The sequence below is a fragment of the Coregonus lavaretus genome (genome assembly GCF_964263955.1).
Source record: "Coregonus lavaretus genome assembly, chromosome: 6".
Taxonomy (NCBI): Eukaryota; Metazoa; Chordata; class Actinopteri; order Salmoniformes; family Salmonidae; genus Coregonus; species Coregonus lavaretus.
In genome coordinates this window covers 3,479,762-3,623,940 of record NC_139993.1, presented here as the reverse complement: position 1 = coordinate 3,623,940, position 144,179 = coordinate 3,479,762, and the positions used below count along the sequence as shown (strand labels likewise).

Below are 144,179 nucleotides of genomic sequence, written 5' to 3'. Positions count from 1 at the left end.
AGTTTGAGCTTCTACTTCTAAAAATCCACCTTTCCAGAAATAAGTCTCTCACTGTTGCCGCTTGCTACAGACCCCCCTCAGCCCCCAGCTGTGCCCTGGACACCATATGTGAATTGATTGCCCCCCATTTATACTCAGAGTTCGTACTGCTTGGTGACCTAAATTGGGATATGCTTAACACCCCGGCCATCCTACAATCCAAACTAGATGCCCTCAATCTCACACAAATTATCAACGAACCTACCAGGTACAACCCTAAATTCGTAAACATGTGTACCCTCATAGATATCATCCTGACTAACTTATCCTCTAAATACACCTCCGCTGTCTTCAACCAGGATCTCAGCGATCACTGCCTTATTGCCTGCGTCCGTAACGGGTCCGCGGTCAAACGACCACCCCTCATCACTGTCAAACGCTCCCTAAAACACTTTAGCGAGCAGGCCTTCCTAATTGACCTGGCCCAGGTATCCTGGATGGATATAGATCTCATTCCGTCAGTAGAGGATGCCTGGTTGTTCTTTAAAAGTAATTTCCTCTCAATCTTAAATGAACATGCCCCATTCAAAAAATACAGAACTAAGAACAGATATAGCCCCTGGTTCTCCTCAGACTTGACTAACCTTGACCAGCACAAAAACATCCTGTGGCGTACTGCATTAGCATCAAATAGCCCCCGCGATATGCAACTTTTCAGGGAAGTTAGGAACCAATATACACAAGCAGACAGGAAAGCAAAGGCTAACTTTTTCAAACAGAAATTTGCATCCTGTAGCACTAACTCCACAAAGTTTTGGGACACTGTAAAATCCATGGAGAATAAGAGCAATTCTTCCCAGCTGCCCACTGCACTGAGGCTAGGAAACACTATCACCACCGATAAATCTACAATAATCGAGAATTTCAACAAGCATTTTGCTACGGCTGGCCATGCTTTCCACCTGGCTACCACTACCCTGGCCACCAACTCTGCACCCTCCGCTGCAACTTGCCCATGCTCCCCCCCCCCCCCCCCCCCCTTCTCCTTCACACAAATTCAGACAGCTGATGTTCTGAAAGAGCTGCAAAATCTGGACCCCTACAAATCAGCTGGGCTAGACAATCTGGACCCTTTCTTTCTAAAACTAGCCGCCGAAATTGTCGCAACCCCTATTACTAGCCTGTTCAACCTCTCTTTCGTAACGTCTGAGATCCCCAGAGATTGGAAAGCTGCCGCGGTCATCCCCCTCTTCAAAGGGGGTGACACTCTAGATCGAAACTGTTACAGACCTATATCCATCCTGCCCTGCCTTTCGAAAGTATTTGAAAGCCAAGTGAACAAACTGATCACCGACCATTTCGAATCCCACCGTACCTTCTCCGCTATGCAATCCGGTTTCCGAGCTGGTCATGGGTGCACTTCAGCCACGCTCAAGGTCCTAAACGATATTATAACCGCGATCGATAATAGACAGTACTGTGCAGCCGTCTTCATCAACCTGGCCAAGGCTTTCGACTCTGTCAACCACCGCATTCTTATTGGCAGACTAAATAGCCTTGGTTTCTCAAATGACTGCCTCGCCTGGTTCACCAACTACTTCTCAGATAGAGTTCAATGTGTCAAATCGGAGGGCCTGTTGTCTGGACCTATGGCAGTCTCTATGGGGGTGCCACAGGGTTCAATTCTTGGGCCGACTCTTTTCTCCGTGTATATCAATGATGTCGCTCTTGCTGCTGGTGACTCTCAGATCCACCTCTACGCAGAGGACACCATTTTGTATACATCTAGCCATTCATTGGACACTGTGTTAACAAACCTCCAAACGAGCTTCAATGCCATACAACACTCCTTCAGTAGCCCCCAACTGCTCTTAAACACTAGTAAAACTAAATGCATGCTCTTCAATCGAACGCTGCTGGCACCTGCCCACCCGACTAGAATCACTACTCTCGACGGGTCTGACCTAGAGTATGTGGACAATGACAAATACCTAGGTGTCTGGTTAGATTGTAAACTCTCCTTCCAGACTCACATTAACAATCTCCAATCCAAAGTTAAATCTAGAATCGGCTTCCTACTTCGCAACAAAGCCTCCTTCACACATGCTGCCAAACATGGCCTCGTAAAACTGACTATCCTACCGATCCTTGACTTCGGCGATGTCATTTACAAAATAGCCTCCAACACTCTACTCAGCAAATTGGATGTAGTCTATCACAGTGCCATCTGTTTTGTCTCCAAAGCCCCATACACTACCCACCACTGTGACCTGTACGCTCTTGTTGGCTGGTCCTCACTACATGTTCGTCGTCAAACCCACTGGCTCCAGGCCATCTATAAATCACTGCTAGGTAAATCCCCGCCTTATCTTAGCTCATTGGTCACCATAGCAGCACCCACCCGTAGTCTGCGCTCCAGCAGGTATATCTCACTGGTCATCCCCAAAGCCAACACCTCCTTTGGCCGCCATTCCTTCCAGTTCTCTGCTGCCAATGACTGGAACGAATTGCAAAAATCTCTGAAGCTGGAGACTCTTATCTCACTCACTAACTTTAAGCATCAGTTGTCAGAGCACCTTACCGATCACTGCACCTGTACACAGCCCATCTGAAATTAGCCCACCCAACTACCTCATCCCTATATTGTTATTTATTTTGCTATTTTGCACCACAGTATCTCTATTTGCACATAATATCTTGCACATCTAGCATTCCAATACTAATTGTAATTATTTTGCACTATAGCCTATTTATTGCCTTACCTCCATAACTTGCTACATTTGCACACACTGTATATATATTTTCTGTTGTATTTTTTGACTTTATGTTTTTTTACCCCATATGTAACTCTGTGTTGTTGTTTTTATCGCACTGCTTTGCTTTATCTTGGCCAGGTCGCAGTTGTAAATGAGAACTTGTTCTCAACTGGCTTACCTGGTTAAATAAAGGTTAAATAAAAAAAATAAAAAAATAAATGAAGCTCATGGAGTTTAATGACCTACGTCAGCTAGAGCAAGATCACAACGTCGACGCATAGCAGCTGAAGCAAGAGAAGCTCAGCGACAACAGGAAGAAGGTTTTCTGCAGTGAATGCCTGACGTATCTAATCATTATTGAAAGGTTTGAGCAGGGGGGACACATGAAAGGTAATTGAGGCATCTTGCAGTTGCACAACCTCTTGTCGAAATGTCCTGAGGGAGAGGGTCTCAGGCTCAGAATTGAGGTTAAGTTGTTGAACAGCCTGTGGCAGGACGATGCTACGCTCAGAGCCATCATCGAGCATGGCGTATGTCTCCAGGGCTTGGTCTCCATTGTGAAGTAAGACCTTCACGACCTTCAGCATTACATTCGCCGATCGGTTGGGTCTGTCCAGGTACACCTTGGTCATAGGGACACTCACCATGAGCACGCTTTTCTGGTTTTCCTGTATGGCGTCATGAAGGATCGTTAGGTGCTGCTCTTTACATGTCTTGCAAGGTCGTCGGAGGGTGCAAGCATTAGCTTTGTGGGATTGTCCGCACTTCCAACACCTTTTCCCATCCTTTATCCCCTTGACGATCTGTCCTGTGTTCAGCTTCTTGAACTCGTCACATGAGTTGAGAAAGTGTTCTTTATTGTCACAGTGGGGACAGTATGGCTTGGGTTTGGATTTCTCCTTGGATTGAGAAGGCTCCTTCGGGTTTGGATCTTCACTTGTGTTGAAAAGTATTGAAGCAGATTTCTCCTTCTGTCTCATTAAGGCACGGTGGTCTTTCTTGAATGGCTTAGGCATATCACATTGTTAGAGGGCTGTGGCTCTGCTTGATATGCGCTTAGCCTGGGACTTCTTCTGCAACCAGGCTGCCAAGTTGTGCAGGGTGTACGTCTGGTCCGTGCCAGTCCTGAGGATGCCGCGATCTAAGCCCATCAAGAGTCCTGAGCATGCCTACCAGTGAGTGGATAGACAGGGCAAAGGAGTCGAAGGCTTCTGCATCTCCGAACCTGACGGCGGGGGAGTTTAGGATGGTGGCTAGCACACACTGGACGAGTTGGCAGGGTTGACCGTACTTGTCCTGCAGGGCTTTTAAGGCAGCAGTGTAAGGTCTCGGGTCGTGCATGTAGGTCTTAGCGAGCTGGACTGCACTCTGTAGTTTCAGGTAGGCCAGCAGCACTTGATACTTATACCACTTGTTTAGCTGTCTGTGACTGCTCATCAGGTCATCTAGGGCCATCTTGAGGAGGGCAAAGTCACTCTCTCTACCGCTCTCAAAGTAGGGCAACAACGGCTTCGGCATGCCGCATGATAATGCAATCAGCTGATCCGTGCCAGGGTGCCATCTGTCCCGGGGCAGGATATGGTGCTGCTGGATTGGGATAGGGCACGCCTAAACCTGGATGGAAGCCTGGTGCTGCTGGGACTGGATAAGGCATGCTTTGTCCCGCAGGTACAGTCGAAGTCGGAAGTTTACATACACTTAGGTTGGAGTCATTAAAATGCGTTTTTCAACAACAAATGTCTTGTATCACAATTCCAGTGGGTCAGAAGTATACATACACTAAGTTGACTGTGCCTTTTAAACAGCTTGGAAAATTCCAGAAAATGATGTCATGGCTTTAGAAGCTTCTGATAGGCTAATTGACATCATTTGAGTCAATTAGAGGTGTACCTGTGGATGTATTTCAAGGCCTACCTTCAAACTTAGTGCCTATTTGCTTGACATCATGGGAAAATCAAAAGAAATCAGCCAAGACCTCAGAAAAAAATTGTAGACCTCCACAAGTCTGGTTCATCCTTGGGAGCAATTTCCAAACGCCTGAAGGTACCACATTCATCTGTACAAACAATAGCACGCAAGTATAAACACCATGGGACCACGCAGCCATCATACCGCTCAGGAAGGAGACGCGTTCTGTCTACTAGAGATGAACGTACTTTGGTGCGAAAAGTAAAAATCAATCCCAGAACAACAGCAAAGGACCTTGTGAAGATGCAAAAGTATCTATATCCACAGTAAAACCAGTCCTATATCGACATAACCTGAAAGGCCGCTCAGCAAGAAAGAAGCCACTGCTCCAAAACCGCCATAAAAAAGCCAGACTACGGTTTGCAACTGCACATGGGGACAAAGATCGTACTTTTTGGAGAAATGTCCTCTGGTCTGATGAAACAAAAATATAACTATTTGGCCATAATGACCATTGTAATGTTTGGTGGAAAAAGGGGAAGCCTTGCAAGCCGAAGAACCCCATCCAAACCGTGAAGCACGGGGGTGGCAGCATCATGCTGTGGGGGTCTGATGAAACAAAAATAGAACTCTCCATGCTCCAAAGGAAGCTGTATTGCAAAGCCTCCGTAGCATGGAGCGAAGTCTCGCCAAAGACCCAAAACGCGCTGACGTGTACTGCCAGGAGATCATGAAGCTGCAGACGGCAGGCTACGTGTCACTGGTGCCACCCGAGGTAGCTGAACAATCTACTGAGTCCTGGTTTATACCCCACCATATTGTGCATCACAAATGAAAAGATAGGATTGTGTTTAACTGTTTGTTCCAGCATAAAGGACAGTCGCTCAATGACCTTCTCTTCCCTGGACCGACCTTGGGACCATCCCTGCTCGGTGTCCTCCTCAGATTCTGTCAACATGCCATAGCTGTAAGTGGTGACATCAAAAGGCATGTTTCATCAGATCCACCTCTTACCAGCTGACAAACCGGTGCTACGCTTCATCTGGTGGAACATGAATAGAACTGAAGAACCGAGCATCTATGAGTGGCAGGTCTTGCCATTCGGCACGACTTGTAGTCCCTGTTGCGCCATCTACGCTATGCAGCGACACATTCAGGACAACGTAGGAGCCAACCAAGAGCTTGTGAAGTCAGTTGAGGAGTCATTCTACATGGACAACTGCCTTCGAAGCATCCCCTCTGCCGATGAAGCAAGAAACCTCCTTAATGGACTGCCTCCGTTGCTCCATACTGGAGGCTTTGAGATACACCAGTGGGCTAGCAATGTACCAGCTATCATCGAGCACCTACCCTTCCGAGGCCAGATCGGAAAGCAGCAAACTGTGGCTTTCCCAAAGTAGCACGGATCTCCAGGAATTGCCTCAGAGACTCCTTGAGATACAAGTACCGCACTGTGGAGCGCTCTAAACCTACAATGAGGAATATCTACAGCATGCTTGCCCGTCAATACAACCCGCTAGGCAACATCGCGCCTTTCACAACCCGAGCCAAAGTACTTGTCCAGGACCTGTGTAAAGAAGGATAGGTTGGGACGACCCCATTCAGCCTCAGAGCCTGCTGGATAGATGGCTTGTCTGGGAACAAGAGATTCCTGACTTTGTCCAGATGAAACTCTCCAGAACTTACGCACCACCATATGCTGACAATCCAAAGTCGACCAGAGACCTCCACATATTCTGTGATGCGTCAGAGACAGCATATGGCTTTGTTGCCTACATGCGGACTGTGGATGACCAGAACCAGGTACACATTTCCTTTGTTCTGGCCAGGTCTCGCGTTTCACCAAAGAAGCAGCTGTCGATGCCATGCTTGGAGCTGAGTGTTGCACTCACTGGGGCTCAGCTGGCCAGTGTCCTCCAAGCAGAACTCACCCTGCTCATCTGACAAGTCATCCTCTGGTCCGATTCCACCACAGTCCTTCATTGGCTCAAGTCAGAATCTTGTAGATACAAGGTCTTCGTAGGAATTTGTGTTGCAGAGATTCAGAATCTTACGGATGTAGCCAACTGGAGGTATGTGGATTTTTTATTTATTTGTAAAATGTCACCTTTATTTAACCAGGTAAGCCAGTTGAGAACAAGTTCTCATTTACAACTGCGACCTGGCCAAGATAAAGCAAAGCAGTGTGATAAAAACAACAACACAGAGTTACATATGGGGTAAACAAAACATAAAGTCAAAAATACAACAGAAACTATATATACAGTGTGTGCGAATGTAGTAAAGGTAAGGCAATAAATAGGCCATAGTGCAAAATAGTTACAATTTCGTATTAACACTGGAATGATGGATGTGCAAAAGATGATGTGCAAATAGAGATACTGGGGTGCAAATTAGCAAAATAAATAACAATATGGGGATGAGGTAGTTGGATGGGCTAATTACAGATGGGCTGTGTACAGGTGCAGTGATCGGTAAGCTGCTCTGACAAATGACGCCTAAAGTTAGTGAGGGAGATAAGAGTCTCCAGCTTCAGAGATTTTTGCTGTTTGTTCCAGTCATTGGCAGCAGAGAACTGGAAGGAATGGCGGCCAAAGGAGGTGTTGGCTTTGGGGATGACCAGTGAGATATACCTGCTGGAGCGCAGACTACGGGTGGGTGTTGCTATGGTGACCAGTGAGCTTAGATAAGACTGGGATTTGCCTAGCAGTGATTTATAGATGACCTGGAGCCAGTGAGTTTGGCGACAAATATGTAGTGAGGGCCAGCCAACAAGAGCGTACAGGTCACAATGGTGGGTAGTATATGGGGCTTTGGTGACAAAACGGATGGCACTGTGATAGACTACTTCCAATTTGCTGAGTAGAGTGTTGGAGGCTATTTTGTAAATGACATCGTCGAAGTCAAGGATCGGTAGGATAGTCCGTTTTACGAGGGCATGTTTGGCAGCATGAGTAAAGGAGGCTTTGTTGCGAAGTAGGAAGCCGATTCTAGATCTAACTTTTGTTTGGAGATGCTTAATGTGAGTCTGGAAGGAGAGTTTACAGTCTAACCAGACACCTAGGTATTTGTAGTTGTCCACATACTCTAGGTCAGACCCGCCGAGAGTAGTGATTCTAGTCGGGTGGGCGGGTGCAAGCAGCGTTTGGTTGAAGAGCATGCATTTAGTTTTACTAGTGTTTAAGAGCAGTTGGAGGCTACGGAAGGAGTGTTGTATGGCGTTGAAGCTCGTTTGGAGGTTTGTTAACACAGTGTCCAATGAAGGGCCAGATGTATACAAAATGGTGTCGTCCGCATAGAGGTGGATCCGAGCGTCACCAGCAGCAAGAACAACATCATTGATATACACAGAGAATAGAGTCGGCCCAAGAATTGAACCCTGTGGCACCCCCATAGAGACTGCCAGAGGTCCAAACAACAGGCTCTCCGATTTGACACATTGAACTCTATCTGAGAAGTAGTTGGTGAACCAGGCGAGGCAGTCATTTGAGAAACCAAGGCTATTTAGTCTGCCAATAAGAATGCGGTGGTTGACAGAGTAGAAAGCCTTGGCCAGGTCGATGAAGACGGCTGCGCAGTACTGTCTTTTATCGATCGCGGTTATAAGTTGCAGCGGAGGGTGCAGAGCTGGTGGCCGGGGTAGTGGTAGCCAGGTGGAAAGCATGGCCAACCGTAGCAAAATGCTTGTTGAAATTCTCGATTATTGTAGATTTATCGATGGTGACAGTGTTTCCTAGCCTCAGTGCAGTGGGCAGTTGGGAGGAGGTGCTCTTATTCTCCATGGACTTTACAGTGTCCCAAAACTTTGTGGAGTTAGTGCTACAGGATGCAAATTTCTGTTTGAAAAAGCTAGCCTTTGCTTTCCTGACTGATTGTGTATATTGGTTCCTGACATCCCTGAAAAGTTGCATACCGCAGGGGCTGTTCGATGCTAATGCAATACGGGATACTGCGAACAACCCGGCAGATGACATCACTCAGGGCAAGACCTTGAAAGAGCTGGCCCAACCACATCAATGGCACCAAGGCCCTGAGTTCCTCCACCACTCAGAAGATCAGTGGCCTTCAATGCCTTCTGCTGACCTGGAGCCTGATGACAGTGAACTGAAGAAATCAGCCTTCTGCGGACATGTGTCTGTCAGTTACAGTCCTCAGCTCCCGGATATCAGCAAGTTTGATACATGGAAAGACCTGATGAAGGCAACAACTAGATCCCTACCAGGGGCGGTCGATCCACTCTCCAGTTCACCCAGCGAAGCAGCAGACTACATAGCCACAGAGAACCTCCTCCTGAAGCAAGCTCAGATGGAATTGTTTCCTGAAGAGGTCAAGGCCTTCATGTCAAACCGGTCTATACCTTCTAACAGTTGTCTGGGTCCCTTGTCTCCTGAGTATGATAAGGATTCAGGACTCCTTAGAGTTGGCGGTAGACTGTGAAGAGCAGAGCACTTGGAGATGGATGCTATGCACCCCATCGTATTGGATCCGCATCATCCACTTACAAGCTACTCATTCAAGATTTCGACGAGACACTCCTCCATCCAGGCCCAGAGAGGGTTCTTGCGGAACTGCGTCATAGATACCTGTTTAAAATGCCAAAGATGGCGCGCCAAACCTGAAATCCCAAAGATGGCAGGCCTACCTCCTGATCGTCTGCGATTGTACAAGCCACCCTTCTACTCTACCGGAGTGGATTGTTTCGGACCATTCAACATAAAAATCGGACGTCGCAAAGAAAAGAGATGGGGCATCGTCTACAAATGCATTACCAGCCACTGCACCCACCTGGACCTCCTGGAGAGCCTGGATGTCGATGCCTTCCTGATGTCTCTAAGATGCTTCATTACACGTCGAGGCATGCCTTTCGAGCTTCTTTTGGACAATGGCACGATCTTCATTGGAGGAGACCGAGAACTGTGAGAGACTTTCAAAGCAATGGCCCCCCACCTGAAGAAACAGTTGGCCTAACAGAGGATAACATTCCGGTTCAACCCACCAAGCGCTCCTCACTTTGGTAGAACGTGGGAAAGAGAGGTGAAATCAGTGAAGAATGCTCTCAAGGTCATACTCAAGAAACAGACTGTGACTGAAGCCAAGTCCTTGCCGACCACTTTTGGTCCCAGTTCGTTCGCTATTACTTGCCAAGTCTACAGGAAAGACAGAAGTGGAGGAAGGAGGGAAGGGAACTTACTGTGGATCAAGTGGTTTTCATCGTTGGCCTGTTGGGAAGGTGACTCATACTGTCCCTTTAAAAACTCAGTGATGACGTCACAGCTATCACAAGCTGGCAGAGTTTTTTTGTTCATTACCAAGTGTAGCTCACCATCTACTGCTGTGAACACAAATCTCTGTTTTGGACATTATTTCCTTTCTGACCAATTTATTCATCACTGTGCGTAAATACCAAAACTGTAAGTAAGGTACAGTACCAGTCAAAAGTTTGGACACACCTACTCATTCCAGGGGTTTTCTTTATTTTTACTATTTTCTACATTGTAGAATAATAGCGAAGACATCAAAACTCTCCCGAGTGGCGCAGAGATCCTGGTTCGAATCCAGGCTCTGTCGTAGCCGGCCGTGACCGGGAGACCCATGGGGTGGCGCATAATTGGCCCTGCGTCGTCCAGGGTAGGGGAGGGAATGGCCGGCAGGGATGTAGCTCAGTTGGGAGAGCATGCTGTTTGCAACGCCAGGGTTGTGGGTTCAATTCCCACGGGGGGCCAGTATGAAAAATAAAATAATGTATGCACTCACTAACTGTAAGTCGCTCTGGATAAGAGTGCCTGCTAAATGACTAAAATGTAAAACTATGAAATAAAACTTTGTAACCAAAAAAGTGTTAAACAAATCAAAATATATTTTATATTTGAGATTCTTCAAAGTAGCCACCCTTTGCCTTGATGGCAGCTTTGCACACTCTTGGCATTCTCTCAACCATCTTCATGAGGTAGTCACCTGGAATGCATTTAAATTAACAGGTGTGCCTTGTTAAAAGTTAATTTGTGGAATTTATTTCCTTCTTAATGCGTTTGAGCCAAACAGTTGTATTGTGACAAGGTAGGGGTGGTGAACAGAAGATAGCCCTATTTGGTAAAAGACCAAGTCCATATTATGGCAAGAACATCTCAAATAAGCAAAGAGAAACGACAGTCCAACATACTTTAAGACATGAAGGTCAGTCAATACGGGACATTTCAAGAACTTTGAACGTTTCTTCAAGTGCAGTCGCAAAAACCATCAAGCCCTATGATGAAACTGCCTCTCATGAGGACCGCCACAGGAAAGGAAGACCCAGAGTTACCTCTGCCGCAGAGGATAAGTTCATTAGAGTTACCAGCCTCAGAATTGCAGCCCAAATAAATGCTTCACAGAGTTCAAGTAACAGACACATCTCAACATCAACTGTCCAGAGGAGTCTGCGTGAATCAGGCCTTCAAGGTCGAATTGCTGCAAAGAAACCACTACTAAAGGACACAAATAAGAAGAACAAACTTGCTTGGGCCAAGAAACACGAACAATGGACATTAGACCGGTGGAAATCTGTCCTTTGGTCTGATGAGTCCATATTTGAGATTTTTGGTTCCAACCGCCATGTCTTTGTGAGACGCAGAGTAGGTGAACGGATTATCTCTGCATGTGTGGTTCCCACCGTGAAGCATGGAGGAGGAGGTGTGATGGTGTGGGGGTGCTTTGCTGGTGACACTGTCAGTGATTTATTTAGAATTCAAGGCACATTTAACCAGCATGGCTACCACAGCATTCTGCAGCAATATGCCATCCCATCCGGTTTGCACTTAGTGGGACTATCATTTTTTTTAAACAGGACAATGGCCTCACACCTCACACACTATTTGACCAATAAGGAGAGTGATGGAGTGCTGCATCAGATGACCTGGCCTCCACAATCACCTGACCTCAACCCAATTGAGATGGTTTGGGATGAGTTGGACTGCAAAGTGAAGGAAAAGCAGCCAACAAGTGCTCATTGTGGGAACTCCTTCAAGACTGTTGGAAAAGCATTCCAGGTGAAGTTGGTTGAGAGAATGCCAAGAGTGTGCAAAGCTGTCATCAAGGCAAAGGGTGGCTACTTTGAAGAATCTCAAATAAAACATATATTTTGAATTGTTTAACACTTTTTTGGTTAAAACATGATTCCATATGTGTTATTTCGTAGTTTTGATGTCTTCACTATTATTCTACAATGTGTCCAAACTTTTGACTGGTACTGTACAGTGCCTTGCAAAAGTATTCATCCCCCTTGGCGTTTTTCCTATTTTGTTGCATTACAACTGTAATTTAAAATGATTTTTATTTGGATTTCATGTAATGGACATACACAAAATAGTCCAAATTGGTGAAGTGAAATGAAAAAATAACTTGCAAATTTAAAAAAATAAATAATAATAACGGAAAAGTGGTGCATGCATCTGTATTCACCCCCTTTGCTATGAAGCCCCTAAATAAGATCTGGTGCAACCAATTACCTTCAGAAGTCACATAATTAGTTAAATAAAGTCCACCTGTGTGCTCTACAAAGTATTGACTTTCGGGGGTTGAATAGTTATGCACGCTCAAGTTTTCTGTTTTTTTGTCTTATTTATTTATTGTTTCACAAAAAAAATATTTTGCATCTTCAAAGTGGTAGGCATGTTGTGTAAATCAAATGATACAAACCCCCCAAAATTCAGGTTGTAAGGCAACAAATTAGGAAAAATGCCAAGGGTGGTGAATACTTTCGCAAGCCACTGTATATGTTTCCCCCTGTTTTACTGACAAAGTTGTCAATAGTTTAAGAATATTTTCAGCATTATTACAGCATTATGAATCTCGTTTTTATGCTAGCTATCTAACATTGTTAGCTACATTTTCGCCTGTCATTGTTAGCTGGTTAGTCTGATGTTGCTAGCTACTTGTATTTTCGTTTCAGTCGTTGGATTATTATAACAGATGAGAGTTGTATATCTTGTTTGTTATTGCTAAATGAATGTGCCTTATCTTAGTATTGATGCCATTGTATTCATGTTTATTATTTTCAGACCACATCTTGTATGGCTAAATGGACAGTTAGTTGGATAATCACAGCTGAGTGACATGGCACAGAATTGCAAATGTTGTTAATCTCCAATCAACATTAAAGAACTCTAAACTGAGGAACTGTCTCTCTCTCACGTCTCTCTAACAGGAGTACATTCTCCATAACTTCACCTACTCAATCAGTGTATAAATTCCAGAGGCATCACCCTCTGATTCACCTGCACCTGAAACACAAACATTAACACACTGTGTCCATAAAATGTAGATAGTAGGTATAAGCTGGAAGTAGAGGCCTAAGCATTGTTGTTCACTAGTTTACTCCAAGAAGGGAAAGGGTGGTGGGGTTGGAAAGTAATAAAGGGGAATATATATAATTTTTTAAGGTATTTGTATGTGTATGTATGTGTATGTGTGTATGTGTGTATATGTACAGTGGGGCAAAAAAGTATTTAGTCAGCCACCAATTGTGCAAGTTCTCCCACTTAAAAAGATGAGAGAGGCCTGTCATTTTCATCATAGGTACACGTCAACTATGACAGACAAAATGAGAAAAAAAAATCAAGAAAATCACATTGTAGGACTTTTTATGAATTTATTTGAAAATTATGGTGGAAAATAAGTATTTGGTCAATAACAAAGGTTTCTCAATACTTTGTTATATAGCCTTTGTTGGCAATGACACAGGTCAAACGTTTTCTGTAAGTCTTCACAAGGTTTTCACACACTGTTGCTGGTATTTTGGCCCATTCCTCCATGCAGATCTCCTCTAGAGCAGTGATGTTTTGGGGCTGTCGCTGGGCAACACAGACTTTCAACTCCCTCCAAAGATTTTCTATGGGGTTGAGATCTGGAGACTGGCTAGGCCACTCCAGGACCTTGAAATGCTTCTTACGAAGCCACTCCTTCGTTGCCCGGGCGGTGTGTTTGGGATCATTGTCATGCTGAAAGACCCAGCCACGTTTCATCTTCAATGCCCTTGCTGATGGAAGGAGGTTTTCACTCAAAATCTCATAATACATGGCCCCATTCATTCTTTCCTTTACACGGATCAGTCGTCCTGGTCCCTTTGCAGAAAAACAGCCCCAAAGCATGATGTTTCCACCCCCGTGCTTCACAGTAGGTATGGTGTTCTTTGGATGCAACTCAGCATTCTTTGTCCTCCAAACACGACGAGTTGAGACTTTACCAAAAAGTTATATTTTGGTTTCATCTGACCATATGACATTCTCCCAATCCTCTTCTGGATCATCCAAATGCACTCTAGCAAACTTCAGACGGGCCTGGACATGTACTGGCTTAAGCAGAGGGACACGTCTGGCACTGCAGGATTTGAGTCCCTGGCGGCGTAGTGTGTTACTGATGGTAGGCTTTGTTACTTTGGTCCCAGCTCTCTGCAGGTCATTCACTAGGTCCCCCCGTGTGGTTCTGGGATTTTTGCTCACCGTTCTTGTGATCATTTTGACCCCACGGGGTGAGATCTTGCGTGGAACCCCAGATCGAGGGAGATTATCAGTGGTCTTGTATGTCTTCCATTTCCTAATAATTGCTCCCACAGCTGATTTCTTCAAACCAAGCTGCTTACCTATTGCAGATTCAGTCTTCCCAGCCTGGTGCAGGTCTACAATTTTGTTTCTGGTGTCCTTTGACAGCTCTTTGGTCTTGGCCATAGTGGAGTTTGGAGTGTGACTGTTTGAGGTTGTGGACAGGTGTCTTTTATACTGATAACAAGTTCAAACAGGTGCAATTAATACAGGTAACGAGTGGAGGACAGAGGAGCCTCTTAAAGAAGAAGTTACAGGTCTGTGAGAGCCAGAAATCTTGCTTGTTTGTAGGTGACCAAATACTTATTTTCCACCATAATTTGCAAATCAATTCATAAAAAATCCTACAATGTGATTTTCTGGATTTTTTTTCCTCAATTTGTCTGTCATAGTTGACGTGAACCTATGATGAAGGCCTCTCTCATCTTTTTAAGTGGGAGAACTTGCACAATTGGTGGCTGACTAAATACTTTTTCTCCCCACTGTATGTGTATGTGTAAGTATGTGTATGTGTATATATGTGTGTATGTATGTGTGTATGTATGTATGTATGTATATGTGTATGTATGTATGTGTGTATATATATGTGTATGTGTATGTATGTATATATATGTGTATATGTATATATATATATATATATATATATATATATATATATATATACAGTGGGGAGAACAAGTATTTGATACACTGCCGATTTTGCAGGTTTTCCTACTTACAAAGCATGTAGAGGTCTGTAATTTTTATCATAGGTACACTTCAACTGTGAGAGACGGAATCTAAAACAAAAGTCCAGAAAATCACATTGTATGATATTTAAGTAATTAATATGCATTTTATTGCATCACATAAGTATTTGATACATCAGAGAAGCAGAACTTAATATTTGGTACAGAAACCTTTGTTTGCTATTACAGAGATCATACGTTTCCTGTAGGTCTTTACCAGGTTTGCACACACTGCAGCAGGGATTTTGGCCCACTCCTCTTTACAGACCTTCTCCAGATCCTTCAGGTTTCGGGGCTGTCGCTGGGCAATACGGACTTTCAGCTCCTTCCAAAGATTTTCTATTGGGTTCAGGTCTGGAGACTGGCTAGGCCACTCCAGGACCTTGAGATGCTTCTTACGGAGCCACTCCTTAGTTGCCCTGGCTGTGTGTTTCGGGTCTTTGTCATGCTGGAAGACCCAGCCACGACCCATCTTCAATGCTCTTACTGAGGGAAGGAGGTTGTTGGCCAAGATCTCGCGATACATGGCCCCATCCATCCTCCCCTCAATACGGTGCAGTCGTCCTGTCCCCTTTGCAGAAAAACATCCCCAAAGAATGATGTTTCCACCTCCATGCTTCACGGTTGGGATGGTGTTCTTGGGGTTGTACTCATCCTTCTTCTTCCTCCAAACACGGCGAGTGGAGTTTAGACCAAAAAGCTCTATTTTTGTCTAATCAGACCACATGACCTTCTCCCATTCCTCCTCTGGATCATCCAGATGGTCATTGGCAAACTTCAGACGGGCCTGGACATGTGCTGGCTTGAGTAGGGGGACCTTGCGTGCGCAGCAGGATTTTAATCCATGACGGCGTAGTGTGTTACTAATGGTTTTCTTTGAGACTGTGGTCCCAGCTCTCTTCAGGTCATTGACCAGGTCCTGCCGTGTAGTTCTGGGCTGATCCCTCACCTTCCTCATGATCATTGATGCCCCACGAGGTGAGATCTTGCTTGGAGCCCCAGACCGAGGGTGATTGACCGTCATCTTGAACTTCTTCCATTTTCTAATAATTGCGCCAACAGTTGTTGCCTTCTCACCAAGCTGCGTGCCTATTGTCCTGTAGCCCATCCCAGCCTTGTGCAGGTCTACAATTTTATCCCTGATGTCCTTACACAGCTCTCTGGTCTTGGCCATTGTGGAGAGGTTGGAGTCTGTTTGATTGGGTGTGTGGACAGGTGTCTTTTATACAGGTAACGAGTTCAAACAGGTGCAGTTAATACAGGTAATGAGTGGAGAACAGGAGGGCTTCTTAAAGAAAAACTAACAGGTCTGTGAGAGCCGGAATTCTTACTGATTGGTAGGTGATCAAATACTTATGTCATGCAATAAAATGCAAATTAATTACTAAAAAATCATACAATGTAATTTTCTGGATTTTTGTTGTAGATTCCATCTCTAACAGTTGAAGTGTACCTATTATAAAAATCACAGACCTCTACATGCTTTGTAAGTAGGAAAACCTGAAAAATCGGCAGTTAATCAAATACTTGTTCTCCCCACTGTATATATATATATATAAAACATGGTGGATTGGAAGTGATGCAGAAAATTAAATTGATGGAAGTTACAATCTATCTGCAATATTAAGCTGATCTACCCCCCCCCCCAAAAAAAGAAAAAAAATAAAATAAAAAAAACATTAACACACTACATTTCTGATCTTTACTGAGAATTCAAAAGTAAACCAGTGTTTGGATGAATTGGCTCTAGAACAGTTTGCTCCAACTGTAGGCCTATACAAGCATCCATCTGTCCAATTAATTTATTGCTGTCCATCTGCCCTTTGTTAAATTAAATAATGTAATTTCATTTACAGTAGCCCTAGTACACTACTGCATCTGTATTTGATGCCTGTCTCCTCCGTTTTATCACAACACATTCTGGTAACATCAAATGATAATTATTTCAATAAGAACATATTCAAACAATCCATCTCAAAAACTGCAGAGCCATGTAAAAATAGCTGAATTATAGGCAACAATTATAGGCTTGAATGTACAGTTTTGTGCATGCAGCAGGCATAAATATAATGGTTTCGGTCTGCATTCCAGTCTGCATTTTGAGTGTCTTGGTCTGGTCTGGGACACATTTGTACCCGTTACAGATAACTTCTATGGTCTAGAATTGAGTCAAGTCAAGACCGTCCATGAGGTCGCCTAGTCCAGATGTGAAGATGCTATCCCTTGCCTGACAGACCAACTTCCTCCTGCTTTCCTCGTGTCAAAATCTAATTCCTGCACGTGCGCCAACATATATGCACAAACAATCAGATAACTTGTGGGGAACCTTTATTTTCACATGAGAAAAGCAGAGAGGAAGCGAGTCTATGCAGGTAGCCAAGTGGTTAAGACAATTGGTCCACTTATCGGAAGGTTGCTGGTTCGAATCCCCGAGCCAATTATGTGAAACATCTTTTGATGTGCCCTTGAGCAACGCACTTAACCCTAAATGCTCCTGTAAGTCGTTCTGGAAAAGAACATCTGTTAAATGTAAAAATGGCTACAACAGACCCTTGTTTGTCTGTTTAATAATTTGTTGTTTTATATAAATTCACTACGGTATAAAGACCAACCCTCTGCTGAACTGTCACCTTGCCGCGGTTGAGGAGATTGCGTACTGCAATGACCCTGAGAACTAAACCGAAGTTTTGAACACCACCACATTTCAACGAATAGAACGTTTCGAAGCCAAAGCATCAAATCGAAACTGAACGTTTAGACAGCCTCTCAATCTAATGTTTTATCAGATTCACTCAGACCTTCTGAACGGTAACAGCCTGAAGCGTTTATGCGGTAAGATTTGAACGTTTTCTGTGTCTGTAGCCTAGCTTTTCTTAATAATAATGGAAGCGTATTAATTGTTGATCATATATATTGCATTACAAGTGTGCATTTACCGATTTAAAAAAAAAGAGCCGTCCATTTGGCTCCCTGATTTGCATACTGCTACTACTGCTTTTTGAGCTTAAACAACGATTTAATGCATATACGTTAGCATTTTTTTCATGGTTCTAGGTCGATTTTTTAAAATTTTGAGCGAAGAGCCGTTTGGGAGCCAAATGAGATTCTCTTTTACGTGAACAGAGCCAAGTGCGCCGGCTCACGGAAAATACTCAGAATGTCCATCATAGCACAGACGTCAATTCAACCGCTATACCACTTTGGTTCAACATCATTTCATTGAAATGACGTGGAAACAACGTTGATTCAACCAGTGTGTGCCCACTGCCAGTGGGTATCAATTTGCATAGTATAAGGGTGTCTATTTGCCTAGTAAAAGTGAAAGAGTCCATCATTTGCAAGCAGGTTATGTTTCATTTTGCGTATCCAACATTTTGGAGCTTTCTCCACATGTCAAGTATACTATATGGCATTTTTTTGTTTGTTTTTGTCCTCAAACCACAACCAAATTAAGTGCTAAATTCATAGGCTGAATTGTAGTTACAGAACTTCCTTCTAATAGTGAGGTTTACTGGGATTCTACTGCAAAATGTATTCAATAACTGGTTGGTTTACTCCAGATATATTTTCCTATTGATATTACTCCCATACAAGCCAATGTCTAGGTTAGTAAAAAATGAATTTGGAAATTGCATTACAACCATCTGTGGACACAAAGGTGCAAGGCAATACACAGCCTATATCACAATAAAAAATATGTTAATCTTTTTTTAATGAATGCTTTAAAAAGTGTAAAACCAAAGACCAGGTGGAGTACAACGAGTGTGCTAAATAAACAATTGAAGAGGGGGATACTGCACATTTGTCCCTAGATTATTGCATGCATTTTTGTATCTGTAGCGCTATTTCATGCATCTTTCCATAAAAGGTCCCTCCAGTAGCCTTCACTAGGTAGACAAAAAAAATCCCTTATTCTCCCATTGCAGCTGTTTATTCCTTTGGGCGTTCTTCAGCCGCATTGGCTCCAGAAGCAATGAGGATATTGTGGGGGGAAATAACTCCAACAGCTTTAGCGGCCACTTGAATTCATTTAACATTTACATTTTTTTACATTTAGCTCTCTTATCCAGAGCGAGTTACAGTTAGTGAATACATTTTTTATTTTATTTTTTATACTGCCCCCCCCGTGGGAAACGAACCCACAACCTTGGCGTTGCAAACGCCATACTCTATCAACTGAGCTACATCCCTGCCGGCCATTCCCTCCCCTACCCTGGGCCAATTGTGCACCGCCCATGAGTCTCCCGGCCAGCTGCGACAGAGCCTGGATTCGAACCAGGATCTCTAGTGTCACAGTTCGAACTGCGATGCAGTGCCTTAGACCACTGCGCCACTCAGGAGGTCAACATTACTGTCATCTCCCACACATTGTTTCCTTAATAATATAATGTGTTTCCTTCAGTGAATGTTATGCTCTTTTGTGTATTTGTATAATATTGCATTTGTTTGCCGAAGAAATAGTTGAAACAGACATGTTAACAATCCAGATGGGAGGTGACCAGTAGATAGCTAAATAGGGGACAGTTGCCTATGTGAGGCCCATATTCACAATGCACTTAGTTAAGACCAGTGCTTGACTTGGGATGTGCAGGACCAGTGCTTGACTTAAGAAGTGCAGGAGCTGTCTTTTTCCAAGTCTGTCCATTAGACTATGTTCACTGAAATCCACAAATTACATTATGCTATAGAGACCTCTGATTATTCACTGTTAATGGTTTATACACATTTTCCATTAATTCTCCACGACTTTTAACAAAATTTCCATGACTATTATTATAGTCTACATGAAAAAGTAAGCATTATTGACACTGGAAAGCTGCTGTGTCTGATCCCATGTAGACCTACCTCCTCCTGCCGTTGTGCCCTTGATGAAGGCACTTAGCCCCCCCACATAGAACTGCACTGTTAGTCACATGTTGTCAACAGGTGGTCAACCCTCCATCTGGAGAGCTCCTGGGTGTGCAGGGTTGGCTTTTTCAACATTACAACCAAATACTTTTGTCTTTATAAAATGATTCCCTCATTCTATAAATCAGGGATCAAATGGATAAGGTAGGCTACTTCAAAGCAAGGTATCTAACTAGACATGTTTATATATAAGGCTCAAATATTCATGTTTCGGGGGAGATCAATGCACAGCCAGTTATTTGTCAATTAAGGTATTCTTATAATATTTTTTAACATTGTCGCAATTACATGGCTACTGTTTAATAGAGGGGAATCCCCGCTTTCCAACAGTGTAGATCTATTTAGGCTCTACATTGTCGGTGGAAGGGCAACAACGAAATTAATGCTTAGTTAGCTATAGTTAACTAGCGAGATAACTGCTAAAAGTTATGTTTTAAATTGGTGATATAGTTAATCTGTCTGTCATTATTTTATACAGTACCAGTCAAAAGTTTGGACACACCTACTCATTCCAGCGTTTTTCTTTATTTTTACTATTTTCTACATTGTAGAATAATAGTGAAGACATCAAAACTATGAAATAACACATATGGAATCATGTAGTAACCAAAAAAGTGTTAAACAAATCAAAATATATTTTATATTTGTCACGCCCTGACATAGAGTTCGCTAGTTGGTTTGGTCAGGGTGTGAATATCTATGTGATGTGAATATCTATGTTTGGGATTTCTATGTTGGCCGGGTGTGGTTCCCAATCAGAGGCAGCTGTCGATTGTTGTCTCTGATTGGGGATCATACTTAGGTAGCCATTTTGCCTACCTATGTTGTGGAATCTTGACTCTTGTTTGGCTTGTTTGTGTGTAGCCATTGTGAGCTTCATGTTACGTTGCTTTTGTTGTTTTGTCGTGTGTTAACTTCGTGAATAAACATGTATGCATGCCACGCTGCACCTTGGTCCAATCCTGTACTCAACGTACGTGACAATATTTGAGATTCTTCAAATAGCCACCCTTTGCCTTGATGACAGCTTTGCACACTCTTGGCATTCTCTCAACCAGCTTCATGAGGTAGTCACCTGGAATTCATTTCAATTAACAGTTGTGCCTTGTTAAAAGTTAATTTGTGGAATTTATTTCCTTCTTAATGCATTTGAGCCAGTCCGTTGTGTTGTGACAAGGTAGGGGTGGTATACAGAAGATAGCCCTATTTGGTAAAAGACCAAGTCCATATTATGGCAAAAACAGCTAAATAAGCAAAGAGGAACGACAGTCTATCATTACTTTAAGACTTGAAGGTCAGTCAATCAGGAACATTTCAAGAACTTTGAACGTTTCTTCAAGTGCAGTCGCAAAAACCATCAAGCGCTATGATGAAACTGGCTCTCATGAGGACCGCCACAGGAAAGGAAGACCCAGAGTTACCTCTGCTGCAGAGGATAAGTTCATTAGAGTTACCAGCCACAGAATTGCAGCCCAAATAAATGCTTCACAGAGTTCAAGTAACAGACACATCTCAACATCAACTGTTCAGAGGAGACTGAGTGAATCAGGCCTTCATGGTCAAATTGCTGCAAAGAAACCACTACTAAAGGACACCAATAAGAAGAAGAGACTTGATTGGGCCAAGAAACACGAGCAATGGACATTAGACCAGTGGAAATCTGTCCTTTGGTCCAAATTTCAGATTTTTGGTTCCAACTGCCGTGTCTTTGTGAGACGCGGAGTAGGATGATCTCCGCATGTGTGGTTCCCACCGTGAAGCATGGAGGAGGAGGTGTGATGGTGTGTCCTGAACATCTCTAAAACTAAGAGCATTGTATTTGGTACAAATCATTCCCTATGTTGTAGACCTCAGCTGAATTTGTAATGAATGGTGTGGCTGTTGAACAAGTTGAGGAGACTAAATTACTTGGCATTACCTTAGATTGTAAACTATCGTGGTCAAAACATATAGATTCAATGGTTGTAAAGATGGGGAGAGGTCTGTCTGTAATAAAGAGATGCTCTGATTTTTTGACACCACACTCCAAAAAGCAAGTTCTGCAGGCTCTAGTTTTGTCTAATCTTGATTATTGTCCAGTCGTGTGGTCCAGTGCTGCAAGGAAAGACCTAGTTAAGCTGCAGCTGGCCCAAAACAGAGCGGCACGTCTTTCTCTTCATTGTAATCAGAGGGCTGATATAAATACTATTCATGCCAGTCTCTCTTGGCTAAGAGTTGAGGATAGACTGACTGCATCACTTCTTCTTTTTATAAGAAACGTTAATGTGTTGAAAATCCCAAATTGTTTGCATAGTCAATTTACACACAGCTCTGACACACACACTTACCCCACCAGACATGCCACCAGGGGTCTTTTCACAGTCCCCAAATCCAGAACAAATTCAAGAAAGCGTACAGTATTATATAGAGAAACCTGGTTTCAAAAAACAGATAAAGCAACACCTCACGGCACAACGCCGCTCCCCTATTTGACCTAGATAGTTTGTGTGTATGTATTGATATGTAGGCTACGTGTGCCTTTAAACATTTTTTTATGTAGTTCTTGTCTATTAATGTTCTGTATTATGTAATGTTTCATGTTTTGTGTGGACCCCAGGAAGAGTAGCTGCTGCTTTTGCAACAGCTAATGGGGATCCTAATAAAATACACCCCCCAAAAAATCGGTGTGTGAATCTGGGCCAGTGATAGGCTACTTTGTTTTTACAGAGGAGCTGGTACGCAAATCCCCCAGAATTAGAAGTGCCAGTATGGCATTCCAGACAGTTCCGGACAGTCAAGCACTGGTTAAGACATATTCAGCACTGGATTATAATTAATTTCTGTTTGGTTTCTGTTAGCAACTGTTTTATGTTTATTTTCGGATGACAGTCCAGAGCCATTGTGAGTGACAGGCAGTCTATTAACCTACCTTACACAGTCTATAGACTGACCTCATACTGCTGTGATAAGTGTTGTCATTGTACATTTCTGTCTTCCTACTCAGGAATCCAAAGATGACTTCAGCTACCAGCTTGCTGTTTTTTGCGATCCATTTTGCCTGTGTCAGAGCTGAAAATTCCTCTGAGAGTAAGTTGTGCCATGAATGCCATAATAATGGTTAAAAAATGTTATATACAAAAATAGTTTTCAGATGATTGTTACCTTTCTCTGTGGTTTGGGAGAACTGTGTATTATTTTTTAAACCAAAATATCAATAAGATTGGTCACATGATAAAACTGACTACAATAACAGTAATTATCTCTTGTATTAATGTCAATTTCTTTCTCTGATATTTTACTAACAGAATTTGTCAAACTGGAGTGTAAAACAGAATACCATGGGGTTTATGGTCAGCAGTCAATTCTAGAGTGCATTGTCAAACCAGTGGATGAGAATGTGATCATCATAACGGTGACCTGGAAGAGAGTGGGAGCTGCTGCTGCTAATTTGTTGGAATACCATAAAGATAAAATGATCCCAACCCCTGGGTTTAAATTTGCTGAGCCATCCTGGAACAAGAAGAATATGAATGTGTCCTTGTTGTTGACAAATACCAAGATGGCCGACAATGGGGAGTATGAATGCGAGGTGGAAACAGATGTTGGGACTGACAAAGCTACACCCAGCCTCAGTGTCACAGGTGAGTCATAGACCGTCTACAGTGTCATTTTAGGAAAATATACACATTTTTCAACACCGGTTCATGAAAGGAGCAAACTAAACATGTGAGATATTCAGCCAAGCTTGGAGTGCAATAGAAGAATAGACAACTTCTTTTTTTTTATGTGTCTCGGCTCATAGCTTATGATGCCCATACGCTGAAATCCTTTGGAAAGTTCTATTCAACTTCCATTGTTGTCACACACACCACTAAGTCTTGCATCGAGGATAGAATTGTGAAATACAGTAGAACAGGCTTTTCATTTCTAAGAAAGCACTTCCATACAGTTATGATACAAAGTTGATAAGGATGTTTATTCTGTAATATTCTCAGGGGGAGTTCAGATCTATTTGTAAGTGTGTGATTGGACAGCACAGCAGGAGCGTTGTTTACTTTCTGTTTCAGAATGACAGTGCTCAAATGGTACACAGTAGTAGCACGTCCACAAACAGCCTCCATAATGCCATTCTGCCCATGGCATGCAATCAGTGTTTACAAATAATGTACACAGACTCAATTAGAACATCTGAGTGATAAAAAAAGGTAATTCCAGTTGATTAAAATCACTCCTACTGTAATCTCATTCCAAGTTATAATCGTTGGATTGACGTTGAAAAGGTGCAGAGTCCGTCTAGACAATGTTTACCCGCTGACGTTGTATAACTACTGATGTACCAAATAGCACCCACATGTATAATATAATTTCCCCTTACTCTCTCTCTCTTCCAGCTAAGTACAAAACTCCAACCATGAGCTCCATCCCTGACACCAACATCCAAGAGAACACAGATGTTACCATTTTCTGCAACTCTACAGGCGGGCACCAGAAAGGGTTGATCTGGTGGTTTGATGAGTTTGGCACAAACTGCACAGAGAGTGCTGAACTGGTGGCCAAAGAGACCGACGATGGACTGTTTAGCCTCGCCAGTAATTTCACAGTGCTGAAGGCAACATCCAGTTACACGAACTACACGTGCAAAGTGCTCAATGTCAATGGAGCCCTGGAGGGGAAGGCTTCATTTGAGATTCAGTTTGTGTCCCGAAACCTAGGTATGTTCTGCCATGGCTGCTACCTAATGGTATGAATATGTTGGTGATGTCATCCTTTGTAAAAGCAGGGCCAAGTCCAAAACCTGCCAATGTATCTCATTCCCTCATCCTGACCCTGATAATTGTAAAACAATTCAGCCTCAATCTAGTCTACTTTTAATATCATAGATGTTTTTTACGACGTCTTTATCACATTTCTGAATGCAATAAAAGTCAGCCTTATACATTTTGTTTTTGTCATTTAGCAGACGCTCTTATCCAGAGTGACTTACAGTTAGTGAGTGCATACATTTTTCATACTGGCCCCCCGTGGGAATCGAACCCACAACCCTGGCGTTGCAAGCGCCATGCTCTACCGACTGAGCTACACGGGGAGAGAACAACATGTCACTGAGGAGTGGAGTAGATACAAAGAATTATAACACTGCCCTAGGTCAGGCCATAACATCCTCCTGAATCTGACTGAACATCTTCCTTGAAACTCGAACAAAAGGAAAATGTTTGTCTTTGTTTGGATAAGAAACAATAGAGCGCAATAGTAATGGCGTCTTTTTGTAGGCACTAACTCCACCACGGTTCGTTGGACAAAGCCTATTGAGAAAATGAATGGAGTTTTTGTAGCATTTTTGGATAAACGCCAAAAATAAGGTCTGTGGTAAACATAGGCTTAGGAGATCTTATACATTTTGTCCTATGAGATAATCTTCATCAGTGAACGTAACCTTTTGTGAATTTTGAAGCATTTATGTAATTTAATAATGCACATAAAGGCTTCATAATTCATAAAGGTCATGTTAACTGACTGATATTATCTCATAGAACAAAACGTATAAGACCTCCTAAACCTGTGTTAACCTCAGACCTTATTTTCGGCGTTTATCTCAAAACCGTATTCTTTCGCCTTTAATTTTTGCCATAGGAATGGCTGAATGAACCAAGGGTAACTCATTTCCGGGGTTTAGGACTACAAGCTGGCAAGCTCTATTCATGCGTGTTTCAACAGGAATCCAGAAGATCTTCAATGTTTGCTTAACCCAGTCTACTTGTCATCTGATGAGCTATAGGAAATTACTCGGTTAATCTGATCCAATAGGTCCATAGAGGGGGAAATAACTACCTGCACTAGTTGCAAATTAGAGCTGATAGTCTCCAATCTGTCTCTAATGCCCCTTATCATGATTCATAAGTGCAGTCATAATACCTTCTTACCAGAACATTCTGTCTCTGCAGTTGTGTTTCTCATCTCTGGCAGCCATTTTGAATATTATTTCTGACCTGCAGTCCTCCAGCTGTTGTTCTTTAGCCTGGCTGGGAACTTTTAAAGAAAAAGGATCCATCTAATGCCAAAACTAATTGTTCTTAGCAATGGGAAGTAAAGCAGCCCTTTCCTGCAGTCAATGGCCAAAAGCACCCTCTTTGGCCTCATGGGTGGAATTGTATTAATATTTAATATTTTTCATAATTTCACAATTATAAAATAAATAAATATTTTTAAAAAACAACGAAAATCCGGTGTTTCTATGTCAAACGGTTTTGTTATATTCCAGTCTTCTAGATTTGTTTAAGACTACCAATAATCTCTCTGTGTGACCCTGATTTAGCCCACTGCAGTAAAAGGTTATTAAGATGCATTTAGATTAGAACAGAGCTCAAGTCTGTGTGTCTGAAATGCCCTCATACTGACTTTGACCCTAGCATAGCTAACCTTTTTCTCTTGACTTCATATGAATTGCCTATTTATTTTGTAACTCCCAATTTTTGTCAATTTTGTCTGTCCAGGTAGTAAAGCTGACAACTTGGATTCTGTGTCCAACACCAAGTGGCTTGCCCCGGTTGTAGTCATAGGATCTCTGATCATTGGACTCCTTACTGCGCTGCAGTTTTTTAAGAAGCGCTCCGCCCAACGTAAGTACATGAATTGTCATACTCATAAAGTAGAGACTGTTGTGTGTGTATAACTCCATAATATCATTACATGGAGCTTTGATCATGTATCTGATCATGTATCTGTTTGTCATGCTAGCTAGTGCTAGATTAACCTGTACAGAGGCCCTTCCTCTGCCAAGCCTGCATGCTCTGGCAGCCATCCATTTTGGCTTTGCATGGGGGATTACACAACCTGTAATGTTGTCTGGTAACTCAGCCAATCGTTTAGAGTAGTCAAATCAGTGGCATGTTGTGGCATACTATTAACCATGAATAACAGTATAGTTAATACTTAACACAATCCATAATACTATTATAATATACACTGAGTATACCTAACATTAGGAACACCTTCCTATTATTGAGTTGCAAACTCCTTTTGCCCTCAGAACAGCCTCAATTTGTCAGGGGATGGCCTCTACAAGGTGTTGATAGAGTTCCACAGGGATGCTGGTCCATGTTGACTCCAATGCTTCCCACAGTTGTGTCAAGTTGGCTGGTTGTCCTTTGGGTGGTGGACCATTCTTGATACACACGGGAAACTGTTGAGTGTGAAAAACCCAGCAGTGTTGCAGTTCTTGACACACTCAAACCGGTGGGCCTGGCACCTACTTCCATACCCCGTTCAAAGGCACTTCAATCTTTTGTCTTGCCCATTCACCCTCTCAATGGCACACGTACACAATCCATGTCTCAATTGTATCAAGGCTTAAATCTAGCTTTAACCTGTCTCCTCCCCTTCATCTACACTGATTGAAGTCGATTTAACAGGTGACATCAATAAGGGATCATAGCTTTCACCTGGATTCACCTGATTTGATCAAGATTATAACTCAACAAATTATTACATTTTCCAAGGCAAAAGCAATACTCCATAATGCATTCACATAGGCTGAGTGCCAGTCTGTTTGGGCTATCACTCCTTGTCACTCATCGTCATGCGTAAACATCTTTGTCTTGACAATTTGCTATGGAGTTGGCAAGAGTAGTACAAACAGCTATTTGACCAGGCTAGCATTCACATGCTTTTGGTTTGTGAAACTAGCCACTCAGCCTTAGTCAGTAAAACTGTGAAACAGTGGCCACTCACCCGGAACACATGTCTGTCTGTTGTCACCCTTCCAAATCTCCTCACTAACCACATCCTCTCTCTGTTCCTCTTTACTGTAGCTTCAGAGGGAGATACTTTGTTTGCATTGGGCCCTTATGTCTGATATGCTGTACACACAGTGTCTGTCCTATCAGTCTAGGGCAGGTGTGGGGGCCTCCAGGGGCAAACATGGGCCTGGTTTCTGGTCCCAGTCCATCCCTGTATCTGTCCCTGTATAATATCTGATATGCTGTACACACAGTATCTATCTTAGCTATCCTATTAAACATGACTACTAGGGTGATTGAATGTAGGTCAAAGGGAAGTGTTTCATCAAATCAAATCAAATCAAATTGTATTGGTCACATGCGCCGAATACAACAGGTGCAGACATTACAGTGAAATGCTTACTTACAGCCCTTAACCAACAGTGCATTTATTTTAAACAAAAAAAGTAAAAATAAAACAACAACAAAAAAAGTGTTGAGAAAAAAAGAGCAGAAGTAAAATAAAGTGACAGTAGGGAGGCTATATATACAGGGGGGTACCGTTGCAGAGTCAATGTGCGGGGGCACCGGCTAGTTGAGGTAGTTGAGGTAATATGTACATGTGGGTAGAGTTAAAGTGACTATGCATAAATACTTAACAGAGTAGCAGCAGCGTAAAAAGGATGGGGTGGGGGGGCAGTGCAAATAGTCCGGGTAGCCATGATTAGCTGTTCAGGAGTCTTATGGCTTGGGGGTAGAAGCTGTTGAGAAGTCTTTTGGACCTAGACTTGGCACTCCGGTACCGCTTGCCGTGCGGTAGCAGAGAGAACAGTCTATGACTAGGGTGGCTGGAGTCTTTGACAATTTTGAGGGCCTTCCTCTGACACCGCCTGGTATAGAGGTCCTGGATGGCAGGAAGCTTTGCTCCAGTGATGTACTGGGCCGTACGCACTATCCTCTGTAGTGCCTTGCGGTCGGAGGCCAAGCAGTTGCCATACCAGGCGGTGATGCAACCAGTCAGGATGCTCTCGATGGTGCAGCTGTAGAATTTTTTGAGGATCTGAGGACCCATGCCAAATCTTTTTAGTCTCCTGAGGGGGAATAGGCTTTGTCGTGCCCTCTTCACGACTGTCTTGGTGTGTTTGGACCATGATAGTTCGTTGGTGATGTGGACACCAAGGAACTTGAAGCTCTCAACCTGTTCCACTACAGCCCCGTCGATGAGAATGGGGGCGTGCTCAGTCCTCTTTTTTGTCCTGTAGTCCACAATCATCTCCTTTGTCTTGGTCTCGTTGAGGGAGAGGTTGTTGTCCTGGCACCACACGGCCAGATCTCTGACCTCCTCCCTATAGGCTGTCTCATCGTTGTCGGTGATCAGGCCTAACACTGTTGTGTCGTCGGCAAACTTAATGATGGTGTTGGAGTCGTGCCTGGCCATGCAGTCATGGGTGAACAGAGAGTACAGGAGGGGACTGAGCACGCACCCCTGAGGGGCCCCCGTGTTGAGGATCAGTGTGGCAGATGTGTTGTTACCTACCCTTACCACCTGGGGGCGGCCCGTCAGGAAGTCCAGGATCCAGTTGCAGAGGGAGGTGTTTAGTCCCAGGATCCTTAGCTTAGTGATTAACTTAGAGGGCACTATGGTGTTGAATGCTGAGCTGTAGTCAATGAATAGCATTCTCACGTAGGTGTTCCTCTTGTCCAGTTGGGAAAGGGCAGTGTGGAGTGCAATAGAGATTGCATCATCTGTGGATCTGTTGGGGCGGTATGCAAATTGGAGTGGGTCTAGGGTTTCTGGGATAATGCTGTTGATGTGAGCCATGACCAGCCTTTCAAAGCACTTCATGGCTACAGACGTCACAAGTGGAGTATAAAATGGAGGCTGGATGATTACTAATTGTTTACCAAACCAGTTGGCGATGATGATGACTCCGCTTTTGTACTGTTCTCATGGGGAAATCGTAATAATTGACTCACCCCTGTCCTAATTAAGGTAGTTTAGCTGCGTGGCTGTGGTGAAGAGAGATTATTTATTTGGGTCATACTATTATGTAATCCTGGGTGAAATATGGGCCTACCTGCACTGTGAGGGAAGACTTGCTGTCTTGACTAACTTTTCTCTTTCTGCCCAACTGTTAATTCCACTGAACTTTGGAGGAGGCAATGGTCCTCTGGAGACATTCCTCCACAATATGTCACAGATCAGCTTCTCACTTGTCCTTGTCAGTTATAGGTCACAGTGGCCATCCAACAGACAGACATCATGATGAGACATACAGACATCACGATCACTGACTTAGTCTTTTTCTTTTTTAGGTGGCCACCAAACAGATACCAGGCATGATGACGATGTTGAAGCAAAAGGTACTGTGTCCATGTGTTCAATCTACAATTAATATACCTATATTTATATTGTACATCTAAAATGAATATATCTATCTAAAGTATATTGTATCTACATCTACTGTATTTATAATAGAGCTCTTTCTATTCAGTATCATAGCTTCATGGGGACATGTTTTTTTAAATGATTGATTATCTTGTAGTTAACCTTGTAGTTATCATGTAGTTTACATGCTGTCCTTGCTCCTTGTAATGATTAGTGGTGTCTCTCCTGTTTTTACTTTCTATTATTTTGTAACAATATGATCTTTCTCTCTCATTCTCTCCATCTTTCTCTCTCTCGCCTTCTCTGTCTGTCTCTGTTGGTCTCTTTCTTTCACTCTCTTTCTCTTTCCCTCCCTCCCTCTCCCTCTCTCCAGGTCTAAACAGTGACAGTCCACAGGACCAGCATTCCAGTCTCTAGTAACTGATTAGTTAACTGGCAGTCTCTGGAAGGGACTGTTTCCTTGACGATCAAAAAGGGGCTTGTCACCATCACTATCCTTTGATGGACTGTTTCCTGTTAAGTGTCCGATGACAGTCACTTTGGCACTCAGGTCATTCTGATTGAGGCATTTGTTTCTTCTTAATCTGCTGATAATACCAGTCTTTAAGCACTGTGGTTGATGACTGTGGTTGATGACTTTAAAAGCCTATGTTTAAAAGCCTAACATGAATGGTTCTATACAGCAATGTTTTTTTCATGACTGAGCAAATTTCAGGTCTGCTGAGCGCAAACTTGAACGTTGCGAAAATTCTGTGCAACTTCCAGCGCGCTTTTACTGTGAACACTGAGGCTGTACCCATTTTAAGTTTGTTTTAACAGTGGTCAAGTAGGCTAGTGTGGCTATCATAACGTAGGCCTACCAGAGTGGCCTACCATAAAAAACAATGGAGCAAATGCATCCCATAACATTTTAACATGGAAATAGCTGTTCTATTGTTCAGCCTACAGTAGCAGCCAATGTGTGGTGTTCAATGTAGGCCTACATTCAAAGACTTTAGAAAAAAAAACATGCAGGGCTTGACATTAACCTGTTTATCCACTTGTCCTTCAGACAAGGCGGTGACTGAAAATGTTGTTTGATGCAAGAAAAAACACTTCATAAAATAAATGCCTCATTATTCCAATACCATTATTACAGAGAATCAGACAAATTATGCTACCCTCTGCCTATTGGCTACTTAGCTTATTCAAGCCTGTTTCAAAATACAACACTGTCCCTTTAAGATAAAAAAGAAAGTGCTTTACCTGACCCTCCCCCACCCATTGCTGACTACAAATGCTCAATAACTGGGCTAACAACTCACTAACTAGCAAAGGATATGAACAAATGTACAAATGTGCACACATCACTACATGTAGCTCTCGCTTTGTTCTCAAAACAAGGGCATCTACTCATGACCGCTCATGCTGTAAAAACAGTCCAGTTCAAAGTGAATGGCACAGATCCATATATGGCAATGGTCTATTTGCATATAGGCCTACTCTCTTGCATAGTTAGTTTTGCATACTATGTCTTGCATAGTTAATTTTGTTTCGGTAAGTTGCATTGAAGGTGGCTATTATTGCGTTGATTCGATCACAATTCCCACAGTAAAGGGAAACGTTGATAGTGTTAACTAACGGGGAAAACGAGAAAGTTAAGTGAAATTCAATCTCGTGCTTCTCTGCATGGGCTGATATTTCTTCTGCATGGCATTCCCGGGGAGCTGCGCGCCCACACGCCGCTTAGAGGGAACATTGTTAACGAGTGAACACTGCACTTTTCCAGAAACATTAAGTAAATCTGGTTTCGTAAGACTGTACAACAAGACATGTTTCATTTCACCAAAGATTTGTTGATCATCAGGTTTTGATGGATACTACCGTGCCTGGCACTATGCTCCCTGAGCTTTGATTCTGCTACAATGTGTATGGGAAGAAATGTAAGGCTAAATAGTGCATTACTTTTGACTAGAAAGAATAGGGTGCCATTTGGAATTCAACCTTTGACTTGACTTTGTGTAATCTCTGGAATGTATTGTAACATTAACCAACCTTGTTACCAACAGCCAGCCTGTTGCTTCAACAGTTCTACTGCAGCAGTTTCTTTTGTTTTGTCCTTTCCTTTTTCTGCTGGTGGAAAATTCTGATCTGTGTCTATATCTATGTCTGATCTGTGTCTATATCTATGTCTGATCTGTGTCTATATCTATGTCTGATCTGTGTCTATATCTATGTCTGATCTGTGTCTATATCTATGTCTGATCTGTGTCTATATCTATGTCTGATCTGTCTATATCTATGTCTGATCTGTGTCTATATCTATGTCTGATCTGTGTCTATATCTATGTCTTGACCAGGGCTCGCCTCCATGAGGTCTGTTTAATGGAACGCAACAGTACACATGAAAAACAATGGACTAGAGTCAATTATTAATCTGAGAGAATTGGTATCAGCTTCAATTTAACACAGACATTTTCACCTGGTGGTTGATTATGAAAATATTGGAAAACCATTTCATTCATTTTGTGTTATGCAAGAGGCAGCTATTGTCTTATAGTTATATAATGATTGTTTCAGTTCCCTTGGTTTTTCTGATATCATGTTGCTGGTAATGGCATTACATATCGACAGAGAATCTGTTGTTGTATTGTGGCAACTTGAGGTGAATGCCGTCCACAACAAGACTCCACCTCCCACAATTCCTGCCAAATCTTCGACAGTATCTGCTCCTTCTTGCTTAAGTGCAGACTTCGCAGTTGGCACTGTAGATAAAGATATGATTAACCTATTTCTATGCCAGCCTGCATGGCACTAGTCAGGGACTTTTTTGTTGTTGATCTTTGCTTAGATCTACTATGGTGGCTTGAGATGTTTGTGTGTAAAGTTACGTTTATTTCCCATTTCTAACAAAAATAAGACATGTTATTTCGTAATGTAAGAGGCCGAGATGAGAGCGGACTCCTGTCTGTATATGAAGTGATTATCATGTGATTTGTTAATAGGTTAAAAAAAAGACAACGTCCTGTTTTCGGCCGATAGATATGCCTGCTTGAGGCCTACTCTGCACTTTACCCCATATAACATACTTTATTGTTGCTACATTTTGTATGTTTTTATATGTGACTTTGTTTGTTATTAATGAGATCATTGAGATGAAAGCTTTTCGGCCGATAGATATGCCTGCTTGAGGCCTACTCTGCACTTTACCCCATATAACAGACTTTATTGTTGCTACATTTTGTATGTTTTTATATGTGACTTTGTTTGTTATTAATGAGATCATTGAGATTAAAGCTTTTTTACTTTGTTCAGATAAAAAATTTAAATAATCTTTTGTATAATATTTTTGGGTATATTTCGCACTGTGAAATTCCTGTTCAAATCTCACACCTTGATACTGTTCATTAAATATAGGGCAGTAAGAAAGTTGTTACATGGAAAGTTTTGTAAATAGAATGAAAGGAAGATTTTCAATTGTTGTTTTTAATTACTACAGTCTTTAAATAAATGAAAATCATAATTGATGGGGAGGCTAATCTGCATTCTTTCATGTTCTAAGATCTAAACTGTTTTAATACGTTTTAAGGTACCAAAAGCGGGAAACCCATTGTGAGGAAAATGTATATAATTACTGCACAAAGATATATTTTTTTCATCATTATGTACCTGAAGACTACTTTTTGCCCAGCGACAGTACATTAGTACACAGTAGCAAAACGTAGCAAAACAATTCGCAACGGAAAACAAAAACAAATGTTTCGTATTCTTATCTTAAGTTCAGGTGGTCCCTCTACATCGGCTTTCATTTCGTCCCTTGTGAATAAAACCCTGGTTTGATTGAATTCAAGTTAGAGATATGACACTGAACAGAAGGCCACATGTCCACTAGAGGGAATTCTCTCCTCATATTAAAATTCTGATGCAAAGCGTGAGAAGAGATATGAGCTGAGTTTTATTGATATTGAGAAAAATATACATCTGAAAGATGAATAACATGAACACAACATGATGTAACGTTGATCTGCTTTAACATAACTGTAGATATATGAATACAATAAAGTTGATTTACAGATGGGTCTGTTGTTTATAACAATGCAATCCGTCTAAACTCTCCACTCACCATATTTTTTGTCTAACACATTAAACCATTTAAATTATAATAACATATACAGTGGGGAGAACAAGTATTTGATACACTGCCAATTTTGCAGGTTTTCCTACTTACGAAGCATGTAGAGGTCTAACATTTTTATCATAGGTACACTTCAACTGTGAGAGACGGAATCTAAAACAAAAATCTAGAAAATCACATTGTATGATTTTTAAGTAATTAATTTGCATTTTATTGCATGACATAAGTATTTGATCACCTACCAACCAGTAAGAATTCCGGCTCTCACATACCTGTTAGTTTTTCTTTAAGAAGCCCTCCTGTTCTCCACTCATTACCTGTATTAACTGCACCTGTTTGAACTCGTTACCTGTATAAAAGACACCTGTCCACACACTCAATCAAACAGACTCCAACCTCTCCACAATAGCCAAGACCAGAGAGCTGTGTCAGGACATCAGGGATAAAATTGTAGACCTGCACAAAGCTGGGATGGGCTACAGGACAATAGGCAAGCAGCTTGGTGAGAAGGCAACAACTGTTGGCACAATTATTAGAAAATGGAAGAAGTTCAAGATGACGGTCAATCACCCTCGGTCTGGGGCTCCATGCAAGATCTCACCTCGTGGGGCATCAATGATCATGAAGAAGGTGAGGGATCAGCCCAGAACTACACGGCAGGACCTGGTCAATGACCTGAAGAGAGCTGGGACCACAGTCTCAAAGAAAACCATTAGTAACACACTACGCCGTCATGGATTAATATCCTGCAGCACACGCAAGGTCCCCCTGCTCAAGCCAGCGCATGTCCAGGCCCGTCTGAAGTTTGCCAATGACCATCTGGATGATCCAGAGGAGGAATGGGAGAAGGTCATGTGGTCTAATGAGACAGAAATAGAGCTTTTTGGTCTAAACTCCACACGCCGTGTTTGGAGGAAGAAGAAGGATGAGTACAACCCAAAGAACACCATCCCAACTGTGAAGCATGGAGGTGGAAACATCATTCTTTGGGGATGCTTTTCTGCAAAGGGGACAGGACGACTGCACCGTATTGAGGGGAGGATGGATGGGGCCATGTATCGCGAGATCTTGGCCAACAACCTCCTTCCCTCAGTAAGAGCATTGAAGATGGGTCGTGGCTGGGTCTTCCAGCATGACAACGACCCGAAACACACAGCCAGGGCAACTAAGGAGTGGCTCCGTAAGAAGCATCTCAAGGTCCTAGAGTGGCCTAGCCAGTCTCCAGACCTGAACCCAATAGAACATATTTGGAGGGAGCTGAAAGTCCATATTGCCCAGCGACAGCCCCGAAACCTGAAGGATCTGGAGAAGGTCTGTATGGAGGAGTGGGCCAAAATCCCTGCTACAGTGTGTGCAAACCTGGTCAAGACCTACAGGAAACGTATGATCTCTGTAATTGCAAACAAAGGTTTCTGTACCAAATATTAAGTTCTGCTTTTCTGATGTATCAAATACTTATGTCATGCAATAAAATGCAAATTAATTACTTAAAAATCATACAATGTGATTTTCTGGATTTTTGTTTTAGATTCCGTCTGTCACAGTTGAAGTGTACCTATGATAAAAATTACAGACCTCTACATGCTTTGTAAGTAGGAAAACCTGCAAAATCGGCAGTGTATCAAATACTTGTTCTCCCCACTGTATATAGAATTGTATTCAATTTAGAATTCTAAATTAGACTGCAGTAATACATGCCGGTGTGGTTGACTGTGAGGGACTGTGATGTCAGATGTGTTCTATTTCCTGTCTTTATAAGTAGACAGTACAGTACACAGCCAGGTGTGGTGATGGTGATGTCACTGCTGAGGTGTTTTCTGTTGTTCTACTTCTCATTCAAGGAATTGACCACAGCAGTAGGTAAGGCAAGCACTTTTTTCCCTCCAATCAAGATTGATTCTGTTTTTATGAAGCATTCTCAATTGAATTCTGAATTGACCCCAACCCTGCTGGGAACAGAAAGGCACAGACATAGCCTAGATCACTATACTTTTTTTGGGGGGAAATGTTGAAATCTACTTGAAAAAGTTTTAGAATCAAAGACCAGTTGGAGTACAAGAAGTGTTTTAAATTAAATTGAAGAGCGGGGTACTGAATACTTTAATCCCTTGATCATCGCATGAATTTTCGCATATGCAGGCCTATTTCATGCATCTTTCCATAAAAGGTCCTTCCAGTATCCTTCACCAGGGAGGAACAAATCCCTTATTATCCCATTGCAGATGTTTATTCCTTTGGGCATTCTTCAGCTGCATTGGCTGCAGAAGCAATGAGGATATTGTGGGGGAGAATAACTCCAACAGCTTTAGTGGCCACTTGAATTCATTTAACATTACTGTCATCTCCCACACATTGTTTCCTTAATAATAGAATGTGTTTCCTTCAGTGTGTAAAAAAAAAAAGCCTTCCGTGAAATAACACTTGCACTTGACTTTTTCCCGCCTTACTAGCGCTGACTTTGCTGATAGCTACTTTATTGAGGAAACATTTATTTACTATGACTGTGATATGTGGTTGTCCCACCTAGCTACACTACATGACCAAAAGTATGTGGACACCTGCTCGTCGAACATCTCATTCCAGAATCATGGGCATTAATACGGCGTTGGACCCCCCCTTTGCTGCTATAACAGCCTCCACTCTTCTGGGAAGGCTTTCCAGCAATGTTGGAACATTTCTGCGGGGACTTGCTTCCATTAAGCCACAATAACATTAATGAGGTCTGGCACTGATGTTGGGGGATTAGGCCTGGCTTGCAGTCGGCGTTCCAATTTATCCCAAAGGTGTTCAATGGGGTTGAGGTCAGGGCTCTGTGCAGGCCAGTCAAGTTCTTCCACACCGATCTCAACAGACCATTTCTGTATGGACCTCGCTTTGTGCATGGGGGCATTGTCATGCTGAAACAGGAAAGGGCCTTCCCCAAACTGTTGCCACAATGTTGGAAGCACAGAATCGTCTAGAATGTCATTGTATGCTGGAGCATTAAGATGTCCCTTCACTGGAACTAAGGGTCCTAGCCCAAACCCTGAAAAACAGCCCCAGACCATTATCCTCCTCCACCAAACTTTATAGTTGGCACTGTGTATTCAGGCAGGTAGCGTTCTCCTGGCATCCGCCAAACCCAGATTTGTCCGTCAGACTGCCAGATGGTGAAGCGTGATTCATCACTCCAGAGAATGTGTTTCCACTGCTCCAGAGTCCAATGGCGGCGAGCTTTACACCACTCCAGCCAACGCTTGGCATTGCGCATGGTGATCTTATGCTTGTGTGTAGCTGCTCGGCCATGGAAACCCTATTCATGAAGCTCCCCACTAACAGTTATTGTGCTGACATTTCTTCCAAAGGCAGTTTGGAACTCGGTAGTGAGTGTTGCAACCGAGGACAGACGATTTTTACGTGCTAATCCTTCAGCACTCGCCGGTCCCATTCTGTGAGCTTGTGTGTCATACTACTTTGTGGCTCAGCCGTTGTTGCTCCTAGACGTTTCCACTTCACAATAACAGCACTTACAGTTGACCAGTGCAGTTCTAGCAGGGCAGAAATTTGATGAACTGACTTGTTGGAAAGGTGGCATCCTATGACGGTGCCATGTTGAAAGTCACTGAGCTCTTCAGTAAGTCCATTCTACTGCCAATGTTTGTCTATGTAGAGTGAATGTCAGTGTGCTCGATTTTGTACACCTCTCAGCAACGGGTGTGGCTGAAATAGCTGAATCCACTAATTTTAAGGTGTGTCCACATACTTTTGTATATATAGTGCATCTTAAGATGAACTGTTAAGTCACTCTGGATAAGAGTTTCTGCTAAATGACTAAAATGTAAAATGTTAGGCTCTTTTGTCTATTTGTATAATGTTCACATTTTATTGCATTTGTCTGGAATAAATAGTTGAAACAGGCATGTTGACAATCCAGATGTGAGGTGACCAGTAGATAGCTAAATAGCAGACAGTTGCCTGTTTTGCCTATATAATATATATATATTATATAATATAATATGCCATTTAGCAGACGCTTTTATCCAAAGCGACTTACAGTCATGCGTGCATACATTTTTTTTTTTTTTGTGTATGGGTGGTCCCGGGGATCGAACCCACTACCTTAGCGTTACAAGCGCCGTGCTCTACCAGCTGAGCTACAGAGGACCACGAGGACCTATGTTAGGCCCTCATTCACAATGCACTTACACTGAACAGAAATATAAACGCAACATGTAAAGTGTTGGTCCCATGTTTCATGAGCTGAAATATAAGATCCCAGAAAAAATTATTTTTCTCTCAAATTTTGTTTGAGGGAATTTGGCAATACCACCAACCGGCCTCACAACTGCAGACCACGTGTATTGCGTTGTGTTGGCGAGCGGTTTGCTGATGTCAGCGTTGTGAACAGAGTGCCCCATGGTGGCTGTGGGGTTATGTATGGGCAGGTATAAACTACGGACAACGAACACAAATGCATTTTATCGATGGCAATTTGAATGCACAGAAATACTGTGATGAGGCCCATTGTGAGGCCCATTTTCTTTTTAAATGTATCTGTGATCAACAGATGCATATCTGTACTCCCAGTCATGTGAAATACATAGATTAGAACCTAATGAATGTATTTAAATTGACTGATTTCGTCATATGAACTGTAACTCAATAAAATGGTTGCATATTGCATTTATATTCAGTATAGTTACATTTAAGTCATTTAGCAGACGCTCTTATTCAGGATTAGTGAGTGCATACATTTTTCATTCTGGCCCCCTGTGGGAATCGAACCCACAACCCTGGCGTTGCAAGCGCCATGCTCTACCAACTGAGCTATAGGAGGGCTAGTTAAGACCTATTCAGTACTTTACTTTAGTCGATCTGGATTTGTTTCTGTTAGCAACTTTTAAATGTCTTTATTTTCTGATGACAGTCCAGAGCCATTGTGAGTGACAGGCAGTCTAAAGACCTACCTCACGCAGTCTATAGTCTGACCTCATACTGCTGTGACAAGTGTTGTCATTGTACATTTCTCTCTTCTTTCTCAGGAACCAAAGATGACTTCAGCTACCAGCTTGCTGTTTTTAGTGATCCATTTTGCCTGTATCAGAGCTGGAAATTCCTCTGAGAGTAAGTTGTGCCATAAATGCCATAATAATGGTTATAAAATGTTATATACAAAAACACAAAAATAGATGTATTGTTTTCAGCTGATTGTTAACTTTGTGGTTTGGGAGAACTGTATATTATTTTTTACTAAAAGTTCAGTAAGATTGGTCACATTATGATAAAACTGACTACTATAACAGTAATTCTCTTTTGTATTAATGTCAATTTTTCTCTGTAATGATATTTTACTTATAGCTTTTGTCAAACTGGAGTGTAAAGAAGAATACCATGGGGTTCATGATCAGCAGTCACTCCTGGAGTGTAATGTCAAAACTGTTCAGAACGTGACCATCTTGACAGTGACCTGGAAGAGAGTGGGAGGTGATGCATCTTTGTTGGAATACCATAAAGAAGAAAATAACTCAACCCTTGGATTTAAATTTGCCGTGCCATCCTGGAACAAGAAGAATATGAATGTGTCCTTGTTGTTGACAAATACCAAGATGGCCGACAAGGGGGCGTATGAATGCATGGAGGAAACAGACAGTGGTGATGCCAGTTTGTGATCTACAGTTCAACCAAGTGTGATTACAAAAAGATAAACACCTTTCAACACAGGTTCATGAAAGAAGCAAACTGAACATGTGAGATATTCAGCCACTCTTGGAGGGCAATAGAAGAATACAATACAATACAACAACTTATTTATTTTTATGTGTTTCGGATCAAAGCCTTCATCTGGGTGTTATGACTGATTTGAGGACTAGGCTGCCGAAGTTCTATCAACATATCGACTGTTGTACTCGCGCGGCTAAAACCCTCAACCATTACTCAGCAAGGCACTCAAACAGGCAAAACATCAATATAGAGACAAAGTGGAGTCGCAATTCAACGGCTCAGACACGAGGCGTATGTGGCAAGGTCTACAGACAATCACGGACTACAAAAGGAAAACCAGCCACGTTGCCGACACCGACGTCTTGCTTCCGGACAAGCTAAACACCTTCTTCGCCCACTTTGAGGATAACACAGTGCCACCAACGCGGCCCACTACCAAGGACTGTGGGCGCTCCTTCTCCGTGGCCAACGTGAGTGAGACATTTAAGCGTGTTAACCCTCGCAAGGCTGCCGGCCCAGACGGCATCCCTAGCTGCGTCCTCAGAGCATGCGCAGACCAGCTGGCTGGTGTGTTTACGGACCTATTCAAACTCTCCCTATCCCAATCTGCTGTCCCCAAATGCTTCAAGATGAACACCATTGTTCCTGTACCCAAGAAAGCAAAGGTAGCTGAACTAAATGACTATCGCCCCGTAGCACTCACCTCTGTCATCATGAAGTGCTTTGAGAGACTAAAAAGGATTGTATCACCTCTACCTTACCTGTCACCCTAGACCCACTTCAATTTGCTAACCGCCCCAATAGATCCACAGACGATGCAATCGCCATCACACTGCACTCTGCCCTATCCCATCTGGACAAGAGGAATACCTATGTAAGAATACTGTTCATTGACTATAGCTCAGCATTCAACACCATAGTACCCTCCAAGCTCATCATTAAGCTCGAGGCCCTGGGTCTGAACCCCGCCCTGTGCAACTGAGTCCTGGACTTCCTGACGGGCCGCCCCCAGGTGGTGAAGGTAGGAAACAACACCAACACTTCGCTGATCCTCAACACTGGGGCCCCATAAGGGTGCATGCTCAGCCCACTCCTGTACTCCCTGTTCACCCATGACTGTGTGGCCAAGCACGCCTCCAACTCAATCATCAAGTTTGTAGACGACACAACAGTAGAAGGCTTGATTACCAACAATGACGAGACAGCCTACAGGGAGGAGGTGAGGGCTCTGGGAGTGTTGTGCCAGGAAAATAACCTCTCACTCATTTACATTATTTAGCAGACGCTCTTATCCAGAGCAACTTACAGGAGCAATTAGGTTTAAGTGCCTTGCTCAAGGGCACATTGACATATTTTTCACCTAGTTGGCTTGGGGATTAGAACCAGCGACCTTTCGGTTACTGGCACAACGCTCTTAACCACTAAGCTACCTGCCGCCCAACAAAACAAAGGAGATGATCGTGGACTTCAGGAAACATCAGAGGGTGCACCCCCCTATCCACATTGACGGGACCGTAGTGGAGAAGGTAGAAAGCTTCAAGTTCCTTGGCGTACACATCACTGACAAACTTAAATGGTCCACCCACACAGACAGTGTGGTGAAGAAGGCGCAACAGAGCCTCTTCAACCTCAGGCGGCTGAAGAAATGTGGCTTGGCAGCTAAAACCTTCACAAACTTTTACAGATGCACAATTGAGAGCATCCTGTCGGGCTGTATCACCGCCTGGTACGGCAACTGCACCGCCCGCAACCGCAGGGCTCTCCAGAGGGTGGTGCGGTCTACCCAATGCATTACCGGGGGCACACTACCCGCCCTCCAGCTTCTATCTCAAGGCCATCAGACTGTTAAATAGCCATCACTAGCACATTATCAACATAGACTAGAAATCACTGGCCACTTTAAGAAATGGAACACTAGTCACTTTAATAATGTTTACATATCTTGCATTACTCATCTCATATGTATATACTGTATTCCATAATATTCGACTGTATCTTAGTCCATGCTGCTCTGTCATTGCTCGTCCATATATGTATATATTCTTAATTCCATCCCTTACTTAGATTGTGTGTATTGGGTATATATTGTGAAATTGTTCGATATTACTTGTTAGATATTACTGCACTGTCGGAGCTAGAAGCACAAGCATTTCGCTACACCTGCAATAACATCTGCTAAACACGTGTATGTGACAAACAACATTTGATTTGATTTGATTGGATGCCCACATGCCGAAATGCGTTGGAATGAAGTTCTATTGAACTTCCATTGTTGTCACATACACACAATTTCATACAGTTATGATTAAAGTTGATAAGGATGTTTATTCTGGAATATGTTCAGGGGGAGTTCAGATCTATTTGTAAGTGTGTGATTGGACAGCACAGCAGGAGCGTTGTTTACTTTCTGTTTCAGAATGACAGTGCTCAAATGATACACAGTAGTACAACGTCCACAACTAGCCTCCATAATGCCATTCTGCCCATGGCATGCAATCAGTGTTTACAAATAATGTACACAGACTCAATTAGAATATGTGAGTGATAAAAGAAAGGTCATTCAAGTTTATTAAAAAACACTCCTACAGTAATCTCATTCCAAGTTATAACCATTGAATTGATGTTGAAAAGGTGCAGAGTCTGTCTTAACAATGTTTACCCACTGACGTTGTTAACTACTGTTGCGAACAGCACCCACATGTATATAATATAATGTATCTTCCTCTCTCTCTTCCAGCTATGTACAAATCTCCAACCATGAGTTCCAGTCCTGAGAACAGCATCAAACAGAACACGAATGTGACCATTTTCTGCAACTCTACAGGCGGGCACCAGAAAGGGTTGATCTGGTGGTTTGACGAGTTTGGCACAAACTGCACAGAGAGTGCTGAACTGGTGGCCAAAGGGACCGACAACGAACTGTTTAGCCTCTCCAGTAAACTAACAGTTCTGAAGGCTACATACAGTGGTTCCACAAACTACTCATGCACAGTGCACAACACCAATGGAGTCCAGGAAGGGAAGGCATCATTTGAGATCCTGTTTGTACGTTCAGCAGGTATGTTCTGCCATCGTGGTCGGTATACACAGTTTGTATGAATGATGTTTTTGATGTCATCCTTTGTGAAAGCAGGGCCAAGTCCAAAACCTGCCAGTCTCCCTCATTACCTCATCCAGACCCTGATAATAATAATATGCCATTTAGCAGACGCTTTTATCCAAAGCGACTTACAGTCATGCGTGCATACATTTTTGTGTATGGGTGGTCCCGGGGATCAAACCCACTACCCTGGCGTTACAAGCGCCGTGCTCTACCAGCTGAGCTACAATTCGGCCTCAATCTAGTCTACTTTTATTAGCATAGGCCTTTTTACGACATCTTTATCACGTGTGAGCACAATAAAAGTCAGCCTTGTAATGAGAGAACAATATCACAAGAGTGGAGTAGATCAAATAATCCTAACACTGCCCTAGATCAGACCAATCTGACTGAGCAGCTTCCTTGAAACTTGGAAAAAAAGAAAATGAATGTCTTGGTTTGGGTAAGAAACAATCCATGCGTTTCAACATGAATCTAGAAGATCTTCAATGTTTGCTTAACCTAGTCTGCTTGTCATCTGATGAGACTATAGGAAATTACAAGGTTAATAATGAAATAATGATAGTGGAGTTGTAACTACCTGCGCTAGTTGACAAATGATAGGAACATTTGTATGTTTAGGGTAATTACTAAAATTGTTCCACCCCGAAACTGTGTATAACTGTGTTAGAGTTATAAAGACAATGAAACCACTAACTGGGAATATGGGTAGAAACTGTTGGAGGCCAACATACCATAGTAAGAGGGGACTTAGAAACTGCTGAAAACTATACTGTGGAAAGTCACAGGATGCCTAAAGGTGGGCAGAGCAAAGTTCCTTTGTGTAAAGGCATATAAAAAGGCTGTGTGTGTTTTGAGCGCGAGAGCTCTCATGAATAAAAATGGCTGATTTCTTAGAACATTTGCTTCATCACATCCTGCAATATTGATGAATTAGTACATCACACTTAAAACAAGACTTTAATACACAAAATACCATTACAATAACTTTTAAACTAGAGATTTATAGTTCTAGGTTAACATCCAGTCTCAAACTATCTGAATCGTCGTCGTCCTCCACCAAGCCTGGTGGATCATATTCTTCATTCCTTAAGTCGGAGTCCGGGATTGGGCCGTATATCACCATCTGCTGTGATCCTGCTTTCTCCAACGCCTTGCTCACCAACCCTCGGACACAGGGAATAAGACAACATCCACAAAGAACAAGCATACCCATAGACGCGATTGCCGCGCCTAAAATAGTTACAACAATAGTTTTCCATTTACCAAACATTTGATCAAACCAACCAGTCATTGATGTATTCACCCCCCAGTTCTTAGCCCATTCTTTAATTAATGCAGTGAGACCTGCCAGCGCTCTAGTTACTGTACCACCTGGGGCTGTATTGTTGGGGATAAACATACAACAATGACCTCCCACCATCTTGCAAATCCGCCTTCTCTGCTAAAAGCATTTCGAGAACCAAACTATTCTGCAGGTCTTGAGTGAGGTGGCAGATAGTTGGCCTGAGATTCTCTTCACTGCATCCCCTGTCTAATTAACAAACCTTTGTAGATGTAATTAATCCAGTCAACATTTTTATCAATTGTAACCCACCAGAAAAATGTTGTTGTAAACCCTTCTGCAATTTGATCTGTGATTCGCATTACTTTGGTGTCTATAACATTGATCATCTCTGGGGTTCATGGTGAATTGGGGTGCCTTAGTATTATACTTTTTAAAAGTGGTTATTTTAAAATCAGAACAATTAGGTGAGGTTTGGTTTGATCCAAAATCTATCACACAAGAGAACATGGTCTGAGGCATAAGTGCAGTTACAAGGGTTGGCCTACCTGTTGAACAGGCATAACAATTAGTTTGACCCAACGCCCAAGCTGTGTAGTTTATCCACCATTCCTTCTACTTCTCCTTGGTTCATTTCCTGCAAGAGGAAATATTCTACCCTTGGTGGTTTAGTGCTATGTAGGATTCCTTCTGAGGGCCTTCCAAGGTGTATTAGACTAGTTTTTTGGTACCTCTGGTGATAACATTGGATCTACCTGCTGATCTGTTTTGGAGGTGGAAGATTCATTTTTCTCCTGAAAAATGAACCTCAAACATATATCTGCCCCGAAATCATCAACACAGGCCCAATAGTTCCTTGCTATGTCATCTTGCATAATTGACTTTACCGTTATCACCAGTTCCATTTTACATTTATCATGGGTTTGTTTAATTCCCCATCGGTGTACTGCGTCCATTCCATTCTCATAGTATGTTCCCCAGGTATGTTTAAACACCCTTGCCCAAGGACATGAGCATTCCCCAGTGCAAATGTATTTACCATACCTTCTAGGACCTAACTTTCCCCTTCTTACCAAAGCCCCCAAAACCTCCTATCTCTTCATGGGAGAAGTTGAATGGTATCTTGAATCCCCCATCTTGTCCTAAACTGACTTTAGCTTCCCCCAATAGTCTTTCTTGGTTTCAGTATTTCTACGAGATCGAATCAGTGCATCATTTCCCTGTTTAGGTTGACCTGGATTAATCCATAATATGGTTAACATGATGATGCAGCTCAGAGTCCCCCAAAATCCCCAAAACCGCCATCCCAATCCTGTCCCTGACCCACCTGCCTGGTACTTCCCCATACCCACACCTCTATAAATACCCCACAGTGATGAAAGGTCGGGGTAGGGTTTCTTCGTTAACAGAGTTAACCCCCGAACCCTAATGGTTCAGTTCTTCTCTTTAACTATGTGTGTGTTCAACGGTGTTGGTATGTGGGCCTACTTTTTTGCAGTGGGTAACGTGGACCCAAGTGGCTCTCTCAGCTATTCTTATAGCGAAGGCAGTTACCAATAGGATTTGGTATGGTCCCTCCCAGCGTGAATGCTTTCGATCCTTTTTCCTCAACGATTTGATCCACACCCAGTCTCCAGGTTATATACTATGAATCACCTTCTCCTTTAATTCTCCTGTAGGACACAAATTCTTAGACATACGGTTAACGAACAATTTTCTCATGTGTTCTGCTAGTGTATTCTCTAGTTCTATGTCTACCTGTCTGGTCCTTCCAACTGTGACATTATGTAAGGTCTTCCAAACACTTTCTCAAAGGGGGATAACCCATCTTTATCTGGGGTTACTCTAAATTTCTTCCCTTCACTCCGTGATAACTCTATAAAATCAATTTCCAATTGCTGGAAAGGGTACTTAGCCGGAGGATACTCACCCTGAGGTGCCCTTTGTCTGCCCTGGTGATTATTTTGAGCACAGATAACACATCTTGAACAAAAGTTTATTTTTATTTTTATAATTAGTAATCCCATATGTAACAAAGTGTTGTCTAATCTGCTCTACCATCCATCCCTCCTCTTGACACATGTCACTGCCCATGTGTCAATATTACCACCTACCTAAACAATCACTTAGGTAATATTGGTAATTTATCATCCAATTGCCATCCCTTATTTATTTTTGAGACTGTCCCTTGCTTCTTTATTGCTCCTATCTTCCTGATACTGTAGGGGATTTCCCTCAATCCTGGGGAAAAAAACAAAAACAAAAAACTCCCACCTCAGAACACATCAGATAACTCCACGTATCATTAAATTCACTAAACCTATAAATAACAAACCCATAACCACCTTGAGGTAATCTACTGATTAAACCTGTTGCATTAATTTATTAAAATATAAACCTACTGTTTAATAAATCCACTGTTTGCATTGAACACATCTCTCAGTCTCTCTAGGTATTGAGTAATAGTCTCACTGTCTCCCTGCTTACACTCGTGGACTTTGGAGAAGTCGGCATGTCTGTGATAATATTCTCTCAGATTATCACAGAGTTGTGGCAATTTATCTCCATAAACCCCTCATTCTTCCCACTCTAGAACCCCTGTATTCAGCTTAAAGCTGGCGGTCAGCCCTTCCATATCTCTTCTGAACTGGTGTACCCCCGTCTTAGGGTGGGGTATCCCTTCCACTGCCCTCACTACATCTCTCTGCTTCGTTTACTAAATCCTGGCATTAGTAAATTATATCCACACACCACCAAAAACGAATAACATATTTGCATACACATAACTACAAAGCATGAATTTAATACCATTCTTGCTTAAACAATGCAATTCAACCTTTCTCAAATCTAATTACCTCTGTTATCAACTAAAATTATAGGCACCTCTTATGAAACCCCCAATCTGTCATTGTTTAGAATACAGCAGATATAGGTAACTGTCCTTTCTAAGTAGGCTACAAATAACACCAAACACATGCCGTTGTTGACCAGCATATATTGAATTTGAGAACAGCGCCGGAAGAAGATGGCTGCCGTTTTACAGCCCTCTAACCAATTGTACTACTATGTGTGTTTTTCCGCGTTATTTGTAATTTATTTTGTACATAATGTTTCTGCCATCGTCTCTTATAACCAAAGAGAGCTTCTGGATATCAGGACAACGACTACTCACATCACGTTGGACGAAGACTTTTTCTTCAACGAGGCGTTCGCGAAGGATATTCTACAGACTCCCGACAAGGCCCAGATCCCCGTCATTCGCGTGAGGAAGAGACGGAGATATCGTGGACGCAGATCCGGGTGCCTTGTAAGGATCCGACGGCGAACGAGTAAACTGCCTCTCCCATCAATCCTATTAGCCAATGTTCAATCTTTTGAGAATAAAATGGACGATTTAAGATTACGGTTATCCTACCAACGGGACATTAAAAACTGTAATATCTTATGTTTCACGGAGTCGTGGCTGAACGACAACAATGACAACATTCAGCTAGCGGGCTATATGCTACATCGGCAGGACAGAACGGCAGACTCTGGTAAGACGAGGGGTGGCGGTCTCTGTATATTTGTAAACAACAGCTGGTGCACAAAATCAAATACTAAGGAAGTCTCGAGGTTTTGCTCGCCTGAGGTAGAGTATCTTATGATAAGCTGTAGACCACACTATTTACCAAGAGAGTTTTCATCTATATTTTTCATAGCTGTCTATTTACCACCACAAACCAATGCTGGCATTAAGATTGCACTGAATGAGTTGTACAAGGCCATTAATCAACAGGAAAACGCTCATCCAGATGCAGCGCTCCTAGTAGCCGGGGACTTTAATGCAGGGAAACTTAAATCCGTTCTACCTCATTTCTACCAGCATGTTAAATGTGCAACCAGAGGGGAAAAAACTCTAGACCACCTTTACTCCACACACAGAGACGCATACAAAGCTCTCCCTCGCCCTCCATTTGGCAAATCTGACCATAACTCTATCCTCCTGATTCCTGCTTATAAGCAAAAACTGAAGCAGGAAGCACCAGTGATTCGGCTAATAAAAAAGTGGTCAGATGACGCAGATGCTAAGCTACAGGACTGTTTTGCTAGCACAGACTGGAACATGTTCCGGGATTCTTCAGACAGCATTGAGGAGTACACCACATCAGTCACTGGCTTCATCAATAAGTGCATCGATGATGTCGTCCCCACAGTGACCGTACGTACATACCCCAAACAGAAGCCATGGATTACAGGAAACATCCGCACTGAGCTAAAGGGTAGAGCTGCCGCTTTCAAGGAACGGGACTCTAACCCGGACGCTTATAAGAAATCCCGCTATGACCTCCGACGAACCATCAAACAGGCAAAGAGTCAATACAGGTCTAAGATTGAATCATACTACACTGGCTCTGACGCTCGTCGGATGTGGCAGGGCTTGAAAACTATTACAGACTACAAAGGGAAGCACAGCCGCGAGCTGCCCAGTGACACAAGCCTACCAGACGAGCTAAACCACTTCTATGCTCGCTTCGAGGCAAGCAACACTGAAGCATGCATGAGAGCACCAGCTGTTCTGGACGACTATGTGATCACGCTCTCCGTAGCCGATGTGAGTAAGACTTTTAAGCAGGTCAACATTCACAAGGCCGCAGGGCCAGACGGATTACCAGGACGTGTACTCCGAGCATGTGCTGACCAACTGGCAAGTGTCTTCACTGACATTTTCAACATGTCCCTGACTGAGTCTGTAATACCAACATGTTTCAAGCAGACCACCATAGTCCCCGTGCCCAAGAACTCTAAGATAACCTGCCTAAATGACTACCGACCCGGAGCACTGACGTCTGTAGCCATGAAGTGCTTTGAAAGACTGGTCATGGCTCACATCAACAGCATAATCCCAGAAACCCTAGACCCACTCCAATTTGCATACCGCCCCAACAGATCCACAGATGATGCAATCTCTATTGCACTCCACACTGCCCTTTCCCACCTGGACAAGAGGAACACCTACGTGAGAATGCTATTCATTGACTACAGCTCAGCATTCAACACCATAGTGCCCTCTAAGCTCATCACTAAGCTAAGGATCCTGGGACTAAACACCTCCCTCTGCAACTGGATCCTGGACTTCCTGACGGGCCGCCCCCAGGTGGTAAGGGTAGGTAACAACACCTGTACTCTCTGTTCACCCATGACTGCATGGCTAGGCACGACTCCAACACCATCATTAAGTTTGCCGACGACACAACAGTGGTAGGCCTGATCACCGACAACGATGAGACAGCCTATAGGGAGGAGGTCAGAGATCTGGCCGTGTGGTGCCAGGACAACAACCTCTCCCTCAACGTGACCAAGACAAAGGAGATGATTGTGGACTACAGGGAAAAAAAAGAGGACTGAGCACGCCCCCATTCTCATCGACGGGGCTGTAGTGGAACAGGTTGAGAGCTTCAAGTTCCTTGGTGTCCACATCACCAACGAACTATCATGGTCCAAACACACCAAGACAGTCGTGAAGAGGGCACGACAAAGCCTATTCCCCCTCAGGAGACTAAAAAGATTTGGCATGGGTCCTCAGATCCTCAAAAAATTCTACAGCTGCACCATCGAGAGCATCCTGACTGGTTGCATCACCGCCTGGTATGGCAACTGCTTGGCCTCTGACCGCAAGGCACTACAGAGGGTAGTGCGTACGGCCCAGTACATCACTGGGGCAAAGCTCCCTGCCATCCAGGACCTCTATACCAGGCGGTGTCAGAGGAAGGCCCTCAAAATTGTCAAAGACTCCAGCCACCCTAGTCATAGACTGTTCTCTCTGCTACCGCACGGCAAGCGGTACCGGAGTGCCAAGTCTAGGTCCAAAAGACTTCTCAACAGCTTCTACCCCCAAGCCATAAGACTCCTGAACAGCTAATCATGGCTACCCGGACTATTTGCACTGCCCCCCCACCCCATCCTTTTTACGCTGCTGCTACTCTGTTAAGTATTTATGCATAGTCACTTTAACTCTACCCACATGTACATATTACCTCAACTACCTCAACTAGCCGGTGCCCCCGCACATTGACAATGCAACGGTACCCCCCTGTATATATAGCCTCCCTACTGTCACTTTATTTTACTGTATCTATAGACTCCCTACTGTCACTTTATTTTACTTCTGCTCTTTTTTTCTCAACACTTTTTTGTTGTTGTTTTATTCTTACTTTTTTGTTTAAAATAAATGCTCTGTTGGTTAAGGGCTGTAAGTAAGCATTTCACTGTAATGTCTGCACCTGTTGTATTCGGCGCATGTGACCAATAAAATTTGATTTGATTTGAATTTATCTCCATAGTATTCATATCCAATGTAGTGATTGACGTTCCTTAATGGAAACCCTAAATTGGCTTTGTACAATATTATATTAATTATGTCTCACCCATGACGTATGTCTACGTTTGGGTGTGCAAGTTAATATATAATTATTATTCCAATTATTATGAAGTCTCTAGCCTCTAATTCAACCCAAAACCCCATCATCAAATGTACTCCCAGCAGAACTGAAAAAAACGGTGATTTCCAGGACACTGCACCTTTGTTTCTGGCCTCACTATCTCCCCGAGAATTGGCCCTCCCTCAAGGTCCCTCCCAATCTGCTCTTGGTAAACTGCAAACCTTTTATTGCTTCTGGTTTCATAGGGTATTGCTTCTGATATTGCCTATGATTAGATTTGGGTATCACCTGTACTGGAATTACCCCTTTTATTAATCCTACGTCTGCTGGACCCCGGGACCACAAATGCTCTGGAACTTATTTTAAGTCTGACTCCTGTTGTTCTGTCAACAGGTATTCCTCTCCTCAGCATCTGCTATTCTCATCTAAATGTACTCCGGGAACTGAATTGGCTCTCCAATTCAATTTCCGACGATTCCTATCTGTGGATGGGCTGTGTTGATCGCCACTCACAATATTGACCCAATCAGTGATCCTCTTACCCTTGGATACCCACTGGCCCATGTCTTTCCAGTCCTCTGCTGGCTCCTTTGCTAGGGACACATGTGGGCTCCATCTTTCCCTGAACTTTGGGGCCCTAGTTCCACCTCCACTGCTGCGTGGGTGTTGTCATAGTTAAACCATTTCAAGGCTATAGTCCTTTCTGAGGTTTTAAATAATGCTTCCTCATAGATTGCATCTGGACCTGGGTGTTGGTTATACCAGAGAGTACAGTGTAGGTCATCGGGGGACATTTTAGTGGGGCCTGGTACTACATCATCAGCAAGTTCCATCAAGGTTCGGGGAATATCAGTTATTCCCCCCCTTAACAAATCTTGACTATACCAATAACATGGCTCCCCTTCCCCACAGACCACCATATTGTCTCTGACTATGTGTGCTTTCCTTCCCCTCTCAGTGGAAATGGCGGCCACATTCTATTTAGTCATTACATCACGTCCTAGTAAATTTACCGGACACAGCTTAGATATCAGGACGGGTATTGTTGCCTCTCCTCCTGATTGGTCATGTTTTAGGGTTATTGGGGCTGATAACCTTTCAATAAATTGATGACCATTTCATTTTCTACCCATCAATCCTGACTCCATCTGGCTTGTCTGTTGCACAGATTGCTGTCCTGCAGGCTCCCATATAACAAAGGAATTAAATTAGTTTACCAATTACTGTCAATGTCAAATAAGGTTTATGTTCCTGTTGAAGTGCTAAGTCAATAGTAGCCAATTCAAACACCTCACAATTTGGATCAATGGGTTCCTTAGTCTCCCCCTCACTAGAGTCTACTCTTTCTCCCTCAAGGACTAGTCACGCCTTATCTTCCTCTTCCTCACGCTCAAAGCTGGGGAATAGACGTCTGTTAGGCTTCTCTCTTTTTCTTTCCCTTTGGGTTTGCAGTGAAAAGAGTTATGGCCTGTCTTACCACAGTATCTGCATGGGGCCTCACACTCTCTGGCGAAATGCCCTCCTTTGTTACAGTTGAAGCACCGACCTCCCCCACTGTAGCCTTCACTTTTCCCTGTGTTTCTGCCTTTACCCGCTATTTCCCCAAGAGTGACCATTAGGTACTCTGCTCCTTTCTGCTCTTTCTTGGCTCTGTCCTGTCTGTTATTCTGCTCATGATGAATTGCATATCGTTTAACCTCAGCTAGCGATATCAACCCCCAACCCATTAAAATCATTTTAAAGGTTCTGCTTGTACTCCTGAGTGGCGCAGTGGTCTAAGGCGCTGCATCGCAGTGCTTACTGTGCCACTAGAGATCCTGGTTCGAATCCAGGCTCTGTCGCAGTCGGCCGCGACCGGGAGACTCATGGTGGCGCACAATTTGTCCAGGGGAGGGAATGGCCGGCTGGGATGTAGCTCAGTTGATAGAGCATGGCGTTTGCAAAGCCAGGGTTGTGGGTTTGATTCCCATGGGGGGCCAGTATAAAAAAATATGTATTCGCTAACTGTAAGTCACTCTGGATAAGAGTGTCTGCTAAATGACAAAAATGCTTATCTCTGGTCTCATTCCACTGAGGAATGCTGTCTTTAACTACTGATGGTAGGGCGTATCATTCCCCTGTCTCTGTTCTGGCTCAGGTATGCCACTGTTTACATTAAACACATCTTTAAAGTACTGGCTGACCGTCTCACTATCCTCTTGTTTACACTCATGTGCTTTAGAGAAGTCTGCATGACGATGGTAATGTTCTCTGAGGCTATTACACAATTCAGTTATTTTCCCAACATACTCTCCGTGATCGGCCCATGGCAAAAGTGCCCTCTGGGCATCCCCTGAAACCCACTGCCCTCTAATGGCAGCCCAAACCTTACTATTCCTGTTTTGGGGTGGGTCATTCCTTCTACTGCTCTGGCCACGTCCTCTGTGTTCATGGCCTGTCTGCTAAATGGAACATTATTATTATTATTACTGTATACATCTAAGGTTGCTGGGGCCCCTTCATTCCCTGCCAATAGATTAGGTAAGGCTATCAGTGGGTACTGGCCCCCTCCTACTCTCTCTCTCTCTCACTGCTTCTTTCTCCTTTACACACCTTATGTATCTGTTTAAGCATGGATTCAAGTTTATCTGCGTCCAGACGTCCCTCAAAACCATACCTCTCCCTCCACCTGGTTACATAATGGAGATTTATTCTATCCCTGGATTCCATAAATCTCTCATCTCCGGTTGACCCCGGGACCTCCTTGGAGGGTTTGCTTCCCATATTGGCAGGACTCTTTGATCGTCCTATACCCAAAACTTTGAACAATTACATTATGGCTTTTACCAAATTCCTGAATCTCACCTTTATTTGAATTTAGATTACTTCCAACTCTCTAATAATTGTTTTTGTCACTTTAACTGAGTTGTTAGGTATTAAATAATTTTACAATTTTGCTTTTAATGATTTATTCCATCTTTAATTAATTTCTTATATGTTTCTTCCTCAAAACAGTCAATTATAATTACTTACTTCTTCACACGACCTATTTTGGTCCCTGTTTTTGGAATTTATTCTTAGATGTGACTTTTGAGCAAATATTAAGTCTCACGCAAGATTATTGGTTAACACTACCGGCAACTTGGAGTTTGTACTTAGACAAATTACGGCTCCAGTTCCATGACTTGGAGTTTGTACCAAGGCAAATTACGGCTCCAGTTTCATGGAACGGATAGAGTTACTGCTAACCTACAGTTGTTTGTGACATAGAATATTCTATTTCTCACACATACTATTTTAATTCCTCCTGGTGTACTTTTGACAACCCTCTTTCATATTGTCTCAACACAAGGCTAGCTCTCACAGACCTGTAACTTCTTCTTTAATAGGCTCCTCTGTCCTCCACTCGTTACCTATATTAATGGCACCTGTTTGAACTTGTTATCAGTATAAAAGACACCTGTCCACAAACAGTCACACTCCAAACTCCACTATGGCCAAGACCAAAGAGCTGTCAAAGGACACCAAAAACTAAATTGTAGACCTGCACCAGGCTGGGAAGACTGAATCTGCAGTAGGTAAGCAGCTTGGTTTGAAGAAATCAACTGTGGGAGCAATTATTAGGAAATGGAAGACATACAAGTCCACTGATAATCTCCCTCGATCTGGGGCTCCACGCAAGATCTCACCCCGTGGGGTCAAAATGATCACAAGAACGGTGAGCAAAAATCCCAGAACCACACGGGGGGACCTAGTGAATGACCGGCAGAGAGCTGGGACCAAAGTAACAAAGCCTACCATCAGTAACACACTACGCCGCCAGGGACTCAAATCCTGCAGTGCCAGACGTGTCCCCCTGCTTAAGCCAGTACATGTCCAGGCCCGTCTGAAGTTTGCTGGAGTGCATTTGGATGATCCAGAAAAGGATTGGGAGAATGTCATATGGTCAGATGAAACCAAAATAGAACTTTGGTAAAAACTCAACTCGTCGTGTTTGGAGGACAAAGAATGCTGAGTTGCATCCAAAGAACACCATACCTACTGTGAAGCATGGGGGTGGAAACATCATGCTTTGGGGCTGTTTTTATGCAAAGGGACCAGGACGACTGATCCGTGTAAAGGAAAGAATGAATGGGGCCATGTATCGTGAGATTTTGAGTGAAAACCTCCTTCCATCAGCAAGGGCATTGAAGATGAAACGTGGCTGGGTCTTTCAGCATGACAATGATCCCAAACACACCGCCCGGGCAACGAAGGAGTGGCTTCGTAAGAAGCATTTCAAGGTCCTGGAGTGGCCTAGCCAGTCTCCAGATCTCAACCCCATAGAAAATCTTTGGAGGGAGTTTAAAGTCCGTGTTGCCCAGCAACAGCCCCAAAACATCACTGCTCTAGAGGAGATCTGCATGGAGGAATGGGCCAAAATACCAGCAACAGTGTGTGAAAACCTTCTGAAGACTTACAGAAAACGTTTGACCTGTGTCATTGCCAACAAAGGGTATATAACAAAGTATTGAGAAACTTTTGTTATTGACCAAATACTTCGCCATCGCCATTAAAAATCCTACAATGTGATTTTCTGGATTAATTTTTCTCATTTTGTCTGTCATAGTTGACGTGTACCTATGATGAAAATTACAGGCCTCTCTCATCTTTTTAAGTGGGAGAACTTGCACAATTGGTGGCTGACTAAATACTTTTTTTCCCCCACTGTATATATTGTCAAAGAAGTGCGGATCATCATTATTTGGTACGTAAATGTTAATGAGCCATATCTGTTTATTGTCCAATAACATATTTAAAATAATCCATCTACCTAAATTACTATTAATTAATATCATCACCCCTTTTGAATTTCTTTGTCCATGGGAGAAGTATATTTCGCACCCCTATTCCTTTTTCCACGCAACTTCATCTAGAATTGTTGAATGAGTTTCCTGTAAACAATAGATATTATATTCCTTCTCTTTGAGCCATGTAAATATTGTTCTTCTTTTGTTATTATCAGCTAAGGCATTACAATTATAAATGGCTATACTTATTTCACCACACACCATAATGAGATATAAGTTTCAAGTCTATTTATCTATATATATATATATATATATATATATATATATATATATGTTTGTAAATTTACCAATACAAAAATACTGTAATGATTGAGTGTCCATACAGCTGTACCGTGATATTTGCATTGCTGCTAAGTATCCCTTCAATTGTTCTCCACTAATTCCCCCGCTAAAGCCCCTCCCCATCCCAAGTTGAGCCGTCATCCCAGTGATCGGCATCCCACCCACATCCCTCCGGATCCCTAGGGCCCCGAGAGGCCAGGACCCATCCATCGAAAACAGCACACAGTGCCACGCACAAAACAGAAGCAGTTTAACCGCCAAAAGCATTTCCAATGCTGTCAACTCTCTATATAACTATTAAAAAATATATATCTATTCAAATATCTTGCATATCTTATTTTCCATCATTATCAATTAATATGCGTAATAATGTTGGCAGTTCATGCGTAGGATTTCAACATATAACCCGGATTGCCATTGTATTTAATTTATTGACAAGCAATTATTACCCTAGCAAATAATTACCGCGGTCCATCCCATACCCCCCCAAACATCCCCACCCCCCCACAACAGATGCCGGACAAACACACACGCACATACTCACATACTCCAACACACTCAACCCCCCTCCTCCACAATCCACCATAAAATCAGATACTCAACGGTTGTTATATCCCAGAGCCCAACTCAAGAAAGGTCCTGATTTACGAGTGCACATACAGTTACAGCTGATTGAGAAAGCATGTAAGATTGAGCAGAAATTGACAACAATGTGAGATTTGATTAATCTACTTCATCTATGTCAAGTCCTAGGTGATGGAGATCAGATCCACCCTCTTCACCATAGACACAAACACTCTGGTCCCCCCGTTGTAACCATTTTCCTCAAGCATCTCCGTGCAGTCAGACCTTTGATTATTGTGTGCCACCTGGGTCACAATGATAAACCCCCTCTCTGATTGTCCGAGTGTGACCCCGTCCCCATGGTTTACTGCAGCCACCGGCTAGGTACAAGGTCATCAAGGTTCTCATTAGCAGCTTTGAGAATTTCCTTGTATATAATGCTCTCCCATCAGGGGGTTCTGGCTTTGTAGGACCAACCCTGCCAGGCAGTCTCTGACCACATTTATTTCTCTGTTTAGGCTGCATACTCACAGCAGGTCCATAAAACAGATGGGAACTTCTCTTTGGTGTATGGGTCACTCAGGTGGGTGTCCAGGATATAGGGTTGGGGATCTTTCCATCATGATAGGACAATAAAACATTTGATTAGATGTATACTATATTTATATCCCGCATCTACACAAAATTGGAAGCGCTCTCTCACTACCCCTGCTCATAGACACACGTCGGCTCTGGGATATGCAACCATTTCCCCTCTCACTCACTTAACACCGCACCTTTCCAAACACAACAATGCACACCACATGGTTGACTGCGGAGGAAATGGGCCGAGCGTGCAAACACACCCACATCCCACACCTGCCGCAAGGGGGAAAGGACGCCAGGGAGAACACAGGACCAACCTCAACAACTGTCCGCCAAAACAACAATTGCCCGCCAAAAAAGCCATGTTCTAATTAGTTGTATTTGAAGATGTATTATTCTGCTTGTTATCTTTTCTTGTTATATCGTTTTATCCTTTTTGTAAATACTATACTTTCTATAAATGTTCTTTAATATTCTAATCCCTATCATTGCTAGTATTGGGTGTTCCATTATTCGACTCCTCCATTACAACTTTTAGAATAGCCATGGAGTAGTCTGAACATTTGGTTGTCAATATATAGTTTATCGACCACAAGTGCCACACGTTTCCCTTTTAATCTATTTTCCTTGAAGATTGGATACAGAACTTTGCTCCTTTCTGCAATCTCCCTCGGGAACTGATCATTCATGCCTATTTTCGTGCCAGCAAGTATTTTACCTAGGCTTTTAACCATTGCTTTATCCTTAAAAAATGCAAATTTGGCAACGATTGGGCGATCATATTTCTGTCCTCTTTGTCCGAAACGGTGTACACGTTCGAGTTGGATTTTATCGACAGCCTCGAGTGGGATTTGAAGCGCTGTATGCAGAAAATCCTTCATAATATTCTCGGTTATTTCTCCCTCCTTTTCCTGAATACCCGTAAGTACTAGATTTTCTCTCATCGATCTAGTTTGGATGTCTAGTAAGGCTTCTCTCAGAAGGTTGTTCTCCTTTTTAAGTTCCCTAACGTCCGTTTCCATCTTAGTGACCATCACTTTTAATTTTGTGGTTTCTGTTTCCATCATCATTGCTTTTTCATCACTAATTTCAAGACTCGCTTTCAACTCTTTTACGTCCTTACTGACCAATTCTAGTATGCTCAATTTGTCATTTATCGACTTCATCAGGTCGCTTTCCACACTTACCAGACCCAGTGGTGAAAAGCATATATCATCTGTATCAGTCGACGAGTCGCGTTTTCTCTTGGGGATTGGTTCTCCTCGTTTTGTAATATTTGTTGATATATTTCTCTAGCCTTATGATTTGTTTTGTGTTTTTTGTGTTATTATCCAGATTGAATTGTATTTACTGTGTATATATGAAATGCTAATATTTAGTCTAACTTACTGATTTTGAATATTATGTTTTTATCTTGGTGGTTTGTACTGCTTTCTATTCAATACGCCATCTTGTCTAACCTAGTATTCACACCCCTTTACTTTTTTTCAGAAACGACAGAACAAATAATGCAACAAATATTGTGGTTAAACTCAAATATACTAATTGACAAAAAACCTTTTTTTTTGACAAAATGTTTAAAAACGGTATAATCTTTGTAAATGATATCATCGGTAGGACTGGTGGAGTTATGTCGCACATGCAGCTAACAAAAACATATGGAAATGTCTGCTCTAGCCAAAATTACAACCAAATAATTGCAGCCTTACCGCAAAAATGGAAGAGGAAAGTGGAAGTGGGAGAAAGTAAGGAACTTGTCTGTCGGCCTTGCATTAAAGAACATAATTGGTTAAGGAAAACTGTGATAAATAAAAAAGTATATCAGTTTCATTTAAGGACCAAAGGATTGACAGCCGTCCCATATAGATTGCAAAATAGTTGGGAAGAGATTTGACGTACCGATCCCATGGCATAGTGTTTATGAACCGATCCGCAAAACGACACCGGATTCAAAGATTTGAATCTTTCAATTTAAATTATTATATAAAATTCTTGCTACCAATAGAATGTTATTTATATGGGGGATACAATCTTCCCAGCTCTGCAGATTCTTGCGAAGAGACAGAATCATTAGATCATTTGTTTTGGTACTGTCCATTTGTAGTTTGTTTTTGGACACAGGTCCAGGAATGGCTAAAGGATTGCAATATTTACCTGGAGCTAACCCTGCAGATAGCACTACTGGGTGATCTGAAAAGTCATAGTCAAACGATCAATAACATAATAATACTATTAGCAAAAAGCATTTTCAATTCCCAATCTGTAGAAACAATGAGAATGGAAGGGTTCAGAACTTTTGTAAGACATCACAGTACAGTTGAAATATATATGGCAAATAGAAATCCTATATGGATGGTGTAAAAAGATAGATGGGAGGTGTTGAATGGAATTGAAGGATGGGACTAATAACTATGAACAACAACAACTAATAATGTAGGCACGCTGTGTCCATAATAAGTGTATAGGTTGGGCGTTTTTGTGAAGGAGCACAGTTAGAAAGATATGGCATATAGAAGCAAACCGGATGGACATCATGAAAATGATCGGAGAGGTTGAGAGTAGAAGAAGTTCAGGAGAAAGAACAAACAAAATGTAATTATTGTAAAATTGACTGTGTCCATAAAATGTAGATAGTAAGTATAAGCTGGAAGTAGAGGCCTAAGCATTGTTGTTCACTAGTTTACTCCAAGTAGGGAAAGGGTGGCGGGGTTGGAAAGTAATAAAGGGGAATGTATATATATTTTTAAAGGATATGTATGTACAGTGGGGAGAACAAGTATTTGATACACTGCCGATTTTGCACGTTTTCCTACTTACAAAGCATGTAGAGGTCTGTAATTTTTATCATAGGTACACTTCAACTGTGAGAGACGGAATCTAAAACGAAAATCACATTGTATGATTTTTAAGTAATTAATTGGCATTTTATTGCATGACATAAGTATTTGATACATCAGAAACGCAAAACTTAATATTTGGTACAGAAACCTTTGTTTGCAATTACAGAGATCAAACGTTTCCTGTAGGTCTTGACCAGGTTTGCACACACTGCAGCAGGGATTTTGGCCCACTCCTCCATACAGACCTTCTCCAGATCCTTCAGGTTTCGGGACTTTCAGCTCCCTTGAAATATGTTTTATTGGGTTCAGGTCTGGAGACTGGCTAGGCCACTCCAGGACCTTGAGATGCTTCTTACGGAGCCACTCCTTAGTTGCCCTGGCTGTGTGTTTCGGGTCATTGTCATGCTGGAAAACCCAGCCACGACCCATCTTCAATGCTCTTACTGAGGGAAGGAGGTTGTTGGCCAAGATCTCGCGATACATGGCCCCATCCATCCTCCCCTCAATACGGTGCAGTCGTCCTGTCCCCTTTGCAGAAAAGCATCCCCAAAGAATTATGTTTCCACCTCCATGCTTTACAGTTGGGATGGTGTTCCTGGAGTTGTACTCATCCTTCTTCTTCCTCCAAACACGGCGAGTGGAGTTTAGACCAAAAAACTCTATTTTTGTCTCATCAGACCACATGACCTTCTCTCATTCCTCCTCTGGATCACCCAGATAGTCATTGGCAAACTTCAGACGGGCCTGGACATGCGCTGGCTTGAGCAGGGGGACCTTGCGTGCGCTGCATGATTTTAATCCATGACGGCGTAATGTGTTACTAATGGTTTTCTTTGAGACTGTGGTCCCAGCTCTCTTCAGGTAATTGAACCAGGTCCTGCCGTGTAGTTCTGGGCTGATCCCTCACCTTCCTCATGATCACTGATGCCCCACGAGGTGAGATCTTGCATGGAGCCCCAGACCGAGGGTGATTGACCGTCATCTTGAACTTCTTCCATTTTCTAATAATTGCACCAACAGTTGTTGCCTTCTCACCAAGCTGCTTGCCTATTGTCCTGTAGCCCATCCCAGCCTTGTGCAGGTCTACAATGTTATCCCTGATGTCCTTACACAGCTCTCTGGTCTTGGCCATTGTGGAGATGTTGGAGTCTGTTTGATTGAGTGTGTGGACAGGTGTCTTTTATACAGGTAACGAGTTCAAACAGGTGCAGTTAATACAGGTAATGAGTGGAGAACAGGAGGGCTTCTTAAAGAAAAACTAACAGGTCTGTGAGAGCCGGAATTCTTACTGGTTGGTAGGTGATCAAATACTTATGTCATGCAATAAAATGCAAATTAATTATTTAAAAATCATACAATGTGATTTTCTGGATTTTTGTTTTAGATTCAGTCTCTCACAGTTGAAGTGTACCTATGATAAAAAAAATTACAGATCTCTACATGCTTTGTAAGTAGGAAAACCTGCAAAATCGGCAGTGTATCAAATACTTGTTATCCCAACTGTACATTCAGCTCAAAACAAAGATAAATGAAATTATAGAATTCAAATCTCTGAAAAAATGTATCCTGTCCATACCTGGTTTAACTCAAGCAGGTGGAAGAGCTTGCGGTTCTTCTCGCTGTCCTTCAGCTTGCAGTAGTACCACTGCAGGCCGTGCAGCGTCAGCTTGGTTTCATTGTCCACAAAAACTTGTTGGGCTACAGGAGGAAGGAGATATTCATTAAGCACCAAACAGGGAGGTACTACCTGGACTTCCATTGCAAAACATTTTGCTTCAGTGTGCCCTAATAAATACTAACCAGGGTTACATTGGGAAATCGTCACTCTTTGGGCCAGTTCTATAGACCTACATTAAGTGTATACAGGAGTAAACCAAATCCTGTGTTTGTGAATGAGGAACTACAAATGTGTACGTCAATTACTAGTTCACGTCAGAGTCTGGATGGAACTTTATTGTCATTATAGTAGAGTTCTCTTATAGCTTTGATGCAAGGACTTTTCCTCCCAACAATGTCCAGAGGCAGGGGTAGAGCCCCAGACAGAAGTTTTAAGAGACATGGCCACTTGTGACACAGACAGCCACGAGAGGGCAAAGCTTAGAGGGACTTGACTGGAACTTTTTACATGAAGCCTAAACTCAGGAATATTAGACATATTTAAATGCATTCACTGGTCTAGGCCTGCTACACTGTTGTGGGAAGAAAAACAACCCTTCAAAATAGGCTATAACATGATTAGACTAAAACATATGTTTTGACAGTTTAATATGAAGAATATTATACAAAAGTAATAATAAGAATCAAACAAACGATCAATAATAACAACTGTAGATACTGGGCTCATAATAGTCGGTATCATAGTGTTGCATATTGAAGAGTATAACCTTGAAATCACCATGCCAGTATTAAAGTCCAACACATATCTTTCCTTGTCCAAATGTGAAGACAGCACAGAAACAGTTTGAATGTTCAGCTGGTAGCCAAACAGGGCAGCAGTGACATATTCCTTCAACTATTGACAAATGAAAACTAAACTGAGGTCAGCAGCTGTAACTGTTTGTGAGCCTATCAGCAGTAGTGCTCCTGGTGGTATAAACTGAACTCAGATCAGCTGGTAGCAGGGTTTTAGCCTGAAGGTCTAAAACGTATGTGCAGTGAATCTGCTGGTGCTGTGGTAGGGCTGGTTGCTACTGTGCTGACAGCTGTGGGTGAGGAGGTTGGCTTTGCCACACACCTGGCACGCACTGGGCTTCTCACCTGGGATAGGAGGGCAGAGGGGACATATTGTGGGTGACCTATCTGTATCAGATTGATATACAGTATGGAAAACAGATTATGCCTTGTATTGGATAAAAACACATGTTAAATGGAGAATACTACCTTAAATGTCATAGACAGAGATATTGTTACGCGGAGTGGAACAGGGGAACCCAAGAGCAGTCTCAGACGAGGAGACTGGGATGAAGTATCCAAGGTATTTTTTGAGACACAGGGGGGAGATGGCGTACAGGTCAGGGGAAACTGCTGGAAACCAGGTGCGGAGGCTGCGGCTGAAGCGAGGGGGTTGAGACAGCGTGAGCAGGTCCGGAGGGGAATTCAAGGGAGTAGTAGAGTGGGGAATCCAGGACAGAGTAGCAGGATGACAAGACGTGGGACTGGAGACAGGGACCAGAGTCAGAGCGGGCAGAACGGTAGCGGAGAGGAAAACAGCATCAGGCAAAGAAAACAGCCACAACAGGATCTGAATAGTAACAAACGGCTAGAACCGTAGACTGACTGAGCAGAGATTACGATCTGGCAGTGTGGAAGTGGCAGGACTGAGTATTTGTAGAGGTATTGATTATGGAACAGGTTGCAGCTGGTGGGGATCTGCTCTGACTCCAGCACACCTGTCTCCGCCCACACAATCACACACACACACACACACACACACACACACACACACACACACACACACACACACACACACAGAGAGAGAGAGAGTGGGAGAGGGAGAGAGTACTGGGGGAGTGGCGACAGGTCAAGGAGACACAGGATGAGCAGTAGAGGGCGTTGCAGGAGCAGATGTGACAGATATGGATTCAAGGCCTGCCAATAAGAAAAGTATAGCTTTAACTATGTGTTGAAGCTATACAGTGTTTGTTTAACCAAGATAGTTTTTTGTGTTTTTTATTCCATAATCATTTGAAAGGACGGAGTGCCTTACAAGCCTCAGGGTTTTTCTACCTCTCCTGCACAAGCTCATTTTGTTTTTTCTTCTCAACTCTGATCATATTGTTTGGTATTTCCTTGTGTACAAAAACATTTAATTAACATAAAAACACAAATAATACAAATAATAATAATAATAATAATAATAATAATAATAATAATAATAATAATAATAATAATAATAATGGAGTAAGCCAATGGAATGAAGCAAATATTTTGGGTTCTGATGCGGTCGGACAGTTGGACTAAGATCATGAGGCTTGTTATTATTATTTCAAAGTAAACAAAATCCCAGATTTTCTTTAAATGATATAATAATAATCATCATCATAATTTTTTTAAATACCATAAATTGCCATGCCAGTAATGATAGATTTCAATGTAAATTAACAGCTGTAATTGAACATTTTGATGCCCTGTAATGAGCTTGTTTTAATGACTCAGAGCGAATTTCAGTGGAAACAGACAACAAAGCTTATTTTATCTAAAATCTTACCGAAGTATATTAAATGCCTTAAAAAGCCAATAAGGTGTGATACAGAAATAACAGCAGTAATGAACATGGAACATCAGGCAGTAAAGCTTGGTCATGGACTCACCTGTGTGAATGAAGGTGGGTTTTTATCATATCAGTTTTCTGGTGAAATCTCTTTCTCAGTATTGACTGGGATAAGGACGTGTGTCAGAGTGGATAAGCAAGTGAGTGGACAAGGTAGAAGAGCGCTTGAACACTTTCCTATTCACATATAGCCAAACGTACTCTCCTCTGACACATGACAACACAGCATACATACTGTATACCATATAAGCCATATAGTCACATACAGGTTCTACTGTGGTGTGTTTCTCAAGTATAGTTTATGAACGGCATCCAAAACCTTGATAAACAGTCCTTGTGATAATACATAACACATACTATCCCATATTTCATTAATGGGTCGTTCTTGAATTTCGCTGGCGTTTGGGCATGGCATTTTGGGGAAAATTAAGTTCATTTTTCTAGATGTTTTATTTATTTAAATGTATTTCAGTACATCTTCCTATTCTAAATCAAGTAATGTGGCAGCTTTGAATGACTTTAAATATTTTTTACCATTATGATAACATTGTGCCACCAGTAGAAGTAGTAACATCAATGACGTTAACACCAATGACACATTTTAGGTCATTAAAGATTTTCTGGAATGGAGGCCTCAGATGCTCAAATCTAAGATCATTAAAAAGCTGAGGGATGGGGCTGGAGAAATGCAACCACTACAATTCATAGACAGAGCTATGGATGCAAGGACTGACCATCCATGATGTCAAAATCAGAAGTTGCTACATCAGTTTGTGGACTTATAAATTAATCATATGTACCCATTTATTCTTGAAGAATAAAACTTACAAATGCCTCAAGAGCTTAGTTCAACTGTCGTACCACATTGTTACCCAAAATATAAGCTTGTTTTACTCCTATGTTTGTGAACAAAGAACATATAGCTTCAAAACATAGTTAAAACTGTAATTTTGACATCATGTATGGTCAGTCCTTGCATCCATAGCTCTGTCTATGAATTGTAGTGGTTGCATTTCTCCAGCCCCATCCCTCAGCTTTTTACCGAACGAGGGGTGGAGAGGCCGTTTTGTTATTGTTTCTACTGCTGATTGCTGCTTTAAATTAATTTACTGAATTAATATGATTAATCAATTTGCTCACAATGTAATTTCCCTTAATTCAAATTGAGTAACATCAATGACACTTTTTATTTAGACTCACCAAATAACAAATGGAATCCTCAAATTATTGACATACTAAAAGAGTGAGATTAGCTAATACTTTTCATTAATAGCTAAATTTCCCATTGGTGGGAATGCTCAAGGTCCTTGTATATCTGTTATATCTTTGTAATGAGTGATTATCAAGGAGGTATCACCAATTACATAAAATGTAGGGACATATTATATTTGTTTTTATTGATCTCAACAATATATTACACAATTTGGTTTACTTTCTAGCATTCAAAGTACTAGATAGATATCTCTAAATCCCCAAAACATGGCACTACAACTCTACTGGAAATGGCCAATTTGCTTGCCCTAAGTACTTTAAACAATGCATATACATATCTTATTACAATATAAAGGACTTGCATTATGTTTGATCATTGATCCAAATTCAATATAAACCAAAACATGTATGACGTGTAACTATTTGTAATTTTAAAGTGTTTTTCATGGGTGCAAAGGTGAGGGACGCAATTGCCACCACAATTAAAGAACAACCCTCATAGTATCTACTTTGAACTTTGAGGTCAATTCCATTTTGGTGACTGAATAAAAATGGAATTGACCTCAACTCTTCTTTAAAACCCTTTATTATCCATTTTGTGTGTACCATGGCAAGCGACAGGCCTTTATTGGCATCATTAGGTGTGTTATTCCTACCTTGACCCTGTATCTCAAACCCAGGTCTGGCCTATAGCCATATGGCTGACTGTCAGTTTTGGTGTGTGCTGATGATGACTGCTTGTGTCTGCCACTATGGGACTTGTGGACATGGTACGCCAGACTGGAGGAAGAAAATAAACTCTGAAAAGAAAACAAATACTTTAATGTAATTTGCAGAAGAGGAGAGCAGTGCAGTAAATACAAATTACCTCTTATCTTAATGAAATCATCACACTGGTCATCCAGTCAAAAACAGATTAGAGAATCAAAGCATGTCAGACTTCAGTTGATGCTTTTTGAACTTTGGTTAATAAAAAGGCTTTGTGTAGGTCTATCCAACCACCTCAGTGGCATTCCAATGAGTCGGAATTGCTACATTGTTTTGCAGAATTACTTTAGTGCCTTGTTGCTAACAGGATCCATCCTCAGTGTTCTCATATCATAGCCATTCATTTCTGTAACTGTTTTATGAAGTCACCATTGGCCTCATGGTGAAATCCCTTAGCGGTTTCCTTCCTCTCCGGCAAATGAGTTAGGACGGATTCCTGTATCTTTGTAGTGACTGGTGTAATGATATAACATCCAATGTGTAATTAATAACTGTTTTTACCCATCTACCAATAGGTGCCCTTCTTTGTGAGGCATTGGAAAACCTCCCTGGTCTTTGTGGTTGTATCTGTGTCTGAAATTCACTGCTCGACTGAGGGACCTTACATATAATTGTATGTATGGGGTACAGAGATGACCTAGTCATTTAAAATTCATGTTAAACACTAATATTGCACACAGTGTGAGTCCATGCAACTTATTATGTGACTTGTTCAGCAAATGTTTACTCCTGAGCTTATTAGGCATGCCATAACAAAGGGGTTGAATATTTATAGATCCAAGATTTTCATTTTTTTATTAATTTGTAAAAATGTCCCAAAAACATAATTTTACTTTGACATATGAGGTATTGTGTGTAGGCCAGTGACAGAAAATCTCAATTTAATACATGTTAAATGTAGAATGTAACTCAACAAAATGTGGGAGAAGTCAAGGGGGGTGAATATTTCTGAAGGTATATTTGTAGTAGCCTATTGACTACAGTAATGAGGTCCAGACACAAGATCAGGAATGTGCTGATTTTTTTTTGTATATTTCACATAGAGGACAAAAATACGTATTGTCATGTTAACACAAACTCAGAATATAAACAAAACAACTGTTTGTGACCTGGCTGCTGAAAGAGACCATACAACGGTTGTTAACACATTTAATTGTAATGTTCTGGTTTACTTACCTTCAGCCTTGCTGTACCATTTAGCTCTGGCAACAATATCATTGGAGTAGTCCTCTCCAGTTGTGTTCTCGTTCACTTCCTCAAATGACTAGACATTTCCATCCCCCATGTTGTAGGACGCTAAAAATATATAGCAATAACCTTATTGTTGCAAGGGTTAGCTTACGGGCTGGAAAACTTGTTACTCTGTTGTTCGCTACATTGGTGTCAGAGTGGGATGGTGTCTGTGAGGCTATTGGAGAGGTGTGTATACGTGAGGGACTTGGTATAGTGAAGCGTGGGGAAACGTTATCCTGGATGGAGGGGATAATGAAACCCTTGCTGGTTGGAGCATGGGTAAGTGAGTTTGCCTTTGGGCTTGGAGATCTGGGTTCAATACGTTGCTCTTTCGCTGTTCAATACAAATACATTTACAGTATATACAGTCAGACCCATAATTATTGGCACCCTTGATAAAGATGAGAACAAAATGACTGTATAAAATAAATAATACAAATACTTAAGCAATAAGGCATGAGAACCCGGGAATTATTCGGTGAATAACAAGGCCATAGCCTTCTGTCATCTGACCATAGCACTGCCTGGAGTTTGATAAATGGCATTGACACTTGGATTGGAACCAGTGCTATGGTCAGATGACATGAAAATAGCGCTCTTTGGCCTCGCACACAAGTGGTGGGTTTGACGTTGAAAAACAGAAGCATATGCAGAAAAGTACCTCATACCTACGATAGAAAATAGGGGTGGATCTTTGATGTTATGGGGCTATTTTGCTTTCTATGGTCCAGGGGCCCTTGTTAAGGTCAACGGCATAATGAAATTCAGTATCAGGACATTTTAGCCAAAAACCTGGTTGCCACTGCCAGGAGGCTGACACTTGGCAGCAAGTGAATCTTCCAGCAAGACAAAAACCCCAAGCACTAATCAAAATCCACAAAGAAATTGTGAATTGTCCTCAAAATCAACATTTTGCAATGGCGATCTTAGTCTCTGGACTTGAGCCCCTAAAAACCTGTGGTTTTAATTGAAGAGGGCAGTCCATAAGAGCAGACAAAGGATATAAAAGATCTGCAAATATTGTATATGGAGAAATTGTCTAAAATCCCTCCCAATGTGTTTTCTCTCTTTTAAATGGCTCAGTGTCATTAACCTTGCAAGGGGAGTGTGCTGGAGTATTCAAAACAAGGGTGGCAATAATTTTTACCATAATATATATATATATATATATTTTTTTTTTTCTTACTTGTTAAACAAAACCTCTTTAACTGAACAATTGTATTAGTTTAAAAGAATACAATTTCCCCACAAAAATTGCATTCAATATAGCTCAATATTCTTTGCAATTTTTTTTTCATGAGTACCAATAATTATGGACCTGACTGTACAACATCTTTCAACTATCAAACGTTGTACCTTTCAACTGCTGCTCCATATAATGTATACAAATAAATAGTAATAGCAACTTGGGTGGTAGAGTAAACACTAGGGTGGGATCAGCTCAGCGGTGGAGTTGAGGAGTGGGGTCCAGTTTTCATTGAAGGATTGAATTAGTCTTTGGTGGATGCTGTAATTTTTCCCATTGTGATGTGGTCTGTGAGAAGGTTAATCTGTTGACAATGTCACGGATCCCCCCGGTACTGCTGCTCATTCCGTTCACCAGTTCCGGAGGTCTTCGTCACTGGCTTTCTAGGCGTCACTGACATGGATCGTTACCACCAACCCCGGTCTATCTTGTCTCATTACGCACACCTGGTTCCCATTCCCCCTGATTAGTATGTGTATATATGTGCCCTCTGTTCCCCATTGTCCTTGTCGATTATTGTCCCATGTCCGTTGGTCTCGTGAGTACCATGTATTGTGGTCTTGTTGTTTACGGGTCTCGTCCCGTGTATTGTGTAGAGGTTACACCTCACTCTTTGTTTGGGTTACATCCCTTTTGTATACACAGACGTGTTTGTGTTGGGAGGCGTAAATAAAACCCCTAATATGTATTCCTGCGCTTGTCTTCAAATCATTATACAACATGACAGACAAACACAGTTGGTTTCTGTTTTTCTAGTTGAGTAATATTGTTTTCTTGGCGATATTTAAGGTGATTAAAATTGACTGATGATCTCCAAGAAGGCAGAGAGATGGGGAGAGTGGAATGCTGTGACCCAAAAGGGTAGATTAGTTTGTATGGTTTCTTTCCAGAATTGTAGGGTTGGTGGACAGAGCCATGTGCTTGAAAGTAGTTGTCTGGTGTATTGTTCATTCATTATGATGCATTAATCTACTGTTTCTCAATCCTGGTCCTAGGGACCCAAACGGGTGCACATTTCAGTTTTTACCCTAGCACTAACACTTGATTCAACTAATCATCAAACCTTTAGTTGGGAAACACTGCATGCATCTAACATTCTAGATCACATGGTTTTTAAATCCAGTGTAATGAGGAAATGTGCAGATTTTTTCTCTGTTATATATATTTGTGCTCCCTGTACGTGTCTTGCACCATCACCCTGTATGCTTGAAATAACATGACTACAACCTTAGAAATAAAACTTTGATTACAATCTTGTGTTGTTGACCTTTGTTAAAATTAGTATGAGTATGTAGGATATCTGGTGGCAACCCCAATCATGTAATGTAATCCCACACACACTCCTAACATCTTACAGAACACATTTTCTCAGTTTGGTAACATTTATTATTTGGTCAAAAACCTACAGTGATTATATTGCTGATTTCGACCATACACTCAGCACTTTTTCACATATCTGTGATTTATTCAGTTTATTTGTAATCAATAATTTGTATGTAGTTTAATCTGTGTGTATTGTCACTTTCTACTTGGAAGCCAGTGAAATCGAGGTTCTGAGGAAGAGGGTTCTTCTTAAAGGCGTCTTCCAGGATAAGGATGGATTCGCCCTTGAGTTGACTCCCCTTGATGAGGTCACAGAGAGCCATCTTCTCTGCCTTGTAGTAGAGACCCACTCTGCCACCTGTTATGTTGGCTATGGTGATGCTGGGTGCGACAGTTTTTCTGGGAGTTTTTTGTTAAGCTAAGGGAACGAGAGAGAGAGAGTCATTGGACAGTGCTGAAATAAATGTGGTTGTCAGTATTAGAAGTTTGCTGAGAACACTGCTATGAGCAACAATAAACAATTTTCTATTTGTATCTATATTTACGCTGGTGCTGGAACTGAGCTGTGAAATGTAATTACTTTATGCTTTGAAATGTCTAATATCAATGTGTGTTATATTCCCATGTTGAATGGCCACAAAACAATACAATATGAATGTATTTATTATTCATTCATATATAGATTCCCTCCCACTGGATAGGGTTACATACCGGTATGACTGGGGTTATTGGTCTGGCTGCCAATGGAAATATTGCCGCTCACACTGCCTGATATGGTTTGGCCTGATATGGTTTGGCCTGATATGGTTTGGCGTGATATATCTTGGCCTGATTTTGTAGGACATTTGGCAACAGGTTTTTCTTTATTGCAGTCATTTTGGCTGTTGGTATGTGAAGCACAATCCATTGCTGCAACGATAGAGAAAAGAGAGGGGGAGAGAAAGAGGATAATTAAGGGTTAAGTTGATTAAATTCAGTGGTGGAAAAATTACCCAATTGTCTTGAGTAAAAGTAAAGAAACCTTAATAGAAAATGACTCAAGTCAAAGTCATCCAGTAAAATACTACTTGAGTAAAAGTATTTGGTTTTAAATATCCTGAAGTATCAAAAGTAAATGTAATTGCTCAAATATACGTATGTATCAAAAGTAAAATTCATTTCAAATTCCTCATATTAAGCAAACCAAATGGCACCATTTTGTTATTTTAATTTACAGATAGCCAGGGGCACACTCCAACACTCAGAAAACATTTACAAACGAAGCATGTGTGTTTATTGAGTCCGCCAGATCAGAGGGAGCAGGATGTTCTCTTGACAAGTGTATGAGTTTGACAATTTTCCTGTCCTGCTAAGCGTTCCAAATGTAGCTAGTACTTTTGGGTGTCAAGTAAAAGTTGTCAAAATAAATAAATTGTAAAGTACAGATACCCCCAAAAATGTCTTAAGTAGTACTTTAAAGTATTTTTACTTAAGTACTTCATACCACTGATTAAATTAAAGAATATTCCTCATCAAAACTGTCCACATAAAGCACAGATCTCGATAAGCAAAGTTTATCTCTGCAATTTATCATTATTTCTCACCATTGCACTAAGTGGCATTGCATGTATTTTGCGATGTCTTGGTCCTTATGCTAATTGTAAGTCTTTAAATGATTTGGCAGGGTTTATCACTTTGTGACTGTGGTAACTAGTGACGACCGTTAGAAAGCACTATTCGGTGTTTAAAATGAAAAGGCACCTGCAAAAAAAAATGGTTTATCTACTTTGTTGTGCTGTTACATTTGTATCTTTGTTTAATGTCCAATGTGTTATATATCATTTGTGTTGTGTGAACCAAAGCTCTGCTTGTTAAGTAATATCGACCAATATCTTTCAACTCTGCCAAATGATCACTATTTAATAATAATATGCCATTTAGCAGACGCTTTTATCCAAAGCGACTTACAGTCATGCGTGCATACTTTTTATTTGTGTATGGGTGGTCCCAGGGATCGAACCCATACCTTGGCGTTACAAGCGCCATGCTCTACCAGCTGAGCTACAGAGTAACTGTTCCAGCCATGAGACATACATCTGTTCAAGCTGCCAAATTGTATCTGGAGTTCAATATATTTTATTGTGTCGGAACCTAATACAGTTACTACATGATTCCATATGTGTTATTTCATCGTTTTGATGTCTTCCCTATTATTCTACAATGTAAAAAATAAAGAGAACCTAAAGCATGTTTTTAAAATAATGTATTTACCTGTGTCTGTGTGTTCTTCCTCGGTGCAGTGGCGCGCTTGAAGGTTGTAGTAATCAGGTGTTCTAGTGCAGAGTGGAGAGATGTCTCTGCTTTTATAGGGTAGCGCTGACAGAGAGTGGAAGGGTCGGTGGGGAGTTCTCGGCCCAATCCATTCCAGGTAAATGTTGATGTTCCAGAGAACTGAAGAGGAGGACTCAGTTCCAGAGAAGCTACGTGGGTGTCACAAGAGCAATACATTTAGATATGTCGAGCACTAAAACTTATTTCATCTCAAAGGGCCATATCTTTAACTACCCCCTGACAGGTAAATCACTGACAATCAAGGGAGTTTGATCACCTAAAATAATAAAACAATGATAGAATGAAAAAATTACTGACCATGTGAGAGTCTCTGAGTTGCTATCTATGTGCAGCAGTTCTCTTGCTTATTAAAACTGATCTCAGATCAGCTGGTAGCAGGGTCTTAGCCTGAAAGTCTATGTGGTTCTCCTGGTGCTGTCTCATGTCCAGTTTCCGTTGGAAGCTGAAGAGGCAGCGGGGTCAGTAGTAGGGTTGGTTGCCACTGTGCTGACGGCTGCGAGTGATGAGGTTGGAGCTCTGGCTGAAGGCTTTGCCACACACCTGGCACGCATGGGGCATCTCACCTGGGATAAGAGGGCAGAGGGGACATACTGTATTAAAGATGAAGTTCACTATTTTTTACTAAGTTAAAGGGGCAGTGCAGTCAAAAATGGAATTTCAGCCTGTTTAGGTGGGATGGAGTTTTTGTCCCACAGTATGCCTGCACAATCTGATCTGATTATTCTGACCATTCATCTTTTATTTTCATGTGTCCTCCTACGTTGAAAAGGTAAGCGGGGTAGGCTCTAGAGCAGTGGTGTGAAACTCATTTTGCCCCATGTGCAGCATTCGGTCTTCAACGAGGTCCGGAGGGCAGCACTGAAAATGGGTTACATTTTAGTTTGGGGAATTTTCCATAATTCCTGACTGTCTAGCTTTCATTTTGGTGATTATTAGCAAGCTAGACACAATCAAGAAACTCTATGAATATACAGTGCATTCGGAAAGTATTCAGACAAGGACTATTTTCCCCATTTTGTTACGTTACAGCCTTATTCTAAAATGGATGAAATAATTTTTCTTCCTCATCAATCTACACACAATACCCCACAATGACAAAGCGAAACAGGTTTTTAGATATTTTTGCTAATGTATTACAACGGAAAAAAAACAGAAGTATTCAGACCCTTTGCTATGAGACTTGAAATTGAGCTCAGGGGCATGGGAGAAACTCCCCAAATACAGGTGTGCCAAGCTGGTAGGGTCATGGTCAAGAAGCCCAGAGGCTATAATCACTGCCAAAGGTGCTTCAACAAGAACTGGGTAAAGGGTCTGAATACTTATGTAAATTTCATATTTCATTTTATTATTTGTAATACATTTGCAAAAATATCTAAAAACCTGTTTTTGCTTTGTTATTATGGGGTATTGTGTGTAGATTGATGAGAATAACTTTTAGAATAAGGCTGTAATTTAACAAAATGTGGAAAAAGTAAAAGGGTCTGAATACTTTCCATCGTCATTTCTACAAAGTTTTGATTTGGCTTTAGTCATTTTAAGTGATATTGAGACTAAGTGAAACCAATTATTGAAAAAAGTATTTAGAGTAATTTTCATTAAATAAACACATACAGTGATTTACTAGACCGTAATGATTTAAAAATTACATTAAAACGACAAGCAAAAACTCAAACAGGAAGTACCAGTGACATGCTCAATATAAAAGTTGTCCAATGAAGTGGATGCTAAGCTACAGTCTTAAATACCTACATGTTTCAAGCAGACCACCATAGTCCCTGTGCCCATGAACGCAATGGTAACCTGCCTAAATGACTGCGCCGTAGAACTCAAATATGTAGCCATAAAATGCTTTGAAATGCTGGTCACTGCTCACGTCAACACAATCATCCCAGAAACCCTGGATCCACCACTCCAATTCGCATACTGCCCAAAAGATCGACAGATGACACAATCTCTATTGCACTTCACACTGCCCTTTCCCACCTGGACAAAAGGAGCACCTACGTGAGAATGCTGTTTATTCACTACAGCTCAGCGTTCAACACCATAGTGCCCTCCAAGCTCTTCACTTAATAAGGATCCTGGGACTGAACACCTCCCTGTGCAACTGGATCCTGGACTTCCTGAGAGGCCGCCCCCAGGTGGTGAGGGTAAGCAACAACACATCTGCCACACTGATCCTCAACTCGGGGGACCCCTCAAGGGTGCGTGCTTAGTCCCCTCCTGTACTCCCTGTTCACCCACGACTGCTTGGCCATGCACGACTCCAACACCATCATTAAGTTAAGCCGAAGACACAACGGTGGTAGGCCTGATCACCAAAGACGATGATACAGCCTTTAGGGAAGAGGTCAGAGACCTGGCAGTGTGGTGCCAGGACAACAACCTCTCCCTCAACATAAGCAACACAAAGGAGCTGATCCTGGACTACAGGAAAAAGAGGGCAGAGCACACCCCCATTCACATCGAGGGGGCTGTAGTGGAGTGGGTTGAGAGCTTCAAGTTCATTAGTGTCCACATCACTAAGGACCTATCATGGTCCAAACACACCAACACAGTCGTGAAGAAGGCACGACAACGCCTATTCTAAGGAGGCTGAAAAGATTTGGCATGGGACCTCAGATCCTCAAAAAGTTCTACAGTTGCACCATCGAGAGCATCCTGACTGGTTACATCACCGCTTGGTATGGCAACTGCTTGGCATCCGACCATAAGGCTCTACAGAGGGCAGTGAGTACAGCAGAGCTTCCTGCCATCCAGGACCCTTATACCAGGCGGTGTCAAAGGAAGGCCCTTAAAATGGTTAAATACTCCAGCCACCCAAGTCATATACTGTTCTCTCTGCTACCGCACAGCAAGCAGTCCTGGAGTGCCAAGTCTGGGACCAAAAGGCACCTTAACAGCTTCTACCCACAAGCCATAAGACTGCTGAACAGTTCATCAAATGGCTACCCGGACTATTTGCGTTGACCCCCTTATTTCATTCTTATTTATTATCATTTTTGGCACTGACTCTCTTGCACAGGCTCGATGTACACCCACTGGACTCTAACCACACACTCACAAATACTACACTGAGACTCCAACACAAATACACAAACACACACACGGACACACACACAAAACACACACACGTGCATATTTATGCCACAACCACACACACACAGAGATTCACATTCCTTTACACTCTTTACATATGCTGATGCTACTCTTTGTTTGTTATCTATGCATAGTGACTTTACCCCTACCTACATGTACATATTACCTTAATTACATTGACTAACCTGTACCCCTGCACATTGACTCGGTACCTTTACCCCTTGTATATAGCCTCGTTATTGTTATTTTATTGTGTTACTATTTTTCCTATAGTTTATTTAGCACATTTAGCACAGTATAGGTTTTATTTACTTTTTAGATATTCTGCATTGTTGGTTAAGGGCTTGTAAGTAAGCATTTCACGGTAAGGTCTACACGTGTTGTATTCTGCGCATGTGACAAACAAAATTAGATTAGATTTAAATATTATCTTCACGAACACTTGGGATGCAGGGGCAGAAACCAGATGCAGTGCCACAGTGCACAGCTTTGGATAAACACCCATCCTTGCCTGCCAGAATTAATTAATTAATTATGGGCCTAACTGTACATCTATCATCTATCAAACTTTGTACCTTTCAACTGCTGCTCCATAAAATGTATACAAATAAATAGTAATAGTAACTTGGGTGGTAGAGGAAACACTAGGGTGGGATCAGCTCTGTGGTAGCTGCAAGGAGTTAAGGAGTGGGGTCCAGTTTTTGTTGAAGGATGGAATTTAGTCCTGGGTGGATACTGTAATTTTTTCCATTGTGATGTTGTCTGCAGTGTTGGGTAGGTTACTTTCTAAATGTAATCTGTTACAGTTACAAGTTACCTGTCAAATTGTAATCAGTAAAGTAACTTTTGGATTACCCAAACTCAGTAACATAATCTGATTACATTCTGTTACTTTTAGATTACTTTCCCCTTAAGAGGCATTAGAAGAAGACAAAAATGTATGTTAATCAATGTTAACGTTTACATAGCTGGCCATATATGGATGTTACATTTTACTTCATGGGTTGGTTATGTAGGCTTCTTCTAACCCATCGCTTTCTACTACATATAATAATACGATTAAATGATATATTTACATTAAAAGGTCTATCAGAATTCCAGTCATTCCAATAAATGTTATACCCCTTGACCTTCAAGAATAGGACTTGGAAATATGGAGGTATAGATTAGTCAAATTGTTTTACCTGAACATGATTCCAAAACTAAGGACTTATTAGCCAGCCCTACTCTGTTGTTTATTTTGTTGTTATGGAGGACTGATTGGGCTCATTGATTCGAGTAGAAAAATAAATGCTGCGCTCATGGAATGGCATGCTTTGCCAAGAGTGTGCAAAGCTGGCTTTTTTCTCCGCTATTTACACTGCATTTGGAAAGTATTCAGACCCCTTTTCTTTTCCACATTGTGTTACGTTACAGCCTTATTCTATCTGTGATGGAAAATGTTTGTGTATCAGATCAATGCAGCTTTTCTAATAACCAATTTCCGTGTTCATGCAAGTGACTGATTGAACGAATCCTCAATATCAGTATCTGCAATTTGGCAGGACAGCCAGAACCTTGTTTTGAGAACAAAAGGATATCTCAGTTTCAAGGTCTCAGCTTTGAGAGAAGAAGCCATCGTGTCTGTCACATGTATGAACCAGTATTGGTTGGTCACATGAATGAACCAAATGTTAATGATGAATGAATTATGAATGATGAATAAGCTAAATCATGCAAATATAACTTGTCTGTGTAAGCAGTATATAAGAGATCTAACGGGAGCTCCTGATTGACATGTTTACTTGGTGGATTTAGTTGGTTGGAACCTCTCCAGTTAACTGTTGATAAACAATGATTCATTTAAGATTGACTTTTAGTGTCCCTGGTGTAGAATTTCCACAACAATCAATGGAAACAGGATGCACCTGAGCTCAATTTCGAGTCTCATAGCAAAGGGTCTGAATACTTATGTAAATAAGGCATTTCTGTTTTTTATTTTTCATACATTTTCAAAAAATTTGAAAAAGCTGTTTTTGCTTTGTCATTATGGGGTAGATTGATGAGGAAAAAATGTATTTAATCCATTTTAGAATAAGGCTGTAATGTAAAACAATATGGAAAAAATAAAGGGGTCTGAATACTTTGCGAATGCACCAGTATGCTGCTAAGACAAGTTTTAAACATTTTATGGTGGCACTGTGACAGTGCTTTAAACAAAAAAAAATCCATGTCGGACATCAAAATTCGATCTATAACCAAATATTACAAATAAATAAAAAATACTGTACTATTATTTGGTGGAATATGCTTTGAACAAAAATGACATTTTGTCTTGAAGACAACGATAATTTGCTTTGGCTCTAGTGGCTAACATGTATTTGCAGGGCACAACAAAAACTAAACCAAGCCAAGCATCAATCAGATCTTCTCTCCAAATCCCCCTTCCCCTCCTTGTCTCTCTCACTCAATTGTGTTCTACCACTCCCTCTACACATGTCCCAAGTACGCACACAAGCAAGCTCCCATTATGTCTCCAGAAATAGATGTCTATAAAAACGTATCTAACTGATTTGATGCACAAGCTACATCCTTTGCCAAATGAAGACAGTTTTATCACAAGTTCAAAATGAACCGGTTGATTGAAGTAAGGACATTTATTTTTTATTTAACTAGGCAAGTCTTATTTACAATGACGGCCTACACCGGCCAAACTCGGACGACGATGGGCCAATTGTGCGCCACCCTATGGGACTCCCAAGCACGGCCGGTTATGATACAGCCTGGAATTGAACGAGAGTGTCTATAGTGACACCCTCGTTCAGTTTTGTCTATTTTCCGCTTTGGCTAATTTGCAAACTGCTAGTGCCATTTAGAATCCTAGGGCTAGGATATAACCACCCTAAACATAGACAGGATCCACACTGATAATTTGCAAAAACATTATTTTGATAAAGACAAAGAACATATTTTCATCAGAATCATTAAGCCCTGTCTACTTGTTGTGTTCAATAAACAGATGTTGTGGCCGTAATTCATCACCATGCAGTGTTCAATGTGGAATCGTCCTTTTAGAAAATTCCAAAGAACAGGCAGAATAAACTAAATCGAACATCTGTATATGGAAAAGAAGACAGATTTTGGTTTGTAACCCTGAAAAAATGGTGGTTCAACTCACCAAATTGAGTTTGAATTTCAAATGATCACTATTGGAGAATAACTGTTCCAGGCAAGAGATGCATATCTCTTCAAACTGCCAACATTTTTCATTTGTAAAAAAATGCTGTTGTATTTTATTCTGTTATATTACATTATGTTTATTTTATTATAAAATAGGTGTGTCTTAACTGTAATAAGGGCACAGCCCTAGGCTTCTACAATTAAGCTACTACCTACTGAGGTTACTGCCTTTTTTGAAGATTGTGTTCCACGATATGATATAACCTGTTGATATTATGGTTACAATAAATCAATCTTTTAGAGGGTAGTGCTGACAGAGGGAGGGAGGGTGGGTGGGGAGTTCTGGGCCCAATCCATTCCAGGTAAATGTTTATGTTCCAGAGAACTGAAGAGGAGGACTCAGTTCCAGAGAAGCTACGTGGGTGTCACAAGAGCAATACATTTAGATATGTCGAGCACTAAAACTTATTTCATCTCAAAGGGCCATATCTTTAACTACCCCCTGACAGGTAAATAACTGACAATCAAGGGAGTTTGATGATCAGCCTAAGAATGAAAAAATTAGCAACCATGTGAGAGTCTCTGAGTTGCTATCTATGTGCAGTGGTTCTCCTGATGCTGTCTCAGGTCCAGTTAGCGTTGGAAGAAGAGGCAGCGGGGTCAGTGGTAGGGCTGGTTGCCATTGTGCTGACAGCTGCTAGTGATGAGGTTGGAGCTCTGGCTGAAGGCTTTGCCACACACTTGGCACGCATGGGGCGTTTCACCTGGGAGAGGAAAACAGAGAGGACTTACTGTATTAAAGGGGAAGCTTGCTATTTTATACGTTTAAGGGGCACTGCAGTCAAAATTGGGATTTTCCTGTTTTTTTTTCACATGATAATTCCACACTATGAGGTCAAAATAACACTCTAAAATTGTGAAATTTAGGATAATGCCCTTTTAGTGTAGGATCTTTTTGTAAAACCAAAAAAAGAAAACGGCTGGAATTTCAGCCTGTTCAGGTGGGATGGAGTTTTTGTCCCACAGTATGACAGTATGATTTTTCTGATCAATGTTCAGTCATCTTCTATTTTAATATGTGTCCTCCTATGTTGAAGGTGTAAGCAGGGTAGGCTCTAGAGCAGTGGTGTCAAACTCATTATGCCCCAGGGGTAGCCTTCGGTCTTCAACGAGACATGGAGGGCCGCTCAGAAAATGGGTAAGATTGTAGTTTGGGGAATTTTCCATGATCCCTGACTGTCTAGATTTCATTTCGGTGATTATTAGTGAGCTAGACACAGTCAAGAAACTGTATGAATGTATATAGGTCCATTGTCATTTCTACACAGTTTTGATTTGTGTTTAGTCCTTTTAAAGTAAATTGAGGGTCAGGGAAATAAATTAAACAAAATATTTGGAGTTATTGACATTTTCCAGGTATTTCCGCAGCGCTTAATGCCCTGCCAGGTTGACCCTCCGGCTGGACATTTTGACTGTGACCATGACAAAGACAAGATCTCTATTCCAATAGAATACATGTTGACTCACCTGTGTGAATGAAGGTGTGTTTCTTCATGTCAAACTTCTGGTGAAATTAGTTTAGCAGGTGGTGGATAGGGTTGATGAGCACTTAAACACTTTCCCACACACACCTTACAGCCAAACGTACGCTCCTAAAATACGAGAACACATCATACTATATAGGCTACATGTTTTGTGGAACATTTTATTTAGTGGGTTTTGACATTGATTTCAATCACAGTTTCATTTCTTTTAATTTTTTACAAATACACCAAACAAAACAAACTAATATACAGTGTTGTGAAAAAGCATTTGCCCCCTTTCTGATTTTCTCTACTTTTGCATATTTTTTATACTGAATGTTATCAGATCTTCAACCAAAACCTAATATTATACAAAGGGAACCTGAGTTTACAAATAACAAAAAAAAAGGTACACTTATTTTATTAACAAAGTTATACAACACCCAATTCCCCTGTGTGAAAAAGTAATTGCCCCCTTACACTCAATGACCGGTTGCACTTTTATAGTGTAGCGCTGACAGAGAGAGTGAGGGTGGGTGGGGATCACCCTCAAACAATATTCTACTTTTACCTCTATTGTAATGTTTAAAATCAAACAAAACAAACATTTATCCTTATTGGAAGGCATTGTTTGCATTTTAGTCTACCCTAACAATGTTACTCTTAATAATTATTACCAATTTCTGTTGGATATTCACTTTCTGCTTCACACTCATTAAATGTCTATTTTTTTTAGATGAATATATAATGCGCCGAAATGATAAAATACATCGGCCAATTCAGAACGGGAGAGAGGGAGCTTCCTTTTCAAAAGGTAGCTGTCAACACTAGAGTTTCTTTCAGGGATCAACATTTATTATAACTGGGCTAGCACTGCATATAAGTCTACTGTTATTGGAGTGTTCTGTCCATGATGAGTCTGGCTCCTGAAACAGGATAGACTGGGAAACAGTGTCAGACCCCCACTCCTCCTGGGGGAGTGGTTCAATTTGCCTGCTTACTGATTGGTTTAATATCCCATCGTTTGGGATATCAACTAAAACTCCACCTGGGGTACAATACATTGTAGCATTAAGTTTAGTTAACAAGTCTCTACCTAACAAGTTACATGGTTGGATGGGTGAATACAGAAAATCATTTTCAACATTAGTAGATCCTATGGAATAGGACATGGGTTTTGTTTCAAAATGTATTACCAGGGAACAGGAAATCCCATACGTGTTAGCACCTGTATCTACCAACATAGGAATTTCCTTCCCCTATATGTTTACCATAATATTTGGGGCAGATCGGTCTCCTTTTACCTGAGAGCATTGCTGTATCATACACGTTGTTTCCCCTGAGGGATGTCCCTATTGTGGCTGGTTACTATCAAACGTTGTACCTTTCAACTGCTGCTCCATATAATGTATACAAATAAATAGTAATAGCAACTTGGGTGGTAGAGGAAACACTAGGGTGGGATCAGCTCAGTGGTAGCTGCAAGAAGTTGAGGTGTTGGGTCCAGTTTTCATTGACGGTTTGAATTTTGTCTTTGGTGGATGTGTTGGGTATTTTTTCAGTAGACCATACAGAGCCATGGTACCGAGTGGTACCCAAGGTCAGACCATAGGTTCAAAGTGGTAAATCTTTCTAGACTATAAAGATTAAAACATAGCTAATTATAAAGACAGAGTGTGGTACAGAATGGTACGGAGGATGAAGCAATAAAACTTAGTGATCAAGAGTGTGGTACCGAGTGGTACACAAGGAGGGAGTCTGAGCCAGAGTCAGGAGATGGCTCTTGATTGATTATATTGTTATGTATGAGGTAATGCATTAGGAAAGTCTTAAATGTATGTGGTTGAGAATGGGTTATGGATCTGCTATGTTTAAACCATATTTAAGTATCGATTGATATGTTTTGGAATGAACAGAGCAGACCTGGTGTGGATTTATCCATCCTGCTGGATAACCTGTTGGCCACCTGCGGACGCTCGGATTGGGGTCCGTCCGTTCCATCCCCCAGCACTTCCGAGTCTACACCTATGGAGCTCGGAGGTGCTGCTCTAAGGGTGACCGGGGGGTGGGGGGGGGTGGGGGGGGGGGCGTTTCCTGCACCACCTGTGGCCGCAGAGGGCACACTGCTGGTCGGTGCTGGGGAGGTTCCCCGGGGAGTCGAGGCAGCAGGCAGGGCACTGGTGGATCATCCCAGGTGAGTAGGCACCCGGCTCACCCAGAGCTCCCTGTTGCGGACATGTGTGTCTGTATAAAGTTTCCTGAGTTTTCCCCGCATTCCCAGCATAAGGTGCTAGTAGATTCAGGCGCAGCTGTGAACTTTATTGACCGTTCATTTGCCCTTAGATTACGGATCCCTATTGTTCCTGTTGATGTGCTCTTTCCTGTACATGCCTAAGATAGTCGTCCTTTAGGGTCGGCCTGATTCGGGAGGTCACAGCTCCACTATGGATGATAACGCAGGAGGGTCATGAGTAAAGTATTAATCTCTTCCTGATCGATTCTCCTGCGTTTCCTGTGGTGTTGGGGTTTCCCTGGTTGGCCCATCTTGATCCCACTATTTCGTGGCAACAGAGGGCTCTGAAGGGATGGTCACGTCAGTGCTCAGGGTGGTGTGTAGGTGTTTCCATAGGTGCAACTTCGGTGGAGAGTCCAAACCAGGTCTCTCCCATGCACATCCCCCCCGAATATGCCGATTTGGCTCTCGCCTTCTGTAAAAAGAAGGCGACTCAATTACCACCCCATAGATGGGGGGATTGTGTGATAAATCCCCAGGTAGACGCAGCACTTCCTAGGAGTCACGTGTATCCTCTGTCACAGGAGGAGACGGCGGCTATGGAAACATATGTCTCCAAATCTCTGGGACAGGGATACATTCAGCCTTCCACTTCACCTGCCTCCTCAAGTTTCTTTTTTTGTGATGAAGAAGGATAGAGGTTTACGCCCGTGCATTGACTATCGGGGTATAATTCAGATCACCGTTACAGTTACCCGTTGCCTCTCATAGGCAGTGTGACCGAGTCATTGCACGGGGCGCGCTTCTTCACAAAATTGGATCTCAGGAGCGCGTACAACCTGGTGCGTATCCGGGAGGGGGATGAGTGGAAGACGGCATTTAGTACCACCTCTGGGCACCATGAGTACCTCGTCATGCCGTACGGGTTGATGAATGCTCCATCAGTCTTCCAATCCTTTGTAGACGAGATCTTCAGGGAACTGCACGGGCAGGGTGTAGTGGTGTATATAGATGATATTCTAAAATACTCCGCTACACGCGCCGAGCATGTGTCCCTGGAACATGACCTGTACGTCAAGGCTGAGAAATGTCTGTTCTTCCAACAGTCCGTCTCCTTCCTAGGGTACCGCCTGTCCGCGTCAGGGGTGGAGATGGAGAATGACCACATTTTAGCCGTGCGTAATTGGCCGACTCCAACAACGGTAAAGGAGGTGCAGCGTTTCTTAGGGTTTGCCAACTACTACCGGAGGTTTTTCCGGGGCTTTGGTCAGGTAACGGCTCCCATTACCTCCTTGCTGAAGGGGAGACTAATGCGACTGCAGTGGTCAGCTGGGGCGGACAGGGATTTTGGTCACCTGAAAGCTCTGTTTACCTCGGCTCCCGTGCTGGCTTATCCTGATCCCTCCTTGGCCTTCATAGTAGAGGTGGACACGTCCGAGGCTGGGATAGGAGCTGTGCTGTCTCAGCGCTCGGGTATGCCACATTTACATTTACGTCATTTAGCAGACGCTCTTATCCAGAGCGACTTACAAATTGGTTCATTCACCTTATAGCCAGTGGGATAACCACTTTACAATGTTATTTTTTTATTTTTTTTGGGGGGTGGGGGGTGGGGTGGGGGGGTAGAAGGGGGGTAGAAGGATTACTTTATCCTATCCCAGGTACAGTGAGGGAAAAAAGTATTTGATCCCCTGCTGATTTTGTACGTTTGCCCACTGACAAAGACATGATCAGTCTATAATTTTTAATGGTAGGTTTATTTGAACAGTGAGAGACAGAATAACAACAACAAAATCCAGAAAAAACGCATGTCAAAAATGTTATAAATTGATTTGCATTTTAATGAGGGAAATAAGTATTTGACCCCTCTGCAAAACATGACTTAGTACTTGGTGGCAAATCCCTTGTTGGCAATCACAGTAGTCAGACGTGTCTTGTAGTTGGCCACCAGGTTTGCACACATCTCAAGAGGGATTTTGTCCCACTCCTCTTTGCAGATCTTCTCCAAGTCATTAAGGTTTCAAGGCTGACGTTTGGCAACTCGAAACTTCAGCTCCCTCCACAGATTTTCTATGGGATTAAGGTCTGGAGACTGGCTAGGCCACTCCAGGACCTTAATGTGCTTCTTCTTGAGCCACTCCTTTGTTGCCTTGGCCGTGTGTTTTGGGTCATTATCATGCTGGAATACCCATCCACGACCCATTTTCAATGCCCTGGCTGAGGGAAGGAGGTTCTCACCCAAGATTTGACGGTATATGGCCCCGTCCATTGTCCCTTTGATGCGGTGAAGTTGTCCTTTCCCCTTAGCAGAAAAACACCCCCAAAGCATAATGTTTCCACCTCCATGTTTGACGTGGGGATGGTGTTCTTGGGGTCATAGACAGCATTCCTCCTCCTACAAACACAGCGAGTTGAGTTGATGCCAAAGAGCTCCATTTTGGTCTCATTTGACCACAACACTTTCACCCAGTTCTCCTCTTAATCATTCAGATGTTCATTGGCAAACATCAGATGGGCATGTATTTGTGCTTTCTTGAGCAGGGGGACCTTGCGGGCACTGCAGGATTTCAGTCCTTCACGGCGTAATGTGTTACCAATTGTTTTCTTGGTGACTATGGTCCCAGCTGCCTTGAGATCATTGACAAGATCCTCCCGTGTAGTTCTGGGCTGATTCCTCACCGTTCTCATGATCATTGCAACTCCATGAGGTGTGATCTTGCATGGAGCCCCAGGCTGAGGGAGATTGACAGTTATTTTGTGTTTCTTCCATTTGCGAATAATCGCACCAACTGTTGTCACCTTCTCACCAAGCTGCTTGGCGATGGTCTTGTAGCCCATTCCAGCCTTGTGTAGGTCTACAATCTTGTCCCTGACATCCTTGGAGAGCTCTTTGGTCTTGGCCATGGTGGAGAGTTTGGAATCTGATTGATTGATTGCTTCTGTGGACAGGTATCTTTTATACAGGTAACAAGCTGAGATTAGGAGCACTCCCTTTAAGAGTGTGCTCCTAATCTCAGCTCGGTACCTGTATAAAAGACACCTGGGAGCCAGAAATCTTTCTGATTGAGAGTGGGTCAAATACTTATTTCCCTTATTAAAATGCAAATCAATGTAGAACATTTTTGACATGCGTTTTTCTGGATTTTTTTGTTGTTATTCTGTCTCACTTTTCAAATAAACCTACCATTAAAATTATAGTTGGATCATATCGTTGTCAGTGGACAAACATACAAAATCAGTAGGGGATCAAATACTTGTTTCCCTCACTGTATTCCTTAAAGAGGTGGGGTTTCAAATGTCTCCGGAAGGTGGTGAGTGACTCCGCTGTCCTGGCGTCGTGAGGGATCTTGTTCCACCATTGGGGTGCCAGAGCAGCGAACAGTTTTGACTGGGCTGAGCGGGAACTGTGCTTCCGCAGAGGTAGGGGAGCCAGCAGGCCAGAGGTGGATGAACGCAATGCCCTCGTTTGGGTGTAGGGACTGATCAGAGCCTGAAGGTACGGAGGTGCCGTTCCCCTCACAGCTCCGTAGGTGTCATGGGGTGCTGAAGGTGGGTGTGGTGCAGGAATCAAGCGCAGGACGCAGAAGCTAAGTCCAAAAGACTTTAGTGAGTTATTCACGTAGTACACGAGAACAATAAGCCCGGAGGCGAAATAACGGTGCACACAGGCGTCAAACAAACGGCGCACTAACATGTGCGAAAACCTCTCCAAACACGGAGGGAAGAATATGTAGCTCCGAACACCAACAGAGGAGCAATCACACACAACACCATACACACACAACGAGAACTAAATAGGACACTAACGAGGACTAACTAGACACAGGTGTACAATATCCAGACAAAACCAAACGAACATGAAACATAGATCGGTGGCAGCTAGTACTCCGGGGACGACGACCGCCGAAACCTGCCCGAACAAGGAGGAGGAGCAGCCTCGGCCGAAACCGTGACAGTACCCCCCCCTTGACGCGCGGCTCCAGCCGTGCGCCGACCCCGGCCTCGGGGACGACCAGGAGGGCGCAGAGCAGGGCGCGCGGGATGGTCCCGGTGGAACTCCGACAGGAGAGATGGGTCAAGGATGTCCCTCCGCGGCACCCAGCACCGCTCCTCCGGGCCGTACCCTTCCCACTCCTCGAGATACTGGAGACCCCCCATCCGGCGTCTTGAGTCCAAGATGGACCGAACGGTGTACGCCGGAGCCCCCTCGATATCCAATGGGGGCGGAGGAGTCTCTCCTATCTCACCTTCCTGGAGTGGACCAGCTACCACTGGCCTGAGAAGAGACACATGGAACGAGGGGTTAATATTCTTATATTCAACAGGCAGATGTAACCTATAACACACCTCGTTCAATCTTCTCAGGACTTTAAAAGGCCCCACAAACCGCCGACCCAGCTTCCGGCAGGGCAGGCGGAGGGGTAGGTTTCTGGTAGAGAGCCAGACTCGATCTCCGGGTGCGTACACTGGCCCCTCACTGCGGTGGAGATAGGCGCTCGCCTTGTGACGACGGATGGCCTGCTGCAGGTGGACGTGTGCAGCGTTCCACGTCTCCTCCGAGCGCCTCATCCAATCATCCACCGCAGGGGCCTCGATCTGGCTCTGCTGCCAAGGTGCCAGAACCGGCTGGTAACCTAACACACATTGGAAGGGGGTTAGGTTGGTAGAGGAGTGGCGGAGAGAGTTCTGGGCCATCTCGGCCCAGGGAATGTACCGTGCCCACTCCTCAGGCCGGTCCTGGCAATACGACCTCAGAAACCTACCCACATCCTGGTTGACTCGTTCTACCTGCCCGTTACTCTCCGGGTGGTACCCTGAGGTAAGGCTCACCGAGACCCCCAAACTTTCCATGAACGCTCTCCATACTCGGGAGGTAAACTGGGGGCCTCGATCAGACACTATATCCTCGGGTACCCCGTAATGCCGGAAGACGTGGGTAAATAGGGCCTCTGCGGTTTGTAGGGCAGTAGGAAGACCCGACATAGGGAGAAGACGACAGGCCTTAGAGAACCGGTCCACAACGACCAGGATGGTGGTATTCCCCTGAGAGAGGGGAAGGTCTGTCACAAAAGCCACCGAGAGGTGGGACCATGGTCGTTGTGGAACGGGCAGGGGTTGTAACTTACCCCTGGGCAGGTGTCTGGGCGCCTTACACTGGGCGCACACCGAGCAGGAGGAGACATAAACCCTCACATCACTGGCTAACGTGGGCCACCAGTATTTAGTGCTAAGACAATGCACTGTCCAGCCAATACCCGGATGTCCAGAGGAGGGTGACGTGTGAGCCCAGTAAATGAGTCGATCCCGAATCTCGAGCGGAACGTACTTCCGACCCTCAGGACACTGTGGAGGGCTGGGGTCGGTACGCAACGCTCGCTCGATTTCGGCATCGACCTCCCACACCACCGGTGCCACAAGACAAGACTCCGGTAGTATGGGAGTAGGCTCAACGGACCTCTCCTCCGTGTCATACCGCCGGGACAGCGCATCTGCCTTACCATTCTGGGACCCAGGGATGTACGTGATTTTAAATACGAACCTGGCGAGAAACATACTCCATCGAGCCTGGCGAGGGTTCAGTGTCCTCGCTGCCCGGATGTACTCCAGGTTCCGATGGTCATTCAAAATGAGGAAAGGGTGTTGAGCCCCCTCAAGCCAATGCCTCCACACCTTAAGGGTCTGAACTACAGCTAACAGCTCCCTGTCCCCGACATCATAATTTCGCTCCGCCGGGCTGAGCTTTTTTGAGTAAAAAGCACAGGGGCGGAGTTTAGGTGGCGTGCCGGACCGTTGAGAGAGCACGGCCCCTATACCGGCTTCAGACGCGTCCACCTCTACCTGAAAGGGTAATGCGGGGTCCGGATGCGCCAGCACCGGAGCCGACATAAACAGGTCCTTCAGTCTCTTAAAGGCCCTGTCCGCATCAGCTGACCACTGCAGGCGCACCGGACCCCCTTTCAGAAGGGACGTGATGGGAGCTGCCACCTGTCCAAAACCCCGGATAAACCTCCGGTAGTAATTCGCAAAGGCCAAGAACTGCTGCACCTCTTTGACAGTGGTTGGGGTTTGCCAATTACGCACAGCTGACACACGATCCACCTCCATTCTCACCCCTGACGCGGACAACCGATAACCCAAAAAGGAGACCGACTCCTGGAAAAACAGACATTTCTCTGCCTTGACATATAGGTCGTGCTCCAACAGCCTCCTCAATACACGACGCACCAGGGCTATATGCTCGGCTCGGGTAGACGAGTACACTAGAATGTCATCAATGTACACGACCACCCCTTGCCCCTGCATATCCCGGAAAATGTCATCTACGAAGGATTGGAAGACTGATGGAGCATTCATCAACCCATATGGCATGACGAGATACTCGAAATGACCTGATGTGTTACTAAACGCTGTTTTCCATTCGTCGCCCTCCCTAATGCGCACCAAGTTATACGCGCTCCTGAGATCCAGTTTTGTGAAAAACCGCGCTCCATGCAATGACTCCGTCATGGTCGCAATCAGTGGGAGTGGATAACTGTATTTCACAGTAATCTGATTGAGACCACGGTAATCGATGCACGGGCGCAACCCTCCATCTTTTTTCTTCACAAAAAAGAAGCTTGAGGAGGCGGGAGAAGTGGAGGGCCGTATGTATCCTTGTCTCAAAGATTCGTCTATGTACGTTTCCATAGCTTTTCTCTCGTCTTGAGACACAGGATACACGTGGCTCCGTGGGAGCGCTGCTCCTGCCTGGAGATCAATCGCACAATCCCCCTGTCTATGAGGAGGCAACTGCGTCGCCCTAGCTTTACTAAACACGAGAGCTAAATCCCCATATTCAGGCGGAATGTGCAGTGCGGGCACTTGGTTTGGACTTTCCACCGAAGTCGCCCCTACGGAAACACCCAGACATCGCCCCTCACACTGAGCAGACCACCCTTCGAGAGCCCTCTGTTGCCACGAAATAGCAGGGTTATGGGTGCTTAACCAGAGATTCCCAGCACCACCGGGTACGCAGGAGAGTCGATCAGATACAACTGTATAGTCTCCTCATGACCCCCCTGCGCACACATCCTAAGTGGCGCTGTGACTTCCCTAATCAACCCCGACCCCAACGGGCGGCTATCTAAAGCATGAACGTGAAAAGGCTTGTCAACAGGTAGGAGAGGGATCCCTAAATCTAAACAAAACTTCCGATCAACAAAATTCCCAGCTGCGCCTGAATCTACTAGCGCCTTATGCTGGGAATGAGGTGCAACCTGTGGAAAACAAACTGGTATACAAAAGTGCGCAACAGAGAGCTCTGGGTAAGTGGGGCGTCTACTCACCTGGGAAGCCTCCCCAGTGCGTGGCCTGTTGTCTCCTCCCTCGGGGAACCCTCCCCAGCACCTGGCCGCAGTGTGCCCTCCACGACCGCACTTGGTGCAGGGGACAGGCCCCCTTGGGCTCCTCCTCCTCCTTCCTCTAGCGTCAGCACCCCCGAGCTCCATAGGGCTCGGCTCGGAGGTGCCGGAGGGTGGAATGGACGGACCCCACTCGGGACGTCCACGGGTGGCCAGCAGGGTGTCCAGACGGATGGACATATCGACCAACTGGTCGAAGGTGAAATTGGTGTCCCTGCAGGCCAACTCACGTTGAACGTCCTCCCGTAGGCTACATCGAAAATGGTCGATGAGGGCCCGTTCATTCCACCCTGCGTCTGCCGCTAGAGTCCGGAACTCCAGCGCGAACGCCTGTGCGCTCCTCTTCCCCTGTCTCAGGTGGACTAGACGCTCCCCCGCCGCTTTGCCCTCAGGTGGATGGTCGAACACGGCCTTGAAGCGACGGGAGAACTCGGCGTAGGAGATGGTGGTGGCGTCCATCCTCCTCCACTCGGCGTTGGCCCATTCCAACGCCTTGCCTGTGAGACAGGAGATGAGGGCGGAAACGCTCTCGTGTCCCGAGGGCACCGGGTGTACAGTGGCCAGGTAGAGCTCCACCTGCAGGAGGAACCCCTGACACCCGGCAGCTGTTCCGTCATACGCCCTCGGGAGCGAGAGCCGAATCCCACTGGGTTCCGGACCTGGGACTGGTGGACCGGCCGATGGGGTTGGCAGGGTAGGTGGAGGTGTGGGTACCCCTCTGGACTCCCATCGGCGCAGGGTTTTGATGACGTACTGAAGAGCGGTCCCCAGTTGTCGTATCTGGTCATCCTGGCCGCGGACATGCTCCTCCAGCGACTCAGGCGTGACGGTTGCTCCTGCTGATTCCATTCAAGTGGTGTGTGATTCTGTCATGGGGTGCTGAAGGTGGGTGTGGTGCAGGAATCAAGCGCAGGACGCAGAACCTAAGTCCAAAAGACTTTAGTGAGTTATTCACGTAGTACACGAGAACAATAAGCCCGGAGGCGAAATAACGGCGCACACAGGCGTCAAACAAACGGCGCACTAACATGTGCGAAAACCTCTCCAAAAACGGAGGGAAGAATACGTAGCTCCGAACACCAACAGAGGAGCAATCACACACAACACCATACACACACAACGAGAACTAAATAGGACACTAACGAGGACTAACTAGACACAGGTGTACAACATCCAGACAAAACCAAACGAACATGAAACATAGATCGGTGGCAGCTAGTACTCCGGGTACGACGACCGCCGAAACCTGCCCGAACAAGGAGGAGGAGCAGCCTCGGCCGAAACCGTGACAGTAGGCAAGCACCATGGTCTTGTAGCAGATGCAAGCTTCAACTGGAAGCCAGTGGAGTGTGCGGAGGAGCGGGGTGACGTGAGAGAACTTGGGAAGGTTGAACACCAGACGGGCTGCGGCATTCTGGATGAGTTGTAGGGGTTTAATGGCACAGGCAGGGAGCCCAGCCAATAGCGAGTTGCAGTAATCCAGACGGGAGATGACAAGTGCCTGGATTAGGACATGTGCCGCTTCCTTTGTAAGGCAGGGTCGTACTCTCCGAATGTTGTAGAGCATGAACCTACAGGATCGGGTCACCGCCTTGATGTTAGCGGAGAACGACAGGGTGTTGTCCAGTGTCACGCCAACGCTCTTCGCACTCTGGGAGGAGGACACAACGGAGTTGTCAACCGTGATGGCGAGATCATGGAACGGGCAGTCCTTCCCCGGGAGGAAGAGCAGCTCCGTCTTGCCAAGGTTCAGCTTGAGGTGGTGATCCGTCATCCATACTGATGTGTCTGCCAGACATGCAGAGATACGATTCGCCACCTGGTTATCAGAAGGTGGAAAGGAGAAGATTAGTTCTGTGTCATCTGCGTAGCAATGATAGGAGAGGCCATGTGAGGATATGACAGAGCCAAGTGACTTGGTGTATAGTGAGAATAGGAGAGGGCCTAGAACTGAGCCCTGGGGGACACCAGTGGTGAGAGCACGTGGTGCGGAGACAGCTTCTCGCCACGCCACTTGGTAGGAGTGACCGGTCAGGTAGGACGCAATCCAAGAGTGAGCCGCGCCGGAGATGCCCAGCTCGGCCCCTGTGCCGGAGATGCCACCAAAGCTCCGCCCCTGTGCTTTCTTTTCGAAGAAGCTCAGCCAGGCGGAGCGAAACTATGATGTGGGGGACCGGGAGCTGTTAGCGGTTGTCAAGGCTCTGAAGGCGTGGAGACATTGGCTTGAGGGGGCTAAACACCCTGTCCTCGTTTGGACTGACCACCGCAATCTGTAGTACATCCGGGCAGCGAGGAGACTAAACCCTCGCCAGGCAAGGTGGGCCATGTTTTCCACCCGTTTAGTTTTCACCCTATCCTACAGACCAGGTTCCCAGAACCTTAAGGCAGTTGCTCTGTCCCGGATGTATGACACAGAGGAGCAGTCCACTCCCATACTTCCGGCTTCTTGCCTGGTGGCACCGGTGGTATGGGAGGTAATGGTATGGAGCCCACTCCCACCCAGTGTCCAGTTGGGCGTATGTACGTTCCGTCTGATTTCCGCGATCAATTGATCTGTTGGGCCCACACGTCACCCTCCTCTGGTCATCCTGGCATCGGTCGGACAGTGCGCTGTCTTAGTGGGAAGTACTGGTGGCTCACTTTAGCTAAGGACGTGAGGGTTTATGTTTCCTCCTGCTCGGTGTGTGCTCAGTGCAAGGCACCTAGACACCTGCCCAGAGGGAAATTATAACGCCTACCCATTTCACAATGGCCGTGGTCACCCCTATCGGTGGATTTCGTGACGAATCTACCTCCATCAAAAGGAAACACCACGATCCTGGTCGTTGTGGATCGGTTTTCTATGTCCTGCCGTCTCCTTCCTTTGCCCGGTCTCCCTATGGCCCTACAGACTGCGGAGGCTCTGTTTACACACGTCTTCCGGCACTACGAGGGTCTGGAGGGCGGTCATGGAATGTCTGTGGATCTCGGTCAGCCTGACCTCAGGGTTTCACCCTGAGAGTAATGGGCAGCTGGAAAGAGTTAACCAGGATGTGGGTAGGTTTCTGCGGTCCTATTGCCAGGACCGGCCGGGGGAGTGGGCGGCTTTCATCCCCTGGGCAGAAATGGCCCAAAACTCCCTTCGCCACTCCTCCACTAACCTGTCTCCGTTTCAGTGTGTACTAGGTTATCAGCCGGTCCTGGCACCGTGGCATCAGAGCCAGATCGAGGCACCTGCGGTGGAGGAATGGTTTCGGCGCTCGGAGGAGACATGCGACGCTGCCCATGTGCGCCTGCAAAGGGCCATCAGGCGACAGAAGGCGAGCGCCAACCGCCACCGCAGTGAGGCTCTCGACCCGAAACCTGCCCCTTCGCCTGCCCTGCTGGAAGCTGGGTCCGCGGTTTGTGGGGCCATTTAATGTCCTGAGGAGACTGAACAAGATGTTATAGGTTACAGCTCCCCCCTGATTACCATATTAACCCCTCGTTCCATGTGTCTCTCCTCAGGCCGGTGGTGCCTCTTCTTGTGCGGGCGGCTATCGGCGGTCGTCGTCACCGGCTTTCTAGCTGCCACCGATCTATATTTCTGTTTTCCATATGTTTTGTCTTTATTGTACACACCTGGTTCCCATCACGTATGATTAATTCCCTATTTAACCCTCTGGTTTCCTCATGGTGTTGTGCGTGATTGTTCTTTGTTTGGTGTTTATGACTGCTGTGAGCTGATGTATTTCCCTGCGTGGAAATTAGATTTGTTGATTTTCGAGTAAAGTTTGTCTATTACTCAGTTCTGTGTCCTGCACCTGACTCCGTCCTACCGCTTCACACTGACACCTGACAATATGAGGTATTGTGTGTAGGCCAGTGACAGAAAATCTCAATTTAATAAATTTTAAATGTAGCCTGTAACCCAACAAAATGTGGGAAAAGTCAAAGGGTGGGAATATTTCTGAAGGTATATTTGTAGTAGCCTATTGACTACAGTAATGAGGTCCAGACACACGATCAGAAATGTTATTTAAAAACGTTGTATATTTCACATAGAGCACAAAATACGTATTGTCATGTTAACACAGACTCAGAATCTAAACAAAAACTGTTTGTGACCTGGCTGCTGAAAGAGACCATGCAACGGTTGTTAACACATTTAATTGTAATGTTCTGGTTTACTTACCTTCAGCCTTGCTGTACCATTTAGCTCTGGCAACAATATCATTGGAGTAGTCCTCTCCAGTTGTGTTCTCGTTCACTTCCTCAAATGACTAGACATTTCCATCCCCCATGTTATAGGACGCTAAAAATATATAGCAATAACCCTATTGTTGCAAGGGTTAGCTTACGGGCTGGAAAACGTGTTACTCTGTTGTTCGCTACATTGGTATCAGAGTGGGATGGTGTCTGTGAGGCTATTGGAGAGGTGTGTATACGTGAGGGACTTGGTATAGTGAAGCGTTGGGACACGTTATCCTGGATGGAGGGGATAATGAAACCCTTGCCAGTTGGAGCATGGGTAAGCGAGATTGCCTTTGGGCTTGGAGATCTGGGTTCAATACGTTGCTCTTTCACTGTTCAATACAAATACATTTACAGTATATACAGTCAGACCCATAATTATTGGCACCCTTGATAAAGATGAGAACAAAAAGACTGTATAAAATAAATAATATAAATACTTAAGCAATAAGGCATGAGAACCCGGGAATTATTCTGTGAATAACAAGGCCATAGCCTTCTGTCATCTGACCATAGCACTGCCTGGAGTTTGATAAATGGCATTGCCACTTGGATTGGAACCAGTGCTATGGTCAGATGACATGAAAATAGCGCTCTTTGGCCTCGCACACAAGTGTGGGTTTGACATTGAAAAACAGAAGCATATGCAGAAAAGTACCTCATACCTACGATAGAAAATAGGGGTGGATCTTTGATGTTATGGGGCTATTTTGCTTTCTATGGTCCAGGAGCCCTTGTTAAGGTCAACGGCATAATGAAATTCACCAAGTATCAGGACATTTTAGCCAAAAACCTGGTTGCCACTGCCAGGAGGCTGACACTTGGCAGCAAGTGGATCTTCCAGCAAGACAATAACCCCAAGCACTAATCAAAATCCACAAAGAAATTGTGAATTGTCCTCAAAATCAACATTTTGCAATGGCGATCTCAGTCTCTGGACTTGAGCCCCTAAAAGCTGTGGTTATAATTGAAGAGGGCAGTCCATAAGAGCAGACAAAGGATATAAAGGATCTGCAAAGATTGTGTATGGAGAAATGGTCTAAAATCCCTCTCATCGTGTATTCTCTCTTTTTAATGGCTCCTAGTAATTAACCTTGCAAGGGGAGTGTGCTGGCGTATTCAAAACAGGGGTGCCAATCATCTTTAACATTATATATTTTAGATATTTTTTCTTTCTTGTTAAACAAAACCTCTTTAGCTGAACAATTGTATTAGTTTAAAAGAATACAATTTCCCCCAAAAAATTGTATTCAATAAAGCTCAGTATTCTTATATTTTTATTTTTTTATTTTTTAAATATATATATATATATATTTTTTTGGGGGGGGGGGGGGGGGGTGGATCAGCTTAATATTGCAGATAGATTGTATCTTCTATCAATGTAATTGTCTGCATCACTTCCAATCCCCCATGTTTTTTTTTTTTTTTTGTTTTATATATATACTCCCCTTTATTACTTTTCAACCCCACCATCCTTTCCCTACTTGGAGTAAATTAGTGAACAACAATGCCCAGGCCTCTACTTCCGGTCTATACTTACTATCTACACCTTATGGACAGAGTTAATTTTACAATAAATCTATTATATATACAGTGGGGAGAACAAGTATTTGATACACTGCCGATTTTGCAGGTTTTCCTACTTACAAAGCATGTAGAGGTCTGTAATTTTTATCATAGGTACACTTCAACTATGAGAGGCGGAATCTAAAACAAAAATCCAGAAAATCACATTGTATGATTTTTAAGTAATTAATTTGCATTTTATTGCATGACATAAGTATTTGATACATCAGAAAAGCAATTACAGAGATCATACGTTTCCAGTAGGTCTTGATCAGGTCTGCACACACTGCAGCAGTGATTTTGGCCCACTCCTCCATACAGACATTCACCAGATCCTTCAGGTTTCGGGGCTGTCGCTGGGCAATACGGACTTTCAGCTCCCTCCAAAGATTTTCTATTGGGTTCATGTCTGGAGACTGGCTAGGCCACTCCAGGACCTTGAGATGCTTCTTACGGAGCCACTCCTTAGTTGCCCTGGCTGTGTGTTTCGGGTCGTTGTCATGCTGGAAGACCCAGCCACGACCCATCTTCAATCCTTTTACTGAGGGAAGGAGGTTGTTGGCCAAGATCTTCCGATACATGGCCCCATCCATCCTCCCCTCAATACGGTGCAGTCGTCCTGTCCCCTTTGCAGAAAAGCATCCCCAAAGAATGATGTTTCCACCTCCATGATTCACGGTTGGGATGGTGTTCTTGGGGTTGTACTCATCCTTCTTCTTCCTCCAAACACGGCGAGTGGAGTTTAGACCAAAAAGCTCTATTTTTGTCTCATCAGACCACATGACCTTCTCCAATTCCTCCTCTGGATCATCCAGATGGTCATTGGCAAACTTCAGACGGGCCTGGACATGCGCTGGCTTGAGCAGGGGGACCTTGCGTGCGCTGCAGGATTTTAATCCATGACGGCGTAGTGTGTTACTAATGGTTTTCTTTGAGACTGTGGTCCCAGCTCTCTTCAGGTCATTGACCAGGTCCTGCCGTGTAGTTCTGGGCTGATCCCTCACCTTCCTCATGATCATTGATGCCCCACGAGGTGAGATCTTACATGGAGCCCCAGACCGAGGGTGATTGACCGTCATCTTGAACTTCTTCCATTTTCTAATAATTGCGCCAAGCTGCTTGCCTATTGTCCTGTAGCCCATCCCAGCCTTGTGCAGGTCTACAATTTTATCCCTGATGTCCTTACACAGCTCTCTGGTCTTGGCCATTGTGGAGAGGTTGGAGTCTGTTTGATTGAGTGTGTGGACAGGTGTCTTTTATACAGGTAACAAGTTCAAACAGGTGCAGTTAATACAGGTAATGAGTGGAGAACAGGAGGGCTTCTTAAATAAAAACTAACAGGTCTGTGAGAGCCGGAATTCTTACTGGTTGGTAGGTGATCAAATACTTATGTCATGCAATAAAATGCAAATGAATTACTTAAAAATCATACAATGTGATTTTCTGGATTTTTGTTTTAGATTCTGTCTCTCACAGTTGAAGTGTACCTATGATAAAAATTACAGACCTCTACATGCTTTGTAAGTAGGAAAACCTGCAAAATCGGCAGTGTATCAAATACTTGTTCTCCCCACTGTATATATATATATATTTTTTATTATTATTATTTTTTGCTCCTGAACTTCTTCTACTCTCAACCTCTCCGATCATTTTCATGATGTCCATCCGGTTTGCTTCTATATGCCATATCTTTCTAACTGTGCTCTTTCCCAAAAGCTCCCAACATACAACCTATATACTTATTATGGACACAGTATGCTTACATTATTAGCTATCTTTGTTATTATTTGTTGTTATTTGTTATTAGTCCCATCCTTCAACTCTATTCAATACCTCCCATCTATCTCTTAACACCATCCATATAGGATTTCTATTTGCCATATATATTTCAACCGTACTGTGATGTTTTACAAAAGTTCTGAACCTTTTTATTCTCATTGCTTCTACAGATTGTGAATTAAAAATAAATTTTTTTGCTAAAAGTATTATTATATTATTGATTGATTGACTATGACTTTTCAGATCACCCAGTAATGCTATCTGCAAGGTTAGTTCCAGGTAAATATTGCAATCCTTTAGCCATTCCTGGACCTGTGTCCAAAAACAAGCTACAAATGGACAGAACCAAAACAAATGATCTAATGATTCTGTCTCTTCACAGCAAAATCTGCAGAGCTGGGAAGATTGTATCCCCCATATAAATAACATTCTATTGGTAGCAAGAATTGTATATAATAATTGAAATTGAAAGATTCAGTATTCTTTGCTAACCTTTATCAAGAGTACCAATAATTATGGACCTGACTGTACAACATCTATCAACTATCACATTTTGTACCTTTCAACTGCTGCTCCATATAATGTATACAAATAAATAGTAATAGCAACTTGGGTAGTCGAGGAAACACTAGGGTGGGATCAGCTCAGCAGTAGCTTCAAGGAGTTAAGGAGTGGGGTCCGGTTTTCGTTGAAGTTTTGAATTTATCCCCAGAAGGGGATAGTCCACCTCCTCAGCAGGGCTGATGGGGTTAAACTGGGATCGAGAATGGTGGTGCAGCGCAGTTCTTTATTTAAGATGATTAAAATGGACTGATGATGTTTGGGTGGTAGGTCATCTCCAAGAAGGTAGAGGGAAGGGTGAGTGGAATGCTGTGACCCAAAAGGATGGAGTTTAGTTTGTGTATGGTTTCTTTCCAGAATTGTAGGGTGGGTGGACAGAGCCAGGCAGTGTGTAAGTAGTTGTTTGGAGTGTTGTTCATTCATTTTGATGCATTCATCTACTGTTTCTTAATCCTGGTCCTAGGGACCCAAAGAGATGGACATTTCTGTTTCTGCCCTAGCACTAACACACTTGATTAAACTCATCCTCACTCATGTGTGTTAGGAAACACTGCATTTACAGTCAGAAAGTATTCAGACCCCTTGAATTTTTCCACACAACCTTATTCTAAACTTGATTAAATCGTTTTTTCCCCTCATCGATCTACACACAATACCCGATAATGACAAAGCAATTTTGTTGTTGTTGTAATTTTAGCAAATGTATTACAAATAAAAATATCACATTTACATAAGTATTCAGACCCTTTACTCAGTACTTTGTTGAAACACCTTTTGGCAGCGATTACAGCCTCGAGACTTATTCGGTATGATGCTACAAGCTTGGCACATCTGTATTTGGGGAGTTTCTCCCATTCGTCTCTGCAGATCCTCTCAAGCTCTGTCAGGTTGGATGGGGAGCGTCACTGCACAGCTATTTTCAGGTCTCTCCAGAAATGTTAGGTCGGGTTCAAGTCCGGGCTCTGGCTGGTCAACTCAAGGACATTCAGAGACTTGTCCAGAAGCCACTCCTTCTTTGTCTTGGCTGTGTGCTTAGGGTTGTTCTCCCCAGTCTAAGGTCCTGAGCGCTCTGGAGCAGGTTTTCATCAAGGATCTCTCTGTACTTTGCTCCGTTCATCTTTCCCTCGATCCTGACTAGTCTCCCAGTCCCTGCCGCTGAAAAACATCACAACAGCATGATGCTGCCACCACAATGCTTCACCTTAGGGATGGTGCCAGGTTTCCTCCAGACGTGATGCTTGGCATTCAGGCCAAAGAGTTAAATCTTGTATTCATCAGACCAGATAATCTTTTTTCTCATGGTCTGAGAGACCTTTAGATGCATTTTAGTGATGAGTGGCTTCTGTCTGGTCACTCTACCATAAAGGCCTGATTGGTGGAGTGATTCAGAGATGGTTGTCCTTCTGGAAGATTCTCCCATCTCCACATAGGAACTCTGGAGCTCTGTCAGAGTGACCTTCAGGTTCTTGGTCACCTCCCTGACCAAGGCCCTTCTCCCCGGATTGCTCAGTTTGGTCTTGGTGGTTCCAAACTTCTTCCATTTAAGAATGATGGAGGCCACTGTTTTCTTGTGTACCTTCAATGCTGCAGAGCTCTACGGACAATTCCTTCAACCTCACGACTTGGTTTATGCTCTGACATGCATTGTCAACTGTGGGACCTTATATACAGTGAGGGAAAAAAGTATTTGATCCCCTGCTGATTTTGTACGTTTGCCCACTGACAAAGACATGATCAGTCTATAATTTTAATGGTAGGTTTATTTGAACATGAGAGACAGAATAACAACAAAAAAATCCAGAAAAACGCATGTAAACAATGTTAGAAATTGATTTGCATTTTAATGAGGGGAAATAAGTATTTGACCCCCTCTCAATCAGAAAGATTTCTGGCTCCCAGGTGTCTTTTTTTTTCACCTTTATTTAACCAGGTAAGCCAGTTGAGAACAAGTTCTCATTTACAACTGCGACCTGGCCAAGATAAGCAGTGCGATAAAAACAACAACACAGAGTTACATATGGGGTAAAACAAAATATAAAGTCAAAAATACAAATGAAAATATATATACAGTGTGTGCAAATGTAGCAAGTTATGGAGGTAAGGCAATAAATAGGCCATAGTGCAAAATAATTACAATTAGTATTAACACTGGAATGATAGATGTGCAAGAGATGATGTGCAAATAGAGATACTGGGGTGCAAATGAGCAAAATAAATACAATATGAGGATGAGGTAGTTGGGTGGGCTAATTTCAGATGGGCTGTGTACAGGTGCAGTGATCGGTAAGGTGCTCTGACAACTGATGCTTAAAGTTAGTGAGGGAGATAAGAGTCTCCAGCTTCAGAGATTTTTGCAATTCGTTCCATTCATTGGAAGCAGAGAACTGGAAGGAATTGCGGCCAAAGGAGGTGTTTGCTTTGGGGATGACCAGTGAGATATACCTGCTGGAGCGCATACTACGGATGGGTCTTGCTATGGTGACCAATGAGCTAAGATAAGGCGGGGATTTGCCTAGCAGTGATTTATAGATGGCCTGGAGCCAGTGGGTTTGGCGACGAATATGTAGTGAGGACCAGCCAACAAGAGCGTACAGGTCACAGTGGTGGGTAGTATATGGGGCTTTGGTGACAAAACGGATGGCACTGTGATAGACTACATCCAATTTGCTGAGAAGAGTGTTGGAGGCTATTTTGTAAATGACATTGCCGAAGTCAAGGATCGGTAGGATAGTCAGTTTTACGAGGGCATGTTTGGCAGCATGAGTGAAGGAGGCTTTGTTGCAAAATAGGAAGCCAATTCTAGATTTAACTTTGGATTGGAGATGCTTAATGTGAGTCTGGAAGGAGAGTTTAAAGTCTAACCAGACACCTAGGCATTTGTAGTTGTCCACATACTCTAGGTCGTCAGACCTGTCGAGAGTAGTGATTCGGGTGGGCGGGTGCCAGCAGCGTTCGATTAAAGAGCATGCATTTAATTTTACTAGTGTTTAAGAGCAGTTGGAGGCTACTGAAGGAGTGTTGTATGGCATTGAAGCTCGTTTGGAGGTTTGTTAACACAGTGTCCAATGAAGGGCCAGATGAATACAAAATGGTGTCGTCTGCGTAGTGGTGGATCTGAGAGTCACCAGCAGCAAGAGCGACATTATTGATATACACGGAGAAAAGAGTCGGCCCAAGAATTGAACCCTGTGGCACCCCCATAGAGACTGCCATAGGTCCAGACAACAGGCCCTCCGATTTGACACATTGAACTCTATCTGAGAAGTAGTTGTTGAACCAGGCGAGGCAGTCATTTGAGAAACCAAGGCTATTTAGTCTGCCAATAAGAATGCTGTGGTTGACAGAGTTGAAAGCCTTGGCCAGGTCGATGAAGACGGCTGCACAGTACTGTCTATTATCGATCGTGGTTATAATATCGTTTAGGAACTTGAGCGTGGCTGAGGTGCACCCATGACCAGCTCGGAAACCGGATTGCATAGCGGAGAAGGTACGGTGGGATTCGAAATGGTCGGTGATCTTTTTGTTAACTTGGCTTTCAAAAACTTTTGAAGGGCAGGGCAGGATGGATATAGGTCTGTAACAGTTTGGATCTAGAGTGTCACCCCCTTTGAAGAGGGGGATGACCGCGGCAGCTTTCCAATCTCTGGGGATCTCAGATGTTACGAAAGAGAGATTGAACAGGCTAGTAATAGGGGTTGCAACAATTTCAGCGGCTAATTTTAGAAAGAAAGGGTCCAGATTGTCTAGCCCAGATGATTTGTAGGGGTCCAGATTTTGCAGCTCTTTCAGAACATCAGCTGTCTGACTTTGTGTGAAGGAGAAGCGGGGGGGGGGGGGACGGACGGAGGGACGGGACGGACGGACAGACGGGACGGACGGACGACATGGGCAAGTTGCAGCGGAGGGTGCAGAACTGGTGGCCAGGGTAGTGGTAGCCAGGTGGAAAGTATTGCCAGCCGTAGCAAAATGCTTGTTGAAATTCTCGATTATTGTACATTTATCGGTGGTGATAGTGTTTCCTAGCCTCAGTGCAGTTGGCAGCTGGGAGGAGGTGTTCTTATTCTCCATGGACTTTACAGTGTCCCAAAACGTTTTGGAGTTAGTGCTACAGGATGCAAATTTTTGTTTGAAAAAGCTAGCCTTTGCTTTCCTAACTGCTTGTGTATATTGGTTCCTAACTTCCCTGAAAAGTTGCATATCGCGGGGGCTATTCGATGCTAATGCAGTACGCCACAGGATGTTTTTGTGCTGGTCAAGGGCAGTCAAGTCTGAGGAGAACCAGGGGCTATATCTGTTCTTAGTTCTGTATTTTTTGAATGGGGCCTGCTTATTTAAGATTGAGAGGAAATTACTTTTAAAGAACAACCAGGCGTCCTCTACTGACGGAATGAGATCGATATCCATCCAGGATACCTGGGCCAGGCCAATTAGGAAGGCCTGCTTGCTAAAGTGTTTTAGGGAGCGTTTGACAGTGATGAGGGGCGGTCGTTTGATCGTGGACCCGTTACGGACGCAAGCAATAAGGCAGTGATCGCTGAGATCCTGGTTGAAGACAGCGGAGGTGTATTTAGAGGGTAAGTTAGTCAGGATGATATCTACTAGGGTGCCCATGTTTACGGATTTATGGTTGTACCTGGTAGGTTCATTGATAATTTGTGTGAAATTGAGGGCATCTAGTTTGGATTGTAGGATGGCCGGGGTGTTAAGCATATCCCAGGTAACGAGCTGAGATTAGGAGCACACTCTTAAAGGGAGTACTCCTAATCTCAGTTTGTTACCTGTATAAAAGACACCTGTCCACAGAAGCAATCAATCAATCAGATTCCAAACTCTCCACCATGGCCAAGACCAAAGAGCTCTCCAATGATGTCAGGGACAAGATTGTAGACCTACACAAGGCTGGAATGGGCTACAAGACCATCGCCAAGCAGCTTGGTGAGAAGGTGACAACAGTTGGTGTGATTATTCGCAAATGGAAGAAACACAAAATAACTGTCAATCTCCCTCGGCCTGGGGCTCCATGCAAGATCTCACCTCCTGGAGTTGCAATGATCATGGGAACGGTGAGGAATCAGCCCAGAACTACACGGGAGGATCTTGTCAATGATCTCAAGGCAGCTGGGACCATAGTCACCAAGAAAACAATTGGTAACACATTACGCCGTGAAGGACTGAAATCCTGCAGCGCCCGCAAGGTTCCCCTGCTCAAGAAAGCACATATACAGGCCCGTCTGAAGTTTGCCAATGAACATCTGAATGATTCAGAGGAGAACTGGGTGAAAGTGTTGTGATCAGATGAGACCAAAATGGAGCTCTTTGGCATCAACTCAACTCGCCGTGTTTGGAAGAGGAGGAATGCTGCCTATGACCCCAAGAACACCATCCCCACCGTCAAACATGGAGGTGGAAACATTATGCTTTGGGGGTGTTTTTCTGCTAAGGGGACAGGACAACTTCACCGCATCAAAGGGACGATGGACGGCGCCATGTATCGTCAAATCTTGGGTGAGAACCTCCTTCCCTCAGCCAGAGCATTGAAAATGTGTCGTGGATGGGAATTCCAGCATGACAATGACCCAAAACACACGGCCAAGGCAACAAAGGAGTGGCTCAAGAAGAGGCACATTAAGGTCCTGGAGTGGCCTGGCCAGTCTCCAGACCTTAATCCCATAGAAAATCTGTGGAGGGAGCTGAAGGTTTGAGTTGCCAAACGTCAGCCTCGAAACCTTAATGACTTGGAGAAGATCTGCAAAGAGGAGTAGGACAAATTCCCTCCTGAGATGTGTGCAAATCTGGTGGCCAACTACAAGAAACACCTGACCTCTATGATTGCCAACAAGGGTTTTGCCACCAAGTACTAAGTCATGTTTTGCAGAGGGGTCAAATACTTATTTCCCTCATTAAAATGCAAATCAATTTATAACATTTTTGACATGCGTTCTTCTGTAGTTTTTTTTTGTTATTCTGTCTCTCACTGTTCAAATAAATTATAGACTGATCATGTCTTTGTCAGTGGGCAAACGTACAAAATCAGCAGGGGATCAAATACTTTTTTCCCCTCACTGTAGACAGGTGTGTGCCTTTCCAAATCATGTCCAATTAATTGAAGTTACCAGAGGTGGACTCCAATCAAGTTATAGAAACATCTCAAGGATGATCAATGTTAACAGGATGCACCTGAGCTCAATTTCGAGTCTCATATCAAAGGGTCTGAATGCTTATCTAAATAAGTTGTATTTAAATTTGCAAAAATGTCTAAAAACCTGTTTTTGCTTCGTCATTATGAGGTATTGTGTGTAGATTGACGAGGGGAAAAAGTATTTAATCAATTTTAGAATAAGGCTGTAACGTAACAAAATGTGGAAAAAGTAAAGAGGTCTGAACAGTTTCCGAATGCACTGCATCTAACATTCTAGTTCACATGATTTTCAAATCCAATGTAATGAGGAAATGTGCAGGCTTTTTCTCCGCTATATATGTTTGTGCTTCCTGTAAGTGTATTGCACCATCACTCTGTATGCTTGAAATAACATGACTACTGTCTTTGGATTACAATCTTGTGCTGTTGACCTCTGTTAAAATAAGTATCAGTATGTAGGATATCTGTTGGTAACCCCAATCACGTAATGTAATCACACACAGACACACACACACACACTAAGGTACTTGTCATAATAACATCTTACAGAACACATACTAACGTTTTCTCAGTTTGGTAACATGTATTTATTTGTCACAAAACTACAGTGATTACATTGCTGATTTCTACCATACATCCAGAGTGTATCTTGAAGCACTATTTCACTTATCTGTGATGTATTCTCTATTTGTTTTTTATCAAGCATTTGTATGTAGTTAAATCTGTGATTAATAAAGGGTGTTAAGATTCAGGAGGTTCCCTGGTGGCGTTACTTTTTGGGGTTGTGATCCACCCTGTCCTCATCCACCCAGATCTCTCCTTTCTTAGCTAACTTCACCTCTTTGTCGACAGTGAGGATGTAGGACTTGGGGTGACCCTCAGCATTCTCTGCCAGGAGGTTGTTCAGCCCATTCAGTGGGCTTTCCTCAGGGAAGCTATGTGTATTGCCACTTTCTACTTGGAAGCCAGTGACATAGAGGTTCTGAGGGAGTGGGGTCTTCTTAAAGGTGCCTTCCAGGATGAGGATGAAGTCGCCCTTCTTGAGTTGACTCCCCTCGATGAGGTCACAGAGCGTTGGCTATGGTGATGCTGGGTGCGACAGTATTTGGTTAAGCTAAGAGAACGAGAGAGAGTCATTGGACAGTGCTGAAATAAATGTGGTTGTCAGTATTAGGAGTTTGCTGAGAACACTGCTATGATTAAGCAATAATGCCCGAGGAGGTGTGGAATATGGCCAATATACCATGACTAAGGGCTGTTATTACAGACGACGCAATGCGGCATGCCTAGACACAGCCTGTAGGCGTGGTATATTGGCCATATATCACAAACCCCCAAGGTACCTTATTGCTACCATAAACTGGTTACCAACGTAATTAGAGCAGTAAAAATACATTGTTTGTCATACCTGTCGTATACGGTCTCATATACCACTGCTGTCAGCCAATCAGCATTCAGGGCTTTAACCACCCAGTTTATAATCAACAATGAACAATTGTTTATTTGTATGTGTTTTTAGGCTGGTGCTGGAACTGAGCTGTGAAATGTGTAAGTATATGGACATGTAATTACTTTATGCTTTGACATTTCTAATATCAATGTGTGTTATAATGCCACGTGGCACAACAATAAAATATGAATGTATTTATTATTCATTCATATATAGATTCCCTCCCACTGGATAGGGTTACATACCGGTATGACTGGGGTTATTGGTCTGGTTGCCACTGGAAAAATTGCCGCTCACACTGCCTGATATGTTTTGGCCTGATATGTTTTGACTGTTGTCAACACGGTTGTCGTTACGGCTGTTATTATGGCTGTCTTTATGGCTGTTGGCATGTGAAGTACCATCATTTGAAGGACCATCATGTGAAGTATTCGCTCCCATTGCTGCTACGATAGAGAGAGGAGAGAAAGAGAGGGGGAGAGAAAGAGGATAATTAAGGGTTAAGTTGATTAAATTCAGTGGTTGAAAAAGTACCTAAGTGTCATGCTTGAGTAAAAGTAAAGATACCTTAATAGAAAATGACTCAAGTAAAAGTCACCCAGTAAAATACTACTTGAGTAAAACTTTAAAAGTATTTGGTTTTAAATATACTGAACTATCAAAAGTACAAGTATAATTCATTTCAAATTCCATATATTAAGCAAACCAGATGGCACCATTTTGTTATTTTAATTTACACTCCAACACTCTGACAACATTTACAAACGAAGCATGTGTGTTTATTGAGTCCGCCAGATCAGAGGCAGCAGGATGTTCTCTTTACAAGTGTATGAATTGGACAATTTTCCTGTCCTGCTAAGCATTTAAAAAATTTACATTTGGGTGTTGGGGAAAATTTGTGGAGTAAAAAGTAATTTTTTTTCTTTAGAAATGTAGTCAAGTAAAAGTTGTCAAAAAAATATAAATAGTAAAGTACAGATACCTACAAAAACGTCTTAACCTTGTTTATCTTTAAAACCACCCACACAGGTACATCATCATTTGATCACCTAAATAAAACACTTTTATAATATGAGTAATGTTGTAATCCAAATCTGAAAGTGGATAACATAAAAAATCATGTTTTTAATGCACACTTAAAGCGATAGTTTTGTAATATATACTGAGTAAAAATATAAACGCAAACTGCAACCATTTCAATGATTTTGCTGAGTTACAGTAAATATAAGGAAATCAGTCAATTGAAATAAATAAATTAGGCTCTAATCTATGGATTTCACATAACTGGGCAGGGGCATAGCCATGGGTGGGCCTGGCTCCCTAGTGGGTGGGCCTATGCCCTCCAACTCACTGGGGAGCCAGGCCTATCCTGCAGATGAAGAAGCCGGATGTGGCGGTTCTGGGCTGGCATGGTTACATGTGGTCTGCGGTTGTGAGGCCAGTTGGACGTACTGCTAAATTCTCTAAAACAACGTTGGAGCCGGCTGATGGTAGAGAAATTAACATTACATGATCTGCAAACAGCTCTTGTGGACATTTCTGCAGTCAGCATGCAAATTGCACGCTCCCTCAAAACTTGAGACATCTGTGGCATTGTGTTGCATGACAAAACAGCACATTTTAGAGTGGCCTTTTATTGTCCCCAGTACAAGGTGCACCTGTGTAATGATCATGCTGTTTAAGCCACACCTCGAGGGGATATTTCTTGTGGTTAGGAGCAGCGTCCTCTTTTCACAGAACCAGACAACCAGAGTGTCAGTCAGACACAGGTGCAGATGCGTGGGCGTCCTCTTGTCTGATAGTGCCTGCAGGGTAAGATACTCAGACATGTTTTAACACACACACAGGCCTCCTTAGAGGAGGCTTTTATAATCTAATATTTCATAACACATTTCATTAACCCTTTAGAGGGGTTGACACTCCAAGTCAACCCCTTCAAGTTCTATCAAATTGGTTGTTGATCATTGCTAAGCAACAATTTCAAGTCTTGCCATAGATTTTGAAGCAGATTTATGTCAAAACTGTAACTCGGCCACTAGAGAAATATTCACTGTCTTCTTGTTAAGCAACTCCAGTATCAATTTGGCCTTGTGTTTTAGGTAATTGTACCGCTGAAAGGTGAATTAATCTCCCAGTGTCTGGTGGAAAGCAGACTGAACCAGGTTTTCCTCTAGGATTTTGCCTGTGCTTAACGCCATTCAATTTTTTTCCTGAAAAACTCCCCAGTCCTTAACGATTACAAACATATCTATAACATGATGCAGCCACCACTATGCTTGAAAATATGGAGAGTGGTACTCAGTAATGTGTTGTATTGGATTTTCCCCAAACATAACACTTTGTATTCAGGACAAAGAAGTTAATTGCTTTGCCTCATTTTTTTCAACTGAGTTAGGAAGGACGCCTGTATCTTTGTAGTGACTGGGTGTATTGATACACTTTTTTTTTTACCCATCTACCAATAGGTGCCCTTCTTTGCGAGGCATTCGAAAACCTCCCTGGTCTTTGTGGTTGAATCTATGTTTGAAATTCACTGCTCGACTGACAGACCTTTCAGATAATTGTATGTGTGGGGTACAGAGATCATCATGATCATCAAAATCATGATAAACACTATTATTGCACACAGAGTGAATCATTGCAACTTATGTGACTTGTTAAGCACATGTTTACACCTGAACTTATTTAGGCTTGCCATATCAAAGGGGTTGAATACTTATTGACTCAAGACATTTCAGCTTTTCATTTTTTATTAATTTGTAAAAATGTCTAAATACATAATTCCACTTTGACATTATGGAGTATTGTGTGTTTAGGCCAGTGACCAAATATACATTCAGGCTGTAACACAACAAAATGTGGAAAAAGTAAAGGGAAGTTAATACTTTCTGAAGGCAGTGTATATGGTGTACATAGATTTCTATATAATAATTAATTATAGATTATAGACCGGGATTGTCGTTGATATAATCAAAATCAATAAAGCTAAGCGAGTTCAGACAGGAAACCCGAGTGTTCGCATCAGCTCAAATTGCACCAATTAGATTCATCACTCTACACCAGGGGTGTCAAACTCATTTTAGCTCAGGGGCCACATGGAGGAAAATCTATTCCAAAGTGGGCCGGACCGGTAAAATCATGGTATATATAACTTAAAAACAACAACTTCAGATTGTTTTCTTTGTTTTAATACTATCAACATAAAACATAAAGCTGGAGCCTGAGGACAGTGTGTCCAAAATAGTACAAGCACAACATCACTATTAATCATAAAACACCTCAAGTTTATTTGAAAATTCTAAAGAAAAAGAACACACAAACACACAATGCCTCAGTGATTCACAGAACTGTTTCACAGATCACAGAACTATATCAGGGTGTCATTTCTCAGGCAGAAATGCAGATACAAATAATGAAATCCTGTTCCCCAAACAAGTGCAAGAACCACAGAGTCAAGAATAGGTTAAATATACAAATAAAATAAAATCAATTAAAAACAATAGCACATCAACATAAAAACATATAAACATAAAGCTGGAGCCTGAGGACAGTGTGTCCAAAAGCACAACATCACTATTAATCATAAAACACCTCAAGCTATTTGAAATTCTGAGGACAAACAACACACAAACACACAATGCCTCAGTGATTCACAGAAGTATATCACAGATCACAGAACTATATCAGGGTGTCTCATGCAGCACTTTAAGTGGGGTTGCATAGTTTATTTGACTCCTGATACCTGGCATCTTTTAGCTTTCACCAGCGCATCAATATCAGGCGTCACATCCTGAGTGGCAGCCAACTTCAGGATGTGATTCAAGTGCTTGTGCATGAGCCTTGAGCGCAGCTTTGTTTTATTTATGCTCATTACAGAGAACTTGCTCACAAAGATATGTGGTTCCAAACATGCACAACAGTTTTGCAGCGAGGGCTGTCAAGTTGGGGTAACCTGGCAAGAGATTCTGATAAAATGTGTCCAAGCCAGCTCCGGCAAATTTGCCCTTCAAATCCGAGTCACACTGCAAGTATATTATTTCAAGTTGGATGCTGACGGGCAGATCAGAGGGATTCACGGTTAATGGCGAACAAAAAACGTTGAAGTCTTTCTCCAGTTCACCAAAAATCTGAAAGCGTTGCTCAAACTCCCTTAACAATCCCGTTATTTTATCTTTGAACCGCTTCATGTCTGCCACATGTTGGGTCGCGCACACATTTTTCAGACAGGGGAAGTGAGCTGCATCACCACCGGCGAGTTGCGTCTCCCACAATGACAGCTTCAACTTGAAAGAACGTATGCTGTCATAATACTGCGTGGCAACTTTGTTGCACCCTTGCAGCTGTTTGTTCAAGTTATTCAGGTGCTCTGTAACATCCACCATAAATGCAAGGTCCTGCATCCATTCTGCGGAATGAAATTCTAACACTGGTTTGCCCTTTTCTTCCATGAACTGTTCAATTTCTTCTCGTAAATCAAAGAAACGCCTCAGCACAGCACCTCGGCTTAACCATCTTACCTCAGTGTGGTATGGCAGGCCATAGATGTGGTCTTTCTCTCTGAGAAGGCTGTCAAACTGACATTGATTCAGGCTTCTGGATCGGATGAAATTAACAGTTTGGATAATATAATAATAATAATATAATAATAATATAATAATAATATAATATAATAATATAATAATAATATTATAATAATATAATATAATAATATAATAATAATATAATAAAAATAATAACCACCTTCATGACGTTATCCATCTTTAATGACTTGCAACACAAAGCCTCCTGGTGCAAAATACAGTGAAAAGTCCTAAAATCACGTCCTCCATTTGCAGATTGCACTTTCTCTCTGAACCTTGTCACAACGCCTGCTTTTTTCCCGATCATTGAGGGCGCACCATCTGTAGCCAGGCTGACAGCGCGGGACCAGTCCACTCCGACCCTGTCCAGTGCGCTGACGAGTGCAGTGAAAATATCAGCTGCTGTCGTTGTATCTGTCATCGGCACCAACTCCACGAACTCCTCGGTGACGGTCAATGTGTCATCAACTCTGCGGATGAAAATGGCCAGTTGTGCAACATCTGTAATGTCCGTGCTTTCATCAATTGCAACCGAAAACGCAATAAATTACTTTACTTTTTGCTTCAACTGGCTGTCCAAATCCACTGAAAGATCGGAAATCCTGTCTGCAACTGTGTTTCTTGTCAGGCTGATATTTGCAAATGCCTGGTGCTTTTCAGGGCACACAATCTCCGCTGCCTTCATCATGCATGTTTTTACAAATTCACCCTCACTAAATGGTTTTGAAGCCACTGCGATTTCATTAGCAATGAGGTAGCTAGCTTTCACTGCAGCGTCACTGATGTCTCGGCTGTGAGTAAACACAGACTGCTGTTTCTTCAGACCCGCCAACAGTTCATTCACCTTCTCTCTTCTCCGCTGTCCTTGAAAGTTGTCATATTTGTCGGCATGAAGACTCACATAGTGGCGACGAAGGTTATATTCTTTCAGCACTGCAACATGCTGTGAACACACCAAACATACAGCTTTCCCATTCAATTCCGTGAATAAATAGAAGGATGACAAATTTTCTTGGAACACTCTGCACTCTGCGTCCACTTTTCTCTTTTTTGACAGAGACATATTGGGGCAATGAGGGTGCCAAAGCACATAATGTTAAAAGTAGAAGCCGTAATAAATATCGCGGGCAAAACAAAGTAGCTCATCCGGACTGGCTGCACTTGCTTGACCTATTTGCTCTGCCCCGGTATAAACAGTTTGCTTGCTTAACACAATTGCTATTGCGCCATCCAGTGGACACAATTGGAACAGCAGTTTCTTTTATTGAAAAATTGCAGCTCATTTTTATACTTTACAAAATCATCTCGCGGGCCGGATTAAACCCGTTTGCGGGCCTGATCTGGCCCGCGGGCCGGACGTTTGACACCCCTGCTCTACACTAATATGGCAGTCTATTTACTTGACCAGGTTCTGCACACACATTCTCTGATGGCTGCCACGTGCAAGCTATGCGCCGTTGTTGCTTGGTGACATGCTGTTGCTGTAACATGCGTTACTCACTATGCATGTCAGTTTTCTGTTATCCCACCACCACCCCACCCAGTTCAACGTCTAGTTTTAATTTACATTTGTTTGAGTTGTCAACTAACGTGAATTCAACGTGAAATCAAGATAAAATGTCACCATGTCATTTGATTTGGGTTAACAATAGGGTGAAAAAAACATGACATCTTTTTGCTAAACCGATCAGTTTAAGTTTTAATGTCACGTGCACAAGTACAATGAAATGCCTTTCTTGCGAGCTCTAAACCCATCAATGCAGTAATCTGTAAGGGTTGGTGTGACCCAGGTGTGGTGCAGGATAGACAGTAGGCAGTAGGCAGAGATGGCAAAACAAGGATCTTTACTGATGGTCCCGAAGCCAGTATACAAAATAACGGACTTAACACGAAAAAGGAAGTGGAGCAAATAAGACTCCAAACAGGCTGACAGCCAAAATACGAAATACTAACTGTGACTGAAATAATAAATAAACAGGGAGAACACTTCTCACATACCTGTCCATACGTCCCGCGATCAGACACTGATAATGATTAAACGTTTTTGTTCAAAAATCCACCCCATACATCATCATACACATTACACACACCATTAATTCCCAACCCCAACATCACTAAAAATAACAATACAAAACTACCCACCACAATATATATCAAACACCCACAAAACCGAACAATAACAGAAATTACACCCCAGGGGAGCACCTTCCCTCCCCCTTCATACCCAGCTAAAAACACACACACAAATCCTAAATCCCTACCCCTCTACACTAACCCTCCCTTCCACCTCTCCCGAGCAGCATGCTGCCCCCACTTCCTCTCCTCTCTCTTCATTCTCCTCCTCAAATTCTTTCTCCCCCATCCCCCACTCCTGCCCCTGCTCCCCCACCAGCTGCAGCTGCATACGACTTGTGACAAGCCGGACATTCCCTCCACAGGTGTGCTGACGAACCACACCCGTGGCACGTCTTCGACTCGTCACAGTCCTTCACCTCGTGTGCCTCCGACCCACACACCCTGCATTTCCTCACACCGCACGAGGCGAAGATATGGCCATATGCCATGCATATTCTGCAGAATGGGGGCTGACGGGCATAATACAACGTCCCCCTGTCAGCCCCCAGGGAGAACAGAGCTGGAAGATGAAGGTAACCCCACCAGGCCCTTTGGGTCTTCCCTCAGTAGAGCCTGGAAACTCCTCCTCCCGTTCCAAAACCCTAGCGAATCCTTGAGGAGCCTTGCTGAGGAGACGTTGTCCACATATCTCCCCAGATAAGCCGTCACCTCCTCGTCCATAACATGCAGGTTATACATGTTCACCGTAATTACCCTAAAGCTGTTCCTCGCCAAACTTGTCACCTCGTAGTGGCACATCGGTCTTGCTTTCTCCACCTCCCTCGCCCTTCTCATGACCTTGCCGTGTTTCCCTTCTGTGTGTTGAAAACCACATCGTATGCTCCTTCCAACGGGTTCGCCTGTAGGCACATCACGTCCTTTACCGCCAGCTTTAGCACTCCCATCAACACTGTCCTCCCAAACGTTTCCCTTCCAAAGGGCTCCATGTCTTTCTCCCTCCATGCAAACCTCGTAGTCCCCATCCTGGGGACAGCCCTAAAGTTTGCGTTTTTCGTGATCTCTGCAAGGAGAATAGCGCCCGCACCACTGCTCCGACTCTTTTCTATATTAATTACAATCAATTTTTAACAATATTAATTGATGTACGCCACTGCTAGCTTGCTTGGTGGTTCCCCTTGCTTAGTGGTGTTGCAGACTCTGGGGCCTTTTAGAACAGGTGTATATATACTGAGATCATGTGACAGATCATGTGACACTTAGATTGCACACAGGTGGACTTTATTTAACTAATTATGTGACTTCTGGAGGTAATTGGTTGCACCAGATCTTATTTAGGGGCTTCATAGCAAAAGGGGTGAATACATATGCACGCACCACTTTTCCAATATTTATTTTTTTAGACTTTTTTGAAACAAGTTATTTTTTTCATTTCACTTCACCAATTTTGACTATTTTGTGTATGTCCATTACATGAAATCCAAATTAAAATCCATTTAAATTACAGGTTGTAATGCAACAAAATAGGAAAAACACCAAGGGGGATGAATACTTTTGCAAGGCACTGTACAGGGGGGAGAGAATGGCAGTGAGACACTGAAGAGAAACATGGGGCACAAAACCCATGCTGCATCTGATATGGCACACCGGCTTTAAATTTACATACATTTACATTTACGTCATTTAGCAGACGCTCTTATCCAGAGCGACTTACAGTTAGTGCATACATTATTATTTTCATACTGCCCCCCCTGGTCAACTAGATGTACACCCTGAAGACGAAAAGCATAGGGCATAAAACTAACACAGGCAGAAACCATGTCGGCGCATAGTCTTAGATCACTTGAATGAGTACAATTGTATTTAACATGACACTCAAATCCATAGATGAAAAACATTCAGCTCAAAACAAAAATAAATGAAGTTATTGTCATGATAATTTTGTTATCTCAATGGTTGAAGTCAAACACTTCTTAAATCTTTGAATAATTCCCAGAGGTGTAAATCTCTATTTAAATAAATTAAACAAAGACCCCTTACTGCAATGGTCAGCCTGTTTATTCATGAGAGCGCTCTGCAACAAAATGGACGTACAATCTTTTTATGCACACACGTCAGAGGGAAAATCCCACCCCGCTTTAGGCGGGCTGTATTTTTCCACTGTACACATCTTGTAAGCTCACACCTGGGTTTAGCTCATGTGGTTATCCTCTGCTCTCCTGACCATCAGGCCACACATACACACACACACACACACACACACACGTTCTTATCATAGTCTACTCCTTGCTCGGGCAGGCTGCATTTTTTCTCTATTCCCATACATAGTTATCGCTGTTCTCACAATATCCTGCAAGCCTTTCACTCCCTTTCCCTGTGTGGGAACCGGTCTCCTGTTATTGGTTTCAATCGTTTTGCCCTTCTGCTTGCCTAATTACAAGACACTAATACTCTGTTGCTGGGCAAATATGCATCTTATATAAACACATTTGATTAACTCTCTAAGCTCTAGTCTACTAATAGTCATACATTATTAGTTTAACTGAGGGTGTGACATTTTAGTCATATCTTACTCACACATTTCTTTATCAATCCACCCTTTGACTAAATTTCACACACACATTTAAAATACATTCTTATAAAATGAAACACACAACAAGGCATACAACTTGTTTTGCATATTAAATGAATCACTAGTACAAAACACACTCTAAAAATACAATTGTCTAGCATACTATCAAATGTTGCTTCCAACCACAACCTTCCTTGTTAGGATTTTCACTATAACTTTCATTGAAAAGATAGTATACTAAACATAAAAAATTATCTCATTCAATTCAGGTTCATCAGGATTGAAATCGTCTGCATCCTCCATCGGAGCGGGAGGCATGTAGCGTTCATTCCATTGTTCTGAGTCTGGAATGGATACATACCTCACCATCTGTTGGGTCACTGCTTTCTCCAGAGACCTGAACACAAGACCTCTCACACATGGGATTAGGCAACATCCACATAACACCAGCATGAACATCCCAGTCAGAGCCCCCCCTAATGAAGTTGCAACAATAGCTTTCCATTTTCCAAACATGTTATCAAACCAACAGGTTAGAGAGTTATCAATACCAGAGTTCTCAGCCAGTTCGTTCGCCAGTGTGGTGAGTCCCTGAAGAGCCTTGGTCACTGACCCATCAGGTGCTGTATTATTGGGGATGAAAGTACAGCATATACAGTGAGCGAAAAAAGTATTTTATCCCCTGCTGATTTTGTACATTTGCCCACTGACAAATAAATTATCTGTCTATAATTTTAATGGTAGGTTTATTTGAACAATGAGAGACAGAATAACAACAAAAAAATCCAGAAAAACGCATGTCAAAATTGTTATAAATTGATTTGCATTTTAATGAGGGTAATAAGTATTTGACACCCCCTCAATCAGAATGATTTCTGGCTCACAGGTGTCTTTTATACAGGTAACGAGCTGAGATTAGGAGCACACTCTTAAAGGTAGTGCTCCTAATCTCAGCTTGTTACCTGTAAAAAAGTTGCCTGTCCACAGAAGCAATCAATCAATCAGATTCCAAATTCTCCACCATGGCCAAGACCAAAGAGCTCTCCAAGGATGTCAGGGACAAGATTGTACACCTACACAAGGCTGGAATGGGCTACAAGACCATCGCCAAGCAGCTTGGTGAGAAGGTGACAACAGTTGGTGTGATTATTCGCAAATGGAAGAAACACAAAAGAACTGTCAATCTCCCTCGGCCTGGGGCTCCATGCAAGATCTCACCTCGTGGAGTTGCAATGATCATGAGAACGGTGAGGAATCAGCCCAGAACTACACGGGAGGATCTTGTCAATGATCTCAAGGCAGCTGGGACCATAGTCACCAAGAAAACAATTGGTAACACACTACGCCGTGAAGGACTGAAATCCTGCAGTGCCCGCAAGGTCCCCCTGCTCAAGAAAGCACATATACATGCCCGTCTGAAGTTTGCCAATGAACATCTGAATGATTCAGAGGAGAACTGGGTGAAAGTGTTGTGGTCAGATGAGACCAAAATTGAGCTCTTTGGCATCAACTCATCTCGCTGTGTTTGGAGGAGGAGGAATGCTGCCTATGACCCCAAGAACACCATCCCCACCATCAAACATGGAGGTGGAAACATTATGCTTTGGGGGTGTTTTTCTGCTAAGGGGAGAGGACAACTTCACCGCATCAAAGGGACGATGGACGGGGCCATGTACCATCAAATCTTGAGTGAGAACCTCCTTCCCTCAGCCAGGGCATATAAAATGGGTCGTAGATGGGTATTCCAGCATGACAATGACCCAAAACACACGGCCAAGGCAACAAAGGAGTGGCTCAAGAAGAAGCACATTAAGTTCCTGGAGTGGCCTAGCCAGTCTCCAGACCTTAATCCCATAGAAAATCTGTGGAGGGAGCTGAAGTTTCGAGTTGCCAAACGTCAGCCTCGAAACCTTAATAACTTGGAGAAGATCTGCAAAGAGGAGTGGGACAAAATCTTTCCTGAGATGTGTGCAAACCTGGTGTCCAACTACAAGAAACGTCTGACCTCTGATTGCCAACAAGGGTTTTGCCACCAAGTACTAAGACATGTTTTGTAGAGGGGTCAAATACTTATTTCCCTCATTAAAATGCAAATCAATTTATAACATTTTTGGCATGCGTTTTTCTGGATTTGTTTGTTGTTATTCTGTCTCTCACTGTTCAAATAAACCTACTATTAAAATTATAGACTGATAATTTCTTTGTCAGTGGGCAAACGTACAAAATCAGCAGGGGATCAAATACTTTTTTCCCTCACTGTAGATCCAAACATAACACAAACCTCGCCCCTCTCAGCCGAAAGCATATCTAAAGCTATCCTATTCTGCCATGCCATCAAGCTAGTTGTCGCTGTCTGCTCAGCCAATCCCTTTATTGCGTCACGAGTGTGGTTAATAAATCTCTGCTGGTTGTAGTAAATGTAATTTAAAAGACTTGACTCAAACCCAGGCGCGATCTGATTCCTAGCTTTGAATTCTTCTGGAACCCCTCAAGGTACTCCTATCCCATCGATATATTCCTCTCATCAAAGGATCCCGGAAGGAGGTCTCACTTTTTACGTGACAACCCACCAGTCTCTAACATGTTAGATTGTTTAATGAGAGTGAAAGGCATTACCAGCTGATCTAAAGCACAGGTTCCAGTCCAATTCGCATGTAGTCTGGGCCACAGTCTCTTACCACCACAAAACCACCAGATGTCAGCGCGGCTTGGTTTTGGTTCCTAAAATCCTCTGGCTGCAACAAAGAGGAGAGATTAGCCATGGTCTCTTTAGTTGTGATATCCTCTGTGTGGGAGCAGGAGCTAAGATGCCCTACCCCGTACCCTATCTTATCCATCCTAGAAAAGCAATAATACGCCTCCACTGATACTTCAAAAGGGGGTAATCTAGGTCTAGGAGACTTTGATACTTGGGGATACAAATAGTGCAAGTTAACACAAGACTCATTCACCACATTCCCAAGTGGCTTGAACAATTTAACTATGCAGGATAAACCTGACGGAGAGTTAAAGCCCGTCAAAGGGAACGGAGTAGTGGTTAACCCAGGTTTAGCTGTTCCACAGGCGTAACAGTCCTCCTTGGACATAGTTCTTGCCGACCATGGATTCGGGTCCTTATAACCAGACTCCATCTCTAATACCTCCTTCAGGTCTATAGTTTGCACTATCTTCACCACGGCCCCAGTCTCACTCCCTCCCTCAGAAATGTTTACTCTATAGGGTGCCCCAGTTGAAGAGGATATTTCATCTGTCGGGACTGTGTATGGAGATTAACATATCCCCCCCTCTCGGTATGAGCGACTACATGGTCCCAGGATGTACATGGTGACATACATATATATCTCCCGTCCTTTATAACACTACCAGCCAGCCTTGGCTCGAGAGACCCCAACTGGTACGCAAAGACCTCAAAGGTGATGTCCTTTCCTACAGTCACTAGTACTTCCCATTTCCCTATGTCAAGCTGTCTTTTCTGCCTGCTTTTGCTTTCCCCGGGCATGTTCTTACTAATTTGAGTTAGGTTAACTACTACTTCTGGCGGGTCAGGCGGGTTTGGGTGTGCTAGGAATATGGCTCCCACAATCAGACATCTACCTACCGTCAGGAAACATGTAAATCCCCACCCTCGTCCTGCGAACACGTCAGACGCCAGAGGCCAACCCATTGCTTTACCTTCTATCGAACTCACACAGGGATGATCAGACAGAGTAAGGGAATCTTCGTTAAGGAGCCAACCCCCGAGCCCTAGTGGTGATCGGTTCTTTCTCCGAACTCTGTGTTTGTTCGTCAGGTGTGGTTGGTTTACCTTTTTGCAGTGTGTGACATGCACCCAGGTGGATCTTTCCGCAATTCTTACAGCGAAGGCCATCACCAACAGGACCTGATGTGGACCTTCCCAACGGGGCTGCTTCCAGTCTTTCTTCTTTAAGGATTGGATCCACACCCAGTCACGTGGTTGGATAGAGTGGGTTACCTTGTCCTTTAGTTCTCCTGTGGGGCACAAAATCTTTGACATACGTGTTTGGTTAACGAACAGTCTCCTCATATGTTCTGCCAACGTGTCTTGTACTTCTATGTCTGCCTGCTCTAGTCTGCCTAACTCAGGCATTCTGTATGGTCTCCCAAATACCTTCTCGAAGGGGGATAACCCATCTTATCTGGGGTTACTCTAATGGTGATTATTACTATCGGTAGACATTGTACCCAATTTCTTCCCTTCACTCCGCGATAACTCTATAAAATCCATTTCCAATTGCTGGACTGGATATTTTGCCAGGGGATATTCCCCCTGGGGTGCTCTCTCTACCTTGGTGATTATTCTGTGCACAGATGACACATCTGGAACAAAACAATTTTTATTATTATTAGTTTGTTATACCATAGGCCACAAAGTGTTTCCTAACCTGCTCTACCATTCCCCCTGTTGATACATGACTTTACCCATGCATCAATATTTCCGCATATCAAAACGGTGACTTTATCAAATTACATTTTTACTACGCCATCAGCCTAATAGTAAAAACGATCTCCCATTGTTCAACGTGAACTGTCTGCATAACTCACTGTTGTATAAACAAACTATTCAGACATCCGCTTCACATTACCCTCTGCTTCGTTTACTAAATCCTGGCATTAGTAAATTCTATCCACACACACCACCAAAAACTAATAACATATTTGTATACACATAACTAGAAAGCATGAATTTTATAACATTCTTGCTTAAACAATGCAATTCAAAATTTCTCATCACCCAATTTCTATTACCTTTTTTTTACGCAGGAAACGCTGTATAATCTCTATCCTCTACCGCTGTCTTCCATCTAACATTACTTTAACAGATAACCAATTATTTTTAAGTTATAGTCAAAACAAACAAAACATCTATTCCCAGAGATGCAACGTAAACTTCTCTGTTATACTAACCGCTATGTGGTGCTAGGACAATCTCTTTCGTATAAACGTATCAATTAGACCAGTCAGTCAATGTTATCTTACATACTCTGCTTCCTTCCAACACTGTTTCATTATTCTTAGTGTTTGTTTAATAATCCTATTATTCTCTGAGTTCCCTTACTTCATTTCCCATGAATATAAGACATTCCCTTCTCTAGGCGTCGTAAAATACATCCTATTACCTCTGTTATCAACTAAAATTATAGCCACATCTTATGAAACCCCCAATCTGTCATCGTTTAGAATACAGCAGATCTAGGCAACTGTCCTTTCTAAGTAGGCTACAAGTAATTCACTCTCATAAAGACAGATTTATTCACTCTATGTGATTAAAATGACAAATAAATCCCACTACTATCACAATGGTTTGTCGTCTTACCATCTGATACAAAATGACGTTTCTTAATGGAAACCCTAAATTGTCTTTGTACAATATTATAACTTACGTCTTTAACCACATTACTTCTGGTCAGTTTATTCAGAAAACCCAAATTAATTATGTCTCACCCATGACGTATGTCTACGTTTGGGTGAGCAAGTTAATATATAATTATTATTTTATGAAATCTCTAGCTTCTCATTCAACACAAATCCCCTTCATCAAATATACTCCCTGCAGAACTGACAAAAAAAAAACAGACTGTGATTTCCAGGACACTGCCCCTTTGTTCTGACCTACTATCTCCCCGAGAGATGGCATGAGATACTCACTCCCTTCAGATCTCTCTTACTCCTCTTTTCTCTCCCATTCTGCTCTTGGTGAACGGCATACCTTTTAACCTCAATCAGTGTTGCTGTGCCCCAGCCAATTAGGGTATTTTTTATTGTTTGAGAAATTTCAGGCCTCATTCCGCTTAAAAAAGCTATTTTTAATTGTTGATGATATGGCCCATCTGCTACTTGTTTGCACTCATGGATTTTAGAAAAATCAGCATGTCTATGGTAGTAATCTCTGAGATTGTTACATAGTTGATTAAGTTTATCACAATACTCTCCGTCTACGGCCCACTGTAAAATAACTCTGTCCCCCCTTCCTGGGGTCCAGTCTCCCTTCACAGTTGCCCAATCCTTTCCTACCACTATCTGCAATCTCGATGGTTGTGGCCTGTTCTCTTACAGTATTTGCACGGCGCCTCACACTCTTTGGCAAAATGAACTTCCTGGCTACAGTTAAAGCACTTATTCCCTCTGTTGTAGCCCTCCCTCTTTCCTGGGTTTCTACCCCTATCACCTCTCTCCCAGAGTGGTGATTAGGTACTCTGCTCCCTTCTGCTCTTTCTTGGCTCGGTCCTGTCTGTTATTCTGCTCATGATGGATTGCATATCTTTTAACCTCAGCTAGCGGTGCCGTTCCCCACCCTATCAAAGTATTATAATGGTCCTGCTTATCTCTGGTCTCATTCCACTGAGGAACGCTATTTTGAATTGCTGATGGTAGGGCGTATCATTCCCCTGTGCCTGGTCTGGCTCGAGTATGCCACTGTTTGCGTTGAACACATCCTTAAACCTCTCTATGTATTGGCTAACAGTCTCACTGTCCTCTTGTTTACACTCGTGTACTTTAGAGAAGTCTGCGTGACAATGGTAATGTTTCATGAGGCTATTACACAATTCAGTTATTTTCCCAAAATACTCTCCGTGATCAGCCCATGGCAAAAGTGTCCTCTGGGCAACCCCTTGAACCCACTGCCCTCTAACGGCAGCCCAATCCTTTCCCACCCTCTGTCTAACTGCTCTCTCAATTTCCCCAGTGTTCAACTTAAAACTTGCTGCCAAGCCTTCCAAATCCCTTCTAAACCCTTCTATTCCTGTTTTGGGGTGGGTCATTCCTTCTACCGCTCGGGCCACGTCCCTCTGTGTCCATGGCCTGTATACATCTAAGGTTGCTGGGGCCCCTTCATTCCCTGCCAATGGATTAGGTAAGGCTATCATTGGGTACTGGCCCCCTCCTACTCTCTCATCTCCTGACTCATACTGACTCCCTCCTGAGCTCAGCTCTGAATCCTCCTGTTCTTCCCTCCTAACTGGACTTTTGTTGTGGGGTTCAAGTCTCCTCAGGGACCTGGGTCTTCCACCCTTCGGTCCCTTGACCCCCCTATTGTACCCTAGTACTCTAGTTACTTTCTTAGCCTTCTCTTTCTGTCTCTCTCTCACTCTCTCTCTCTAATTTCTCCAATTCCAATTGGGTTTGCTGCTATTGTTCCAAAAGATTCTTAAGAACCTCAATTGTACTTTCTTCCTTTCCCTTATCCTCACCTACTCCCTGTCCTCCCTCAGCTTCCCCTTGGTTCTGGTAAGGGGGTGGAGGCTCCACAGCAGCAACCTGCTGTGGCACCCTTCCCCTCACCACCACTACTTCATCGTCTGGATTTTCCCTCCAGGCCTGGTCTGCCAAGGAGGGGTATAATCTGGATCCAGACCGTTCTACAGGGGGAGCTGTGGGTTCTGTCTTAGACCTTCCTTTCTTACTTTCTAGACTCAGAGAGCCACACCCTGGCCGTATCTAGCCCTTCCACTCGCTCTCTCTCTACTCTGCCTTCACACATCTTGTGCATCTGTTTTACCATGGATTCGAGTTTGTCTGCGTCCAGACGTCCCTCAAAACCATACCTCTCCCTTCACCTAGTCACATAATGGAGATTCCTTCTAACCCAGGACTCAATAAATCTTGTAATAATTCACTCAATAATTATTCTTCTTTGAACTTATTATTAGGTGCGACTTTTGAGCAAATGTTATGATCAATTTTTGTAATTAACCATTTAAATTATTCAACCCATAGCCCAGAGTGTTTTAAGACCCCAGTTTCATGAAACGGATGGGACAACCATTCTTTCTCACGCGACCTATTTTAGTCCCTTTTTCTGGAATTATTCATAGATGTGACTTTTGAGCAAATATTAGGTCTCACACGTATACAACCTTAAATGGTTATTGGTTAACACTATCGGTAACCCGAAGTTTATAAGGCTCCAGTTTCATGAAACGGATAGAGTTACGGCAAAATCTACGGTTGTTTGTGACTTTTGACTTTACTAATGTTCTATTTCTCACACATGCTATTTTAATTCCCTGGTTATATTGTAAAGAATATATCTTGTACAATCTCAATATTACCTAGTTTATTTTGATATTGGCCTATTACCTGGAGTCAATTTCGGACCCCCTTCCTTCCTGTGCTATACCACTCGCATCTTATATTTATCTAGAATACTGGTGCGGGTTTTTCTCTACATAAACGTCTAAAAACGCGATGGCAAGTCTTACTGGATTTTGGTAATCATTCTCTGTACTTTACAAGAATTACAACAGTGTTTCTATGTTATTGCAAGTTCAGATCACTTCCCCCCCAAATCTACGAATAAAGACTACTGACCTTATCCTTGCAGTTTGGGATTCAATTTTGGTTAGATATCGTCACCGTTCCTGTCGTTTCCAGTTTGTCACCGGCCTGTATTGAACCCCCAATCTCAGAGGGCAGGTCTTTGTCTATACGGATGTATCATCCGCCCGTGCACTGTTTTCACTGGTCTAGGCCTGCTACACTGTTGTGGGAAGAAAAACAACCCTACAAAATAGGCTTTAACATGATTAGACTAAAACATATATGTTTCGACAGTTTAATATGAAGAATATTATCCAAAAATAATAATAAGAATCAAACAAATGATCAATAATAACAACTGTAGATACTGGGCTCAGAATAGTCGGTATCATAGTGTTGCATATTGAACAGGTTAACCTTGAAATCACCATGCCAGTATTAAAGTCCAACACATATCTTTCCTTGTCCAAATGTGAAGACAGCATAGAAACAGTTTGAATGTTCAGCTGGTAGCCAAACAGGGCAGCAGTGACATAATCCTTCAACTATTGACAAATGAAAACTAAACTGAGGTCAGCAGCTGTAGCTGTTTGTGAGCCTATCAGCAGTAGTGCTCCTGGTGGTATAAACTGAACTCAGATCAGCTGGTAGCAGGGTTTTAGCCTGAAGGTCTAAAACGTATGTGCAGTGAATCTCCTGGTGCTGTGGTAGGGCTGGTTGCTACTGTGCTGACAGCTGTGGGTGAGGAGGTTGGCTTTGCCACACACCTGGCATGCACTGGGCTTCTCACCTGGGATAGGAGGGCAGAGTGGACATATTGTGGGTGACCTATCTGTATCAGATTGATATACAGTATGGGCCGGTTTCTTGGAAAACAGATTATGCCTGGTATTGGATAAAAACACATGTTAAATGGAGAATACTACCTTAAATGTCATAGACAGAGATATTGTTACGCGGAGTGGAACAGGGGAACCCAAGAGCAGTCTCAGATGAGGAGACTGGGATGAAGTATCCAAGGTATTTTTTGAGACACAGGGGGGAGATGGAGTGCAGGTCAGGGGAAACTGCTGGAAACCAGGTGCGGAGGCTGCGGCTGAAGCGAGGGGGTTGAGACAGCGTGAGCAGGTCCGGAGGGGAATCCAAGGGAGTAGTAGAGTGGGGAATCCAGGACAGAGTAGCAGGATGACAAGACAGGTCAAGGAGACACAGGACGAGCAGTAGAGGGTGTTGCAGGAGCAGATGTGACAGATATGAATTCAAGGCCTGACAATAAAAAAGTATAGCTTTAACTATGTGTTGAAGCTATACAGTGTTTGTTTAACCAAGATAGTTTTTAGTGTTTTTTATTCCATAATCATTTGAAAGGACGGAGTGCCTTACAAGCCTCAGGGTTTTTCTACCTCTCCTGCACAAGCTCATTTTGTTTTTTCTTCTCAACTCTGATCATATTGTTTTGTATTTCCTTGTGTACAAAAAAATTAAATTAACATAAAAACACTAATAATACAAATAATACAAATAATACAAATAATACTAATAATAATAATAATAATAATAATAATAATAATAATAATAATAATAATAATAATAATAATAATGGAGTAAGCCAATGGAATGAAGCAAATATTTTGGGTTCTGATGCGGTCGGACAGTTGGACTAAGATCACGAGGCTTGTTATTATTATTTCAAAGTAAACATAATCCCAGATTTTTTTTAAATTATATAATAATAATCATCATCATAATTTTTTTAAATACCTTAAATTGCCCTGCCAGTAATGATAGATTTCAATGTAAATTAACAGCTGTAATTGAACATTTTGATGCCCTGTAATGAGCTTGTTTTAATGACTCAGAGCGAATTTCAGTGGAAACAGACAACAAAGCTTATTTTATCTAAAATCTTACCAAAGTATAATAAATGCCTTAAAAAGCCAATAAGGTGTGATACAGAAATAACAGCAGTAATGAACATGGAACATCAGGCAGTAAAGCTTGGTCATGGACTCACCTGTGTGAATGAAGGTGGGTTTTTATCATATCAGTTTTCTGGTGAAATCTCTTTCTCAGTATTGACAGGGATAAGGAAGCGTGTCAGAGTGGATAAGCAAGTGAGTGGACAGGGTAGAGGAGCGCTTGAACACATTCCTATTCACATATATCCAAACGTACTCTCCTCTGACACATGACAACACAGCATACATACTGTATACCATATAAGCCATATAGTCACATACAGGTTCTACTGTGGTGTGTTTCTCAAGTATAGTTTATGAACAGCATCCAAAACCTTGATAAACAGTCCTTGTGATAATACATAACACACACTATCCCGTATTTCATTAATGGGTCGTTCTTGAATTGCGCTGGCGTTTGGGCATGGCATTTTGGGGAAAATTAAGTTCATTTTTCTAGATGTTTTATTTATTTACATTTATTTCAGTACATATTCCTATTCTAAATCAAGTAAGGTGGCATCTTTGAATGACTTTAAATATTTTTGACCATTATGATAACATTGTGCCACCAGTAGAAGTAGTAACATCAATGACGTTAACACCAATGACACATTTTAGGTCATTAAAGATTTTCTTGAATGGAGGCCTCAGATGCTCAAATCTAAGATCATTAAAAAGCTGAGGGATGGGGCTGGAGAAATGCAACCACTACAATTCATAGACAGAGCTATGGATGCAAGGACTGACCATCCATGATGTCAAAATCAGAAGTTGCTACATCAGTTTGTGGACTTATAAATTAATCATATGTACCCATTTATTCTTGAAGAATAAAACGTACAAATGCCTCAAGAGCTTAGTTCAACTGTCGTACCACATTGTTACCCAAAATATAAGCTTGTTTTACTCCTATGTTTGTGAACAAAGAACATATAGCTTCAAAACATAGTTAAAACTGTAATTTTGACATCATGTATGGTCAGTCCTTGCATCCATAGCTCTGTCTATGAATTGTAGTGGTTGCATTTCTCCAGCCCCATCCCTCAGCTTTTTACCGAACGAGGGGTGGAGAGGCCGTTTTGTTATTGTTTCTACTGCTGATTGCTGCTTTAAAATAATTTACTGAATTAATATGATTAATCTATTTGCTCACAATGTAATTTCCCTTAATTCAAATTGAGTAACATCAATGACACTTTTTATTTAGACTCAACAAATAACAAATGGAATCCTCAAATTATTGACATACTAAAAGAGTGAGATTAGCTAATACTTTTCATTAATAGCTAAGTTTCCCATTGGTGGGAATGCTCAAGGTCCTTGTATATCTGTTATATCTTTGTAATGAGTGATTATCAAGGCGGTATCACCAATTACATAAAATGTAGGGACATATTATATTTGTTTTTATTGATCTCAACAATATATTACATAATTTGGTTTACTTTCTAGCATTCAAAGTACTAGATAGATATCTCTAAATCCCCAAAACATGGCACTACAACTCTACTGGAAATAGCCAATTTGCTTGCCCTAAGTACTTTAAACAATGCATATACATATCTTATTGCAATATAAAGGACTTGCATTATGTTTGATCATTGATCCAAATTCAATATAAACCAAAACATGTATGACGTGTAACTATTTGTAATTTTAAAGTGTTTTTCATGGGTGCAAAGGTGAGGGACGCAATTGCCACCACAATTAAAGAACAACCCTCATAGTATCTACTTTGAACTTTGAGGTCAATTCCATTTTGGCGACTGAATAAAAATGGAATTGACCTCAACTCTTCTTTAAAACCCTTTATTATCCATTTAGTGTGTACCATGGCAAGCGACAGGCCTTTATTGGCATCATTAGGTGTGTTATTCCTACCTTGACCCTGTAGCTCAAACCCAGGTCTGGCCTATAGCCATATGGCTGACTGTCAGTTTTGGTGTGTGCTGATGATGACTGCTTGTGTCTGCCACCATGGGACTTGTGGACATGGAACTCCAGACTGGAGGAAGAAAATAAACTCTGAAAAGAAAACAAATACTTTAATGTCATTTGCAGAAGAGGAGAGCAGTGCAGTAAATACAATTTACCTCTTATTTGATCTAATCCTCACACTGGTCATCCAGTCAAAAACAGATTAGAGAATCAAAGCATGTCAGACTTCAGTTGATGCTTTTTGAACTTTGGTTAATAAAAAGGCTTTGTGTAGGTCTATCCAACCACCTCAGTGGCATTCCAATGAGTCGGAATTGCTACATTGTTTTGCAGAATTACTTTAGTGCCTTGTTGCTAACAGGATCCATCCTCAGTGTTCTCATATCATAGCCATTCATTTCTGTAACTGTTTTATGAAGTCACCATTGGCCTCATGGTGAAATCCCTGAGCGGTTTCCTTCCTCTCCGGCAAATGAGTTAGGACGGATTCCTGTATCTTTGTAGTGACTGGTGTAATGATATAACATCCAATGTGTAATTAATAACTGTTTTTACCCATCTACCAATAGGTGCCCTTCTTTGTGAGGCATTGGAAAACCTCCCTGGTCTTTGTGGTTGTATCTGTGTCTGAAATTCACTGCTCGACTGAGGGACCTTACATATAATTGTATGTATGGGGTACAGAGATGACCTAGTCATTTAAAATTCATGTTAAACACTAATATTGCACACAGTGTGAGTCCATGCAACTTATTATGTGACTTGTTCAGCAAATGTTTACTCCTGAGCTTATTAGGCATGCCATAACAAAGGGGTTGAATATTTATAGATCCAAGATTTTCATTTTTTTATTAATTTGTAAAAATGTCCCAAAAACATAATTTTACTTTGACATATGAGGTATTGTGTGTAGGCCAGTGACAGAAAATCTCAATTTAATACATTTTAAATGTAGAATGTAACTCAACAAAATGTGGGAGAAGTCAAGGGGGGTGAATATTTCTGAAGGTATATTTGTAGTAGCCTATTGACTACAGTAATGAGGTCCAGACACAAGATCAGGAATGTGATGATTTTTTTTTGTATATTTCACATAGAGGACAAAAATACGTATAGTCATGTTAACACAAACTCAGAATATAAACAAAACAACTGTTTGTGACCTGGCTGCTGAAAGAGACCATACAACGGTTGTTAATACATTTAATTGTAATGTTCTGGTTTACTTACCTTCAGCCTTGCTGTACCATTTAGCTCTGGCAACAATATCATTGGAGTAGTCCTCTCCAGTTGTGTTCTCGTTCACTTCCTCAAATGACTAGACATTTCCATCCCCCATGTTGTAGAATGATATGAAAATATATAGCATTAACCCTATTGTTGCAAGGGTTAGCTTACGGGCTGGAAAACTTGTTACTCTGTTGTTCGCTACATTGGTGTCAGAGTGGGATGGTGTCTGTGAGGCTATTGGAGAGGTGTGTATACATGAGGGACTTGGTATAGTGAAGCGTGGGGACACGTTATCCTGGATGGAGGGGATAATGAAACCCTTGCCAGTTGGAGCATGGGTAAGCGAGATTGCCTTTGGGCTTGGAGATCTGGGTTCAATACGTTGCTCTTTCGCTGTTCAATACAAATACATTTACAGTATATACAGTCAGACCCATACTTATTGGCACCCTTGATAAAGATGAGAACAAAATGACTGTATAAAATAAATAATACAAATACTTAAGCAATAAGGAATGAGAACCCGGGAATTATTCTGTGAATAACAAGGCCATAGCCTTCTGTCATCTGACCATAGCACTGCCTGGAGTTTGATAAATGGCATTGACACTTGGATTGGAACCAGTGCTATGGTCAGATGACATGAAAATAGCACTCTTTGGCCTCGCACACAAGTGGTGGGTTTGACGTTGAAAAACAGAAGCATATGCAGAAAAGTACCTCATACCTACGATAGAAAATAGGGGTGGATCTTTGATGTTATGGGGCTATTTTGCTTTCTATGGTCCAGGAGCCCTTGTTAAGGTCAACGGCATAATGAAATTCACCAAGTACCAGGACATTTTAGCCAAAAACCTGGTTGCCACTGCCAGGAGGCTGACACTTGGCAGCAAGTGGATCTTCCAGCAAGACAATAACCCCAAGCACTAATCAAAATCCACAAAGAAATTGTGAATTGTCCTCTAAATCAACATTTTGCAATGGCGATCTCAGTCTCTGGACTTGAGCCCCTAAAAACCTGTGGTTTTAATTGAAGAGGGCAGTCCATAAGAGCAGACAAAGGATATAAAAGATCTGCAAAGAAATTGTCTAAAATCCCTCCCAACGTGTTTTCTCTCTTTTTAATGGCTCAGTGTCATTAACCTTGCAAGGGGAGTGTGCTGGAATATTCAAAACAAGGGTGGCAATAATTTTTACCATAATATATATATATATTTTTTTCTTACTTGTTAAACAAAACCTCTTTAACTGAACAATTGTATTAGTTTAAAAGAATACAATTTCCCCCAAAAAAATGTATTCAATGTAGCTCAGTACTCTTTGCAAACCTTTTTCAAGAGTACCAATAATTATGTACCTGACTGTACAACATCTATCAACTATCAAACGTTGTACCTTTCAACTGCTGCTCCATATAATGTATACAAATAAATAGTAATAGCAACTTGGGTGGTAGAGTAAACACTAGGGTGGGATCAGCTCAGCGGGTGAGTTGAGGAGTGGGGTCCAGTTTTCGTTGAAGGATTGAATTTAGTCTTTGGTGGATGCTGTAATTTTTTCCATTGTGTTGTGATCTGTGAGAAGGTTAATCTGTTGACAATGTCACGGATCCCCCCGGTACTGTTGCTCATTCCGTTCACCAGTTCCGGAGATCTACGTCACCGGCTTTCTAGGCGTCACTGACATGGATCATTACCACCAACCCCGGACTGTCTTGTCTCATTACGCACACCTGGTTCCCATTCCCCCTGATTAGTATGTGTATATATGTGCCCTCTGTTCCCCATTGTCCTTGTCGATTATTGTCCCATGTCCGTTGGTCTCGAGAGTACCATGTATTGTGGTCTTGTTGTTTACGGGTCTCGTCCCGTGTATTGTGTTGAGGTTACACCTCGCTCTTTGTTTGGGTTACATCCCTTTTGTATATATAGACGTGTTTGTGTTGGGAGGAGTAAATAAAACCCTTAATATATATTCCTGCGCTTGTCTTCAAATCATTATACAACATGACAGACAAACACAGTTGGTTTCTGTTTTTCTAGTTGAGTAATATTGTTTCCTTGGCGATATTTAAGGTGATTAAAATTGACTGATGATCTCCAAGAAGGCAGAAGGATGGGGAGAGTGGAATGCTGTGACCCAAAAAGGTGGATTAGTTTGTATGGTTTCTTTCCAGAATTGTAGGGTTGGTGGACAGAGCCATGTGCTTGAAAGTAGTTGTCTGGTGTATTGTTCATTCATTATGATGCATTAATCTACTGTTTCTCAATCCTGGTCCTAGGGACCCAAACGGGTGCACATTTCAGTTTTTACCCTAGCACTAACACACTTGATTCAACTCATCATCAAACCTTTAGTTGGGAAACACTGCATGCATCTAACATTCTAGTTCACATGTTTTTTAAATCCAGTGTAATGAGGAAATGTGCAGATTTTTTCTCTGCTATATATATTTGTGCTCCCTGTACGTGTCTTGCACCATCACCCTGTATGCTTGAAATAACATGACTACAACCTTAGAAATAAAACTTTGATTACAATCTTGTGTTGTTGACCTTTGTTAAAATTAGTATGAGTATGTAGGATATCTGGTGGCAACCCCAATCATGTAATGTAATCCCACACACACTCCTAACATCTTACAGAACACATTTTCTCAGTTTGGTAACATTTATTATTTGGTCAAAAACCTACAGTGATTATATTGCTGATTTCGACCATACACCCAGCACTTTTCCACTTAACTGTGATTTATTCTGTTTATTTTTTATCAATAATTTGTATGTAGTTTAATCTGTGTGTATTGTCACTTTCTACTTGGAAGCCAGTGACATCGAGGTTCTGAGGAAGAGGGGTCTTCTTAAAGGTGTCGTCCAGGATAACGATGGAGTCGCCCTTGAGTTGACTCCCCTTGATGAGGTCACAGAGAGCCATCTTCTCTGCCTTGTAGTAGAGACCCACTCTGCCACCTGTTATGTTGGCTATGGTGATGCTGGGTGCGACAGTTTTTCTGGGAGTTTTTTGTTAAGCTAAGGGAACGAAAGAGAGAGAGTCATTGGACCGTGCTGAAATAAATGTGGTTGTCAGTATTAGAAGTTTGCTGAGAACACTGCTATGAGCAACAATAAACAATTTTATATTTGTATCTATATTTACGCTGGTGCTGGAACTGAGCTGTGAAATGTCTAATATCAATGTGTGTTATATTCCCATGTTGAATGGCCACAAAACAATAAAATATGAATGTATTTATTATTCATTAATTTATAGATTCCCACCCACTGGATAGGGTTACTTACCGGTATGACTGGGTTTATTGGTCTGGTTGCCAAAGGAAATATTGCCGCTCACACTGCCTAATATGGTTTGGCCTGATATGGTTTGGCCTGATATGGATTGGCGTGATATGTCTTGGCATGATATGTCTTGGCCTGATTTTGTAGGACATTTGGCAACAGGTTTTTCTTTATTGCAGTCATTTTGGCTGTTGGTATGTGAAGCACAATCCATTGCTGCAACGATAGAGAAAAGAGAGGGGGAGAGAAAGAGGATAATTAAGGGTTAAGTTGATTAAATTCAGTGGTGGAAAAATTACCCAATTGTCTTGAGTAAAAGTAAAGAAACCTTAATAGAAAATGACTCAAGTCAAAGTCATCCAGTAAAATACTACTTGAGTAAAATTATTTGGTTTTAAATATCCTGAAGTATCAAAAGTAAATGTAATTGCTCAAATATACGTATGTATCAAAAGTAAAATTCATTTCAAATTCCTCATATTAAGCAAACCAAATGGCACCATTTTGTTATTTAAATTTACAGATAGCCAGGGGCACACTCCAACACTCAGAAAACATTTACAAATGAAGCATGTGTGTTTATTGAGTCCGCCAGATCAGAGGGAGCAGGATGTTCTCTTGACAAGTGTATGAGTTTGACAATTTTCCTGTCCTGCTAAGCGTTCCAAATGTAGCTAGTACTTTTGGGTGTCAAGTAAAAGTTGTCAAAATAAATGAATAGTAAAGTACAGATACCCCAAAAAATGTCTTAAGTAGTACTTTAAAGTATTTTTACTTAAGTACTTTATACCACTGATTAAATTAAAGAATATTCCTCATCCAAACTGTCCACATAAAGCACAGATCTCGATAAGCAAAGTTTATCTCTGCAATTTATCATTATTTCTCACCATTGCACTAAGTGGCATTGCATGTATTTTGCGATGTCTTGGTCCTTATGCTAATTGTAAGTCTTTAAACGATTTGGCAGGGTTTATCACTTTGTGACTGTGGTAACTAGTGACGACCGTTAGAAAGCACTATTCGGTGTTTAAAATGAAAAGGCACCTGCAACAAAAAATGGTTTATCTACTTTGTTGTGCTGTTACATTTGTATCTTTGTTTCATGTCCAATGTATTATATATCATTTGTGTTGTGTGAACCAAAGCTCTGCTTGTTAAGTAATATCGACCAATATCTTTCAACTCTGCCAAATGATCACTATTTAATAATAATAATAATATGCCATTTAGCAGACGCTTTCATCCAAAGCGTCTTACAGTCATGCGTGCATACATTTTTTTTGTGTATGGGTGGTCCCGGGGATCGAACCCACTACCTTGGCATTACAAGAGCCATGCTCTACCAGCTGAGCTACAGAGTAACTGTTCCAGCCATGAGACACACATCTGTTCAAGCTGCCAAATTGTATCTGGAGTTCAATATATTTTATTGTGTCGGAACCTAATACAGTTACTACATGATTCCATATGTGTTATTTCATCGTTTTGATGTCTTCCCTATTATTCTACAATGTAAAAAATAAAGAAAACCTAAAGCATGTATTTAAAATAATGTATTTACCTGTGTCTGTGTGTTCTTCCTCGGTGCAGTGGCGCGCTTGAAGGTTGTAGTAATCAGGTGTTCTAGTGCAGAGTGGAGAGATGTCTCTGCTTTTATAGGGTAGCGCTGACAGAGAGAGGAAGGGTGGGTGGGGAGTTCTCAGCCCAATCCATTCCAGGTAAATGTTGATGTTCCAGAGAACTGAAGAGGAGGACTCAGTTCCAGAGAAGCTACGTGGGTGTCACAAGAGCAATACATTTAGATAAGTCAAGCACTAAAACGTATTTCATCTCAAAGGGCCATATCTTTAACTACCCACTGACAGGTAAATCACTGACAATCAATGGAGTTTGATGATCAGCCTAAGAATGAAAAAATTAGCAACCATGTGAGAGTCTCTGAGTTGCTATCTATGTGCAGTGGTTCACTTGCTTGTTAAAACTGATCTCAGATCAGCTGGAAGCCTGAAAATCTATGTGCATTGGTTCTCCTGATGCTGTCTCAGGTCCAGTTTGCATTGGAAGAAGAGGCAGCGGGGTCAGTGGTAGGGCTGGTTGCCATTGTGCTGACAGCTGCTAGTGATGAGGTTGGAGCTCTCGCTGAAGGCTTTGCCACACACCTGGCATGCATGGGGCATCTTACCTGGGATAAGAGGGCAGAGGGGACATACTGTATTAAAGGGGAAGTTCACAATTTTTTATTAAGTTAAAGGGGCAGTGCAGTCAAAAATGGAATTTCAGCCTGTTTAGGTGGGATGGAGTTTTTGTCCCACAGTATGCCTGCACAATCTGATCTGATTATTCTGACCATTCATCTTTTATTTTCATGTGTCCTCCTACGTTGAAAAGCAGGGTAGGCTCTAGAGCAGTGGTGTGAAACTTATTTTGCCCCATGGGCAGCATTCGGTCTTCAACGAGGTCCGGAGGGCAGCACTGAAAATGGGTTACATTTTAGTTTGGGGAATTTTCCATAATTCCTGACTGTCATTTTGGTGATTATTAGCAAGCTAGACACAATCAAGAAACTGTATGAATATACAGTGCATTCGGAAAGTATTCAGACAAGGACCCTTTTCCCCATTTTGTTACGTTACAGCCTTATTCTAAAATGGATGAAATTATTTTTCTTCCTCATCAATCTACACACAATACCCCACAATGACAAAGCGAAAACAGGTTTTTAGATATTTTTGCTAATGTATTACAAATAAAAAACATAAGTATTCAGACCCTTTGCTATGAGACTCGTAATTAAGCTCAGGTGCATACTGTTTCTGTTGATCATCCTTGAGATGTTTCTACAGCTTGGTTGGAGTCCACCTGTGGTACATTCAATTGATTGGACATGATTTGGAAAAGCACACACCAGTCTATATCTGTCTATATAAGGTCCCACAGTTGAGAGTGCAGAGCAAAAACCAAGCCATGAGGTCAAAGGAATTGTAAGTGGAGCTCCGAAACAGGATTGTGTCGAGGCACAGATCTGGGGAAGGGTACCAAAACATTTATGCAGCATTGAAGGTCCCCAAGAACACAGTGGCCTCCATCATTCTTAAATGGAAGAAGTTTGGAACCACCAAGACTCTTCCTAGAGCTGGCCGCCCAGCCAAACTGAGCAATCGGGGGAGAAAGGCCTTGGTCAGGGAGGTGACCAAGAACCCGATGGTCACTCTGACAGACTTCTAGAGTTCCTCTTTGGAGGTGGGAGAACCTTCCAGAGGGACAACGATCTCTGCAGCACTCCACCAATTAGGCCTTTATGGTAGAGTGGCCAGACGATGATTCATTTAAGATTACACAGAGTGTCCACTGTGTAGAATTTCCACGACAAGTGGCTTCGGGACAAAGTTGTAGTTCTAAAAACTTTTTTTGCTTTAACATTATGGGGTATTGTGTGTACTTTCCGAAGACACTGTATATGGATCATTTTAGCAATTAGGATTTGTTATCTTTAATGGTTCTGATAAATTAGACATTGTTGCGAACTGTTGGCATATAGGCCTTGATAAATGCACACATATTTGTTTATGGCCAGTAGTAGGGTTGGTTGCCACTGTGCTGAAGGCTGTGAGTGAAGAGGTTGGAGCTCTGGCTGAAGGCTTTGCCACACACCTGGCACGCATGGGGCTTCTCATCTGGGATAGAAAAATAGAGAGGACATACTGTATTAAAGGGGAAGTTCACTATTTTAAAGTTAAAGGGGCAGTGCAGTCAAATATGTGATTTTCCTTCCACATTATATTGTCAAAATAAAATAACACTCTGAGATTGTGAAAATTAGGATAATGCCTTTTTAGTGTAGGAGCTTTCAGCCTGTTCAGGTGGGATGGAGTTTTTGTCCCACAGTATGACATCACAATCTGATCTGATTTTTCTGATCCATTTTTATTTTTTTATTTTTTTTCACCTTTATTTAACCAGGTAAGCCAGTTGAGAACAAGTTCTCATTTACAACTGCGACCTGGCCAAGATAAAGCAAAGCAGTGCGATAAAAACAACAACACAGAGTTACATATGGGGTAAAACAAAACATAAAGTCAAAAATACAACAGAAAATATATATAGAGTGTGTGCAAATGTAGCAAGTTATGGAGGTAAGGCAATAAATAGGCTATAGTGCAAAATAATTACAATTAGTATTAACACTGGAATGATAGATGTGCAAGAGATTATGTGCAAATAGAGATACTGGGGTGCAAATGAGCAAAATAAATAACAATATAGGGATGAGGTAGTTGGGTGGGCTAATTTAGGATGGGCTGTGTACAGGTGCAGTGATCGGTAAGGTGCTCTGACAACTGATGCTTAAAGTTAGTGAGGGAGATAAGAGTCTTCAGCTTCAGAGATTTTTGCAATTGCAATGATCAGTCATCTTCTATTTTAATATGTGTCCTCCTATGTTGAAGGTGTAAGCAGGGTAGGCTCTAGAGCAGTGGTGTCAAACTCATTATGCCCCAGGGGTAGCCTTCGGTCTTCAATGAGACATGGAGGGCCGCTCAGAAAATGGGTAAGATTGTAGTTTGGGGAATTTTCCATGATCCCTGACTGTCTAGATTTCATTTCGGTGATTATTAGCGAGCTAGACACAGTCAAGAAACTGTATGAATGTATATAGGTCCATTGTCATTTCTACACAGTTTTGATTTGTGTTTAGTCCTTTTAAAGTATATTGAGGCTCAGGGAAATAAATTAAACAAAATATTTGGAGTTATTGACATTTTCCAGGTATTTCCGCAGCGCTTAATGCCCTGCCAGGTTGACCCTCCGGCTGGACATTTTGACTGTGACCATGACAAAGACAAGATCTCTATTCCAATAGAATACATGTTGACTCACCTGTATGAATGAAGGTGTGTTTCTTCATGTCAGACTTCTGGTGAAATTAGTTTAGTAGGTGGGTGGATAGGGTTGATGAGCACTTAAACACTTCCCACACACACCTTACAGTCAAACGTACGCTCCTGAAACACGAGAACACATCATACTATATAGGCTACATATTTTGTGGAACATTTTATTTAGTGGGTTTTCACATTGATTTCAATCACAGTTTCATGTGAAGTTAAATAATATATTAATTTTTTTACAAATACACCAAACAAAACAAACTAATATACAGTGTTGTGAAAAAGCATTTGCCCCCTTTCTGATTTTGTCTACTTTTGCATATTTTTTATACTGAATGTTATCTTTTTGATACTGAATGTTATCAGATCTTCAACCAAAACCTAATATTATACAAATGGAACCTGAGTTTACAAATAACAAAAAAAAGGTACACTTATTTTATTTATTTTATTAACAAAGTTATGCAACACCCAATTCCCCTGTGTGAAAAAGTAATTGCCCCCTTACACTCAATGACTGGTTGCACTTTTATAGGGTAGCGCTGACAGAGAGAGTGAGGGTGGGTTGGGATCAACCTCAAACAATGTTCTACTTTTACCCCTATTGTAAGTTTTAAAAATAAACAAAACAAACATTTATCCTTATTGGAAGGCATTGTTTGCATTTTAGTCTACCCTAACAATGTTACTCTTAATATTTATTATAATTTTCTGTAGGAAATTCACTTTCTGCTTCACACTCATTAAATGTCTATTATTTTGAGATGAATATGTAATGCGCTGAAATGATCAAATACATCGGCCAATTCAGAACGGGAGAGAGGGAGCTTCCTTTTTTAAATGTAGCTGTCAACACTAGAGTTTCTTTCAGGGATCAACATTTATTATAACTGGGCTAGCACTGCATATAAGTCTACTGTTATTGGAGTGTTCTGTCCATGATGAGTCTGGCTCCTGAAACAGGATAGACTGGGAAACAGTGTCAGACCCCCACTCCTCCTGGGGGAGTGGTTCAATTTGCCTGCTTACTGATTGGTTTAATATCCCATCGTTTGGGATATCAACTAAAACTCCACCTGGGGTACAATACATTGTAGCAATAAGTTTAGTTAACAAGTCTCTACCTAACAAGTTACACAGTTGGGTGGGTGAATACAGAAAATCATTTTCAACATTAATAGGTCCTATGGAATAGGACATGGGTTTTGTTTCAAAATGTATTACCAGGGAACAGGAAATCCCATACGTGTTAGCACCTGTATCTACCAACATAGGAATTTCCTTCCCCTATATGTTTACCATAATGTTTGGGGCAGATCGGTCTCCTTTTACCTGAGGGCATTGCTGTATCAAAGATGTTGTTTCCCCTGAGGGGCGTCCCTATTGTGGCTGGTTACTATCAACCTTTGTACCTTTCAACTGCTGCTCCATATAATGTATACAAATAAATAGTAATAGCAACTTGGGTGGTAGAGGAAACACTAGGGTGGGATCAGTGGTAGCTGCAAGAAGTTGAGGTGTGGAGTCCAGTTTTCGTTGTAGGTTTGAATTTTGTCTTTGGTGGATGCTGTAATTTTTTCATTGTGATGTGGTCTGTGAGAAGGTTAACTCGTTGACAAAATAGACTGTTCGTTTCTGTTTTTGTAGTTGAGTAATATTGTTTTCTTGGCAATATTTAAGGCGATTAAAATGGACTGATGATCTCCAAGAAGGCAGAAGGATGGGGAGAGTGGAATGCTGTGACCCAAAAGGGTGGATTAGTTTGTGTATGGTTTCTTTCCAGAATTGTAGGGTGGGTGGACAGAGTTTCTCAGTCCTGGTCCAAGGGACCCAAAGGGGTGCACATTTTTGTTTTTGTCCTAGCACTAACACACTTGATTCAATTCATCATCACTCATGTGTGTTGGAAAACACTGCATTTACAGTGCATTCGGAAAGTATTCAGACCCCTTGACTTTTTCCACATTTTGTTACATTACAGCCTTATTCTAAAATGGATTAAATAGTTTTTCCCCTCATCAATCTACACACAATATCCCATAATGACAAAGCAATTTTTTGTTGTAATTGTTGCAAATGTATTACAACTAATAAACGGAAATATCAGATTTACATAAGTATTCAGACCCTTTACTCAGTACTTTGTTGAAACACCTTTGGCAGCAATTACAGCCTCGTATTCTTGGGTATGACGCTACAAGCTTGGCACACCTGTATTTGGGGAGTTTCACCCTTTCTTCTCTGCAGTTCCTCTCAAGCTCTGTCAGGTTTGATGGGGAGCGTCGCTGCACAGCTATTTTCAGGTCTCTACAGAAATGTTTGATCGGGTTCAAATTCAGGCTCTGGCTGAGCCACTCAAGGACATTCAGAGACTTGTCCCAAAGCCACTCCTGCGTTGTCTTTGCTGTGTGCTTAGGGTCGTTGTACTGTTGGAAGGTGAACCTTTGCCCCAGTCTGAGGTCCTGAGCGCTCTGGAGCAGGTTTTCATCAAGGATCTCTCTGTACTTTGCTCCGTTCATCTTTCCCTCGATCTTGACTAGTCTCCCAGTCCCTGCCACTGAAAAACATCCCCACAGCATGATGCTGCCACCACCATGCTTCACGGTAAGGATGGTGCCAGCTTTCCTCCAGACGTGACGCTTGGCATTGAGGCCAAAGAGTTAAATCTTGGATTCATCGGAGAGTCTATTAGATGTCTTTTGGCAAACTCCAAGTGGGCTGTCATGTGCCTTTCACTCTACCATAAAGGCCTGATTGGTGGAGTGCTGCAGAGATGGTTCTCTTTCTGGAAGGCTCTCCCATTTCTGTGGCATTGTGTTGCGTGACAAAAAGGCACATTTTAGAGTGGCCTTTTATTGTCCCCAGCACAAAGTGCACCTGTGTAATGATCATGCTGTTTAAGCCACACCTGTCAGGTGGATGGATTATCTTGACAAAGGATCACATGCTCACTAATAGGGACATAAACAAATTTGTGCACAAAATTTGAGAGTAATATGCTTTTTGTGCGAATGATACATTTCTGGAATCTTTTTTTCAGCTCATGAAACATGGGACCAGCACTTTACATGTTGCGTTTATATTTTTGTTCAGTGTAAATTGGATTGGAGTGTTTCTAAGGTGTTTTAGACATATTTTCAGATATGACCGTATGATGACACTGAAAAAACACAAATATATATGTAGTAGGGGTGTAACGATTCGTTTTAACAACGATTCGATTTGTATCACGATTCGTGGTTGTCGATACGATTCAAGGACGATATTGGTTCATTTAGAACGATAAGATCCGAAACGATTCAGTGACTTGAAATCGATTCAGTAACCTTTTAGCCAAAAATTCAACCAGTGTGACTGAAATAAATACCTGGTAACCAGTTGCATTTTAATGGCTGGCAATAGTCTTGATATTTTTAACAGTGTTTCATGCCTCCATGCAGACCATCTGGTATTATGAAACATACCCATACCTACGTTGACAGCAGCCCCGTCTGTGTCATCCAAGCCTGTGTCCTGGAAAAGTCTCACAAGTCCGTCTGTTATGGCCTGTGCGGTTCGGTCAGCACCCAATTCAATCAGTCCAATAAAGTCCGAAGTAAACTCTCCGTTGCTGGACACAGACACAATGTAAACTATTTCCTGCTCAGTTTTTGTGATGTCCTCAGATCCATCAAAAAGCATTCAGTAAAGGAACATCCTCAGAATAGGAAGACATGGGACGTGCGTGTTTAGCTTTATGCATTTATTCTCGGCTAGCTTTTAGCAATGGCTTGCGCCACATTCGTGTGCTCCTTGCTCTTTTCATGTTGGTCAAATAAAGGATGGTTGAAATTCTTTGAGCCTTTATAAAATGCACCTGTTTTGTCTGCTAGATGTGGATTTGAGCGGCAAATCTTGCACCACATTTCAGTGCGCTCATCGTTAGCTTCAAGCCACTGCACATCTTGGAGCCACTTTTCCGAAAAAAGTATTTTCTTCGGCTCTGGCTCCAGTTGGCGTTTCTTTGTAGGTGGCGAAACGCCAAAAAGGCTGCTTAATGTCTGTTGCTTTTTGGACATCCCTGACAGTAGTTGACAAGCAACATGTCATGTGTAAGGTTAGATGAGAAGATCGGTCAAGTACGCAAAGGCGCGTAGTAACACAAGTGGAATTACGCATTCCTGATTTTTGTCGCGCTTGCGTATCTGCGTACCAGTTATGTGCACCCCTGCATATAAAGTCTGACGTGCTTAAATCCAATGGGTTATTTCCTAGTATCGATACAATCGATTTATTACATTTTAAAACGATGTTAGATCGATATATGTTGTCCAAAAGGCCAACTCGCCGCGCACAGATCGATGTAGTTGGATCATATGAATATAAATCGATACATCGATGTAGTAGATGAATCGTTACACCCCTAATATGTAGGCAAAGTGTATATTCGGGATTCGACTACAGTCAAGGTAAATGTTTGTTAGAATTTTGAGTGGAGCATCCATCCCTTCATCCATCCCCAGCTTCTATTCAGCTTGTGCAGTGGTGCCCCTTATAATGAAAAAATTTACTGGGGTCAGCTGTGATCATGTGATGGTCTCTGAGTTGCTATGTATGTACAGCGGTTCTCCCGATTTTTGGAAACTGAGCTCAGATCTTAGCAGGGTCTTAGCCTGAAGGTCTATGCACAGTGGTTCTCCTGCTGCTGTGTCAGGTCCAGTTTGCGCTGGAAGCCGTAGAGGCAGCGAGGGCAGCGGTTGGGCTGGTTGCTACTGTGCTGACGGCTGTGGGTGATGACGTTGGAGCTCTGGCTAAAGGCTTTGCCACACTGAGGCACACATGGGGGGATAGCAGGGCAGAGGGGACATACTGTATTAAAGGGGAAGTTCACTCTTTTATAACAAGGTTAGCAGTTCCTCACCCTGAAAGTAGTCTATGGACCATATATATATATATACAGTGGGGAGATACATTGCCGATTTTGCAGGTTTTCCTACTTACAAAGCATGTAGTGGTCTGTAATTTTTATCATAGGTACACTTCAACTGTGAGAGACGGAATCTAAAACAAAAATCCAGAAAATCACATTGTATGATTTTTAAGTAATTAATTTGCATTTGCAAAATCCCTCCCAACGTTTTCTCGCTTTTTATTGGCTCAGTGTCATTAACCTTGCAAGGGGAGTGTGCTGGAGTATTCAAAACAAGGGTGGCAATAATTTTTACCATAATATATACATATATATTTTTTTTTTCTTACTTGTTAAACAAAACCTCTTTAACTGAACAATTGTATTAGTTTAAAATAATACAATTTCCACCCCAAAATTGCATTCAATATAGCTCAGTATTCTTTGCTAACCTTTTTCAAGAGTACCAATAATTATGGACCTGACTGTACAACATCTATCAACTATCAAACGTTGTACCTTTCAACTGCTGCTCTATATAATGTATACAAATAAATTGTAATAGCAACTTGGGTGGTAGAGTAAACACTAGGGTGGGATCAGCTCAGCGGTGGAGTTGAGGAGTGGGGTCCAGTTTTCATTGAAGGATTGAATTAGTCTTTGGTGGATGCTGTAATTTTTTCCATTGTGATGTGGTCTGTGAGAAGGTTAATCTGTTGACAATGTCACGGATCCCCCCGGTACTGCTGCTCATTCCGTTCACCAGTTCCGGAGGTCTTCGTCACTGGCTTTCTAGGCGTCACTGACATGGATCGTTACCACCAACCCCGGACTGTCTTGTCTCATTACGCACACCTGGTTCCCAATCCCCCTGATTAGTATGTGTATATATGTGCCCTCTGTTCCCCATTGTCCTTGTCGATTATTGTCCCATGTCCGTTGGTCTCGTGAGTACCATGTATTGTGGTCTTGTTGTTTACGGGTCTCGTCCCGTGTATTGTGTTGAGGTTACACCTCGCTCTTTGTTTGGGTTACATCCCTTTTGTATATATAGACGTGTTTGTGTTGGGAGGAGTAAATAAAACCCCTAATATGTATTCCTGCGCTTGTCTTCAAATCATTAAACAACATGACAGACAAACACAGTTGGTTTCTGTTTTTCTAGTTGAGTAATATTGTTTTCTTGGCGATATTTAAGGTGATTAAAATTGACTGATGATCTCCAAGAAGGCAGAGAGATGGGGAGAGTGGAATGCTGTGACCCAAAAGGGTAGATTAGTTTGTATGGTTTCTTTCCAGAATTGTAGGGTTGGTGGACAGAGCCATGTGCTTGAATGTAGTTGTCTGGTGTATTGTTCATTCATTATGATGCATTAATCTACTGTTTCTCAATCCTGGTCCTAGGGACCCAAACGGGTGCACATTTCAGTTTTTACCCTAGCACTAACACTTGATTCAACTAATCATCAAACCTTTAGTTGGGAAACACTGCAAGCATCTAACATTCTAGATCACATGGTTTTTAAATCCAGTGTAATGAGGAAATGTGCAGATTTTTTCTCTGCTATATATATTTGTGCTCCCTGTACGTGTCTTGCACCATCACCCTGTATGCTTGAAATAACATGACTACAACCTTAGAAATAAAACTTTGATTACAATCTTGTGTTGTTGACCTTTGTTAAAATTAGTATGAGTATGTAGGATATCTGGTGGCAACCCCAATCATGTAATGTAATCCCACACACACTCCTAACATCTTACAGAACACATTTTCTCAGTTTGGTAACATTTATTATTTGGTCAAAAACCTACAGTGATTATATTGCTGATTTCGACCATGCACTCAGCACTTTTTCACATATCTGTGATTTATTCAGTTTATTTGTAATCAATAATTTGTATGTAGTTTAATCTGTGTGTATTGTCACTTTCTACTTGGAAGCCAGTGAAATCGAGGTTCTGAGGAAGAGGGGTCTTCTTAAAGGTGTCTTCCAGGATAAGGATGGATTCGCCCTTGAGTTGACTCCCCTTGATGAGGTCACAGAGAGCCATCTTCTCTGCCTTGTAGTAGAGACCCACTCTGCCACCTGTTATGTTGGCTATGGTGATGCTGGGTGCGACAGTTTTTCTGGGAGTTTTTTGTTAACCTAAGGGAACGAGAGAGAGAGTCATTGGACAGTGCTGAAATAAATGTGGTTGTCAGTATTAGAAGTTTGCTGAGAACACTGCTATGAGCAACAATAAACAATTTTCTATTTGTATCTATATTTACGCTGGTGCTGGAACTGAGCTGTGAAATGTAATTACTTTATGCTTTGAAATGTCTAATATCAATGTGTGTTATATTCCCATGTTGAATGGCCACAAAACAATAAAATATGAATGTATTTATTATTCATTCATATATAGATTCCCTCCCACTGGATAGGGTTACATACCGGTATGACTGGGGTTATTGGTCTGGCTGCCAATGGCAATATTGCCGCTCACACTGCCTGATATGATTTGGCCTGATATGGTTTGGCCTGATATGGTTTGGCCTGATATGTCTTGGCATGATATGTCTTGGCCTGGTTTTGTAGGACATTTGGCAACAGGTTTTTTTTTATTGCAGTCATTTTGGCTGTTGGTATGTGAAGCACAATCCATTGCTGCAACGATAGAGAAAAGAGAGGGGGAGAGAAAGAGGATAATTAAGGGTTAAGTTGATTAAATTCAGTGGTGGAAAAATTACCCAATTGTCTTGAGTAAAAGTAAAGAAACCTTAATAGAAAATGACTCAAGTTAAAGTCATCCAGTAAAATAATACTTGAGTATAATTATTTGGTTTTAAATATCCTGAAGTATCAAAAGTAAATGTAATTGCTCAAATATACGTATGTATCAAAAGTAAAATTCATCTCAAATTCCTCATATTAAGCAAACCAAATGGCACCATTTTGTTATTTTAATTTACAGATAGCCAGGGGCACACTCCAACACTCAGAAAACATTTACAAACGAAGCATGTGTGTTTATTGAGTCCGCCAGATCAGAGGGAGCAGGATGTTCTCTTGACAAGTGTATGAGTTTGACAATTTTCCTGTCCTGCTAAGCGTTCAAAATGTAGCTAGTACTTTTGGGTGTCAAGTAAAAGTTGTCAAAATAAATAAATAGTAAAGTACAGATACCCCAAAAAATGTCTTAAGTAGTACTTTAAAGTATTTTTACTTAAGTACTTCATACCACTGATTAAATTAAAGAATATTCCTCATCAAAACTGTCCACACAAAGCACAGATCTCGATAAGCAAAGTTTATCTCTGCAA

At 42.5% G+C, this 144,179-nt stretch overlaps 1 protein-coding gene, 3 long non-coding RNA genes and 1 pseudogene across 5 annotated transcripts in view; 1 reads left to right on the top strand and 4 right to left on the bottom strand.

Annotated features, from left to right (window-relative positions):
• Positions 1–17,617: 17,617 nt before the first annotated feature.
• Positions 17,618–33,443, top strand: LOC311130220 (butyrophilin subfamily 1 member A1-like). Its single transcript, XM_084162917.1, has 7 exons — positions 17,618–17,778; positions 22,838–22,920; positions 23,139–23,474; positions 24,225–24,545; positions 26,325–26,450; positions 29,865–29,912; positions 30,311–33,443. Exons 1-7 carry the CDS (start codon positions 17,774–17,776, stop codon positions 30,352–30,354), a joined length of 963 nt encoding a protein of 320 aa, XP_084019043.1. The 5' UTR covers positions 17,618–17,773; the 3' UTR covers positions 30,355–33,443.
• Positions 33,444–69,756: 36,313 nt separating this feature from the next.
• LOC311130711 lies at positions 69,757–72,027 on the bottom strand. Its single transcript, XR_014613380.1, has 3 exons — positions 71,961–72,027; positions 70,422–70,619; positions 69,757–70,128 (listed from the first exon to the last, which is right to left on the bottom strand). It is a non-coding gene; the product is annotated as an uncharacterized lncRNA (long non-coding RNA).
• A 332-nt stretch (positions 72,028–72,359) lies between these two features.
• Positions 72,360–126,964, bottom strand: LOC311131304 (annotated as a pseudogene). The gene is made up of 4 exons: positions 126,926–126,964; positions 126,510–126,653; positions 124,682–124,846; positions 72,360–72,604 (listed from the first exon to the last, which is right to left on the bottom strand). The product of its transcript is annotated as an uncharacterized misc_RNA (transcript).
• A 3,041-nt stretch (positions 126,965–130,005) lies between these two features.
• On the bottom strand, positions 130,006–132,723 carry LOC311130790. Its single transcript, XR_014613395.1, has 3 exons — positions 132,657–132,723; positions 131,096–131,308; positions 130,006–130,825 (listed from the first exon to the last, which is right to left on the bottom strand). It is a non-coding gene; the product is annotated as an uncharacterized lncRNA (long non-coding RNA).
• Positions 132,724–142,645: 9,922 nt separating this feature from the next.
• Positions 142,646–144,179, bottom strand: part of LOC311130672 — a 2,291-nt gene continuing 757 nt past the window's right edge. Inside the window, exons 2-3 of the long non-coding RNA XR_014613377.1 lie at positions 143,311–143,523; positions 142,646–143,019 (exon numbers count right to left, since the gene is read on the bottom strand). This is a non-coding gene — a long non-coding RNA (uncharacterized lncRNA). The remainder of the gene's footprint in view (positions 143,020–143,310; positions 143,524–144,179) is intronic.

Bases quoted from the DNA above. Each gene is read 5' to 3' on its own strand.
- LOC311130220 (XM_084162917.1), top strand. The intron at 26,451-29,864 runs GTAAGTACATGA...TTTCTTTTTTAG, and splicing joins TAAGAAGCGCTCCGCCCAAC to GTGGCCACCAAACAGATACC. The intron at 29,913-30,310 runs GTACTGTGTCCA...CCCTCTCTCCAG, and splicing joins TGACGATGTTGAAGCAAAAG to GTCTAAACAGTGACAGTCCA.